Source organism: Toxotes jaculatrix, chromosome 4 (genome assembly GCF_017976425.1).
Source record: "Toxotes jaculatrix isolate fToxJac2 chromosome 4, fToxJac2.pri, whole genome shotgun sequence".
Classification (NCBI taxonomy): Eukaryota; Metazoa; Chordata; class Actinopteri; family Toxotidae; genus Toxotes; species Toxotes jaculatrix.
The window spans coordinates 18,540,300-18,666,716 of NC_054397.1; the positions used below are offsets into that span (position 1 = coordinate 18,540,300).

General features: G+C 39.9%; 6 protein-coding genes across 13 annotated transcripts; 5 read left to right on the forward strand and 1 right to left on the reverse strand.

Moving 5' to 3' along the window:
* The first annotated feature begins 16,988 nt into the window (after positions 1-16,988).
* Positions 16,989-57,281, forward strand: LOC121180976 (phospholipid-transporting ATPase ABCA1-like). Of its 5 annotated transcripts, none has more exons than XM_041036695.1 (49): positions 16,989-17,137; positions 21,258-21,366; positions 22,681-22,774; positions 24,132-24,273; positions 24,534-24,652; positions 29,179-29,300; positions 31,251-31,442; positions 33,257-33,346; positions 38,734-38,977; positions 39,095-39,234; positions 39,332-39,448; positions 40,797-40,991; positions 42,529-42,737; positions 42,831-43,007; positions 43,090-43,312; positions 43,602-43,823; positions 43,986-44,190; positions 44,322-44,435; positions 44,637-44,811; positions 44,937-45,068; positions 45,164-45,303; positions 45,443-45,580; positions 45,709-45,938; positions 46,222-46,294; positions 46,389-46,591; positions 46,749-46,800; positions 47,068-47,181; positions 47,516-47,664; positions 47,827-47,951; positions 48,435-48,533; positions 48,726-48,915; positions 49,052-49,146; positions 49,267-49,299; positions 49,412-49,517; positions 49,835-49,909; positions 50,410-50,579; positions 50,693-50,870; positions 51,014-51,129; positions 51,226-51,370; positions 51,520-51,643; positions 51,770-51,899; positions 52,171-52,354; positions 52,519-52,625; positions 52,849-52,990; positions 53,203-53,337; positions 53,494-53,597; positions 53,777-53,869; positions 54,021-54,264; positions 54,361-57,281. In XM_041036695.1, exons 1-49 carry the CDS (start codon positions 17,091-17,093, stop codon positions 54,502-54,504), a joined length of 6,906 nt encoding a protein of 2,301 aa, XP_040892629.1. In that variant the 5' UTR covers positions 16,989-17,090; the 3' UTR covers positions 54,505-57,281. The 5 variants fall into 5 exon arrangements, with proteins under 5 accessions (XP_040892629.1, XP_040892630.1, XP_040892632.1 ...); XM_041036696.1 differs by having other exon boundaries at positions 47,068-47,172; XM_041036698.1 differs by having other exon boundaries at positions 17,002-17,133.
* Positions 57,282-57,526: 245 nt separating this feature from the next.
* On the forward strand, positions 57,527-59,490 carry spink4 (serine peptidase inhibitor, Kazal type 4). Its single transcript, XM_041036600.1, has 4 exons — positions 57,527-57,656; positions 58,161-58,192; positions 58,343-58,455; positions 59,316-59,490. The coding sequence occupies exons 1-4, from the start codon at positions 57,605-57,607 to the stop codon at positions 59,359-59,361; spliced, it is 243 nt and encodes an 80-aa protein (XP_040892534.1). The 5' UTR covers positions 57,527-57,604; the 3' UTR covers positions 59,362-59,490.
* Positions 59,491-59,937: 447 nt separating this feature from the next.
* Positions 59,938-67,168, forward strand: stra6l (STRA6-like). The gene is made up of 18 exons (XM_041036397.1): positions 59,938-60,102; positions 60,539-60,611; positions 60,799-60,899; positions 60,988-61,118; positions 61,221-61,341; positions 61,500-61,545; positions 61,636-61,761; positions 62,004-62,077; positions 62,557-62,665; positions 62,792-62,945; positions 63,175-63,250; positions 63,435-63,516; positions 64,190-64,238; positions 64,627-64,744; positions 64,856-64,975; positions 65,400-65,563; positions 65,936-66,079; positions 66,359-67,168. Exons 1-18 carry the CDS (start codon positions 60,077-60,079, stop codon positions 66,580-66,582), a joined length of 1,938 nt encoding a protein of 645 aa, XP_040892331.1. The 5' UTR covers positions 59,938-60,076; the 3' UTR covers positions 66,583-67,168.
* A 310-nt stretch (positions 67,169-67,478) lies between these two features.
* Positions 67,479-78,321, forward strand: tdrd7a (tudor domain containing 7 a). The gene is made up of 23 exons (XM_041036419.1): positions 67,479-67,539; positions 68,444-68,648; positions 68,848-68,992; positions 69,145-69,259; positions 69,493-69,585; positions 69,719-69,756; positions 70,391-70,431; positions 70,838-71,008; positions 71,368-71,749; positions 71,813-72,150; positions 72,508-72,704; positions 72,822-73,014; positions 73,103-73,214; positions 73,399-73,610; positions 73,935-74,069; positions 74,779-74,862; positions 74,970-75,104; positions 75,573-75,683; positions 75,866-76,046; positions 76,165-76,334; positions 77,014-77,207; positions 77,433-77,593; positions 78,089-78,321. Exons 2-23 carry the CDS (start codon positions 68,445-68,447, stop codon positions 78,319-78,321), a joined length of 3,645 nt encoding a protein of 1,214 aa, XP_040892353.1. The 5' UTR covers positions 67,479-67,539; position 68,444.
* Positions 78,322-80,441: 2,120 nt separating this feature from the next.
* On the forward strand, positions 80,442-99,897 carry tmod1 (tropomodulin 1). Of its 4 annotated transcripts, none has more exons than XM_041035983.1 (13): positions 80,442-80,729; positions 84,733-84,815; positions 84,972-85,049; positions 85,532-85,668; positions 88,951-89,107; positions 90,285-90,401; positions 91,687-91,776; positions 93,245-93,375; positions 93,947-94,054; positions 94,567-94,710; positions 95,254-95,398; positions 96,471-96,570; positions 97,753-99,897. In XM_041035983.1, the coding sequence occupies exons 4-13, from the start codon at positions 85,546-85,548 to the stop codon at positions 97,769-97,771; spliced, it is 1,134 nt and encodes a 377-aa protein (XP_040891917.1). In that variant the 5' UTR covers positions 80,442-80,729; positions 84,733-84,815; positions 84,972-85,049; positions 85,532-85,545; the 3' UTR covers positions 97,772-99,897. The 4 variants fall into 4 exon arrangements, with proteins under 4 accessions (XP_040891917.1, XP_040891919.1, XP_040891920.1 ...); XM_041035985.1 differs by having other exon boundaries at positions 84,996-85,049; XM_041035984.1 differs by lacking the exon at positions 80,442-80,729 and adding an exon at positions 83,559-83,849.
* Positions 99,898-101,106: 1,209 nt separating this feature from the next.
* On the reverse strand, positions 101,107-120,265 carry cplx2l (complexin 2, like). Its single transcript, XM_041035987.1, has 4 exons — positions 120,089-120,265; positions 118,403-118,487; positions 105,265-105,443; positions 101,107-102,807 (listed from the first exon to the last, which is right to left on the reverse strand). Exons 2-4 carry the CDS (start codon positions 118,431-118,433, stop codon positions 102,616-102,618), a joined length of 402 nt encoding a protein of 133 aa, XP_040891921.1. The 5' UTR covers positions 118,434-118,487; positions 120,089-120,265; the 3' UTR covers positions 101,107-102,615.
* Positions 120,266-126,417: the final 6,152 nt, after the last annotated feature.

Here is a 126,417-nt window from a genome sequence, read left to right on the forward strand (position 1 = left end):
AAATTAAGAGATTAAAAGGGAACTCCCTGAGCAAGCCTCTCTCTGCAGAGTTCAGAGTCAGTCAGTCAGTCAGTCAGTCTCTCTTTCTCTCTCTTGCCATTTACTTTAAAAAGTAAACAGTTGGGTTTTTTTTTCATGACAACTCGTGTTCCTCCCTCCTTTGTCTTTGAGCTGGGTTCTGACAAGGGGTACCACTGCATTAATGCATTAATGAAAAAAGTTGAGCAGAGCTTTTGTGGCTGCAGAGGGAGCTGCATGAAATCTGATAAATTGCCGGAAGTCATGTCACTTGATCTCTGACTGAACAGCCATATTTTTTTATTGCTGACAGCTCAACATTTGCACTGACAATGGCAAAGCATCAGAATGGTAGTAATGAATGGGCAAAGCAAAACACATCCACTTTTACCAGTGTGATTTTCCCATATTTCAATCCAGTGGCCTTTCAGGAACAACTGCCCCCTCATACACTGCAGTATTAAAGAAATGCTTTTCCATGAGTAGTACAGTAGATGGCGCTGGAGTCCAGCATTCCTGCTGCTGCTGTCCAAGGAGAAGAGGATGAGTCACTTCACAGATGAAGACCTTCACGGTGACTTAAAAAAAAAACGACATTATGTAACAACAACGGACACAGGCATACATACACATACATATTTCTGTACACCCACAAATAAAATAAAAGACACAGAATGCTGGCTTGCATAGAACAACACACACTAACACATACACAGTTTAAAACACACTTGCACTGTAACATCGTCCTTCACAGAGAGAGGATATGTTGCCCCTCTGAGACTGAAATGGCTCAGACAGACCAGATTAGACAAAGATACAGTGGCCTTCATGCATAAGCAGCACTGATGGGAAACAATGCCAGAGCTGCTTTACCAGGAATAAGATGCTGTTACAAGGACAGTGTGAGGAGGGAGAAGTAAAAGAGGTGAGATACAAGATAAGACAGAGAAAAGTTTATACTGTTCTGTAAGACAGTTGGAAATCAAGTTAGATTCAAATTATTCAAATACATTTTTATATTTAAAAGTCAAATTACTGTAAAGACAACAAGCTGTGAAATGAGACCATTGAACCGGTTGAACAAGAGTGAAGGTTCAAATAGAAAGAGCTTTGTAGTTATTTTTTTGTTTTGTTTTGTTTTTTTACTTTTATGGAGAAAAGCAAGTCAAGACTACTCAAGGTGGAAATTAAATAAAAAGCTTATCTTTAAATAGCTTATTATTAAGCTTATTATTAAACAAAAACTGTATGAAAAATCACACACACACACACACACACACATGTGGAGAGCAGCAGCTGACAGTAACACTTGTTTCTCTCCGAGAAGTATGTGGTTACCCGACACTCTCTGATTCACATCTGGGCTCACCGCCAAAACGAAACTGAACACCTGAAGAAATTGAGGAATTCTTACATTTTCATAAACCTTGTTCTTCTCTGAGGCTGGTCTTAAAAAGTTTCAAATTGAGACATCAATCATTTCCTTGAAGCAAAGGCCTACTCCCACAAAATAACTGCTTGCTTGTCTACTGAGGTTATGAGTCACTGTAAGACTGAATCTTTCTGTGAAAGTTTTATTTCCTATGAGACAAACACGTGGATTCACTCAGGGACACGTTCTTAAACATGCATTATTTTGACATTAATTTTGAACCCAACATGATACATATCCATATTCACATCCTTTTTTAGTACATGACGTGAATGGATTTGGCACCGGGATGAATGATCCCTCCAGGTTTTTATTGAGACTGAATATGGCTGACTAAATGGTGATGGAATACTGCAGTTGATTTCCCCATTCCCCCAGCCAAAACCATCACATAACAGATTTATTTCTATCCTCGACTCATTAGACCAGAAAATCACCAAACCAGCTTAATCTGATTCTCAATAAAACCCTGAGTCCGGGCACGTGTGTTTGATGTTGTGAACATTTATTTATTTATTTAGTTATTTCTTAATACTTTTCTTATTTCTTTTTCAGACAATGTATATTATACTATAATATAGAATATATAGTATACAAGAGACATACAAGTGTAATTTTTACATTTGAGTTCAGACTAGTTTCCATCTATCCCATTGTCAGTTACTAGTTAAATTCACTTTGTCCATTCTAAATTTTCAAATGGTAAAGATATTCTATACTTGTATTACTCCCAATTATAATACTAACAACAATAATAATAATACATTTTTCATTCACTGTGATTTTTTTCCTTTTGCTTTCAAGAACATGAAAATGTTCAACTAAATCTTCAATCAAACTACCGGTGAAGCTGGATTTTTGGCTAAGACACGGAGCAGGATTGCCATGCGGTGGTGTTCAGCAGTCCTGATCCTCTTCCCTTTCCTCCTCCCAACTTCCCTGCCTCCTCCTTCCTTCCCCTCACGTGGATGCGGCGAGAGCAGCATGAGGGCGAATGAAAAAGAGGCTCATCTGTTCTTGACTGGGACAGCTGTGCTGCTTCACTGTTCCCTCTTTCTTCCCTCCTTTCTCACCTTTTCTGTACACCTCTGCTGTTTTCTCTCCTCATTTTGTCGTCCTTCCCTCAGTCAGTCTTTTCTTCTGTGTCTCTTTTTTGACCTCATTTGTTTTATCTTTTTGTGTCTTCCTCCGCTGCGTTCAGGGTCTCCACTTCTTTTCCCCTGCTGCTCTCCATCATTTCTTCATCTCATCTTCTTTTAATCTTCCTGCTCTTTTGAGTTCCCTTCAAGGTCACTTGCAGAAAACTCAGACACCTTTGGCTTTGTGCATGCGTCTGAATGCCCTTGCAGAGGTCTCATTGCCAGGGCTTCATTTCATCTCTGAGACAAATTGCTTCTCATTTTATCCACTGCCCAATAATAGATCCAGTTGCACAGTACGCTTCTGGTCAAAATTAAAGCCCCCATTTTGCATCAGTGTTGCAAGAGCTGCTGAAACATATTATTTTGCAAAAGCACAGGCTACAATAATACAGAATCCTGTGGTTCTGACAGTTAGACACTGTCTCCATAATGATTACGAGCGGAGCTCTTAAGGCAACCAAGAGCTGGGATGAGGATTTTGAACAATTAAATTTAATTTTTCATCCAGAATGGGTCAAACATTCACAAACAGAGCAAGGCTTTGTGGTATAATCTCATTCATCCAACCTTAAAGTGGAAGAGCGACATTTTGGGTAACACACATATTCATTTTCGTGCTGAGAGTTGGCTGAACAGACTGAATCTGAATCTGTTTATTGTGATTTTTAAACTTTCCACAGTGCATTGTGTACAGTCACAAACAAAGGTACACAAACAAGATATTGCATGTTAATTTGTGAGGTGGGGGGGGCTAGCTGCTTCCCCCACTCTTCCAGGTTTAAAGCTTATGTCCTGCTGCCTGCAGCTACAAATGTGAGACATGTCAGTTTTCCCATTGAAATCTCTGCAAAAAAAATGAATAAGTGTATCACCCAAAGTGCTGAAGTAGTCCTTTAAACTACTGATTTATTATTGCCTTGTCATCATGCCAATGAACATACCAGCAATAATCCTGGCTCTCCTTCAGTCTAGGGAGGATCGCCTATGTTATTCAATCCCTTTTCTATAAAACCTCTCTCTCACTCAGTATTAAGTCCTCCACACTGCCCAAAATAGCCACGGGCACTCCTTTGGGAACTACAGCAGAGCTTTGCTGTAAAACCTTAATCTTTGTGTGTGCGTTGTGTGCGTGTCTGTGTCTGTGTGCATGTGTCTAACAATCCATGCCTAAAGGCCAGGCTGTGGTCTTTAGCATGTATTATTTTTGTACATGTGTTCTTTCTTCATATTTCATTCATGTTTTTATTTGATGTTCAACCTGATTGATTCATCTTCTGTGGGAGGCCAAGAGCTCGCGTTTCACCATACAGAGACATTTCACACATTTGGCACATTAATCCATTAAAGTTAAGAAAGCAGACACTGCCGACATAGTTTCACTTACTGCAGAAGAAGCTTCAGAGCTGAAACTATAACCTGTTAGGAAACTGTTCAACACATCTAGGTTTGTGCCTAAATCCCAACAGTGTGTGTGTGTCGGTATCCCTGTGAGTGTGTGTGTGAGTGTACATGGATAACTAGCATGGGACACAAAATGTTTCTTTAGTCAGACAGAGGCCCTGACAGGAGAAATCAACCACGGCAGCAGAAACAGAGAAAGAAAAATATGGGACAGCCATTTCAGATGGTGGGGGGAAGAGAGAAAGTACACACACACACACACACACACACACACACACACACACACACACACACGGACACGGACACTCACACATTCACTCACACATTCACTCACAAAGAGGGAGAACGAGTGAGCGAGTAATTGGACAAACACAATAACACAGCACAACCTCTCTGCAAACACAGACCAGAGAATCCTGAAATGGCTGAAAGTTGACAGGTAGATTATAAATGAATGGTAGAAGAGATGGGAGCAAAACACAGCAGATAGGAAGTGACCTGAATACAGTGCTACAGACGGAGCGTAACACAGTCAAATGAGATGCTTTAATGACTAAACTGTTCTCTGTTGTTATTTGGTTTGTTAATACTCACTTCATTTGATATCGAATAAACTACCTAATGTTCTCATCATTGTTTAGGGCCCCTGTCAGTCACAGACTTGTAGAATTGTCCAAACCTCTTTCTGCAAGGTCTGCAACATCATCGGCGGGTTCATTTTTTTTTTTCCAAAGGCTTGTTTGCCCTACAGTCAGAAAAAGAATGACCACTCACATATTCTCCAAATGTTCTCCAAAAACTATTCTCCAAAGAATCTGCAAAACTCTCTGAGTTTCACAGTCTGAAAAACACCATAATAAATTTATGATATTCCAGGGATTCCACAAGCAGGGGGAGACCTGAATAATCAGACTGGGAAAGGAACAGCAGACAGACAGACAGAGAGAGAATAGACAGAGGTCAGTGTGGCCGCCAGCTGTTTGAGATGAATAGACCATTATATAGAACAGAGAGCGGCAGATGGCTAGTCAGCACACTGATCCACACACACACACACACACACACACACACACTGAGTAAATTTTAGAAAGACTGGTGAGGACACTTACCAAAAACACAGTCTGATGGGTGGCACGCAATCATTTGTAAGTACTTAGATAAGATAAGGTCATTTAAATACAATCACTTCATGCTTTTAAAATTTTACATGTTCTTTCATTCAATCAATGCCTATACTATAAATCAGCCACTCTTTGGTGATAATAATTCAGTGTACACACACACCTCTCTACATGTGCCTGTGTGTAGAAAAAAAGAAAATCTTTCTCAAAGCACTCTGAAACACCAACTCTCTCAAGCACACACAGATGTGAGTTGATGCAGACACGCTCAACCTTAAACGCCCTCAGATACAAGCACTAACAGATGCTCTTAAATACACACATACATACACACACACACACACACACACAGTGGTCTGGCCAGTTTTAATCTTCCACTGCCTTTATTTGAGTCTTTTAGGGGTTCCTAGAGTTATGATCCTAGCAGTGAACTCCAGTGGTATTTAATAAGAAATTAAAGATCCTTCTTTTTAAACTGGATTTTAATTTAAGTTGTTGTTGTTGTTGTTGTTTATTTTCATTTTAGTTTTTGACCTTTTAATCTTGCGCTGCATCTTTGTATGACAGGTGGTACACAAACAAGGTCATTATTATTATTATTATTATTATTATTGTTGTTGTTGTTGTTGTCAGTTCATAATGGTCACCCACTGACACCACAGTATAGTGAAGGATTTCTCTTTCATTTAGTTTGTATTTATCTCTTTCAGGGACTGTCAACACACATGTCATGTTACTTACTGTAGACCACAGAAGTCCACTGTATGTCTCTGACCATGCTGTGAGTACACTTCTGCTCCATTCCCATCAACAGTAACCATAGCAACCAAAACGTCTGTAGAGGTCTCCATAGATAAGGCAAGATAAGTGTCCAGCTGAGGATGTAAACATCCAAGATGAACACCCAGCACCTTAAGGTCTCATGGACGTTTAGATAAATACATTTCCTGTAAAGCAGGACATAAGTATTGGGATATACAACAAGAGATAATTACAGTGTGAGTTAAGGTCAACGATTATGTATCGAATAGAATCTTCACACACCTGTGTCACGTGAGTCTGTGCTGTGTGAGGATATTTGGGGTTGAATACACCCCGCCAAAGGGCATTTTGGAGAATTGGGTGGCGTTGCACAGAGTTTACTTGATTTGCTCATCTCTTTTTATCCTCGATACACTGCGCTTCAGTAAATGCTTCTGGTTAAGACATCCGAGTCTCCTGAACTCTGTCTCTTAGCTCACAAGATTACTTTCACAGGTGTCGCAGTGTTGAATGCAATGCAGACAGTAAAAACTGAGCACAGGTGTGCAGAAATTTCTTTTTAAACTTTTAAGGTTTTTACTACACACATGAGAAGGGTTTTGATGAGCATGTTATGATCTTCCATTGGCACCAACTTCACATTCAGGTGACCGGTACAGACAAAAGTCCTGACTGCTGAGCAGTTTTATATTAACCCATGTCAAGTTGAAATTAAACTGCTGACTTTGGGTGAGGTTGTGTTGAGATCATTACTTTTGCTGACTAGTAAACTGTGACTTGACAGGGCCTGTCCACAAATAACCTTTTCCATTCTTGTTTTCCTAAGATATTCTTCTTATTTTTTGATGGACTCCAATAAACTTCCTTAACACAACATTCAGCTGCATTAAATTCGAAACCCTTTCTTTTCATTTTGGAATCTTCTGTATCTGGTGCTGCAGTGATTCAGTATAGTCTGAGATAATGCATCTTTCACTCAGCAAAAATCCGTGTCATGATAGAAAAAGCACAGGTGTAATTAATAACATCAAAAAGGGCTACATTCCATTTAGTGCTGCCAGTTTCAGGGCCATGTCATTATGCACGGTGGCTCACTTGGGCCATAAATAGAACTGAGCCTTTGTTCATGTTATTAGCTCCACTAGGCTCTTCCTGACCGGTCAAAATGTCTCTTTTTGAAAAGGTTTATTAATGTTTAGCAAATCTAATTTAATGTTGATATTCCTTAAAACAATTTAAAAGGTCATCTTCTTAATGTAGAAATGCCCTTGTTGACTATTCCTTTATGCGAGACAATGTTTGACCCAGTCCCTTGTGTTAAAGGACTGTGCTCACTCAGGCCTGTAGCTCAGCACTAACCCACAGCAGATGACTTTCTCAAAGACACTTTGACACATATTATCGAGGGAAAGAGGATGTTAACACAGCCTGTGGTCAACACCTAGGAGACTCTTTAAATAAGCACAAAATGCACAGACACATAAATTTGAATGCTTGTGCATGTACTCATGAGTCATAACCGGCGGCTAGATGCAGGCAAAAGAAGGCAGTGTGTGTGTTTGTTAAAGAAAAACAGCGTTCATATGATGCACTGTGTCCACAGAAATTTTTAAAAAATTGCTGTCCACAGCACGTTAATATCTCACAGGTCATGCTCAATACTCTCAGTACTCACTGTGTCAGCTCTGAATTCATTTGAGAGCAGTAGCAGTAGTCGTGTTAATGATGACAGTAAACTAAATGCACCCAGTGAAATGTTCAGCACACAACGTGTCACCTCAAAAGAGTGTCAGGAACACAACTGATGATCCTGCTATAGGTATTATCTTCCTAGTCACCCATAAAATAAAGAACGTATGGAAGAGGGAGTCCCGAATGTCAACGCGAAGTGGAAATGCAAGTGTGTGTGTGTGTGTGTGTGTGTGTGTGTGTGTGTGAACTCAGCATTGATTTGTGGGGGCTTGTTTGTGTTGCTTCTCGTAAACACTCAAACATTTCATCTACAAAAGGCCCATTTAGAAATGAAAAATGAAACAGTACATAGTGCACACATGTCAGCACACAAATTAGTTAGGGTCGTGAATTGTGAGAATGAATTGTTTTCAGGTAATTCCCAGAAAAATGTATCTGAAACCCAGTGCTGCAACAATGGCCTCATTCACCAACTGTGTATAAGTAGGACACTTCTAGAGAAGCCAAAGAGCTTCATTACAGCTCAACAGGAAATCATTCTTCAGTATGAGCCCATAGGTCACACAAGTGTTGTGTGAACCAAAACACTATGTACAAGGTGACATGCGTGGTCGTTGTATATAAATTGGACAAACACTCATTCATATCATTTCTGATAATTCCGTCACTAACTGAGGACTTCAGGAAATTAGAAACAATTTCTTGTAAACTCATGTCCCAGTCCATGATCCATATATATATATATCATGCTACAAGAATGCTGCACTGGGCAGCAATTGTGAACATAACTGCTAAATTGTGAACACAAACGCTGTCGCTTCAAAACTACCTGGTACAAGGCACCCTTTAATTTCATTAAAGAAATTTGGGAGGTTAACATTCAGTCATTCTTGTGCTGTTCATGAACATTACACATTCCTTTGATAACCAGCTCCTTCATTGCTCTATTTCTGCTAAGTAACCATTTCCAGTAGCGCCGGGACCTTCATTGTTCTCCTCAGTCTTTCTCAGCCAGGCAGTGACATCATTCCCCTTTCACCCAGTTCTCCGATGGCTGCAGTACGAGGTAACCAGCGGTCAAACCACGGTGCATTCAAGGGCTCCTCCAGAGCTCCTTCACCCGAGTATCAGTGTGAGATTTTTTAAGATAACTGGATTGCTTCTGGTCAGAATAATGTGAGTTATTGACAAGACTGTTCTCAGTGGGTGTGAGAATATTACATAAATAAAGTCACACAGAGGGAAAGTCTTAAGTGCAATGTACTGGTTAATACTCCCATGTGAAAGCACAAGACCTACAAGAGAATGACAGTGTTTATCTTTTAACTTGTGGGCTTGTTTGTATCTTAAGATGTGAACCAGCTGAAAGGTTAGTCTAATTCTACAAAAATGAAAACGACTACAAAAAATTTTGTTTTACAAAAATATGTTTTGATGTATGCCTTTGCCCATCCACTGTAGGAACGGGGAGACACATTGAACAAATACTTTACACTCTAGTGTGATCTACTAGAAACTAAAATTTCAAAAAGGGATTATCAATTGTCAAGATAAAATGCCACAAATAAAATAAAGAGCTAGCTCATGGGCTAGTGAGTTCAGTTTAAGTATAATCTGGTGTAAGTGGAATGAAGACTCGTGCCAAACCTGCTCATCAGTCTCAGTATATGGCTGATACCTTCGTTCCTTTGAAGTTGCAGTATTTCCGACGACACCTGAAGGCCTCTTTAGTGTCGACGTTGCAAGCAGGGGGAGAGAGTCAAACCACTGTTTATCTAACACAGAATCCCTGCAAATGAGGTTGTTGCTGATTTTTTTTTTTTATGTTAGAATCTTTGTATTAGATGTAGAGAAATATCTCATTAATCCGGTTTATTCGATGTTTCCTGCAACATTAATTGCAGATTTGAAATGAAACCCCGTGCAGTTCGTCCGCAAGGCTGGTATGGCATTGATACGGTTTCCAAAAACACATGCATTTTGAGGACAGTCAGTTATTTTTTCATTATACCGACCAGATGTGACACATTTTTTTTGCAGAGTTAAATATAGGCAGTCCGTACCCTGCCCCCCTTCTGTGCTGCTTCCCTTCATCATACTCTGTGCTGGGGTTACTATCGGACAAATCTCCCCTCCTCCTTCATTCTCTGTGCCGGGGTTACTATCAGGCAAACCTCCCATCCTCCTCCTTTTCTTCCTCTCATCCTGCCAGTCTGTACCCTCATCATACACACCGACGTGCCTCTAGTTTGGTTTTTTTTGCCACAGCCATGTAATCTTGTATTTTTATCAGCGCGACAACGGAAGTCGCACGGTGAAAACGGAGCCATGTTACAGCTTCATTTCTTCCTGATAAAAAAAACAACAACAAAATAAATACAATTAAAAAAAAAAAAAAAAAACACCGTTGTACATTCTCTCCTGCAGTTGGTGTCCGGGGTTACTATCGGTCACAGTGTGGAAATGAGGAAGTTTTCCTCTTGTGTTCCTTTTGAAAACTGAAACAGAATTTAAAGCATTTAAATCAAATTAAAGCATTTAATTCAAGCCACGGTTTTAAAAAAAATCCCTAGAACATTAAAGAATGAAGTGATCAAGAAACACATTTTCAGCAGAGTATGTCAAGTGAGATGTTGCATTTCAGTGCAAAGCAAGTATAGTGGCCCAGAGCCAAAATTCCAAAACACAAAGTACAAGCTGTGTTGTCAACACAGTAAAGATCCAGCTGTCAACAAGCAAAGATCCAGTAGAGCTAAGATGTCTTGTTTCTTCGAAGGAGATCACAATTTCTCCACCTTATCCTCTCCACTCAAACCTTGACATGTGAGTGCTACTGTGCTTTGTTCCCTTGATTGTTCATAGACAAGTCTCTCAATTAAAAAGCTATTGTCAGAGATTCTCCAGGGACCTCTGAATTGTTCCAGTGGGTCAACCGGCAAAATGAGAGGTGTTACCTTTATTTAATCCCATAGAAGTTATCACATGGTGTAAAAAGGTCAAGATTCACACAGATCACAGGACTGTGCTTTTGGGTTCATGATGAAGGTTAATGGCTCACAGATGTAAATGGTCAAGTTGGCCTTTGATACATGTCTGCTTTCTGTCTGTTCACAGAGTACTGTCGCAACTGTAAATTATCAGATAGAAGATGTCTGGTGTTTAGCCTTCCACAGAGTCACACTGGTTTCTGTATATGAGTCAAAGATTTCAACACATTGGAGAAGCTGAGAGCATGTTCCTCATTATGTTTAACATATGTTCTTTGCATGATCACACCTCGTATGATTGTAAAAAGATAAGTGCATGGTATCTGAGTGAGTGAACTATCCCATGAGTTTGCATTTTGGCTAATCTTAGACAAAGGCTTGTATGAATTTTATCTACAACAGAAGGATACAGTGTCAGACCTTGACTGAAGTCAAATCTGACATTTGAAATTCTTTCCAGCTAAGCTGACTTTGATAAATACTTAGTCTGGAAAAAGGAGGGAAGCTAATGAATGCAAAACGGTGGCTTGGATCAACAGCTACTCTTGATTGCAGTGTGCTTAAAGCTTGGCAGTCTTCTGTGTTCTTCGTGCCACTGGGTGCCTGTATTTGTGCACATGTTGAGGACATTAAATTCTCTCACTTGGCCTATACTGTTGATTCATGGCTCACCACCTACTTACTGTACGCAGTTAACCCAAATTACCATGAGCTCCACATGCTTTATATTTGCAAACCAGCCAAATCACACGGTGTACTATGCAAATCATCCTTTCAGCAGCAAAAATCCTAGTTTTCTGCAATTTTCTTTGTTTCTTTATGTGTACAAATGCTTTTTCTTCCCCTGAAGTGACATGTTTTGGAGTTCACCATGTCCTTCCAGGCACAACTCCAAACAGAATCCAAGAGCGTTTTAATATCTCAAGTGGGTTATAGTATAGTGATCCCCTCGGCTCTGAGTGTGTAGGATAGCTCACGCTGCGCCAGCCATAACAAACCATTGTTCTCCAGCCAGTGGGAATAACTGCACCTGACAGTTCACTACGCGTAATCACAATGAATAAGATGTGAACTGCCGAACTCTCTACAAAAAAGAGACAGACATTTGTCGATTTCAACACCATTGACTTGATTGCCATGTATTTTTTCTGTCCTTCCAATATAATTTGATGAGAATGGACTTTTGTTGCATTCATTCTCCACCTCCAACTTTTGCCCCGGACTGGGCGAAGGTGAACACCTTCACGTTATTTGCAATCTCTCATGTGATTTCTGGTAAATTTCATCTTTGCAGTTTAGTGTCCTCAAATGTCCTGGAACAAGACAATGATTGCCTGTTAGCTCCATGGAGCTACTCTGAAGCTGATGGCAACCTCTGAACTTCTGAAGGGACAGAGGGGCGACAACAGAAAAAAACTGCTTACCTCTATGAATCAATGAATCATGACATTGTCCTGATTTTACTCTTAATTGTATTTTTAAAATCCATTAAAAAAACATCAATACACAGTATTTATCATGTGAAGACAGAATAATATTAAATTGTACATTTTAGCATAATTTTATTACATTTGAACTTTATAATTTAAAAGCAAATTTAATCATTTTCTTTGTATATGGCTTTATTAAAAAAAATCGCTTAACTAGTTGATCAGATTTAACCACTGAGAAGATCTATGATCATCTGAAGAATCTCCAAGTTTCATAGAAAACAGTTTGGCCTTCATTAAATAATACAGAAATATTCTTTTAGAGCCACCAATGCCATGTAACCTTTCAGAACAGGCCACAGACCCACACTTTAAACACTTTATGAGTCTTCATATTTGAATTGATTTATATTTCATTCCCTTTTAACAAGTAGTACTTCTATACCTTTTATTCCCTTTTTTCAAGCTCATTATTTTCAGTGGCTCCTGAGAACATTTCAACACCTTGAAAACGACAGCAGCTTCAGTTTTCTTCAGCGACCCTGAGTTCTTCAGATAAAGAAAAATTCAGTCACCCTGGATGATCATCGTCTGTCTTTATACGTGTAGACAGCTCTGGAGCTTCTTTGATGGATTAAGACTCTAATCACTCTGATTGAGGATCCTGAAAACAAGGATTTTGTTTTAATGAGACCCCATACCAGTAGACATCACTGTACCCCATCCACATCACATCTAAATGGACTGGGCAGAACTTGCTGTACCAAGCACAGTTTTATGCAGGTTATCATGTTCTCTTATTTTCAGCACTTAAATGTGTTGAAACTTGCAAGGTCAAAGGATAAAGACAAATTCTGCAGTTTACTAAGTCAAGATTATTGAAAGAGCAAATTCTTTGTGGTGTTTGAGTAGAACAATTAATACTCGTTAGATAGTTTTATGAACATCTGACCATAAAATGCAACTTTCGTGAAGATTTACAGGTCATGCCATTGGAGAACTATTAAAGCAGACGGAGTGGAAGCATTGGGATGATTTAATTTAATAATACATTTCCTTTTATTTTATTTTTTTACTGCATCTCCTCTTGATACAGATTTAAGTGGAAAAGAAAAAAAGAGCAATTCAGATGTCCACCATCTTTAAACTAATTGCACCCTTAAGCAACAAGAACAGATTAAAACACAGTGGAGGCAGACTAGCCTAGATAATCACTGCCAGATGGTTGTCATGTTCTTTGTACATTAGTAAGCCAGGACTGTACACCAGGCTCCTGTAGCTTCTATCAATAAAAGCTAACCATGACACAAGTAGGTTTAGAGTCCAAGAGAATTTCCGCTCTTTGTTCTGAGGATTTGTCGATGGTGCAGTCAAAAAGTTAATGATGGTGTGAGTGAGGGGTCAGCCGTGGTTGAGTTTTAATTTTTTGTGAAGGTGGTTTTTCTTTTACAATATACAGTACTGTGTCATAATGCATTGAATATAACAGCTACAGCTACAGTGCAGCTTTTTAAAACCAGCCAGATGAACCAGCCATTGTTGTTCTAATTAATGCACCGCTGAGCTGTTTTGGCTTAAAAAATGTACGATGATCAGCAGGCATCGTTAACGTGTAACATAAGGAGTGTTAGTTGTGCAGCCTTGTGTGCTTTCTCCCTCTAGACCCCAACTTTGTCTACATGAACAGAAAATACCTCTCATTATTTGTGCTTGTACAATATCATCCCACAGACTACCTTTTTAGTTCTGTTCAATCTGGTGTGGGTGGCAGGCAGCCGCTCAGTCAGACTAACATCCGTGTCTGATGACATGTGAAGTGTTTTACAGTTGCTCCCGAACAGAATGTTGTTGGACAGTAGCGTGGTCCTGTCGTCCCGAGGCCACATCAATACAGTCATGCTATTGTTTAGCCATGCTCAGTGAGGTGGAAAAGTTTTTGGGATACTTTCATGAAAGAGTGGAAAACAAGACAGTGGAAAACTGAGTGCATATTAACTCTATGCAGGAAGGCACACACATACACTTCACTGCAACACAGGTCATTTTAATTCTTTTTGATTCTTGGAAATGATGATGTGAATATTCATGTTTCACAAAAAAGTCTGGTGTTAGAGGGCATTTGTTCAATACCTTAAGTCTGAGCATGTGTGTGTGCTTGCATGTCTTTATGTTCATCCCTGTCCTATATAATCTAAGGTAGAGATGAGAAAGTACATGAATAAAAATTTTTAGGAATATCCATTTGAATGCTGCATACGCTTATGTATAATTCACTGATCAGAGTGAAGTTCATTTTCAAATTGAAACACATGAATGACCAGGAGTGACAACCAGTCACACTGGGTTCTGACAAAATAAGAAACACTTTAACTGGTTTCAAAAGAACTGGTCTCAGTCAGAGAAGTTATGCTACACCCCCAAAGGGAAATTAGTTGTTCAATCAATCAGTCAATTGGCGGCAATGACACAAGGGATACAAAACATGAGCTTTGCAACAACAGGACTGAGGCAAGACACAGCAGCAAGAACAAGGTGCAAAATGAAGCAATGAAGGTTAAAAATAACAGCAGTAAGTACCAGTTCTAACCATATGTTTCAGTTTTATTCTCACCACTGTTTTTTTACCAGTGAACAGTTTTACAGTGCAATTCCAATCCAATCAGCCAAACGAGTGGCAGCAGTGCAGTGCAAAAAAATCACTAAGCTACAAGTCGGGAACCTTTCAGTTAATGTTGATGTTAATGTAGAAAAATGTGATCTCAGTGCCTTCTACCATGGCACTGAGATGGCCATGATTGTTTGTTTGAGTGTTTCTAAAACTGCTGATCTTTTCACACACAACAGTCTCTAAAGTTTAACTGAGAATGGAGCAAAAAACAAAAAGCACCCAGTGAGCAGCAGTTCTGTGGACAAAAACACCTTGTTGATGAAAGAGCTCAGAGGAGAATGGACAGACCAGTTGGAGCTGACAGAAAGGCTACGGTAAGTCAGATAAGCACTCTTTACAACTGTGGTGAGCAGAAAGTTTAAGTTTACTACTTCATTGATCCCTCAAGCTGGGGAAAGAAAAGCATCTTAGGATAAGCAACATGTGGTAAGATCAGAATTTAGTGTCAACAGCCTGAATTCATGGACCCAACCAGCCTTGTGTCAACAGTCTGGGACAGTGGTGGTGGTTTAATGATGTGGAGAGTGTTTTCTTGGCTCATTTCAACTTAATCAATCATGGTTTGGATGCCACAACCTATTTGAGTCTTGTTGCTGTGCTGTACCATGTGCATCCCTTTACTGCCGAAGTTCACCATCTTCTAATGGCTACTTCCAGCATGATAATGCACAATGTCACAAAGCAAAAGTCGTCTCAAACTGGTTCCATGAGCATGACAGTGAGTTCAGTGTACTTCTCAGATCACGATATCTGAATCCAACAGAACATCTTCGGGATGTGGTGGAATGGCAGAGTTGCAGCTTGAATGTGCAGCTGACAAATCTTCAGAAATTATGTAATGCAGTCATGTCAACATGGACCAGGATCTCAAAGGAAGCTTTCCAACATCTTGGTGGAATCCATGCAGAAGAACTGAGGCTGCATTGAGAGCAAAGAGAGCCCCTACCCAGTATTGGTTTGGTGTTCCTGATTACAGCCTTAGTTGTGTATTGCTGCAAGCTTCACTGCGCATGGCCTGCTATCTTGGCCCTGCTGAGGTCTAAGTCTAGTTTTGATGGATGAAAGCAGCAAGTGCAAATGAAGCAATGGGCAAGTTAACATCCATCCATCCATTTTCTAAGCAGCTTACCCTGTTCGGGGTCATGAAGGACTGGAGCCTGTTGCAGCACACATTTTGTGAGAAGCAGGGTACACTAAGGATGCCAGTCTGTCACGGGGCTAACACACACACACACAAATATATAACCACATTCACACTCACCCACAGTAATTCTTTTTCGGAAGAGTCAAGAGGAGGAGGAAGTCACAGGAGTCATGTTTGATTTGAGAAAGGATTGCACAGAGACTTGGAGAGACAAGACTGATTAGAGTGTTGACAGTTTGTAGTCTGAAAACAGAAGTATTTCAACAGCTCTATTTTATTGATAGCAATTTCACTTCTGTTTACATATTTTACTATATGACATGAACTATCCCACATACACCCACAAAGAATTTAGAAGCTGTAGATTTGTGTTTTTTAGATGCAAAACTCCTGCACAGTACTCACATACATGTTGACATAAATCCACTTAACAGTTCATTTCCTTTACATTTATAGTTGCATCTGCATTGCTTATGCTTTGATGTCCATGTTCTGATTTGGTTCCTCATTGTCATGCCCCATTGCTTTGTTTTATATCCAGAGTTTCATAGATTGATAGGCAGACAGTAGCGTGTTCAGTAGAGACAATACAGACCAATCCAAACAAATGAAGCAATAAAAAACAAAGTAATAAAAAAAAACAACAACAAGCAGACAGACTAAATAACAATAAGCAATAATGACTAATAACAGAGTAAAGACTAAATATAGCAAGCAGGTAATAGGACATGGCACACTAATGACAAGCAGATGAGGCATAGTACACCAGCCGCTGTAAACTGGAAACTGCTTATGAATGCACATATTGTCAGAGGGCAAATTGCAAGTGGAGGTCATGTAAGTAGGTTTTAGACAATATTCTCATAATATATAACATGATATAAAACAATATAATATGATGATCACTCAAATCCTCTCAACCATATATCTGGTATATCTAGGCTTCTAATAATGATGATGATCATTATAATTTTAGTGGCAGTTAACAGTAGCTTTGGTCCAGCTGCACGATGCGTAGATGTATGGATGAGGCTGCGAGGCGTCGCTGGCCCTTTAAGAGATGTTTTGACGCCGCACGTGCTTGCCTTATATGGGAGCAGCAACAAACGTTGACCGTTAGTTACCTCTGCCGCTGCTCAGCTCTGCTCCGCATCGAGCGGCGCTATAAAAGCTTGCTGGAGGAAAAAAAAACTGTTTTGTCAGACACTGAGACATAGAGCAACAGAGGGCTGTAACGGTGGAGGAGTGCAGTTTATTCACCATTTCTTCGTTCTAGATGAGGAATTTCAATTTATGAAAAGAGAAAAAGTGGATATTCACACCGTTCAGGATCAAGGTCGGTGAGTTTTGAGTTTTTTTGTTGATGTTGTTTAGTTTAGGTATTTTTTTTTTTGGAGATGGGGAGTATTTGTGAGTTTCCTTGTATGAGCAACAAAGAGATGTATGCCACCGTGTCACAGCCAAAGCATATTTTCATATCACTGTTTGTTCATATATTGCCTGCTTAATGTTCGGTTTTTAACTTGAGAGTAATTTAACGTCAAAAACCAAAATAATTTTGGTCTTGAATGCAAATTCGCACCCGATAATTATTAACGTCACAAAATGAAACAAGCTCTGCAATGTGCTGCATGGACGTTATATGTTCAAAACAATACCGTTAATTAGGTGAAATGACAAGTGTTTTCTTTGCTGCTTTTTGCTCTTTTGTCATGTATGTCAGTCTCTGCGCTCGTCTGTGAGTGGGGCTAATGTCAAGGTAGCTATAGTCTTAACACGGCTTCCGGTGATGTAGCCCCAAAATAAAAGCCTCTTTGTTGCGATGTCTTTATGTGCTGCAGATTATCAGCCGAAAATAACAAAATGATAAGTAAAAAAAATAAAAATATCGTCTCTGTCAGCCTTGCTTTTCTTCGGATTCAACACATAGCGCACCTTGTACGCACCATAAATACCCGCTGACCAGTCGTTTCAAGTCACATTTGTTGCAGCTTAATGCTGAAGGCTCATTCGCCGTACTTGTAGGTTAATTTTGACTGACTTGACGCTGCTGTGGCTCGGCATCGCGGAGCTGAATGACCGACAGTAACCTCAGTTCAACAGAACAATGAAGCACAAGCACAGAAGTCAGTCACTCAGACGCCGAATTTGAACAGTCTGTCAAAATGTTGACATTGGATCGCAGTACTTAAAAGTGGGCTCTTTATGACTGTTAATGGTAACCTGTTTTTCATTCATCTCATTTGTTTCTCTTTTTTCCGTATATGTGCGAGGACAGCGCAGTAATGTATTGTTTTTAGTGTTTTTATCAGTGTATATGTCTGCAGGTGAGCTGCAGCGTCGACGGAAAGCATCTGCTTTCTGTTTTTATTCATGCTTTGAAGGAGAAAAAATCTCTTTCATGTAACAGCATCGACAGTCTTACATTGTCTTTTTTTTGCCATCGTCTCTGGCAAAAAAAATGACATAGTTTTCCATTTTGAATGACCTGTCAAGTGTGTTCAGAAAACAAGAAACAGGGAGACAATGGAGTTGATGGAAAAAAAAATATCCTGTATGAGTGTGATATAACACGTGAGCGAGGATTGATGGTAAACAAGTAGAAAAATGAAAGATAGTGTGTACCACTAGAGGCGCCCTGGCTCTGCACCAAATTGGGCTGCTTAGCACTCACTACATAAAACCCTCTTATCTCTGCATACGATGTATTTTCCGCCAGTGTTGACCAAAAATCAGACTCTTCTTGGAGATGAACTGTAAACCGACTCAAGCCATTCAGTTATTATGATTACAGAAAATGTCAGTAGAATCAAGCTCTTGCAAGTCAGATGAAAATCAGGTCTTTAAATAGGCAATAAACATGTGCACACGGTGTTCTGTTACGGCACCAAGTCCCGGAATGAAGCTGGAAGAGTTGTAGAGGCACAATTTATTTCAGTGGTCTAAACTGGCAGCCAGAACCTATAAGGATGAAGTGAGGGAAGAAACAAGGGAAAAATCCATTTAATGTATGTAAAATGTGGCAAAAGTGTAAACTGTATACACTGGTTTCAACCCACTCATACAGAAAATTTGCAGACCACAATATGGGCATGTAGGTGGTGTTTTCTTCACTTTTTTTCACTCATTCATTTCATAGGATTTGTATAGTAGTGTAGTGCAGTGCTTTCAGGAACAATATATATATATAAAGAAGCTGCTGATTTGTGACCAAAGGCAAGCTTGTACGAAAATGCTTGTCTGTTTTGTTAAGGGCTGTTCAAGAGTTCCTTATTGTGTCCTTGTTAAATCATGTTAAATCATCTGATCTGTTTTTGCAATTAGCTATTATTTTTTATTCAATGACATTGTCAGTTGCGGTGTTGTTGTTGTTTTTTTCGGTAAGTCTGCAGCAGGTATTTTATATTGTTTCTCAATGAAACAGTTAAGTGTGTGCACTGAGTGCTGCCATTAAATAGAATGACTCATAGAGAAAACATGTACCAGGACAGCAGGTATTGTACATTGGTCACTGTGTTGTTTGTTGATCCCAAAGTTCCTGTTGGTTTTTATTGCAACATATCATACATTCCAGTGTATTTATTTAAAAGAGCCAGTTGCATTTAAAAGGGAAAATGTGTGCAATGCAGCTCAGTTCATGGTATTAAAAGTTAAATGGTGTTAACATTTGTATTGTGTTTTATTTTGAATATTTTTGATAGTTACTGTGTTATCTTTTTGGCCATCCCTGCTGGTGGAGGGGAAAATTGCTTAATGCCAGAGGGCATAAATTCTAGCAGTAATGTTGTAAATTAGTTTCACCTTGCAAGTAAGTGGGGACTGCTGGTGAAGTCATTAGTTGTGAATACAGTATCAATATGGTTGCCTTGGGGGTGGGGGAAGTGGTGTAAAACCATAGAAAAGTGATTTTATCCTTTGATTAGGGAAGGGATATTTTTTATCCCACAAGCAAATGATTAGTGGAGAACTTCATGTTTGAGCCTTACCGTGTCGTTGACATCGTCGTGCTGTCATTCCACTCTCTATGACCAGTCAGCTTTATTCTGTATAAAGGACATTCAGCATAACAAACAGGATGGCCTTGATCCGTTGTCTTCAAGTTTGCCATCAAATTTAAAGTAGCAGCCACAAAAATGTGGCTGTAATGAGTATGAGAAGGAGTATTATGGGAGCTGTGATAATTTTAATAGCTAAAAGTTAAATGTTCGCTGTTACACAAGTTTTCTGCTTCAGATTACATAGATGGTTTCTTCATGTGCCGCAAACCATGATGAACTTAAATAAGGTGTATATAAACTCACAAAACTGCAGTATTTTGTGTCTTCTTCCTGGAACTTTGTTGTCTGAAGGATGGACTTGGTGGTCTGATCAGAGCGTGTTGCATAAAGATGTCTGAACAAATCCAAGGACTTTTGAATCTGCAAATAGAATAAACAAATAGGCATGAAAAAGTGCACGCCCCACACTTGTTTTTATACAGGGTGAATCACATGCCATTTACTAAATCTGACAAAACCTAGAGTCTAGCAAAAGAAAAAAAAAGAAAGTGTAAAAGCATATTTGTTGATTACAGTACTTTGAGCAAACCCACTAGTGCAATTTAATCAGTGGGTTGTTTTGTTTAGATTGAACAATGGGGGGGTGGGGGGGGGGTAAAACGATGTTTTATTTTAACATTTACATCAAATGCGTATAATGCTGAGGTGTTAACAGGGTGAAATTTGCGATGATTAAAGGATCACCAACAACTTTCACCACATAAAAACTGCCCACCACCCACTCATCCTCCCAGCTGAACTGTAACTTGACCTTTGAACAGATGAGTCTACATCAAGTGGACCTCAGTCTGCTGTGGTTAGGAGCCTTCTTCAGTCATCAGTCGACTTCATGTGCTGAGTGTTGCCGTGTTTTAGGCTGAGTGAAAAAGTCTTCTTCGATAGGTGAATGTCTTGTCATAATTATTTTCTGTCAGTAATAATTCTTAGTTTCTTATGGCATTTTAACGTATTTATGTTTTATCTTTTTGTTTTTAGAATAACCAGCCAGGTAATGCTTATTGTGTTGCTTCTTTTCCTTCATGATTTTTGTCATAGTGTTGGGTTTCCAAAAAGTTCTGTTTCTGACTTGCATTGGTTTTCAGGCCCTCGTTGCGGTATGAACAGCAGGATCTAACAGCCATATTTGGTGCCGTTGCGTAGCATTGGTTATGGCTATTGATGTAATGATTTTCTGTTCTGTTTTCACATCTTTTTTTTTTTTTGCGTATATGTATGGAAATAACGTTTTTTTTGTGAACCATATCTTTTTCCCCACAGGAACAAATCTGATCTATTGCAGGTTAGATAGGTGACTGCATTTACCCTGTAGCATTTTCACAGTGAGGACAGTGCTATTTGGTGATTTTGTCTGTTGTGCACGTAGAAGTTTGCCTTTCTTGACCCTGTCCTTTTGGGTTCACAGTGAGGAGCTGGAGCATTCTCAGCGAGGTTGGGAAGACTGCAATATGGCGGTCTCCACTCAACTGGGTTTGCTGCTTTGGAAGAACTTCACCTACCGACGGAGGCAGACTGTAAGTAGGAGTGCTTCAGATTACTGACTCACCGAAGCAATGGACTGGATGAGTACTCATTAAATGATACACTTGTTTGTTTTAAGTCTTCACTTTTGTATTTCTTTTTTAAAAAAAATTATTTTAGATTCCTTAGGATTGTTTATCAGATCAGAGAAGTTTTTACCTTTCAGTGCTGTGCTCAGTATCACTTATTCACTTTGAATGTGTGGTGCTAGATGGACTCATTAGCTTACACCACCATTTTCCTCTTGTTTGAAGTTACTTTGAAGTTACAGTTTTTTAGGTCTGTGCGCAAAAAAAAAAAAAACTACTAAACTTTCAAAGAGCAGAATGGATGGGTTCTGTTTTCAGTTCTCTTGTGTGACTCCCAATGAATGCTTTGTCTCGGTTGCATTTTTAGTGGGTCAACTTTGAATCAGAGATGATCTTTCCTGTACCACATGACTTGTGATAAAGGGAATACAAAGGCCTTCTACATGTTTATGTTTCTCCTCATTAAAATGCATGGATTGGTGGCAAATGCAGCCCACAACAATAGAAATGATGTAATTTTCCTCTAAGCCACTTGGACTGAAAAGCGTTAGTTTACAAATTACTGTGAGTCAGTCAGAGAAGTGATGATGACACATTTATATGTCAGATCCATTATCCAGTTACCGTTTTGTGCTGGTTGATGCCCACACACTCAGAGTCATGTTAATCAAATTCAGTTTCAAGCTGAAGCATAGTACTTCTTTATGTGTGAGGAGATTCATCTGCATACAATTAAGCCATTGGTCCATGAAGCAGAACCCTTTCCTCACAGTGACTGCTGTGGCTGCTTCACTCTTAGTCCAGTTATTTCCAACAAAGAGCTACAGTGCATTTTCTGAGACAGTGTGTTTATTCTTTATCCCCACGCTGCATGTCTGCCATGCTGGTTAAGGCTAAGACACAGGCAGCTGATGTAGAAGGACCATATGGAGCAGATGGACAAACACATAGTCCTCTAAACCCTGCAAACCTCTCTCTCTTTGTCTGTCTCTCCTAATTAACCCATATACTTTACCCAGACTCATGCTGGGATTACTGTATAAAGGACAACAGCTGACAGCCCCCTTCACACACACACACACACACACACACACACACACACACACACACACACACACACACACACACACACACACACACACACACACAAACACACACAAACACACAGTCACTGTTTTGGAATGATTGACTCATCTATTTCACAGGTTTTATGTCCCAGGAGTGTTAAGCCCTCTTTCATTTGCTTGATTAACATCCTTTTTTGTCTTCCTTTCTTAGATCCAGCTGCTGATTGAGATCGTCTGGCCCCTGTTCATCTTCTTCATCCTGATCTCGGTCCGAATACATTACCCGCCCTACGAGCAACATGAATGTAAGCAGATGTGAAGAGAGTGAGGGAGAGAGGGGTGGTAGTAGCCAAAACTGCCTTCACTGACCTTAGGACTGGTTGGGCAGAACAATTCCTTGATAGCAATGAAAAATGAACACAGCATTAAAAATGATTACATCTCATAAAAATTTTACACACGAATACGCTCTAATTTAGATTTTGTCTGTTATTATTGTTGTTCTAAAACATTTATACATCTATTTGTAGAGTTTGCATCTTGGGTTCTTGGGTCAGGTCAACATGTTAGTTATCCAAGGTTTCTATGTTTTTGTCGCAGAAGGATCTGTTGGATTTGTCAATATTTGTTCTCACTGTGTGAACATGTGACAGGACCTTCAGCTCCTGGAAAAGAATTACAATATTATCCGTCATCAGAGCTGGTTTCACAACTTTGACCACGTTCTAACTCAATAAGATTATCACTGGTCAAAAGCACCCAAAAAAAATGCTGTCAGCCTTTTTGGAAAGGACAACAGCCACAGCCAACTTGGGAAAGTTGTTTCAAGTTTATACTTGTTCACATACTCAGATTGACACGCACCTGCATTTGAACAAATCAAATGTAGGTATATAATCATTATGAGCTTGCATGTGAATGTTTTGTTGACCACCAAACCAGTTCCCTGATTTGGAATGAAAGCACTGACACCAAATGAAATTGTCAGTCAGTCCAAATCCAGTTAACCCAGTGAACTCAAAAGAACTATGTCAACTTCCTGACCCCCTTGTCACTTTATGTTGTATGCTTATCTTTTCTAAAGCTAGTTAACCTCAGTAATTTGCAGCGGTAACAGTAAAGTCAACTGATAAGAGTCCATACAATTGTTATCCAAAGATAAAGTCCGAACTTTTTAAAGCTAAATCCAGAGTCAGTGAAGGCCACAGTCTGTATGTTACAGTTTGCATGGATTATAATTTGCTGGAAAACTTATTTTTGTAATGAAAGGTTGCGGGATCTGTGGAAATGTTCTACACATGTAATTTCAGCTCTTTACTGAGTTTGTTCTACTGTGCCATGTTGGTTTTTGTACAGAGAAACTAACAATACTTTATCTAAAGGGTCTTTTTCTGCCCTTAAATGACTGACATGGTTATTTACAAACTGTGGAATGCTTTTTAGGGGTTAGGTTTTTTGATTTTTTTTTTGGTTAAGCTTAAAGTGGAATAGCTTCTAGCTGTGACAGTGCTCTTAAAATGGGAACATTCACCTTATTTTCAAGAGTAACAAAATTCCTAATATTCTAACTTTTGACCTCCCCTCTGTTTCACTAATATTCAGTTCCAAACTTAAAACGTATACAGTAATTACAATTAAATAATAACATGCTTCTTTTTCCAGGCCATTTCCCTAACAAGGCCATGCCCTCAGCGGGTACCCTGCCCTGGGTACAAGGCATCATCTGTAACGCCAACAACCCCTGCTTCCGCAATCCTACCCCTGGAGAGAGTCCCGGGGTGGTGGGAAACTTCAATGACTCTATGTGAGTAAAATGACCTTCATACTTAATTATAGTTAAACAAATACACTGCTCTGATGGATTCAAAGTGTTCACTTAGTGCAAAGAAAAAACAGTAGTAATATTATTCAGTCTTTTATCAGCATAACTGAACTCTGATTCAATAGCAAAATTAATTGTTTAACAGAACTGAGAAGATATCCTCTCAAGCTTTAAATTGTCTAGCAATGTGTAACAGTGTGTTTGTTTGTGTCTCTTTCTTGTCTCTCTGTGGACATCATCAGAATCTCCCGTCTGTTCATCGATGCCAAAAAGATCCTGCTGTACACTCAGAATGATAAGAGCTACGAGGGCTACAAGGGACTACTGAGGGCTCTCAGGAAGTTGCAGAAGAACACTGCCCGTAAGGACACAACTTTGATTATCCCCTTGTTCCGTGTTGTCAGAATTTTTGAATGACCAGCTGACCATTGACATTGATCGCCCATTCATTAATTTTTCTTGCTAGTTTTGCCATTTAAACTAAAAGGACACGTCTACATAACAGCACATATTGTGTATCAAAGAAGGAAGACATAGTTTTTGTTAAGATATTTAAGTCTCCCCAAAAGCAAAACTGGCTCACAAATGCTACTCTTAATAATTTTTTACATGAAAGATTCTTGTTTCCAATGTAGTTCTAAGACTCTTAGAATTTAAATGTAAAATTAAAAAATAAGACATGGCATAATTAATACAAAGTGAGTGACGCTTAAATAATTGCAGATCAACAAATCAAGAAACAAACGATTAGTAGTTAGTTATAATTAGTTAAAGTGACTTTTCTCGGTCACTTCTGCAGCATAGCAGCTGATGTAACTGATGTCAGCTCTGAGTCTTCAGAGACTTGTCGAGGGTGTAACTTGTCCCTCTCTTATCACTGCCTGCCAGCCGTGGTGGGCCCATCTCCCAAAAGGCAGTAAGTGTTGCCCACTCTTATCACATCCACATGGTGGTCGAAGACCGGAAAAAACAGAAAACTGACACCACCCTGACACTCACCGTACAATCACGACACAGATCTGGTAGTAAAATGCCACGTTGTTCTGACTTTAATGTTGCTGTGCACAAGGACAGATCACAGACGTTGTCTTCCACTGATAAAGTTCATCTTATTCTGACGACTCTGTTATTAATTTTCCAAACACATTCAAACGTTATCTTAAATGTTAGTTTCTGGAGCAACATTTTGAAAAAACAAGATAAAGATGGAGAGAGTCATCATCATGACCTTGGCTGTTGCGGAGCAGAGCAAGATCATCTTTCTAAAATAACATCTTGTTGATGCCCCCACTGTGCTGACTCAGTCAAAGCAACCTGAAAATAGGAAAGAGGGCTGCAATGACCTCTGCACTTACTTTGCTTCACTTCAAGAGACAAGTCAAACAAACACAGGACAAACATACAAACATTTTTTTTTAATACTGTATAAAGTGGAGAATAATAAGGCAAGGAAGGGCATTAAAGGACAGGAACAGTAAACAGCACTGACGTAACTACTGACCTCAGTTAATTGCTATAGTGAAATGAGGGAGTCTAATTAGACTGTGCTGTCTTTTTGTTTGTTCCATTAGTGCTGCTTTTCTACAGCAATATTTCTCTCATGCTTTTGTGATAATCAGTCCATTTAGTTTCTATAAATAGAAGAGTATTAGCTTGGTTTCCCACCAGACCCCAATGTAAGGGTATCTTGAGCAGAGTGTACCATCAGAAATTATGCAACAAAGCAGAACAATCAAGGTTCTTGTTGTTTTGGCTACCGTCTGATCTGTTAGCCCAGAGCTACAGTACGTTATGCAAAGGTTCCTACAAAGCATAGCATGGCCTGAAAATGGAGAGAGTGCACATCAGAGGAAATATTAAAAATTATTGTATATGTAAAAATATTAATTTAATTCTTAATTGTAAATAAACTCATTTTTAATTGTAATTAGGTTTGCAGTATACATTACAGGTCATTAATTACCAGTAAAAGATCCTCTTTTCATCAGCTATTGATGGGTCATTACATTTTAACTGGAATGAGCAGAGCTAAGGGTCTGCACTGATTTTTTTTTTTTTTTTTTTTTTTTTTTTTTTTATCTTAATGAGCCTTTGGTGCATCTGTGCACTTCATCACAATTGATTTCTAAATGCATGGTGGTCTGGCAGTGTTCAATCCCATATCCCACTCTATATTTGTCTTTCATCCACGTGAGGGAATGTGCTGACGTAGTGTGGGGACAGTCATGATGCAGGAGAACTCAAACAGAACTGGTGCTGCTGCTGCTGCTGGTGCAGCGTCACACTATAGGCACAACAGCGTGGTTCAAAGAGCCCCTCACGTGTCTGTTAATAATTCAGCAACTGACCGGTCGGCAAATGAGATTTACACTGACAGGGAAGGTGGGCTAGGAAAGGCCAGGGAGAGGTATAAGCGTTTTCCCTATAGTATAACAAAATAAATCACCCAGGATTTTTTTTTCTTTTTTTTTAATCAGGTGTAATGCATTTCTGATTTATGAGATAGTACAGAATGAAAATCAACAGACATTTGAACATTTTAAGAACAGTGACATGAAAAATTTTGAAGGAAGAAAGGATTTCTTAATGCCAAATAGATAAGTAGATGAGAGAGACATATTTTCATACGCCACATGTTTGCATCTTATCTTCCTGTTCTGTTCAAAAAAGTGAAGCTGAAAGTGGAATTGCATAATAGAGGAGAACGTCTTATATTTTTAGCCTTTCACCACCTTCATATTTTATCTGGCTGGCTGCTTTAAAAGGCTCCATTTGATTCAGAGGCTTGACGTGTCTGAACTTTTAAAGGGAGACTCCAGACTTTTAACTGTACATACACACAAAATCACACACACAGGTCCTCGTACCTCTATCTTCATAAGGACTAAATTCATTTCTTATCACTTACCATAAACAGCAGCCGAACGTGTCTACATCAACCGTTGATTTAACCTTATCCCAATATCTACAACCTAAATGTAGCATCACTTCTCAGAAATGTACTGATTGATAAGGTCTTAAGCACAAATAACCCCTCACAAACAGCTCACCCACAGTCAGACGTGCTCAGATACAATACAGCAAGTTATTTTTCCTACCAAGTCTCTACATCGAAACAGTCCATGCAGTACAAAGCCATTGTGTGAGTTGATTTCTCTGCTGTCAGAATTCATGCAGCAGCCATCTTTTGCTGATCTGACTGCCAAGACATTTAGGTATGCTACGTTGTTAGCCAAGTGGTGGGAAATTTGGGAAAATGTAGTTCCACAGAGATCGTAACCTGTTTGTGGATTAGTTTGGCCAGAGGTGACACTGCTTTTTAACGTGTGTTGATTTAAAACAGGATTGGCACCAAGCAGAAGCATGTACAGACATGTAAGTGTTAATGTAGGGCTTGCCTTTGTATCCAGCCTGATTCACCATAGGAAAAGAAAAGCACACAAACAAACACAGATAAGGTTTGTTACTTCTTACGTTGTCTTACCTCAAAAAACGTTTCTGTTTCTGATAACTCAGGGGATTTAGACCACTTAGGCAGTGCAAATAAGGACAAACACACATAGATAAGATAAAACAAGGAAATGAAATGTACACATACACACACGCAAGCACCTTTGCTGACCACACAAAGTGCTGCTAGACTTTCCATTTTAGCAGTCTAGTCTGCACCATCCAGTCTGGTGTGTCCTCAAGGGCCTTTGGATGCAATGCACCATGGGAACTGTGACTTCCTTCTGGGACACTGATTAGACCTTATTAGCACTCCCTGGTTGTTCACCCCTGAGAGCTGAGGCCACATACATGTACACAGAGACACAGGTGTACAGTGACACACACTCACACCTCAGACTCAAATAGCACACACTCTGCTGCACAGACACAGACACAGTAAGGGAGATAGACACCAGACATGTGCGCCCTCAACACACAGAAACACACTGTTCTCTTTCACTTCCTCCCAAAGGGGCGCTCAGTTCAGTAGAAGCAAAGTGTTTCCTGTTTGTCTGTGTGTGTGCGTGTGGATGTCATCTTATAGCAATAAAAGATGAAAATAGATAAAGATTTACCGGAGATGAAGGGAAGAGTAAGGAAGAGGAGAAGGAGGGGGAGTAGAAAGATATTTTAAAAACAAGCTGTCAAAGTTCAACTCTGTATTATGAAGTTGTGAACAGTCTGGAAGAGAGCAGAGTTTAACAGAAGAGACAACAGGTGAAATGCAGATCAAGAGAAATTTAGGAAGGAAGAGTGTTTGGGAGAAGGAGAGAGAGGGAGAGAGAGGAGTCCCACCACTTGGCAGTATCTGGGCCAAAGTGGAATGCTCTATAGTAACCCCTGACTGGAGTACCCAGAGCTAAGGAGAAGTGAGCAGTGCGTGTTTGTGTGTATGCGTGTGCAAGCGACTCAGGCCAGTTTCAGAAATGGTTTGACTTTCTGAAAGTGCAAAATGCTCTCAGAGCGCAGTAAAGACAGTATGTGTCTATGTTTGTAAAATCATTTTTCAAATATACCATTTGACTTGGGATCAATCATTTAATCCAGTTAAATATTTTCATATTCACACATTGTGTCCATTTGCTATTGGCATATTACATATTGCGCTTATTGCTCATAATTAAATCACACATTCTTTCACTGGGGTTTCCACTGGTCATAGAACATCTAGAATATTAAAGACTTCTGGGAAGTCTGGGAATTTGATACATTCTGCTATACACCAGGATAAATTTTATAATTTGTTTCGCTCAGTCATTGCATTAAATTTAAGGTGGAAAAGTAAAGGAATCCTGCTGATTGACTTGATGTTGATATCAGCTACCAAATAAAGATGCCTTATTTTTTGTGTCTCATTGCTGGTTGAATTAATACATCCACTTTTTCCCCCCATAGGTTTCAAGTTGAAGGACTTTTTGCAAGATAATGAGACCCTTTCCCACTTCCTGCACCACAATGCTTCACTGCCTCATCACGCGCTGAAGCAAATAGTGGAGGCTGATGTCAATCTGGAGAAGGTAAACTATTACAGTTACTAACAATTTTTTTAATAAACCCCTATGTATATGTTTAGTTTTTAGAATGCAAATGCCCTTCTTCTATTCACATACTCCAGAGCCTAATAATAAACCCTTCTCCCCCATACCTCAGCATTTCCCCTTCAGTAAATGATAATAATCACTGACTAACTTGAAATTTCTCACAAAAAATAGTGAATTTTCGTAAATGAAATGATTAATCCACATGGGAGAATGTTTCATAATTACCAGCCTCCACCAGTATCAGCTGCTCATATTGCCTCAGTACCAAAGCAGACAACAGTACAGTATTATACTCTATACAGCCTCTTTGTTGTGTCCTTTTCACATATGAGATAATCATACTCCCCTGGCCATGGTGCTCGTGCATAAATCCAGTGACCTTGGCTCGACAGCATCTGTTGGGCCACAGCACTCTGCTGTGGCACAGCTAAGCCCTTAATACCCAGCAGAAAAATCACTGTGGGTGGGGGATAGGTGGGTGTAGAGGCACCTAACCCCCCCACGCGCACACACACACACACACACACACACACACACACACACACACGCACACACACACCTCCTCTGGTCCCATTCAAATCAAGTTTATTTGTATAACCTCATATCACATACATTTACTCATTATGCTTCCCAGGTCCACCCCAACAACAGCTCCCAACCCAGCCCACTACATCATCCCTGCTTTGCGATTGGAGATCTGGAGTCACATGACTGCTCCGCTTCCCCTCCCCCCAATTTCTCCTCACGTGCAGAGACAGAGAATGAAAGACAAATTCACGTTACACCATTTGATTCTGTTCAATTCATGCCTGTCTCCCATACATCTCCTGATAAAAGAGGATGTAATATAGACTATAGGGCAAAGAGTATCCATTAGTCAGGATGGTCAATAGAAACATAAAGAGTGAGAATCAAGGGAGGCTTATTATTGCTGTTATGTGGAGTCGAACCCATTTTGTCACTTGTTTGACAGCTTTTCTGCAGCAGCGTTCCAATCTTCCAAACTGACTGCTGTAAGCCCCGATGTTTCTCCAATGAAAAGATTACCAGCATGTGATAGACATGGTGGCATAACACAGACTGGTCAAGGACATAACTCAGTGTGCTCCTCTCTCTCTCTCTTTCGGTCTTTCTCATGCACACACACACATGTATATGAACATCTTGACTCTGTCCAGTCCTTGAACGCTCTTATGTCCCAGTAAAACAGCATTTGTTATTCTGTCCGCACAGGCTCAGCTGTGTTTTCTCTTCCAAATAATGTGTTTAACCAGTTTTCTAAAAGGCAGGTAAACAAGCATTTTTAAATGACAAAAATAATTTTATCTAAAAGAAAAATTAAAAATGTAGGGCATATTTTTATCATCAAATGAATTCCTTAGAGTAGACTTTTATTTGGATTACAGTGTTTGTCAGACAGCTTTACTGAAGATATCGTTGGTATGCCCCAGCGTTGACATTCATAGCATTTCTTTCTTTTGTGGTTGCTCTGGTTAATATCTTTCTGTGAGTGGGATTGTTTAGTTCTCATGGCCAGGTTTTAGGAATGTATTTTTTTTGGCCTGATACATAGCTATAAAAAGTCAAGAGCAGCCATCAAAAAACTGGGTTGAAACACACATTTATGCAGTAGCACTTGTAAAGGCGTTTGACTGTCATGTGAAAATGTTCTTTTCTATATATCCTTGTATTTGCTTTTAAAGGGGAAATAGATTAATAATTGAATCATCTTAATATTTACTGGCAGGATGCATGTTGCATGTTTCAAAGTAAAACATTTAATGTGTGGTATTTATTTAAAATGAAGACTGAGCAAACTGTATATTTTATCTCCTCCTGTATCATCTCACAGTATCTAATATGCATGTCCTTTCATAATTCTTTATTCTATCTGAACCATGTGCTCTTTTTTCTTTCTTTGTCCAGGTGCTGACTAAAGGTTTTGGCTTTCATCTCAGAGACCTCTGTAACACCACGCCGCTGGAGGAATTTGTCCACATTGCTGACCACAACGTGTCCCGTATGACTCAAGAAATTATCTGCAAGTCCTCCAGTGACTGGCTTAACAAGGCCCAAAGCCACTTCCTGTCCAACTTGGACTTCCTCAAACCCATTCGGGTGAGTTCAACTGTCGAGGCACACACATTAATCAGTTGTAGAGTGCGATGGTCACCTGTTCAGTAACTGCCTGGGTTAGATTTTTCCATCCCAAATGGAAAAATCAAGTGTCACTGCTATTTTATTTGTTCTAAACTCTGTGTTCCTTTCAGCAACTTGGGTGTTTACTGAACATGAGCAGGGACATTATGAATAAGTGCACGCACAAAGATACACAAGAGAAAACGCAAACACATCCGCATGTTGATCCTGCACCTCAGAGACTTGCTGTAATTGCCTTTTGGGGTCATTTTACAGTGACTGCTAAAAGGGAGCCAATAGCTGTGACACTAATATTATGTGACAGGAGGAATCACTGTTTGTATAACTCTGGCATGCAACCCCCAATCAAAGCCAGACCCCATATTCATCCATTTAAAGTAAATCCCTGATCCCTTGTTTTTTCTGGGTACTACTTTTTCTCCAGCAACTACTTTTTTGTACTCGTTTTCCCTCTTCCTCCCATCCTCTTTCCTCCTGTTCCCGTCCGTCATCACTTTTCCCATAAAACCCATGACGTACATGTGAGTCACGATGGTGAAGGATGGTAAGAGGTTAAAAAACATTGTGTTCTGCTGTACTAATCTTTAGAGAGAGCAACAGACAAAGGAAGTGAGACAGAGGATGTTTTTTTTTTTTTTTTAAATCATCACTGTTAGAAATGAATCAAGTCAACAGTGCTTCATAACATAGATCCTTGCTTTGGTTGCTGTGCTGTTAAAGAGAATTGAAAAGCCTTTTTTTTCCTGGTATGAGAATGAAGTCAGTTTCTGGGTCACTGTGGACTTGATTCACCCAAAAAAACATCTTGTCCTTCTTCTTCTTCTTTGTCCAAACATTGATGCAAGAGTGGAAATTTCTTTCCAAAAGTCACAAAACTGTGTAAAAAGTGAGGTCAGGAACTCTTACATAATTCAGCTCCCGTTAGTGCATGTGTCAGAGAGAGAGAGTGAGAGAAATTGTTTTGGGAAAAGAAAACAAAGACTGGAGAGTGAGCAAATAAGAGAGAGGACATAGCAGAAAGCTACAGTATCTTTCTCTCTTGCCAGGCGGCTGCTCTGTCTTCAGTGACACCTGTGTTTTATTGAGTGTCAAGCGTTCCAGCAGCTGACAGCTTAGTGTGATAGACGAGAACACCCATGCCCACACACACACACAGACTCTCACTCAGAGCAGTTTGACGGACAGGAACACAGGAGGTCAAAGCCACGCTGACCTGTTGTTCTTTCTCAGCTCCCCACTTCCCTCCCCATAGACCCAAAAGTTGTTGTTCTTCTTTATTTCCCACCTCTCCTTTACCACAGCTTTCTTTTCTCCCCTCACCTTCCTTTGCTTGTGTAACGAGACTATTCCTGCGCACTGCATTTTATCATGCCACATGAGAGAAAGCACACAAAGGAAAAATGTTATGATACCTGTGGAGAAGTTTCAGAATCAATACTAACGTGGGTAAAAATGTTATCAATTTTAACAGAATAATTAAGGACAGAAATAAGATGATAAGAAATCAGCTAAATATCAAGCATACACTATGGAGTCTTAATGGATAACAAGTCTAAAAAAAACAATGTAAAAGATGAACATGAAGGGCACATAACAAGTAGCTGTCACAAATTACACATTGTTTACATTTCAGTTACATTTCTATTTTTGATTTTGAGGTTTTTCTGGCTTCCTTCTTCCCCTGCATGTCTTAATTCAACACTCAAACCAGAAATACAGTAGAAGGTCTCTGCATCATATTAATGATCCCCCCTCTCTCTCTCTCACAACAGAAGGATGTGAGGTCAGACCCCAAAGTCGTTCAGGAAGTCTCAGCTGCAACCGACAATCTTCTGGAGAACCTCGGAGCACTGGCCGTGGAGGTAGATAACACACACAGTTCACACTACCCACACGTTATAACAGGTACAAACAGGACTACTGAAGTATTTGTTTCCAAAGTTCAGTCTTCAGTAGTAATGTTTGTGAATAAAATCAATTCTTACCGAGAATTAGCCCTTGGTGAAGTTGTTTCAGTCATTGTACACGCAGTCATTTAGTAGCAGTGGAAGTTTGGGTCACGGCCATGTCAGAAAGTACATTCTGGTAAAAACTTGATTTGGGAGGTTCAGTGTGATTTGAAGGAAGGGGAAAGATCCCTAGTCAAGTCAAGGCACACTACTTCACTGTAATAGTAAAACAGATTTTTTGCCAAACTTACATTAACATGGTTGCATGTTTAAAAACAAGACTGATGCCCATCAACTCCATGCTAGTTTTTCTCAAGGTCAACCAGCAGATGCGTGTCGATATGAGTCTTGTTTGTGAACATTCAGACACATTAAGGCTTTATTCTTTTATTCTACCACCAAAAGTGCTTTGATTTTCTGCAGGTCTCATTCCCTTTTTTTGAAGATAGCTCCCACCTCAGATTACTTTTCTACACTAAGATAACGGATAAATTACAGTCTAGATCGTAAAAGTTCTGCAAAAGAAATATCTTTCTCAAGCTTAGATAAGAACAAGCACGCTGTGTGAAATGTTCCCGTAGGTACTGGCACAAAAGCCTTACTCAGCCAATTGCCAGGTGCACCATCTTCACCATCTCAAATACACATAAACACACACAGGTCACAGGATCGCGTGGACGCACATTCTCACACTCACACACACACACACACACACACACACACACACACACACACACACACACACACACACACACATGCCTGGTCTGAGCTATTGTAACCCAGTCCGAGCTGTAGGGATGTAGTGGGAAAGGAGAGAAGCAGCAGTTGGTGGTGCAAACACACACACACACACACACACACACACACACACACACACACACACACACACACACACACACACACACACACACACACACACACACACATATACACACAGCTCCTTTTCTCTCAGGCTTCTGCTTTGCTGAGTTGGCAAAACATAAAGACCCAGCTGTATGTGTATGAGAGTGTGTTCATGTTTGCAAGTGTCACAGCATTTCCTGTCTAAGCAGTTGTAAGAACATCATTAAGCTGGTTCTATCTTCTGTCTTCAACCACAAATGTTGCAACCTGCAGCAATCCTTTTTAATCCCCTTTCCACCAGATCAAATACCTTTTTTGCTTGGCACCGTGTGAGAGGCCAATGATTAACAAATGTGAATTCATGAAATATACAAAAGACAACAGCGGAAGAATGTTGACCCTATGTCATTCTTACACAACATCCTGAGTTTTAACAGGTTTTTGTTTGTTTCTGAACCAACTCTTGTTGATCTTTTATGCTCCCGTGGAGGTATGACATGTCAACAAACTGTGGCGTATTCACCGAAAGGGCAATCACCATTTATTCTGTTGCTAACAGAAATCATTTCTTTTCCGAGTGTATTAGTTTGTTTGAGGCAGATTATATGGGTTAGTTTGGGCTGGTCGGTAGATGAGATATGAGGCTGGCAGAATGGAGAAATGTACTCATGTAACCTCTAATTCACACGCAGTGATCATTTGCCTGCCCGTGTTTCAAGCTAGGGCTTATCACTGTTGGAAGGCAAAAAGAACTGTGGCTATAATATATTTTAAAAATGTCTTTTCAGGAGGGAAGAAAAAGCTCATTTTCACATTTTAGGCCATGTGACAAACCACATGAAAATCCTGCCAGTGGAATGAATATGTAGAAATGAATCTTGGTTACTGTGCACTTAAACTTTTTCCAGGAGTTTTACTGAATAATGTAAGGGCAGAATATCAAGAATCACAGTCTGACACAAGTTTAACTGCACTTGAAAAAGTGACATTTTATCCCCTTGCTCTAAGTAAAATGTGATACTCAGCAGTGAATATCCTCTGTTCAGCAGCCATCTATACTCTATATTTATTGTTGTTAAATCTTAATTAGTTGCATTGTTCCTCTTAACCTTTATCTCTGATTGAGAGCAGATTATTTTGTTTAGCTCAGGAGGCTGGCAGTGCAGAGATTTGAACTCTAATAATCTGGACTCCCACTCATTCCTAAGCTATTACAGCCCCTTATACTAAAGCCTTCATTGTCATCGGTGGTAATTAAGGAAAAAAAGAGGCTGTTAATTTCCTCCCCTGATGAGCCTGGCAAATGCATACTTTTTTGAATAATTTATTCTGTTGAATTAAAGGAAAACGCTTCTTGAAAACATTAGTGACATTTATCTTCTTTGTATTGTTTGCCGTAAGTAGCTTAAGAGGTTGCTTAGCGAAGCAGTAGAGAGTGTGTGAATAAACTCTAGTAACCTCTCTGTTCCAAAGCCTGATCACTTTCATCATGGAACGATCTACAACCTGATATCTGGATGGAAGATTGATCAGTCTCTAAATTCATCTGAACCTCATACTGTTTAGAGTGTACCTGAACGTACTGCAAAAATATAGGATTTTTAACCTCAGTAGAACAAATACATATTCAACTGTGCTTCATAAGATTCATTCTAAAGTCTAAGGTTGTCAGAGGGAGCAAGAGTGAACTCTAGTAACCCCAAGACAATCTAATTCTACTCTAAAATCTAATAATATTCAGGTCACAACCTATTTTGGGTGTAGTTAAAAACGTATGATTTCATATTAATTAACTTATGATTGGCACCTGAACTGCTCTGGTCTAAATAGCTGTGTGTTGGTGTGGAAATTTGAACTATAGTAACCTCATACAGGCTCCTCAACAAGGTTACTCTAGGACAATCCTCTTCTGCTGCCTGCCTGTCTGTGTCTGTGTGTGCGTATATGTGTGTGTGTGTGTGTGTGTGTGTTACTTAGTAGTCACCCAAGTTAACATCTTCCCTCTAGGGAAATGACACATATACTCAGTCACACAAAGTGTTTTCAACACAGGCAAATGAATAGTCAGCACATACACCAACAGACAGGCATATGAATTTTTGGCTGGTAGAGTCATAACTTGGACATACATTGGTCACTGGGTTGTGTGAGCATTTGACACTTAAACTGGAGCAAAAAAAAAGGATGTTGAGGCTTCTGTCAGTCACTGCGGTGTGTTTGCAGCTACTGTAGCTTCTGTTAGAGGCGAAGGCACATATGTGTCACACACATGCGCACATGCACCAACTGAGACCTTTACAATGCATAAAACGCACACAGACAGCCACACAAGAGAACCACCTACACAAAGACCCAGATATGCACCCACTCCAACACGCACATGTACACACACACACACACACAGTTTTTTTGAGCGTGAACGAGCAGGAAGGCATGTGACCGTTTGATGTGGCTGTGGGCTCAGCTGCAAAGCAACCACAGACAGAACGATCTCAGAGAGTGCACGTGTGTTTGCGCACACGTGTGAGTGTGTGTGTGTGTGCGCGTGTGCACGCAAGCATTTGTGATCTGAGACGCAACAGTTCTCTCAGTCTCACTTTCTCTTTGTTGGAAAACAGTGTTGAATATCTTGTTGTGGGGCAGAGTAAGAGCAGAATAAGAATTACGTGCTGTAGACTGGACAACAGGTGGTTTGAAATAACAGTGAAAACAGTGTTATTTGTTGTTAAACAGCCTCTCATGGTGCGTCAGGATGCTCTGTATGTTTGTGCCTCATCCCACCCGTTTGTGTGTGCGTGTGTGTTGGCAGTGAGTGTGTATTCTGTAACAATTGTCAGTAGATTCACGGTCTACTTGAGGAGCCTGTGGAGGTGCCTATTAGGAGAATGACCGATAGTAACCTCTCTTTGTTCTCGCACCTTCCACTCCTGCCTTCTGCGCTCATTTCTGCCTCCTGCTCCGCTGCAATCCAGTATGATTTCTTTGTCTTTCTTTCTTTCTTTCTTTTTCTTTCCTCTCTCATTTTTTGTCACCCGTCTTTGACCTCCTCACATTTTCACCTCAGGAAAAAGTCTGATTTCGTATCTTCCATCCTTCCCGATCCCGAGCTTACCGTAAGCCCAATACACCCCTCTGGTCCACTCTGAGGAAACAAAAGCTCGGCTCTTTTTCTGCCCTTTCTTTGTTTTAGTTGCATGAAAAACATAAACCCCCTCCTTTCATTCCTTCCTAGTCACGAGTTGTTGGTGACACAGTTGCAAATGCGGTTGACTAGTTTGGAGACTTAAACAGGGAATTTGTCGTGACTTGTCTTTTGACCTGCAGTAACCTCTGTGTGAACCGAAACGAACTTCCTCCTCCCTTCAGCCTGACATAACACTGCATATGACTATTGAGAGGATATTTTGAGAAATTTCTCTGGAGTCAAGGGCAATGGGACAGAGCTCTTTTGTTATTTATTTATGTCATTTAAAGGCAGTTTTTAAAAACAGTTTCCTTCGCTTTGGTTAAACTTAATAAGGGATTCTGAACAGCTGGGGAAAAAAACAGGAAAGAAATATGTGTGTGTATTTTCATTGACAAAATTACTGACTACTGCTTCTGCTACTGTGTAATTAATCTCATCCTATGTAATCAAAAATGCTTTATGTAGTGTTTTGACAGCATGTCACTAAAAGCGCTTGGGTTTTTACCTTTTAACAACACAAGTAGCAGCTGTACAGTGAAGATATAAACCCGGAAACATCAGTAAATACAATGTACTTACATACTTTTTTCCATACTGAACATTATCATATTTGCTTTTCATATAAGTAACAGTGTTATACCATGTAAGTAACACTAGAAATTACGTGTTAAATGTTCTGACCTCTCATCTAGATAGAAATGCAAATCCACATGGCACACACACACTCAGAGGACTGGGAACAGCAGCCAAATTTATCTTAGTCAGGCAGACTGCTAAGTGCTAAGTGTCTCCACCCCACAGTGCAACACTTGACTTCCATGTCCAGAATACCACTCATAGTGCACATGATAACCTTTAATAACTTCAGACCTACAGCGTCAAACACAGACACACACACATACATAGCATACTTCCAAAGCATTGTTGCTGGAAGCTGATGTCATTTAGGACTAATTTCACAGACATGGATCTATATAATTCCCAGATAAAAAAAAAAAGTTTTGCTTTGTTATAAAGTACAACTATTCATGTACTTTAAATCACCTTAAAGCATGACAGTAAAAAACGCCTCCAGCCACATATTTCAGAATGAGCATCAATGATGATGAAAATCAGATTAGATTAGATTAATTTAGATTGTTTTTTTTTTCTTTCAGTGAAAAGAGGAGCAGTTTTGAATGTTTGCACGTCTGGGAGTTTTGTCTGATATACTTCCTGCTATCCACCGGACATCGTTATGCCAATATTTCTGTGTGTGTCCCTCCCCCAGCTTGCCAGTATGAAGAGTTGGAAGGATATGAGAAAGGAGATCCTGTATCTAACTGCAAATGCCACAGGCTCTCCAAACCAGATGTACCAGGCTGTGTCACGTATTGTCTGCGGACACCCCGAGGGTGGCGGCCTCAAAATTAAGTCTCTCAACTGGTATGAAGACAACAACTACAAGGCCCTGTTTGGAAACCATGGCAACGACAGCGACAACGAACCTCTCTCTGCTTATGACAACTCTTCCAGTAAGTGTCCAAAGCTGTCACACCTTTACTTTTGTCAGTGAGTCCTTAACATTTGTTGGTGTGTCCTTAACAACTCAGAATCAAAAGACTCATAGTATCTTTGTGTTCATTTCCCAGCCCCTTATTGTAACAACATGATGCGGAGCCTGGAGTCCAGCCCCATTTCCAGGATGATATGGAGAGCTCTGAAGCCACTGCTCATGGGGAAGATCCTGTACACCCCAGATACTCCAGCAACGCAGAGGATCATCCATGAGGTACAAGAGGCCCCCCTCATGTCTAAAACCCTTTCCGAATCATCACCTAACACCCATTAAATGACTGAGGATGTGTGTGTCTGTGTGTGTGCTGCAGGTTAACAAGACCTTCCAGGAGCTCGGTATCCTGAGGGACCTTGGAGGGATGTGGGAGGAAATGAGGCCCAAGATTTGGAACTTCATGGAGAATAGTGATGAAATGGACTTAGTTAGGGTAAGGAGGACGCACTGACCTTATTCACGTACACACATCAGAGCTGTGTTCTCTGCGTTTTTCCTGTTTATGTTAGGGGTTTAATCTGGGGCATCTCTGCACATCTAAAGGGTAATTATGTGTCTGATGTGACTTGCAAAGGAAGGACCATTTAAGAGGTCACCACCCAGAATACTTTAGCTGTGACAACATTAACAAAATATCTGACTACCAATGAATGTCACAAAGAGAGTTTATGCTTTTTTATTGGCTTCTTCTCAGGCTGATGAAAGTATTTTTAACTGTGCTGAAAGAGGACAGAGGCAAAGAGGGCAAACACATGAGAGACAAAAATCAGAGACAAACACACAGACAGATAATTCAGCTGAAAGGGACTAAGAGTTTCGGTCAACCATAAAACTCGATTAGTTAAGATTAATGATGATGAATTGTCAGTGTGGTATTAACATGTGAATCTGGCAGCCGTCTAAAAACATGAAGCAAAACAAGGCTTGGCCTCATTTAAATAATTTGTTCTCTCTTTGATCACTTCAAAGCAGGGACAAGCACACTAAGTGTGGGTTTTCTTAAGCACAGGACTACTTCTGTTTTAATAGGTGTAAAAATTCAGTTTCTCTTGCAGGATCAGTCATTTACTGTCATGTGTTTAAGAAAAAAAGTCTCTGTCAGATGTCATATTGTTCAGCACATGGTTCTGCCTAGCAAGTGAACTGTTTTCTGTCTCCACTTGTCCTATGTAAATTGCCTGAGCACCACTTCCACCTAGTGGTGAAAAGTGATATTGACAGTGATTGAACGCATTTTAAAAACTTGTAAAATAAATTGAATTTTTTGTCAGTGATGAGCCACTGCTAAAGGCTGTTAAAAGTATTTTTGTACAGTTCTTATGTGCGTCGTTTCTAGTTTCAGTTATCTTCTGATGACAGGCTTTGAAAATAACAAGAGCTCAAATAGTCTTCCATTTTGTGCAGTACCTGATTCCATGAAACAGGTTCCTCTGTCTGGGAATGAGGAAAATGTCTAACAGAGACAATGACTTTGAGAAAAGCCTTGAATAGGGATCTCAGGAAATCAAATGACAGTGAAATAGGTCACAAGCTACACAAAAGGATAGAGAGTGCAGCAATAATAAAGGTCAAAAGCCTTAAGGGATACAGTGTTTATTCAGCTCTTTATTTTTTTCTCTGTTATTTGACATACGTTTTACAGTGCAAGAGGGAGAAGGTTAATAACTTTATGACAGTAACCACTTGTAGTGTGTTTTCTTTACCTTAACAGGTAATCGCACACTGACCTTATATACATAGTGTACAATAAACAATATACGTTTTTCACCTTCTTTTTTCAGACCCTGCTCCAGAATAACGCCAGCGCCGCATTCTTTAACATTCAGCTCAGTGGGACTGAGTGGCGTGTGTCTGATGTGTCCAACTTCCTGTCCAAGGCCTCAGAGGACCAGAGACCTGCAGGATCCAGCTATACCTGGAGGGATGTCTTCAACGAAACTGACCAGGCCATACAGACTATTTCACGCTTCATGGAGGTTAGTTTTCTCAAAATGACAGCAATGCAGTGTGTTTTCCTGGAAACATATTCAGTACATAAGATACCAAGCCAAAGTAGCTGTTATCAGTATCTTCCATTTATGTAAAGATACAAAGAAAACCCAGTGGAAAAGTAGGTTAAATGCTGACAGCCCTTTTAGGTCAGAGCATTACAAAATCTTCCAGTATTGTCCATTGATTCTTAATGCACTTTAAACGGCATTTAGGTCTTGTTACAGCTATTAAAAGCCTTGAAATCAGATGTTCTTTTCTTTCCTTCCCACAAGAAATTAAATCATTGCTATGCTGATTGTGTCACTGCTCTCTGACTCTGTGTATTGGGTCAGTATGCCAGAGCTAAGCCTTAGTGCTACACAGCCACCCCTAAACTCCTGCCAAATGTTAATCAATGTTCATGCCCCAGTGAATGGGCAATTATTGTCTTATTTATCTGTGTCAGGGGATTTCTTCATTGAGATGTCTATAGAATCAGCACCATTCAGTGGTAAATGTGCTATCATAGCCTGGTGATATACAGCTGAAATATATTAATGACTGGATTACCTAAACAATTAAAGTTTTCCACTCCATAGACTGATGACGCAGATTACTGGTAACAGATTGATGATCTTCTAAACATAACAAGTGATTTTAATGTGGTTTGAAATCAACCTCATGACCTCAGACTCCCCTCAGTGTCCTCTTTCCTCTCATCACTGTGGATAATGCAATAAAATGCACAAACACAATGTCAGTCATTTACCATTAGTGAATTCTAAACCCTAACTTGAGGTCAACTGGATATCCTTGCCACACAAATATCAAACCCAGTGAATTTCCTTTGACACTGTTTATATGTTGTAGCACTGCACTTAACCCACTCACCTACTGACTTTGCCTCACCCAAGATCATATAATGTGTGTAAACTGACATTTCTCACACCAAAATCTATGTCAAGGCCTTACACAACCATAAAAGAATGTCACACCCGCAGCATTAGGAGTGCTGTATAATCATTATACTTTCTGAACTCATTGGCTTCTGACACACTCAGTATGAGCGGATGATGTATAACTCCGCTTATGTCAGCTAAATATGTGAGAGGCTAATACAGCAGGAACAACAAATCAGATCAACCACTGTGGTATGGTTACTCAGTGTCTACCCAAGGCACATGATTTTGTGTAATAGAGTATAAAGTTCAAGGTATAAAGAGCTTCTGAACAATATTTGTGAGGAAAGCATGTGATTGTTTGAGGAAAAAATGTTATGACTTTTGTGTAAGAGTTGGTTAGTTTGTTCTGGGGCAGTTAAAGGCCTGTCACTCAAAATGAGCATGAGGAGGACTTTCTAAACAACGGGAGCTTCAAAATAAACACTATACTCATAAAGAGCATTTTACATTCACGTTTTAAGTACTAGCATGCTTCTGTCTCACTAGTAAATATCCTGCTCCTTGTATGTTTTCCTTTTCCATCCTCCTTTAACTGGTGTCTTCAAACACCATTAACATAAACCCACTCTCTCTCCTTCAGTGTGTGAACCTGGACAAACTGGAACCGGTAGCTAATGAGGAGCGATTGGTCAACAAGTCCATGGGTCTCCTGGACAACCAAAAATTCTGGGCAGGAATTGTGTTTCCTGGTATCGCCCGCAGCAACAGCACTGACCTGCCTTCTAATGTCAAGTATAAGATCCGCATGGACATTGATAATGTGGAGAGGACAAACAAGATTAAAGATGGGTAAGGGGCCATGTGTAATTATTATTTTATCTGCAATTGTAGACTGTCAGAGTTTTATGTTAGGAGACTTATAATTTCCGTCTTGCATTGTAGGTATTGGGACCCTGGTCCCAGAGCAGACCCCTTCGAGGACCTTCGGTACATCTGGGGCGGATTTTCTTACCTGCAGGACGTCATCGAGCAGGGAATCATCCGAGCCGTCACTGGCAGCAAGGAACGGACAGGCATCTACATTCAACAGATGCCCTACCCCTGTTATGTTGATGACATGTAAGTGAACAGTGTGGCAAGAAAAACTAAAACTTTTCCCTGTACAAGGGCATGTAACTTACTTTTCTTGCCTTTTTCACAGTTTCCTTCGGGTGATGAGTCGGTCGATGCCTCTCTTCATGACCTTGGCATGGATGTACTCAGTCGCCATCATCATCAAGGGCGTTGTGTACGAGAAGGAGGCACGGCTCAAGGAGACCATGAGGATTATGGGACTGAACAATGGCACCCTGTGGCTCAGCTGGTTCATCAGCAGTTTAATCCCCCTGCTGATCAGCGCAGGCTTGTTGGTGATGTTATTGAAGGTTGGTGTTGGATATAGACAGACACACATATACATGTGCACACAGGGCATCATCACACAGGAATGTCAGCACATTACAGAAGAACAGTCAACATAGTCACACTGATCATTGCTGATGTTTATATTCAACATTTAACTTGATAGTTGCTCTGTTTTTCCATGACTACAGCACGTCATTGTCTGGAAATGTCATCAACTTGTGGAAAACAAGTGATATCATACTGCTTTAACCAGAAGACATTTTAACTTTGTTTCTCTTTTTCTCTCTTTTTCCCTTCCACCCTCCTCAGATGGGCAACCTCCTGCCATACAGTGACTCGGGCGTCGTGTTTCTTTTCCTGGGATCATTTGGCATAGTAACCATCATGCAGTGCTTTCTCATCAGCACCCTGTTCTCTCGTGCCAACTTGGCAGCCGCCTGCGGTGGGATCATCTACTTCACCCTCTACCTGCCCTATGTGCTGTGTGTCGCCTGGCAAGACTATGTCGGCTTTGGAGCAAAAGTTGTTGTGGTGTGTGGAAAAAAAAATTAATAATACAAATATAAACGCACATGAAAACTCCTCCTGGATGTACTCAAAAAGTCACGTGTGTGTTTATACATCCATATTCATTCTGTAGCCAGAGTTACTTTTTCTCCACGCTAAACTCTGGTTTCCCTGTTCTTCTCTCAGAGTCTGCTGTCTCCTGTTGCTTTTGGGTTTGGCTGTGAGTACTTTGCCCTGTTTGAGGAGCAAGGGGTGGGTATCCAGTGGTCAAACCTGCTGGCCAGCCCTCTGGAGGATGACAGCTACAACCTGACCACCTCTATCAGTCTCATGCTGTTTGATGCTCTTCTCTACGGAGTAATGACCTGGTACATCGAGGCTGTGTTTCCTGGTGAGTCGTGGACAAAGTTAATTAGAAATTGCTAAATCAATGTGCAGATAGAAATACCTATAATTATGAGTTCTTGTAGGTTGTTTTTTTGGACAGTGCTAAAAAAAACAAAAACATTCTTCATATTCCAGGTCAGTATGGGATCCCCAGGGCTTGGTATTTCCCTTTCACTAGGACATACTGGTGTGGGGAGAAAGAGAACAAGAACATCTCCACCCCTCTGTCAAAGAAGGGCAATGCTGAAGGTACAAATCATGATCATTATTATAACTATTTATTCTGCTTTCTCTTTAGAGGGGAGTTTTCTAGTATAAAACCATTTGTGAAACACTTTCACAAGTGGAACTGCAAGAGTTGTGAAGATAGATGACACCTCCCGTTATGTGTCTTTTCAAACCTTGGCTTATGTTGTTGCTAAAACGCTGTTGTCTTTATTTCATCCACAGCTGTGTGTATTGAGGAGGAGCCGGGCCACATCGAACCAGGTGTTTACATAGAGAATCTGGTGAAGGTCTACAGCCATGGAAACAAGCTGGCTGTAGACGGACTGTCCCTGAGGTTCTACGAGGGACAGATCACCTCCTTCCTCGGACACAATGGAGCTGGCAAGACAACAACTATGTAAGACAATACAGACTTTATCATACAGTACAACTGCAATGATCCAAGAGAGAAGTTATTGGAATTTGAAATCTACTCTGTTGAGATGGTGATCAACTGTTGTATCATTGGCTGGTTTCTAACAGGTCAATCCTGACGGGGCTGTTCCCACCCACCTCTGGTACAGCCTACATCCTCGGCAAGGACATCCGCACTGAGCTCAGCACCATCCGGCAGAATCTGGGCGTCTGTCCCCAGCACAACGTACTTTTCAGCATGTATGTACATCGTATCTAGAACTGAAATCTTAGCACGCCTGCACGCCTCTTACATTATGGCAATTGAGTGATTCGTTGGTTTTGCTGTAATTCAGGCTGACGGTTGAGGAACACATCTGGTTCTACGCCCGTCTGAAGGGGCTGCCGGAAGAGATGGTGAAGGCCGAGATGGAGCAGATTGTGAACGACGTTGGGCTGCCTCACAAACGACAGTCCCGCACCAGCACCCTGTCCGGTCAGTTTGATTATTTAAAATGATTTTACCTTTTAATAGTTTCATAAGTAATATCGGGCATGTTTTACAAGGAGATTACCACACAGACAGCAGTTTTGAAAAGTGTCATTCTAACTTTTTCTTCATGTTGTCTTTGCAGGAGGCATGCAGAGGAAGCTGTCAGTGGCCCTGGCTTTTGTTGGGGGCTCAAAGGTTGTGATCCTGGATGAACCTACTGCTGGGGTTGATCCTTATGCACGGAGGGGCATCTGGGACTTGCTGCTGAAATACAGACAAGGTAAATAGTTTTTCTTCTCAGCGCTTGATATATTTGATTTTGCTGTTTTATATATCACCGGGTCAAAGACACAGCGTACTCTATCAAATTAATGAGAGAGAATGAATGTGTTCTTTTCCCCCTCTCAGGCCGCACCATCATCCTGTCCACTCACCATATGGATGAGGCTGACATCCTGGGTGACCGAATTGCCATCATTTCCCACGGCAAGCTGTGCTGTGTAGGCTCCTCGCTCTTCCTGAAGACTCATCTGGGGACGGGGTACTACCTGACCCTGGTCAAGAGAGACTACGACTTGACACTTCAGTCCTGCAGGAATTCTGCCAGCACCGTCTGCTACAGCAAGAAAACAGAGAAGGTAAAAGATATGTAACTGGTAACATTAGAAACACATTTTCAGAAGATTAAAGATAACATCACTTCCAGTAATGTCAAATGCGGAAAATACAGAGGCTTGTTCTTTTTCTGTTTGAGTAATAGCTGGGAGTAAAACAAGTTTGTGATGTTTTGTTTAATTGGCAAAAACTTAAAAATAAAAAGGCACTGTGACTCAATCAGGGAGAACTTATTATCAGAAAGAAATCAAATGTTTAATTTAGTTTTATGTACTTAGCTGTTTCCCCTCCTTTTCTTCTGTTCAGGAGGATAGCGTATCAGAGAGCAGTTCAGACGCTGGTTTGGGCAGCGAACCAGAGAGTGAAACCACCACTATTGGTAAGAACTAACTGGAAACTGGAAACTGACTGCCTTAAAGGTGGTTTGTTTTTGATTCCCTCTCACCAAGCTTTCTGCCCATTCTCTCCTACAGATGTCTCCCTCATCTCTAATGTGATATTCAAGCATGTCCCAGAGGCTCGCCTGGTGGAGGATCTCGGCCACGAACTCACCTATGTTTTGCCCTACCAGTCTGCTAAAGATGGAGCCTTTGTGGAACTCTTCCATGAGCTTGACGACCGACTCACCGACCTGGGAATATCCAGCTATGGCATATCTGACACCACGCTGGAAGAGGTAAGGAGCACTAAAGAGGTGACTGAGCTTTTTGTCTGGTCTTGAAATAAAATGCATCTGGTGTACGTATTCTATTTCATTTATTGGTTATATACCTCTGCAGCTTGTATCCATCTGTTTATCCAGTGTTTTAATCTTGTGTCTTCCAACTGGGCAGATTTTCCTGAAAGTGGCTGAGGACAGTGGAGTGGACTCTGTTGAGCTTTCAGGTGAGATTTATGACATTTTCTGTTCTCCACAATGATAATTAGATTCACAGTATTTACACACATAACATTTATTATGTATTTTAAAAAAAAACAACAACAACATGGTTACACCCTTGTTTTGGACATATGTTAAAACAAAGTCTTAAATGAGAAATGGAATTATATATATATGTATAAAAGGAATTATAGAGGGACAAGATCTGTTAACAAAATAGAAAAAATGAAACTGAAGTGGGTTAAATTCCTTTGTTTCATGTGTGGCTGCAGATGGAGTCGTACCAACCAGGACTCGCCGTCATCATGCCTTTGGAGACCACCAGAGCTGCCTGAAGCCCTTCACTGAGGATGACTTTGATTTCAACGACTCTGAAGGTGACCCAGGTAGAACTGCACTACCCAGCATGCAGTGCAATGATAGCAACAGTCTTGTTGCTGCCATTCATATATTGTTTTACTCTTTGGTTTTACCCAAAGGTCTGTTTCACCAAGTAAAATACAAAGATAACAATGTGTCACAGTTTTTTAATGGAGGCAAATTGCAGTTTCTCCTTGATTGAAGGAAACTAGATTGATGTGGCAAACCATAAAAATATATTTTGTGCCAGTAAAATTGCAGGCAAATTGCAGGCAATCATTATTAGCAATATTTCAAAATCAGGACAGACACCTATCATGTTGCAAGTATGCTCATGTCTGTCGTGGTGTCTGTTCCCAGAATCCCGGGAGACCGACTGGCTCAGTGGAACAGATGGCAAAGGTTCGTACCAGGTCAAAGGCTGGAGTCTGAAGAGACAACAGTTTGTTGCACTACTCTGGAAAAGATTCCTCTACGCTCGGCGCTCCAGGAAAGGCTTCTTTGCTCAGGTATGCTGGTGCTATTTCCACATACTCTCGCTGTATGTATAGATGTAACCACTGTAGGAGTCTTTGTGCCTTGAATCAATAGTTCAGTCTCATCTTATAATGAAGCAGTAGTTCTGAGATCTGTTTTCATGTTGTACGTAATAAATCTTTATTATTTTTCAGATTGTTCTTCCTGCAGTGTTTGTGTGTATTGCCCTGGTGTTCAGCCTGATTGTTCCTCCATTTGGAAAGTACCCCAGTCTGCGTCTGGATCCCAGCATGTATGAAGAACAGTTTAGCTTCATCAGGTGAGATATTGTTCTCTCTACCTGGAAACATGGCATTTCCCTACTTTTCATTCATTTATCATTATAATAATCATTAACATTAATTAATAGTTAGCCAATTATCTGTCAAACCACCTTTTAATCTTCAGTTCACCTCAATCAATTCTTGCTCATATTCCATCAAGAAAAAGAAATGAACAATCACAGTCCTAAAGAAAGGTTACTTGCATCTACAAAGTGCACAACTGATGAAAGATGTAAAAGGTTACCTAACTGCACTTACATTCACACGTTACCTAACTGTTATATTTTAAACCCACTTGCTGAGCAGCGCAAAGTGCTGAAACTGCACTGGATACAATAGTTACAGGGCTTTTGTTTCATTGACGTTCAGATGGGGTCCATTATTACTAGTGTCCAGATGATTGCATTTTTCTTAAATGACAACAGAATGTTAAGCACCTTCAGTGTGTTGTATTTAACGGGTTCGTTGTGTCTTTGTAGTAATGACATACCTGAGGATCCTCACACCAATAAACTGCTGGGAGCTCTGACAGAAAAACCAGGATTTGGAACACACTGCATGGAAGGAGAACACACACCGTGAGTTTTTTTTTTTTTTTTTTTTTTTTTTAATATAAAAACAGAAAAATAACAACATCCAGGAAAATAGAAATATATAGATCTAGAGAAGATCTATAAATAGTATGTGATATTAGTACTGAATGGTAATCTACATACATTCCTAAAATGGTGATTTGGAGTTTAATATAAACTTCTCTCTCTGTACTCTAGGGACACCCCCTGTACTGCAGTAGAGGATGAGTGGTCGGTCCCACAAGTCTCTCAAAGTGTGAAGGACATGTTCGACAAAGGCAACTGGACCATGGAGAATCCGTCTCCCCTGTGTGAGTGCAGTTGCGAAGGGCGCAAGAGGATGCTGCCGGAGTGTCCAGCTGGTGCTGGGGGACTTCCACCACCACAGGTTGGTGACACCAAACATTTAGAAAGGCAAAACTAAAGTGTTAATCATTACAAAATTACAAAAGTAAAGACCAAATAGCTTACAACTAGTACAACAAAAATGTTAATTGACTTTTTTTGCCTGTTTGTGTGTCCAGATGAAGATCAGTGACAAAGACACTCTTCAGAATTTGACTGGCAGAAACATCTCAGACTATCTGGTCAAAACCTACGCTCAGATTATTGGCAAAAGGTAACACTCATCTCCCATATTTGTGTGGCAAACTTAAATGTATGTTGATTCTGGCCTCATTGAGTTATTTTTCATTCAAGGAGTTGTTAACCATTTATGTTTTTTTTCCTTCTATTACAGCCTGAAGAACAAAATTTGGGTCAACGAATTCAGGTACATTATCAGACACGATCGATCTTGAGCTATCTGGTATATCAATAATATTGAACTGAGTGCAGCTCTGCTGTGTCCTTCACTGATGTTAAATTGATTGTGCTCTCCACAGATATGGTGGATTTTCATTGGGTGCCAGGGGTTCTCAGCTTCTGTCCAACAGAGATGAAATCGACGATGCAATTGCTCAGCTGAGGAGACGCTTCCGCCTGGAGAGGGTAAGACATTATACATATACATAATACTTTGTTATTATTTTACACGCCACACTTAACTGGTCTAAAGCAGCCTATTACTCAAGAAAAGTTCACTAATGTGGTAAAGTTAGCTACTATGGTTTGTGGTTGTTAGACACTAACAACCATAAGATAAGACACTAAGCGTTTCAACATTTTTATGTTTTTATATTTAGAACTGTATCAAACTAGATTTGATTGTGTCACATTGTTGTAGGTTTGAACGGTGTCAGTTTACCCCTGTGCTAAAGTGGACTCTCTCTCCTTCTCTCTCTCTCTCTGTGTCACCCACCCTCCAGGGAACCGCAGCAGATCGTTTCTTTCGCAGTCTCTCCAGTTTTGTCCAAGGACTGGACTCCAAGAATAACGTCAAGGTTAGCACTGTGGTGATACAACAGCATGTGGCTCATTAGGTCACTATCAAACTTCCCAACAATGCTGCTGTTACACTCATGTAGACACAATATGCATCACTCATTCTATTCATATTGTGGAATTTGTTCCAGATTAAAAACTTGCTTCACCTCCACACCTCCTCCTGATACATTTCATGCTCTTTGTTTTTTCCTCCCCGATTTCACTGCAAAAAAGCAAAACAAAATGACTGCAATAGTCACAACCTAAATACATCTGCAATATTCCTGTTAATACAGAAAAAGAAAGGCATAGAAATGGGACTAAAGACAGAGACAGTACAGAGCAAATCATTTAGTGGGAATAGAGCCAAGTGAAATACTTTTCAAGGACAAACTATTCCACTTTTTACTCTTCCACTTATGGAGCTGATCGCCAACCTAGTAATTTACTCCCAGGCTGCTCTGTATTTTCTCTGATGTTACAGAAACTAAAATCTCTCTGCTTGTCTTTTCCCCAGATCTGGTTTAACAATAAAGGCTGGCACAGCATTGGTTCTTTCCTCAACGTAATGAACAACGGCATCCTGCGGGCGAGTCTGCCAGCTGGCAAAGACCCCACAAAGTTTGGCATCACTGCCTTCAATCACCCGCTCAACCTCACAAAGGAGCAACTGTCACAGGTCGCACTGTGAGTATTAGGATATGGAAACACCTTTGAAAATTGTACAGTTTCTTTGACCTTTTCTGGAGACACCACGTCTCATTCTCACTTCTTCCTTTGCTGTCTTGTGTCTCACTCAGGATGACGACATCAGTGGACGTTTTGGTGTCCATCTGCGTGATTTTCGCCATGTCCTTCGTTCCTGCCAGTTTTGTGGTTTTCCTCATCCAGGAGAGAGTAAACAAGGCAAAGCACATGCAGTTCATCAGTGGAGTACAGCCTTTCCTCTACTGGCTGGCCAACTTTGTCTGGGATATGGTAAGACAATCCAGTTAGACTCTCGGTTCCACTGACTCCTCTCCAAATTGTGTGAGAAATTAAAATAGAAAAGTCAAAATAAATCTGAATATACTGCATATTTTTTTTTCTTTCTGAAGCCTCTTTTTCTTCTTCTCTTGCAGTGTAACTACATCGTCCCAGCTACGTTGGTTATCATTATCTTTGTGTGTTTCCAACAAGACGCCTACGTCTCCTCCACCAATCTGCCTGTGTTGGCCCTTCTGCTGCTGCTCTACGGGTGAGTTTGACTCTAATTCAATTTGAATTCGTTCATCATTTCCTTCATTTTCATTCAACCTCTTCTCATCTAAAATGATCTTTTTTGTCCTTCCAGATGGTCAATCACCCCGCTGATGTACCCAGCTTCATTTTTCTTTAAGATCCCCAGCACGGCCTATGTGGTTCTGACCAGCGTTAACATACTGATAGGAATCAATGGCAGCGTCTCCACATTTGTACTGGAGTTGTTTGGAAGCAATGTAAGTAATGTCTCCATGGAGTGGATCAATTGATTGATTGATGATTGTTCATTCAAACATGTGCGACAAACTAAGAAGTGATTGAGAGCAAATGCTCTACCCATCTCATTAAGTATTAACTGTGAATGTCGATGTCACTCCTGTTTCAGGAGATCGGTGGTATCAACGACATCCTGAAGAACGTGTTCCTCATCTTCCCGCACTTCTGTCTGGGTAGAGGGCTAATTGACATGGTGAAGAATCAGGCAATGGCTGATGCTTTGGAGAGGTTTGGTAAGTATAGCAGACTTCTGTTAACAATTGCCATGTGTTCCTAATGTAAAAATGTGTTTTTACTGGTTTTGACAAGGTGGTCAAGAGAGTTTTTCTAACAGTGCTGAAATGTTGGTTCTGTTGTAGGTGAAAACCGGTTCCGTTCACCTCTGGCCTGGGACATGGTGGGAAAGAACCTGTTTGCAATGGCCATAGAGGGCGTTATCTTCTTCTGCATCACCGTTCTCATTCAGTACCGCTTCTGCTTCAAGGCCAGGTAGGAGAAACCCGCCTTCTGGTTTTATATATATATATATATATATATATATATATATATATATATATATATATATATATATATATATATATATATATATATACAAGATTTTTCCCCATGTAACACAGCACACCTGTCTAAGACTCATAAGTCAAAGCAATTAAGGCATGAGGAAACAAATTCCCTCTGGGACAAGGATTCAAATCTAAAACCACCTATAATTCTGTGTTAAATGTAACTTCTCCTCACTTTACTGTCTGTGATCTTCCAGGTCATCCACCAGTCATCTGAAGCCTATTGGAGAAGAAGATGAGGATGTGGCCAGAGAGCGACAGAGGATCCTGAGTGGAGGAGGACAGTCAGACATCCTAGAGCTCAGACAGCTTACAAAGATTTACAAGCGGAAACAGAAGCCAGCAGTGGATCGACTGTGTGTTGGCATCCCCCCTGGAGAGGTACGAGACATATACAGTATCTTAAACCTGTTGTACCTGCCACACATTACTCAAATTGGGTTTAAAATTACCAGCTAATATAATGAATTTGTGAGACTGAGTCAAGAAAAAATGCTCTACATTCCTGTGAAAATAAAGGTCACATTGTCTTTCTTTTCCTGCAGTGCTTCGGTTTGCTGGGGGTGAATGGCGCAGGGAAAACCAGCACCTTTAAAATGCTGACAGGAGACTCTGTGGTGACCAGTGGAGAGGCCTACTTGGCTGGGAAAAGGTAAGGACACATCACACCACAGAATAAACAATACATCAGGTCATTTATTATAGACTGTTATAGAATATATAAAACATTTTCCTATCTGCCCGACAAGAAAGGAATATTTTATCTGCATCAATGAGAAAGTTAGAGGTAGTTGATACCTTTACAAGATACAAAAATATAATTATGCTTTCTATAAAACTTAATTATACTCTTCTTTGTGTTTATCACACTCCAGTGTAACTACAGAGATAGATGAAGTGCATCAGAACATGGGCTACTGTCCTCAGTTTGATGCTATCAATGACCTGCTGACTGGCAGAGAGCACCTCGAGTTTTACGCCATCCTGAGAGGAGTGCCAGAGAAGGAAGTCTGCGAGGTCAGCAACAAACAAACACACATCCAAACCGACTTATTGTTTTGATCTTGTTAAATGTACATTAGACTTTAAATGAAGTCTTGCTTTTTTAGTTTTTGATAAACAAATAAACAAACAGATATACAATCTTCTATTAACAGTCTATGCTAATAAAAAAAAAATTAATGTATGTAAATATGGTTGACACTGAAAACTTTATCCTGTACCCCTAGGTGGCAGAGTGGGGCATCAGGAAGCTGGGGTTGGTCAAATATGTGGACAAGGCAGCAGGAAGCTACAGTGGAGGAAACATGAGGAAACTGTCTACTGCCATCGCTCTCATAGGAGGACCACCTGTTGTGTTTCTGGTCAGTGAAAGAAAAAATAAACAGAGAGAGTTATTTTAGAGTTATTTTAAATAAGCAGGGCCGCAGGTTAAACCCAGAAGTTCCTAAAGACAGTGGATTGTGTGTTTAACACTATATTGTTGCACCAGCTGAGAATCTGCTGTTTCCTGTTGACAGGATGAACCAACAACAGGCATGGACCCTAAGGCACGCCGGGCCTTATGGAATGCCATCCTCAGCATCATCAAAGAGGGACGATCTGTAGTCCTGACCTCTCACAGGTTAGACTGGCCATCCACACTACATCCATTCAGTTAACTTGTGTTGTGTATCAACACACACTGAACTATTTTTTTCTTTGCATCGAAGAGATAATTTCTTCCCTTTTATCCCTGTTATTTTATGCACTTATCCCAACATGGCTAACCTCACCTTGGTGTGTACTTGTGTGTTTTTACAGTATGGAGGAGTGTGAAGCACTTTGCACCAGGATGGCCATAATGGTCAATGGCAGGTTCCGCTGTCTGGGCAGCGTGCAGCACCTCAAAAACAGGTAGGAACACACACCAGAGCAATAGCAATAGCAAATTTTAAAATCTTCCTGATTACTAAAATGTAATGAGAAATAAATGATAATGGTAATACATTTGTCATCATATTATCTCTTCAGTTGGATGAAATGTGCTTCGTTTCATTCTTATCAGGTTTGGTGATGGCTACACCATCATCCTGCGGGTGGCGGGGCCAGACCCAGACCTTCGGCCGGTGATGGAGTTTATTGAGCGGGAGCTGCCCGGCAGCACACTGAAGGAGAAACACCGCAACATGCTGCAATACCAGCTGCCCTCTTCCCTCACGTCCCTCGCCCGCATCTTCTCCCTGCTCTCCAAGAACAAGGAGGCGCTCAGCATAGAGGACTATTCCGTCTCTCAGACGACTCTCGACCAAGTAAGCTAATGTACCCAAGGCTCTGACTGTAATTGGGTTTCCTCTACAGTTCAAGCAAATACTCATTTCCTTTTCCTCTTCCTTTCCGTCCTGTAGGTGTTTGTAAATTTTGCCAAGGACCAAAGTGACGAGGACCATTTGAAAGACGTCCACCTGAGCAAGAGGGACGCTGTGGTAGTGGACTTTTCCCAGCTGAACTCTTTCCTCATGGACAACAAGAGTAGGGAGAGCTGTGTCTGATTCCACAACATACCACCAATGGGAGTGGCTATGCTTCACCCTCCCTCCCCCTCACCCCAGAATATATGGACCACTAACCTGAGGGGGAGATGAACAATATTTTTTTTTAATTTCTATTTTTTAGTCTTTTTTAATTATCATTTCTCAGTGTACCTGCACTTCAGCGCACAGCCCCTTGAAAAGGCAAGAGACTGCAGGTATCGTGACAGACACTGAAACAATGAAAACTCAATGCAAATCAATGCAAGACAAATATAAATATATTTAAGTTGAGAAGATATTCCTGTGAGGGATGGAGACTGGTTCTTCTCCTTCACTAGGTGGACAGAGAGAAAGAAGAGACTTGAACACTTGAAGCAGCAGCAGGATTATAATGCTGTGTTAGACTGGAAAGCTTGTAGCCCTGCTACTCACTCAGTGGACAAGGCGTCGGGGACGATAGAAGGAAATATCTCTTGTTTTTACTCCCCATTCCTAGAAGTAGTTAGCAGTAGTCAGTGGGACTGTGTATGTGCTACTCTGTATGGTGAAACCACAGCAGCACGAAACAAACAAAAACAAGTTCGGATCATTCACTGCCAACTGCTTAAAGATGGACTGACTGACTACTTTTTTATTCAGGGTCAAGCCTCTCTCAATCTCATTTCGTTACCAAGCGCAGTTGTTTTATAATGCAAATGCTAGTTTAAAAAAAAAAAAAAACATTTACAATCCAATTGATTTCAGTCAGAAACATGCTATCATGCAATATATTAATTTTTACTAATTAGATTTTTTTTAAGATTATTTAATTTTACTTGACAAACATAACCTCTGTGGATTCTTTTTTTTTGGTCTTTGGATAACAATTAAGATTGATAACCAAGATGTCTTTTTTTTATTTGTTTTTCTTGGTGTCCTTGACATTGTCCAGCACAGTGCCTATACTGTATCTTGGTGGAGAGAAGAATCTGAACACTCCATTAAACACAAAAATGTATTTAGGCTGCCAAGGAATGTATAAGACAGATACCAACATGCATCAAAGCACAAAAAGGAGCTTTTTGTGGAGTTGATGAATGACTGTTTTTTTTAAGTGTGTCCTTTATTGTCAAAAACAAAACAAACAACAACAAAAAAAATCTTGTGGTTTCTTGATGTCTGTACAAGATGTGCAAGTCTGCTAGACTGGCTTGTTATTACTCGTCCTGCCCTCCTCTTTAAATGGAAATGAAGGCTAATCAGAATGGACACAAGAAAGTTGAATATTGCTGAAGAATTTGGACTGTTTTTTGAAAGTTCACTGGAAATATATATATTGCATGCTTTCCACTGGGCCACACACCTTGACTGCCAGCCCTTCTGTGTGTGTGCCAAAGCATGTCGTTGGATCAGCTTGTAAAGGACTGAAGAAAACTGCTTCATTGAGGTTGGATTACTGGCGCATATATACATGTGGAGTCTAAATCCAAATTTTGTTGTAAAAAAAAAAACAAATGTGATTTTGGTGATGAGAGGAATCAAATGGAAATGTTCCTGCAGGTGATTCTGCAGCTCCCATACATGGAGGAGACAGTTACATAGCTACAGTTCTTGTATGGGATCTAAAGTTGGTAGTTCCAGTAACGTGCTTTTATACATGGCTGTGTAAGGGCATGATGGGGGTGCTTTAGACCTGAGCCAGCACCAATGTGGATATTATGTACAGTAGCAATTGTGTGATGTCAAGTCAGAAAAAAAAAATTGTGGAGTGAACAAAAAGTATCTGTGCCAAATGGAGCTGAATATGTATCTTTGATCAACCAGCATAATGTTGAAGAGGCAACTGTTTAAGTGTGAAGTTTAAGTTGTGCTTTCATTTTATTTTATTTTATTTTTTTCTATCTCACTGACAGAAATCCTCCTCTTTCTACTTTCAGCAGCTCGAAAGAAAAAGCACATATTATGTAATACATGTGCTCTTTCATTCAGTCTTCATTAGACTACGATTTCTTCTCTCTTTTAGTGACATTGCCAAATTCCAATCTTTCTGTCTGTCAACATTAATAAGCTGACACACTGTACTGTTAACTGTACTGTCAGTAGCTCATTTTAGACATGAGACTAAGATACATATTATGTTTCCAGAGCTAGTCAGTAAGCCAGACTACACATAAACAGGGACCATGTCAATTAGAGCTGTGCTTGCAATGCTTTATAGTCCAAAAAAAATCATATCCAGGATTTAAATAGATGACCGATTGTCATTACGGGTGCTCTGTGTCATACAAGATCTTGGAAGGGGTTTCCGTTATCTCGGGGATCAAATAACTGTTGTGAGGCTTCGGGGCCTACCCTGCTACCAACACTGGGGGTCCAGCCCACAACCCACCAAACCCCTCTATTAAATGTGAGCACTTTACAGGCTTAGCAGCCTTTTCATTTCAAACATTTAGAAGTAGGGATTTGGGTAAGCCAAATTAGACATTTATAAACAAATGTCTGCACTGGAACACAGAAATGATTCAGACAAATTGAAGCTACATCACTGCATTAAAAGATTTGTTTGAAACTTGAAAGCATGGAACGAAGGATTGCATGTGATTGAGAGAAATGATTGAAACGAGTAAAAAGCAGAGACAGTAGTGAGATAAAGGGTGAAATGCAGAACAGTACTAAAGTGGTGATCTTTTTTCTCTTCTTGTGCTCAATATTATTATTTGTTTACATTTTTAAGTATTAAATAACAGTTTGAGTCTGTTACCCATTGTGCATAGTTACTCTTTACATTAATGAATAAAAAATTCATACATTTTGAATGATGACTCCTTATTCTTTTTTTTTTGTTTGTTTGTTTTTTGCCATTGTACTTGTATCCAGTTGGGCTCTAGATACAAAAAAGGCTTGTTAAATGGAAGGTTGTAGCTATTGACTGAACAAAAGATTTGTCTGCTGTATGTTTGGGCGTGTGTGTTAATGTGTGCTGATGACTATGAGTTTCTAGATTGTGCGCGTGATTGTGTGTCTATTTTCACCTGCTGTGTTCCCACACACACCCACACGCAGTTAGTGTATATAGCTAGAGAGAACAGAGACACACTCAGAGGTTTCTGTCACTCTGAGTTATTCATCCACCAACATCATGACTGGAGGAGCTGTTTTCCTGGGACTCCTGCTTATTTGTGTGGCTGCAGGTAACAAAGAAAAAAAAATCTTGAAGGGTGTTAAAGATCGAGATTTAAATCTATAAAGAAATTTTTGAGCGATTTCTGTTTAGGTGCCACAGAATGAAACATACTGTGTTTGTAAAAAAAAGTATTACAGGAAGTTTTTTGTTTTCATGTGATCCTTGTTAATTACAAATAGAAAATACGTGTTTACATCACATATGTAAAATCATTGGTATGTCAGTTTTACATAGTGGGCACTGAGATATATTACCAATATTTATAGTGTATTAACAATAATGGATCAGAAATATCAATATCAGGGACTATATATAAATCACAAATATATCACAGGTAGTGTATTGACTTCTCAGTGTATTGACTCTGCACATGTGTTTTCAGTTTTGCATGCAAATTATATTTTTTTGTATGAGGTGGGTTGTTCACATACTTCTGGACTTTGTTATGAAGGTATGATTTTTACATTTATGGTTTTAGATGTCATGTGATGTTGTTTTGGTTTTTTCACAGATGCAGAGCAGATGTCTGGCCACATGATAAAGGTGACATACAAATATCTCTTTGTGTAAAATTTTGACTCACACAGCTTGTGCATAGGAGTGTATTCTGTTTTTGTGTGTGTGTTTGATGTGAAATGTTCAGTGACGCTAAAGTGCTATTGGTAGAAATTAAAAAATGTTATTCTCTGGCAGCCTTCTTGTCCCACCATGGATGAGATTGTGGCGTGCCCACTGAACCTTGCTCCTGTATGTGGCAGCGATGGAAACACTTATGCCAACGAGTGTACCCTGTGTGTCCAGAGACAGTGAGTACACACAGCTGCTCCTCTCTCTCTGCATTCACACAACACCCAAGTTGACTTAATGGTGGAAAAAGTGCTTGAGTCGCCATCTGGTGGTGAAAAAAAAAATTAAAGACTGCAGTCACGAGCAAACGCAGCTGACTCAAATGACTGGAAGATTTCAAAATTAGCTTGTTATTTATGTTTTGATTAGTGGTCACTAATCTTTACCGGAAAATAACACCTCTGTCATGCCTCTGATGTGCATACCTTGTTTCTGAAAAAGCACTAGATTTCAAGAGATCCTTGTAGATTAGTGCTTTCACTGCAAAAAAAAATAAAAACCCTGACAAAACAGTTGTACATATTTGACAGTTAAATATAATGATAACTGGACAAGCTGACTGAAATCTTCTTTTGTCAAGTATAGCACTTTGATGTCATCTCCAAATCTTTCAAGGATATGTTGTCATTTTGGGGGGTCTTAACCCTGTAACAGTCCTTTTGCTTCATTAATAAGATCTTACAGGAGTCTGAAGTCATGTTAGCTCTATGAAGCTACTGCATATCAAGGCACAGCAGTGCTTTGAGCTAAACACAAGCATGGCAACATGCTGACAATGACAATACTAACATGTAAGTGTAATATATATCATGTTCACATCTCAGTTTAGCATGTCAGCATGCTAATCAGCACTAAACACAAAGTACAGCTGAGGCTGATGGGGATGTCTTTAGTTTTACATCTCACAAAGCGAGCTGGTATGAGGTGGGATTTGCCAAAAGAGCCTTGTGACCGGCCTCATTTTCAGTTTTTGCACCTACACTGAGCTGAGCAAAACAGAGTGAATCACAGCCAAGTGATGTTATAATTGTCTCTGCAGATTAACCAAGATGGACATTTTGATCGCCAAGGAGGAGAGCTGCTGATCTGCACAGGTGGTGATGTCACCTCCAAAGTGACCAAGCAGGATCTGATTGTGTCCAACAACTGGATCCTAACTGTCCTAAATGTTTTTGTCTAAATGCCACAAGCAATAAACGTCTTTCAGCAGTAAACAATATCTTTTTTCTTTTTATGAATAAAATCCACATCTCTCTAAGTCTAACATTAATAAGAAGTCTGGTTCATGTATATAGAAGAAGTAAAAGTGATGAAAAATAAAGAAAAAAATAAAGAAGTGAAACCAGTAAATGTAGTTTCTGCAACGACGCTGATGTCAGGAGAAAGGAAAAGAAAGGAACAGTGATATAGTGGTTTCTGTTGCGCTATCTGAGAAGCATTCCTTTGCAAAGTGGAGGCAGGAGGTGAATGATCGGTTGGTTATCTCTGTGGGTGAGATAATTGTTTACACTCTTTATACTGAGTAACACAGTGGTCAATAATGTTCGTGAGTGTGTGTTTGTGATATAGACAAACAGAGAGAGAGTGAGCAAATGAATTGGCAAAAGAAAAAACGGGCAGAAGACACGGAGGCAGACATCAGGAGGGAGGACAGAAAGTGTTGTATCCTGAGGTCAAAGGTCAAATGTGTGAATCACATGGTCGAAACCAGGAAACAGAGAAGCGATATCAATCCACAGTCACTTCCTTTGTCTTAACAGTGGAGCAGAAACAAGGCTTCAATGAACTGACTTATCAAGGATGATTCGAAAGCAAGTAGAACATGAGTAAGTACAGACTGTAAATACTCTCCGCACTGCGACTAACACTATGATACAGCTCTTTCCTTTGTTACTTTCAGCTGCTAGTTGGTTATGTTCATGTCATGTACAGTTTGGGATAAATCAAGGCAGAGAAACAGCAAACCTGAACCTGAGCCCAGACAGGCTCGAAATGAAGGATTAGAGAACAAAGGGTTAAACCAACAGACACGAGGAACTCATATTATTTAGTGTTAATGATTTGCAAATTGCAGAAACACATTCATCTGTTCTGTTGTCGACCTCTGTTCAGTTTTTATATTTTGAAAAGTTTAGTGTGGTTGAGTCTTAGCCTGGTCTCCGTTCCATCCCATTCATTTGTATTCTGTTTCATTTTGTTCTGCTCTCAGTCCTCTCAGCTACATTAAATCACATCATGTTCATGTTGTCACTGTTCCTTCAGGGTCTCCACAGTTCAGGACTGTCAAAATGGAATCTCTGTAGATCTCTTCCTGCACCTGTCACTTATTCCAGCAGTAGGTTTTCCATCCATTTAGCCTTCAATATAAACATAAATAAGAAAATAAAAAAGCTCAGCTAATAAAAGTGTACTTGTGCATAGTTGTAGCCACAGTAAAACTGTTGTAGCAATGCGAACAAAATATTGTTCCAGGAGATTTGTTTATGTGTTTATTTATGTACTATGTATTTTTTGTCTTCCAGGTGTTGATCGTAGGGGTGCTCTCATTCCTCCAGAGAAGAGCCCAAAAACTGGCCATCGACCACAGACTGCCCTTCCTGGGGGGACGTTTTGGCATTGTAGTGTAAGTCAGCACCAGCAACAATTAATATGTCAAGAAGAAAAACTGGCAAAGTCTTTGTTTATGACATGTTGTAAATGTTGTGCCCCAGGCCTTTGGATACAATAGGCAGCCTCAGTAACCGTTGGTCCTATGGGTTTGCATTTGGTGCTGTGTCCTCCAGTGTCCTGCTGCTCTTCTCTGAGCGTTACATACCCTTCACGGTCCCACCCTGGGCCAGAGGTACTCCCTCCTTTCACTATTGTTATCCAGACTACATCTTCCAATATCTTTACCATACCTAGATGCATACACTGACTGATGTGATGTTTCCTGACTCCTCAGCTATAGTGTACCTGGTTGGGGCTTTAGAAGTGGGCCTGGTGTACTTCCCTTTCTTTGCCTGTCTGTCTACACCTTTCAGAACAGCTGGTGCCATGCTGGGAATACTCTACTCTCTGTCTTGGTAAACATTCATCACACTGATGTTTTCAGAAACACATTATATATTACAAAAGTTTTCTTATATTCTATCAGCCAATGGGTGGAGCAACATTGTAACATCATATATATGTGAAAGTTTTTATTATCCTTAGAAATATTTTACATGATGCTTCTTTGTAGGATCATCATTACAGTCTGGGATACATTCACCTGTCCTGGTGGTAAGGTAGGTGAGTACTAAACCTATATATATTATATTTTATATTATATATTATAAAAAAAATTAATAGAGGATCTTGTTTGTATGATTTTAAAGATTTTGGGTAAACACCAGAAGATAATTGTCCAGTGGCCCTGCATCCTCTCCCTCATCTTCCTCTTGGGTCGATTTATCTACATACTTATTAAAGCTGTTCGAATACATCTGCAGCTGGAACAGGAGGTCAGCCTGCCCTTCCCTTTATGGAAAAATCTGTTGATCTAAAGACTTCTTAAGATTTTATATAACGTTTATTGAGAAATTTTGTTTTCTGTTGTGTTTTATTCTCTGTTTTTTATTTTTATTTTCTCTTTTTATTTTGTTGGCAACTTAGGGTTGACAGTAATTATGCCTTTTTTTTTTTTTGATTAATTGTCTGAATAATTAACTCATTGTGAAAATGAATCTGCTGAATCTGCTGCCAGGACCCCGAGGAGCTGAATGAGCAACACCAGATTCAGCACGTTAAGAGACTGCTGAGGAAAACACCAACACACAGGTAGAATACACACTCATCCACTCCTGCACCAGTGCTGGTGATGACATCCACTATTTCTGCATGTTTTAACCAGTCCACCATTAATTATGAGCATTTTAATTTAAACATAACACAAGGTAGATTTCTTGTTGTCTTTTGGACTTCCTTTCAGGAAGACACACTTTGTGATTAATTTTGCTATAATTTAAAAATTGAGTTGAATGTTGAGATTTTCTGAATGAGATGAGTATCTTCAGAAACTGGTGTGGTGATGCACGGTCCTGGTAAGCTTCAGCATCCAAGATTTGTCAACTGCACTGATATCATGAGTGTCAGAGTGTGAAATTTGTAATGTCACGTAGAAGACAATAAAGATTCCAGGTGTCACAAAACTTGTATTTACAGTACCAGAATTCATATAACTTTTGAAAGCATGGATACACCCAAACACATATATCTACATATACACACACAGTGGTTTTGACCTCTCTGTCTTGCAGTAAGCCACTCAGTTGGTTCCAGAGACGAGTGTATGAGTCGGACCCCTACTTCAAGTTCCCCAACAGGATCATCGGCACTGCCATCATATCCCTTATAGGCATATATACAGTAAAGACATCTTTTAATTCTGTTAATCCAAATATTTCAACTATAGGCTTTGTTTCAGAAAACTTCTCTGTGCGTCTGTATCATCAGGTACCAGTGCATTCATTTGTCTTTTTGTAATTTCTCCAGATGACTCTTGCTGACTACAGTCTCAGTAATGTAGCTTTTGACCAAGTAGAAAAATGGAAGAATACACTGCAACAGATGATTACGACTTGTAACCAGACTGAAGCTCTGGGAGTCATGATACCACAGCTGGAAGAATTTATTGTTGTGGCCAGGAGTGAGTTGGTTTGCACCCCTCATACATATCCCGTGCATTTGTGATCTGTGTGATTAAAGCCCCATTCATGTGAACGTTTTAGAATTGTTTACATAAAATCTGTCCTCTTTTCTTGATTCTGAACATTTCACATAACAAAAAGGCAAAAATCATCTCACGTCTGTTATTTATGGTCAAGACTCCATGAAACACTAATTAAAGTGTCTTCATTTATTTCTGTTTTTTCCAGAATCTTGGCTAGCTACCACCATCTTTGCTAGTCTCAACTCTGTTGCCTACACTTTCCATGTATTGGTATGTTACAGGTAAGAGATCCTAAAATATATGAACTATACAAATTGTATTGATGTTTTAACTCAGTAATTTTTATGTAAACTGTTTGGAAGAATAATAAATGAAATAATAAGTTAATCAATAAGTAAATAACCTGTTTACGTTTACTAGTAGGAAATTTCTCTACAGTTATTACATGGTGTACTGATGTTATAGGAAACACATGAAGAGACTGTGGAAAGGACAGAGAGGTTTTCTTCCTGAGAAGTTTCACAACCCTAATTCTGCTGTCAGTGTAGTAAGTAACACAAACACACACACGCACACACACACACAGCAGATGGTAGTAGATTCTAGAGCAAATCTAATATCAGCCTCTCACTAAAGACTTAAAATGGGCATTCACAAGTGTGACATTGGCCCCAGTTTAACTGTGTTTCCAGGTCAGGATGTGTGTCACTGTGTGTGAATATTGCAAACCATATGGCCACTGCACCCCACCAGCTCTATTTGTTTCTGGCTCTCAGCCGTCTTAACAAGGCTCACACAGTGGAGAACAGGTTGTGGCTAATTGTCAATGCAAAAGCAAAACCAGCTCTACCAAACACAGACACCAACACAGACACAGACACAGACACACACACACACACACACACACACACACACACACACACAAACACGCACACAGACACACACACACATACACAGACACAGACACACACACACACACACACACACACACACACACACACACACACACACACACACAGACACACACACATACACACATATTTGCTCTACATTCAGACATGTAGAGCAAATGGATACTCTACACATATGAACATTTTGTGTGTCTCTGTGAATGTTTGCATGTCATTCTATTTGACCTCTTATGTTTTTGCATGTATTTAGTTCACACTCACTTTGGTCCAAAAGACCTTATAAACAGATTTTCTCATTGATTTTCACAGGCCTCCATTGCGAGATACTCTGGATGGCAAATAGCATTTACTCTGTGGGGTGAGTTTTTAATCATTTGAACCAACTGACATATTTAACAAACAACACCAGCACCAAGATTTAAGTCTTGAGAGAAATGGATTCTCAAACGGGGGTAGTACCTACCCATGACTAAACTCACATAAAGGAGGGAAAAGAAAGTAATATGTCTGAAAAATAAAAAGACTGATTACCTGTAATTTATTGGATTACTTTGTCATGAAATTTGTCAAAAAGCAAATTGACCTAGAGTATCATTGAGGCAACTTCTAATACATAGGTATTAAAATCTAACCCTGAAATGCCCTATTGCTGCAAATTCCAAGCACATATTGTGTAACTGGGAATGCAGTGAATTGGAATTGTGTGAAAACTCCTAACATGAATCTGCAATTTTTTTTCTCTTTAGGCTATCTGATTATCCATTTTGTCCAATTCCAGTTTGCCCTGCTCTTGGTCTATGGGCTGGTTCTTCCTATACAGCACGGAAAAGCACTGAGCATGCTCACTAGTCTGGGAATCATTGTGTAAGGCTGCTTTCCTTATAGTTGTGGATATGTGATAGCATACGAATGGATGGTTGGATCGACATGTAGACACACTGACAAAGTGATTTCTTCTTCTTATTTGTCTCTCAGTCTCACCATCTGTCTAGTGATCAGTTTGGTGATTCTTCAGATAGTTCTGGTTCAGATCTTCTTCCTCCAGGACAAAATGTCTCCAACAGATAAACAGAAACCTCTTGCTCTCAATAACAGGTGGGTTTATTTGAGTATAGATGTTAAGTGTGGACCATAAATCATAATCATAATCAGACTGACACCACCGTAAAACCCAGGCCCCTTGTTTTACCAGCAAACACTAATATTTGAAAAGGGAAATGCTGGTGATAAAGAAGTAGATAAATACAGTAATAGTATTAATTATTAGCTGTGTAATGTGGACTTGTTGAGGATATTATGTGATGGTGAGGTCATAAACTTGCAGTTCCTTACTTGCTGGAACAAACAGATAGTGTGGTGGCATTTTAGAATATGTAAAATGCCACCACACTATCTGCTTGTGGAAAATCCCCTTAGTACCCTTTCATCAAACATCAGTAGAACAAGTGAATATGATCCAAAGTAAATCTGTATGGTAATGTAGTTTAAAATCACAGTTATCCTTTCTTCTCCTCTTCAGGAAGGCGTTCCACTGCTTCAACTACTTCTTCTTTTTCTACAACGTGGTGATGGGGATCAGCAGCTGCATCATGAGGTTGCTGTTCAGCCTTGTTGTAGGAACATGGCTGGTGTCCCGCATAGACCGAACCATCATGCAGAGAGGATATGAAACCTTGGATACCGGTGAGCCTAAATTCAACCGAAAATATGTGCAAGAAAAAAGGAAATCATTGGCATACGGTGTTTTTCAAGACGAGAGCAGGAAGTTAGTGTGATTAATGTAATAAAATAAGATAAAGAAATTTGATAGTCTGGTTTACTGATTTACAGTGTACAACTGAAGTAGATCTTGAGAAGTAAGTGTGGGAATAGCTTTGGGTTGCAGTGTATAATTCATATGCATGTCAGTTAGCTATTTTTTTAGCTATTTTCATCAGTTTTATTACATATAAATGTAATAAAAATAAAATAAATGAATAAAACAACAGTAATATAAATAGAAATACTGTAAATGTCGTGTTTTTTCTCATATATGGTGCTTCCCACCTATTCCAGGTTACAGTACTTGGATTGGGATGATCTTTGCTGACCACTATCACAACAATCCAGTCGCAGTGTGTTTCTGCCAGCTGCTGGTCTCCAGCAAGATGGAGAGACACATGATGTCTGCATACTCTACATTCAGCAACATGCCACCTGGTCAGTAGCGTATGTGTGTGTGTATGTGTGTGTGTGTGTGTGTGTGTGTGTGTAGATCTGACATGTACAATCCACTAAATAACTACTGCCTCCACCTGTCGCTATCTAAGATGCACCAAGCTAGTATCCTCCACTAGTATACTTTGAATTTACATTGCATTGCACTGATCTATATGTTTTATCATTATTTTATTTTCTGATTATTTGTGCAACTCTTTCCTCATTAGTGTCTTACTTCATTTCCAGTTTATTAACAATTAACTTTTTTTTTTCTGACAGATCCCCCTGTGAATAGCCAGGCCAAAAGGCGCTGGATGTTGTTTTATACTTTACTAAGAAACCCTCATCTGATCCTGCGCAGAAAACACCACCTCTCCTCATCATCATGTCCCCAGTCAGACATGGTGGTGCGGGCGTGTGTCATGGTCTCACAAACACAGAGTTGCCAAGAAGCACCACAGTCACTACCAGAGATCACAGTTACACCAGCAGAGGACTGTTAAAGAAACATTTCCATAGATCCTGATCTTGTACAAATTGTACATGTGCCCTTTGGTGGTGGACCACTATGTGTTAAAAGGAGTACTAAGCTGTTTGCAATGAGTGTGTTTTGAGGGCTGTCACCTTGCAAAGGTTTGGCAAAGTCATTCCATCTGAAGCTCACATTTGACTGATATTATCTGGTTAATGTGATCAGTGATAAGGTCACTAGTCCACTAGCATTCACTTTTCAGTAATTTGATCATTTATTTAATTTAATGAAATTGTGATAGCCAGTACCACAGATGCATTATAAAGGGTTCAATATGTGTGTTGCTGTCTAGAAGATGTAAGATTTTTTTTACTCTTGTCTCAAGAGTTCATGTCAGTTTTAAAAAATGTACATTTAAGTTACATTTTAACTGTTGTACCGTATATAGACATATAGTTAAATATCAACCTTTGTAAATAACTGCAGTGACACCCATAACGAGAGATAGCTGCTGTATATTCACCATAAACGAGGTAAATATGGTTTTCCTGCACAAGCAAATACAGATTCAGTTGGAAATTAAAAACAAAATGGTAAAATTTCCAATGTATGACTGAGAAGAGTCAAATTGTCAAGATTTTAATAAATGTTTTGATTCCACTAAATGCAACACTCACTATATTTAAAGTCCTGTGGGGTTAACTTTGAAATCTCAAATTTTCGATGGTACTTAAAGGCAGCGTACTTTGACATTTAAACGCTATTTCAAGCGACTAATTAATCCCTAAGTTAAAAATAATACATTTATCCAGTAATTTATTGCATAAATGTGAGGAACAAATAAAATGACACAACCGCGCTAGATTCAGACTAAAACAACGGACTAACTGGCAGTGACCTTTTGAACTTGTGGGCGTGAACGTACTCCTGAGTTTGAGTTTGGCGAAAGAAGACTGAGGACAGTTTGGCGGACTAGCTAAAGTTACAGGTAATTTAAACGAGGATGTTTCGTAATGTGTATAAAATTCCACGGTTGCTTGTTGCGAGTAATTCTGGTCACTTCGTATAAAGTCAACAGCTGGTCGAAAAGGGCTAACTTTATTTTTTCGCTAAGTGGCAAACGAACCACCATGCGCTAACAGCTAGCCGTTAGCCAACGCCCACGTTGTTCATTCCTTAACCATCCAACAATCAGTTTAGCGGGTGGACCCCTTTGTCGAACAGGTCCTGTTGTCTCCGACAGTGGACCCCCGAGGTTTGAGGCCAGTATAATATCATGTGGAAAACTAGACCCACAAAACCTGAGGCAACTTTTAGACGCAGTTAATTGCGTCTCATGTTAAATCTTACATTACTGCCTGAACTCATGGGTGTGTTGTTTGAAATTCTGAAATCCAGATTGAGGCAGTACTACTCTCCACCAAATAGAATTAAATTAAAATTTCAGGAGGCCCACATCCAGAGTTTATTCCTGAGGACGCCGTGATATAATAATTTTTTTTAAAATAACTGGTGCTGAAAACACGTTTTTCAATGTCAGACGTCCATCTCACCAAGCATAGTGTCCCAGAGTTACAAGAGTCTCCCTTTAGACATTTAAATTCCTGAAATCCCCAATTTTTTATACAATGTGGAAGCACTTTACTGGTTGTCATATTGGTTTTGTCTCTTGGTATTTTCAAAAGCCATGAGAAATCTAGCTCTGAAAAGGTTGGGATTTAAATACAACACAACCTAATGACGGGGTAAAAATTACAGCACTCATTGCCTTTTGATTGATCAAGCCAGTTAGTCCTTGGTGTGTTTCTGATGTACTTGTGCATTTCTAACCCAGATGATTTTTATATATTTTTTAAATTTTTCTGTTGTTTCTATTTGTGTTTACTTGGCAGGATGTCGGACAGTGAGTCTATCAAGAAAATGCTGCGGTCTGTACTTCAGTCCAGCAAGACTGGTGTGGCTATTAACAGCCTCCAGTCAGAGTACCAGTCACTGTGCGGAGAGAGCATCCCGCTGAAGAAGCTGGGCTACTCAAATCTGGAGGACTATCTCAAAAGTATCCCCTCCGTGGTTCGGATGGAGTACCGCATGGGTGAGGTGAGAAGGGCTACTTTTATTATTTACCTTGATTAAAAGCCATTGGCTAACCAAGTAGTTTATTTATTTAGTCTAACTTGGTGTGACTAATGTTTTTGCATTTTTTTACTTTATACTGCCTTAGGTCAGCCTAAGGCAGTCAAAAGGTAATGCATGTAATGCATGTGTCTGTAAGTGTAACAGTGAAACTGCTCTGCAGTTGAAATGCTTTGCTGCAGTGTGTCAAGAGACGGCCCACATTGCTGAGCTTGTGGCCAAACAGAGAAGCTCCAAGAAGTCTGGTCGCTCTCAAGTTGTCAACTGCAGGATGAGATTCAAACCTTCCAATCCCTACATGCTCAATGGTAGGAGACACTTGTTAAAACTTGTTGGAAAAAAAAAAACCCAACTCTGTTTCTTAAATCAGGGTCCGATCTCTTTGATGGCTTTTTATAATAAGAGGGCAACAACAAATTTTAAAAAGCCTGAAGTATTATCCCCCTTTCCACACATTCAGTGCGGCCAAGATCCTCTCTTCGCCAGCCCTCAGCTGCTGGTGCCTCAAACTGGCCAGTAAATCGTTCTCGATCCCATGGTGGCTACAGAGGCTTCAGTGCGTCAGGAGACTACAGGTAGACAATATCTGCGTTGCAGTTTTTGTCAAGAAATGATGAGCAGTGGCTACACTTAAAACTTGGTTGGACAACATTGTCTTCAAGAAAATGACCTAAACGAGCCCAGAATTTCTTGTAGTTCCGTCTATGGAGAATCATGTTTGATTTATTATTTCCTGTTTGCTTTGTCTTAAGTGCATTTAGGAGACTAACAAACCAAAGTTTTTGCCTGTGTTCTGTCCACATATTAGGCAGCTGGACCAAAGGTTAAGCTCCATCACACCTGTTGAACACAGACAGCCGGCTCCACAACCAGTTGTGAAACAATGTGTCAGGTCTGACAGGTAAACATACACATGTGGACAAACCTGTATTGGCTTATTCTTGTATCTAGAACTCCACTAGGATGTTTGTATTGAATGGCAGTGTCACTATGAAAAGCAGAATATCCTTAAAAGACTGGCATGTTCCCAACAGGAAACAGAAGAGTTTGACAAACTGCCAGAAGGCTAAAGGTATGCAGGACCCCCTTGGTTTGCATCCTCATTTATTTCACTATTATTTGTGTATTTTGAGTCTTAAAACGAAACAAGGCTTCCAGTAATGTCACTTCATCTACACCAAGCTGACTTTGTTTTTGGAAAATGTATTCTGAATGACATTTTCATCTTTAATCTTCATTAAAGTGAATAAAGCCAAATGCAACATACTTCACCACTGAACTGTATAGACTGCATCTCACTGCAGTGGGGCTTTTTGACACCTGACTGGCCTGGGATCACGTTAAACAAAGGATCAGATATTGATCAGGCTTTACAAAGCCAATAGCGGTTGATTAGAAAAAGTCTTCATTGGCCTTGATAATGATAAAATAGATCAACTTAGTTGTCAAATTCCCCAGTCACTGTTAGAACAGATTTTTCCAAAGGGGAGTAAAAGACACAGCTGGGATGTTTTACACATGTCGCTGGGGAAATAATAGCAGAGCAGTGTCTAATGTCAACATTTGACAACACTGCCAAAACAATCATAAGTTGAAATATGGAAATCAGATAAACTAACAGCCAGCAAAATCAGTCTGCTGCAGGCTCTTTACGTCATATCAGAATCTGTTAGCATTTCTCTCTTCCTGTTACCTATTTCTCACAGAGAAGCCTCCTGAACAAGCCTCCAGACACAACCAGTCTCAGGTACAGCAAAACTTGTCTCTGTGCTTTATGTGTCTCATTTCTACTGGAAATTACTTCACAGCCTAGGAACTGTCTTAAGGATCTGACAGCCAGGAGCTCCATTCAATTCAAATGTTAGATGAACACTCACAAACTTTCTTTTTATGTTTCTTTTTATAATGTAATCGCCTTCCTGAAATTAAAAAGAAAATTGTAAGAAGAAAATTTGTTTGTTTGATATTTAAATTCTTTGTTTGTCTATAGCCCCACCTCATTCAGGTATGTTGTAGCAGACGTTTTCCATCAGCTGTGTTAATAGGTTTATTTTGTACGTAGTTTTTCTGTTTTTGTGGTTTATTTAAAAAAAAGAAAATCTAAACTGTAGGGACATGCTTGTAGTGATGAATCGTCACATCTCTCCTTGCAGTCTGGTCTATATGATGTGGAGCTGGTGCAGAGCAGAATAACTCAGCTTCTGGAGAAGTACAGCAGTGGACTGTGGATGTCAAAATTATCAGAGGTTTACAGTCAAATGTTCATTCAGAAGCTCCACCCTCAAGTGCTCACAGACCTGGAGAAGTGGACAGGCATCTGTATGGTGAGACAGTAACTTGTACATATAAAATCACACACATCAACATGCTTTTTGGGTTTGTAACTACAATGACCACCTCGGTTGTCTTTGATGAGGTACTTTCCTTTTTCATTTTATATTGTTTTATATTTTAAAAAGTGAAAACTGTAATACTTTGAAATTAAATCATTTCCTACTGGGGAAATGAAATCAGAGGTTCCATCAGATTTTTTTATTAAAACATTTTTTTTGTCTCACAAAATTTGTCTGGAGAGTGTGTTGAATAGTTTTATTCGTCATAGTTTAATTCCTTCCATTTTATCTACACGGGAATAAAAATTTTGTCCTCCTCTCCCTGTCTCTTGCTCATCTGGCCTTCTCAGGTGGAGCAGCCTTCCAGCACCAACCGAGTTGACAGGCTTGTCTACCCTCCTGTGCTGCCCCAGCCCTCTAACGTCCATGGAAGTATTACCAACAACTCCCCTCCAGCATCACCCACCAATTCAGCTGCTAGCACCACACTAATTTCTTCACGTTCCTCAGCACCTAAAGACCTCTTTACCCCTCTCTTCTCTTCCCCTCTTCCTAAACCTAGAGTTTCCCCCAAAAGCCCCTTGGCTAAGCCCACTTTCATTTTTCCTCCACAAGCTGTTGATGCCTCTTTAGGTAAGCTGATGTCCTCAGTCACGCTGCGCAGCCCTGTCCACAACCCAGCTCTTGCTCCTCAGCTGCCCCCATGTACCAGTCTTGCAGTTGATGCCAATGGTAGATCTAAAGACAATCATAATTTGAACATGAAAAACCACAACCAAAACTCTCGGCCCTTAGCCCCTACCTGGTCTTGCCCTCCATCAGCTAATTCTTCTTCAGTAGCTTCCTCCCTTCAACCTGGCCCTGACATTTTACCCCTTTTGAAGGTCACCTTTTCCCCTACCTCTGATTCTACCTCTTTCTCAAAGTCTTCTGCTGTCACTGTGTCAGCTGAGGTGCGTCAGAGAATAAAGGAGCTTCTGTCCAAGTACAGTCACGGTCTTTGGGCCCATGCTTTGCCTAAACTGTTCATGGACACATACAAGGCGCCATTCCCCGAACATGTTCTGGACAACGTGTCTCTTTTGCTGGATATATGTACCGTGGAGTACCCCTTGCCACATGACAAGAAGAAGGTAAGTGAATGAGGTGGCACTGTGTGGACCAGAGTTAACACAGTGCAGTTAAGGAAGTCATCAACAGTTCTGGAGTTCGCTGTGGAAGATTTTTTTTTTTTTTATCCTCACAGTTAACACTCACTCTCTTGGTGGTGACTAATGAAACTTGCTCTCATACAAGTGATGAGTTGCTGAGTGATAAGTGGTGTGGAGAAAGCAGCTATTGTTTTACAACTGTTGTAATAGTGATTTCTCCTCTTCTGTCACCTTTAATTCTCCAGTCAGCTCAGGGGCATCCTTACTGCTTACCTGTTTGCCTTGAAAATATTTGTATCTGTTGATGTGTCTGTCATCTTTGTATTTCCCTGTGGTCAGGCCATCCTGTATAACTCCAGCAGAACAGACGAGGAATCCACAGACATCCAAGATAACCAGCAGTGCAGAATTCATCCCCTTCCCTCTGGTCTTGAGGTCCTGAGCCCCGTGGTTCCTCCCTGTCTGGCGCTTCCCTCAGAGCAGTATCCCTCCGTGCTGATTACTGATGTTAAGAGCAGCAACGCTGTTACTATAAGGTACGACACAGATTATTCATATTATCATGCAAAGTATGTACTTTTCTGAATGATGTAGGTGACATGTTCATCATTGATTAAAGCAGTATACTTGGACATATTGGTCTGACTCTTCAGGTATGTAGGTAAGAACTACTCCAATGCCCAGGAGGCCATGGAGGATGCAATGTCCTCCTTCTACAGCCAAGGCTCCACCCACAATCCTCTGTCCAACCCTGCTGTTGGTCAGATGGTAGCAGTCAGGGGAGAGGATGGAGACGAGCTGGCCAGAGCTCAGGTCATGGAGGTTACGCCCCCTGACAAGGTCAAGGTATTTCATCGAGTTAGTTGACTGTGGTTAGTTGTCAAGCATGGGTCAGTGCAGAAAAAGAGCTGTTGTATGTCCGTCTTCCTGCCAGGTATACTACGTTGACTATGGCTTTTCTGTGGAGACAAGTGGGAGGAATTTGCTGGAGCTGCACCAGGATTTCCTCTGTCTGCCCTTCCAGGCTACTAATGTTAGACTCGCAGGTAAATAAAAGATGAGGAAACGTCTTAACACTTTAGTTTTTACTCATCTGATGTTGGCGAAAGCCTAGAGATACCACAGCAGAACTCTTTCTGTAAATGAAGCGCAAAATTTTTACATTGGCCAGTGTATATTAATAGCCCTGCATTTCTTCTTCCCGTTTTTTCTTTATCTTTCCCTTGTCAGGTTTAGAGACTTTCAGCTCCCATCCATTGGTCCTGTCCTCCCTGCACAAGTTGGCAGTTGGAAAGATCCTGCTGATGGAGACATTAGAGCCGTGTCAACAAACTGAGATGCCTGTAGTAGTGCTGTACGACACTTCCCAGGATGAAGACCTCAATATTAACTCCACCTGCCTCAAGACTCTGCAGGATGTGACCATGAACAACCCTTTGATTGTAAGTTTGGTGGGGTTAATCACACGTGTAGTGAGATTAAAGAGACCAAGTCCCCATTTTAGGGGAGCGAGGTTCTGTGTGTTAAATAGCAGTCAGGGGGAAGCTTTTATATTTTTACCAGAGTTGCCAGAGAGTGGCGCTATTGTACCGTTCTCATATTAGTCAGTCTTGTCCTATGGAGGCCAGTCATGTGTTATAAGAACTCTGCAGGTTTTCACCTATTTGGAATTAAACCAGCAACTTGTCTGCCCTAAGTGACACATAATTGTGTGTTGTCAGTCTCACCCCCGTACTATTTAACATCGCTCTTTCTGTTGCCTGTAGGTAAATGTTACCTACCAGGACGTGTGTGTCACAGATGTCTGTGCAGATGGCATCATCTACTGCCAGCTGCCCTCCAGAGGAACAGCAAGACTCAGGAAGTTACTGGAAAAAATAGAGGCCTTCTTCATCTCCCAGGTAGACGAAACTTTACGGTACTCAGATTTGCCCTAGCTCTTAACAGTGTGGCAGACTGAGGCAGAAAAACAAGATTTTACAGTCACTGAGATGGGATGTGATAAAAGCGTGGATGACTTTATCCAAACATTTAGACCAAGAGTAAACCCACACTGACTCACCAACACAATACTGATGTCACACACCTCTGAAACCTTTTGAACATGTTGCAGTTGAACCCACATCCCAACCTCTGATGTCAAAAAGCTACTTTACTGTCGATTGCTGGTGAAAAGCAGCTGAGATACCTGACTGCGGTGTGACTATTTAACAGTTCGAGCCATCCCTCTGACTCCTAATGCAATGCAGTGAATTTATGGCTGCAGTACTTTAAATGACTTCACTGGCTCCCGACATAATATAAAATCTGTGTCAAAGTACGTAGAAGCTCTCAGTAGTTTGGCTCCCAAATAAATTTCTGACATTCCAGGTCATCAGGTGTTGGTTTTCTAACTATACATCACTTTAGATCCAGATCTCTTGAGGGTGATCTTATTGTTTAAGAATGTCCTCCTTGATCTTTTTTCGGCCGTCCACTTAGTCTTGGAACAATGACTTTGAACTCTCCCCAGCCAATGCTGTGACTGGTTTTGGTATCCTGCTGCATTTGTTGTCATATCCAACCCCAGTTTTTCTCGCTTTCATAAGTGTGTCATTGTAATTGACACAGATGACATCTGAGTCCTTGGTGTCCAGACCCTTCAGTGGCAAGTTCTGTTTAGCCCGCTACAAAGGAAAGTGGTCCAGAGTGGAGGTAAGATCAGAATCATAAAACTGTATTTCCTTGACAAGCTTAAGCTTTCTTTATCATACAGGCTAAGGTTATCTCTTGGGCACCCACTCATGCACTGTTCCTTTCAGATCACTAATATGTACAGCAACAGAGTGATGGAGATCCTCTACATTGACCTGGGCATCCCAGCAACTGTAGAGGTGACTGATCTCCGAGAGATCCCACCTCTTTTCCTCAAAGACTTCACCATCATCCCTCCACAGGTCAGTTGGTTTTGTATGTTTGTCTAAGGGTGGTATAAACCACTGGTCAACCTGAAATTTACAAAGAGTAGTGTCTCAGTGTGGTCTGACACCGAGGAGGTTATGTTTTCACTTGTGTCTGTTGGTTGGCTGGTTTATCAGCATTATCTTGCTGTGGGATGAACCTCTGACCAGCCAGCTTGTTTTCCTTTTACACTTGTGTCCTTCTCACCATTCTGATAACAATATACAGTACTGCTTCCTGCAGTACAGCAGCGTCCTGATAATGCATCAGAGGCTGTAATAACAGTCTGTTCCAACACTGAATGAGGTGTACTTTTGACCAGTAGTGTACACCTGGTCCTCAATGGCTAGAGTAGCATCCATTCCCCTGAACTGTTTATAGTATGTAAAAGCTCAATCAGCAAAGCATATCAACAGACCTTGTTTCTAAAGATGCTAATGGTGTTTAGTTTTTGATCTCTCCAGGCTATCAAATGTTGTCTGGCCGACCTCAAAATTCCAGAGGGAGACTGGAGTCCAGAGGCTGTGCTGTGGGTAAAGGAGACTGTCCTGGGCTCTGAAGACTGCAAAATGAAGGTAGCACACGGTGTACAGACTGTGTAAATAAACCTTACAAATGAGGCCTTAAAGGACTCCCTGACAGACATGCTTTTTTACAGGCTGTAGCTTAGATGAACTCATGTTATCAGTTATCATGTTGGCCAAACAAATGTTTGTGTATTTGTTTTTTTTTTTCTACCTGTCTTCTCCCATTTTAGATACTGAAATTAGACCAGCACAAAGGAGACTGGCTGGTCTATATGTACCTCTTCATCGGTGCTGGCACCCAGGACCTGGACAAGAGCATCAACCATCAGCTGGCTCAGTCAGATTTGTGGCAGAAATTCACAACAAAGAACAACACCACAATCACCAACAGAAACAGAAGCGTGGATGCAGGTATTACTAAACAAAGACTTCGTTCCTTTTTGTTTGTCTCCAAAATCAAGGTAACAGGACAGTGAGACGTTTTCTCATTGTTTTTGATTTCTGTTGTACTGAACTGTGTTGTGCCTAGGTCTCAGTGTTCTAGTGGAGAAGTTGACTCTGAGCAGCTCAGTCCCAAATCCTGTTGTTAAGACCTCAACCCAGCCTTGTCAGAGAGCCGAGGACTTGTCTCTCCCAGATACGACAACTAAACCTGGGAAACAGCCACTTCCGATGCCTCCCCTACTGGAGCTCCCCCAGGTGTGTGGAGAGGGGCAAATTCTTTCTGGGGGTTAACTTGGCATGTGTGGGGAATAGATGTAAATCATGTATGGTAGGTCATGGATTGTCTCCAAGCTACTGTCATCATAGTTATGATTTTATGATTCATCTTTTCTTTTTTTTGGTAACAGTTTTGGTAGCCTGTCACAAATTAACTTTTTGTCAGCAGACACTAACTGGCACTTATTTTTTTTGTGGCAGTAGGTTGTAAGCCAGTGTTTCCCAGTATTTATTACATTTTGTGATTGGCCAGTGATGCTCTCATGCACACCCAAAGAGAGAGAGAGAGAGAGAGAGAGAGAGAGAGAGAGAGAGAGAGAGAGAGAGAGAGAGAGAGGTGTTAGGCTTGGGAAATCTGTGATATCAGCTATATCAATGTATGGGATCAATGTATGGGTTCATTATTTACATGCTAGGACAAATTAGACTGTTGCAGGTTTCCACAGTCTAGGTAATTGAATTTAACTCTGCTTCAAGTGTTCATGTATAGCTTTCATGCTTGTATAGACAAGCAATGTAAAGCACGTTTTACAGTTTGTCAAATAAGCATTGACTCTGGGACATGCATTTTTACTGTAGAATACCTTAGAATACCTTCAGAAACAAATAAGCACTAAAACCTTATTGTAGTATACACTTCCTCCTCCTCTTCTTTCAGCCTGGTCAGAACATGGATGTGTTTGTGCCAGCGGCCTGTCATCCTGGTTACTTTGTACTGCAGCCATGGCAGGACTTGCATAAACTGATGGTGTTGATGGGGGAGATGATCCTCTATTATAACCAGATGTCGAAGACCAACACAACCACACACATCCAGAAAGGAGATATTTATGCTGCCAGAATACACAAGAAGTAGGTGATCTCATTTGTTTTTGCCTCATGCAAACCTGATTTGTAGTCAGTACACATGTGGATGCTGAAAAGAGTGTGTTCGAAGAGTGTGCTCAGTCCCTAAAGTGAAAATCATCTACGTCAGACTCGTCGTGTTCCTCCATCACAGACATTATGTTGTTGTAGTAACATCTTCCTTTAAACTCATGATGGTTGATGACTCAATTGATACCTGTCTCTGCCTAGTTGGTACCGGGTTCAGGTGAAGGGGATTCTGGCCACTGGGTTGGTGTCTGTCTACGAGCTGGACCACGGCAAACATGAGCTGGTCCACAGTAATCTCATCAGGCCCCTGATAGAGGAGTTCAGACAGCTGCCCTTCCAGGCCATCACTGCACAACTGGCAGGTGAGTTCGATCGTGATTGTCTTTCTGCGGCAGTACAGGTTTTAGGGGAATTCAAGTAACATTGTTTGTATGTGAGGAATATTGCCATGAATTTGTACTTCAAGGTGTCTGCCAATCTTAATTATGTATCGATATTAAGTATTGACTTTTCTGCCCTCAGGTTAAAAGTCTGGTTACTCTAAAAGCACACTTGTGTTACTTTTTTAGATATGAATTTCTTAATATTGAGGAAAATATCCTAATTTAATGCAAGCAATCACTGGATGCTTCTGTGTTGGGTCAATTGCTCATTCCAAGCTTGTTTTCGTGATCTATTACTGTGAAGTTTATTGGGTTGGTTGACTCCAACTAATGATTGTTTCCTTGATGAGTCTTAATGAGCCTTGATAAGACAAAGTGGAGCAGCTTGTGCCATCAGTCTGATTACTGATACTCTGACCTTCAGCTCCTTATCTGTCCACACACCAGTTGTTTCTCGCCTTGTTCGTCTTCCAGGTGTGACTCAGCACCAGTGGTCAGAGGAGGCCTCCATGTTGTTCAGAAACCATGTGGAGAAGCGAGCGCTGGTGGCCCAGGTGGAGAGTGTGCAGGAGATGTTGGAGGTCAAAGGTGAGCTGTGGGAGCGCCGGTTGACAGTTTACCTTGTGGACACGGAATTAGAGGACAGGGACCTTTGGATTCACAGCATCATGGCCAACATCGGCAGTCAGCTATCTTCAGCTGCCTAGGAGGTCTCCTCAGGCAACGAATCAGCAAGTAGACTCTGACTGCCAATGTGTGAATGTGCATTTTTGATGGTTATTTTCATTTTCTAAAAAAAAAAAAAAAAAAGGAAAAAAAAAGAGTGAAAGTGCTCAGCGAACTTTAGACGACATTTTCACCATTCTGGATATTTCTCCCAATCAAAGACTTTAAAGAAGTCCTCTTAATTTTGGGGTCGTAGCCAAGAGGGGAATTCATTTTCCTGAATTTAAGGACTGACAATCTTTTGCATGTGTCTCAGAGAAGTGGAGTATTGAACACAGTTAAATTTAACATTTATGAGGAAAAAGATGGTAAACATTACACATCACAAGATGTTACTGTTACCAGTCTTACAAATGATCATTTTGAAACAAATTCATTTTGCTTCATCAACACTTTTTTTGTTCCTGCAAGTTAAGTGTGTTGCATGTTTTGTTTGTCACTTATGACTCTCTAACCCCATCTAATTTGTTTGGTGTGCCTTTTGCATGTAAGGGTGTGGCTCATTTTGCACTTCTTTTTTTTTTTTTGTACATATTATACTTCCATTAATCCAACTTAAGTGACTTCACTGCTTTAATCTGTGTAGTTGTTAAAACTTCACTGATTGGAACACCTAGTTTAATACTACCTTGTGTTGGTTGCCTGAAAAGAATAAGTTGTGATATTTCCAGTGATGTTTCAACATGAAAAGCTGTTCAGACAGACATATTCTATTAAAACTTGGAGCTAAATGAGGATGTACCTTAACTGAAAGCTTTAAAAAGTTTTGTATGCAGACTGTGGCCAGTATCTTGGCAATATGATCTCCTATCTCAGGATAATCTGCCAGTGAAGTCATGAAATATCTCATTCTGTCAAAAAGGATGACAGATTGGTGGAGTTTGAGGATTTGAAAATGAATGCATATAATTTTAAGTTTTTCATACCATTTATATGCCGGACACCTGGCAGATTAACTTCTTTTTGAAGCATGTTTTTTATTGTCATTTTGAGAGGTATTTTTCCCATGTGGCAGGATAACAAAAGATACCTCTCCTCAAACATTTTTATTTCTCTGGTCGCTCATCCTGAGAGAGCAGCTCAAATTGACGGAAATGCTAAATGTGAAACAAACACACAGTGATATGCTCATATCTGCTGGATAAATTAATATTGGGATGTGGGCTGCAGCATTAATACAGGCAGTATTTCCATTTTAGGCTGTCTTCCTCATCTACTCCATAACATTTCGGCAGGAAAAAAATTACTTTTTATTCCACTACATTTATTTGGCAGTTGGAGTTACTGGTTCCTTTTTATATTAAGATTTTACATAAAAAAATATAGATACATAAATTGTGTTGTTTACCATTAAACTAGTGGTTCCCATCCTTTATGGTATGTATCCCTTTACAAAAAGAAGCTGTCTGGATGGGCCCCTTGTCATGTTTTCAATGTCTTTGAGTTGTTAGCAGCTAAAACAATGAGAGATTTCCCCTCTTAACTGCCCTTATGGTTTCATTTAAGTAAAAAGCAAACATTAGAGGAAAGCCCTAAAGTTGAATACAGATCAGTTCACCAGAACTTTGGGTTTTCTTCTTTCGTAACCCATTAGTTATCTTAGACCCCCCCAACTTATCTTGTGACCCTTTGGAAGGGGCTCGATCCCTAGCTTGGGAACCACAGGACTAAATTACCTAGCTTTTCAAAAGAAATAAAAAAGGTTTAAAAGTAGATTCATCTACAACTGTAATGTTGTATACATAAATGCACTAGTATTCGGAATCTGTAATGTAAAATATGATTATATTTTTATGTTTGAATGCAGGACTTTTACTTTGTTAAGTAAAGGATCTGAGTACTTCCACCACTGCATTTGACATCCTGGCAGTCCCGAAACAAACCTTAACCATAAGCAAGGTCAACCAATTCAAACTAAAATTACAAAGTAGACTTGTCACCAAAACATAAAGCTTTATCATTCATTGGACTAAGTGAAAAAGAATGACTGTGTCCGATAATGGACTCAGCTCCGCTTCATGACATCACTGGAGTGACAGGGCAGCCGTGTATGTGGGGGGTGGGGGGAGGAGGAGGGGGAGGATCTCTCCCCATAAGTTTACTTTGCCCTTTGCGGGAGATGGGATTCAACCTCTGCAAACCGAGAGACGGGCAGGGACGGGGGGAGGAAAGTTCAGGAACACGCTGAAATCTGCTGAATTCGGGATTATCTGCGGGTCATGGACGGTGTCGTCTAGCGGACTTCTTGGCGGTTTCCCGGGTTGCGCGCTTGCAGCAGAGCGGACTTCGCAGTGCGACTCTAGGCGGCTCTGAAGGAAACCATATCTGGTCAAAGTATTCGTTGCTGTCACCCAGCGGGACCGTCCGGCTATAAATAGCGCTGGAGGAGGTACGGAAATATATGCAAAAATTATACTGCACAGTCAAATTAGTGGAGATCACATAGCTTTCTTCAAATAATTGGCACGGCAACAGTTTTAACATTATTTGGAGAACATTAAATTTCCGTGAGGTCGTTGAGAATAAAGGGGGGGGGGGGGGGGGGATTTTTCAGGGAAATTCAGTAAAAGGGTTTTTTTTTTTTTTTTTTCTTTTAATTTCAGTGTTTTCCTTCCTGTTGGAGAAAGTTTGACTTGAAGGCTTCCGCTTAAAGTAGTGACACTCTGCAACCCCTAAAACCAGAACCCTGAGCAGGTATTCTGCAACAGTCCTAACTTTGAACTCCTGGACACAAGTTATGTGTGAATTTTCTTCTTTGTGACTAATTTGATACCAGTGATCATAACTTAATGTAATGATTATTAGTATAATCCTCAGGTTTTACTCTTACCTCTTGCAGCCCCTAGAAACTTTGAGTTAAATGTCAAATCTAACAAAAATATTTATATTTAATTGTCTACTGACATGACATATTTGAGCCGATTACCTAAAATGCGTCACCTTGGCTTAACAAAATCACTGTTAAATGTAAAATCTGAAGTATTGTCATCATCTTGCATAATCGGGATTTCAGTCAACAAGTGCTGTGAGAGGCTGCTGATATGCTGGTTGTCAGTTCTTCTGTGACCTACATACATCACAGTAGAGCATATGGAGCTGCGTGACCTTTGTTCGTTAGTTTTCCTCTCAGTTTTGTTTAGCATAGCCCTGCATGCTCTGTTGTTGCATCTTTTTGTTCATCTCACTCTGTGCAAGTCTCAGTGTTACACAGAGTTTCACCATCTAAAACATGAACCCATGCATTCATATCAGCAGCTAAACTGAAACAACGCTCTTGTTAAGCGCCGAGACGTGTGGTAAAACATTATGACATTTTGACCTCTGCAGAATGCACAAATGGCCTGACCTCAGGTCCGGGGCAGCAAGTGAGCTGCTAGGCCCCAGATATACGACTCCATACTGGTCCCTGAAGTAGAGACTATAACAACACGGTAACCTTGTGATGGATTTAGTGTCCTCAGAAAAATGAAGGACACTTTAATGTCAGTTTTCATTTAAAAAAATTCTATAACCTCTCGTTATTCATTTTTATGACTATTTGATGATGACTCAACTATATAATGTAACACATATGGTTACAACTCAATATGACAGAAGATGGAGACACTGTATTGTGTACTAATTGATGTAGTAATCATCTATGCTCTGTTCTAATGCTAAACTTAAATCTACCGTGTAACTGGCCACCCTTACTACTGTCACAGAAGAAAACATGCACACACTGTCCTGCAGCCTGTCTCTGCCACATGCATTAAGACATGTGGCAGATAGGAGAGCAGGACAGTTGCCTCTCAGCTGTTTCCTACTGTGCCATTTCAGAGACCTGTGCAGTTCTAACAACTGCAGTCTTGTGAAAGCATTTTAAACAGTATACAGATATCAGAATTCCAGTCAAAAAAAGATTAACTGGCCCACTGTTTATCTCCTGGTCCACCTTAAAACCTGCAGTTTGCGTCTGTTTAGAAGAGGGATCTGGAGTTTGTAGCACTGATTACGTTTTTATTCATGTCGGAATCTGTAAAAAACTTATTTGTTAGTACACTATCCTTCACAGCATACAAATCTGTGAAGGATAGTGTCGGACCATCGGGGTTAAACTCATATGTTAACTGAGTTTAACATTGGCTCAGAGATGACAGCTACATACCAAGCTAAAGAAATTTTACACTAAATGTTCACGCACTACTTACCATGTAATTTGTTCATGGCAGTGTAAGCTGTTTGAAGACATTTAGCAGGAAGTCCACTGCTGTGCTCTCACTGTGTTTTATGGGCTGATTTATTTGCTGTAAGAGTTTTTGGCCACTCCGAGAGCGTGTGTGAGTTTCACAGAGATTTATGTGGCTGAAAAAAATCGCAGCTACATCAGTGTATATGCTTAAAATCACACTTAAAGATTTAGAAAGAAATCCCTGTTAAAGCATAGCATCGTACCTTTTTGTGGTGTAGAACAGATATTAGAGTTGCGATACTTTATTTTTAATTTTACCGTGAGAAAGGCCTTGCTCATGTGAGAGCAGTTGCCATGTAACATCACTTTCAAGGTTTTACACTCATCTGACTTGATTAATGGTCCTGCATCAGTGCTGCTATTCTTAGAGGCTTGAGCACTGGACAGGCCTGGTTTAGAGGGCAAGGGTCAAGTCAAGTGTTTATGACTTCATAGGGTACATTCAGACTCAGGTCATCTCTGCTTGTTCTTTCTTTCTGCCCAGTGAACGTCCTCTAATGAAGCAGAAGCTTGTAGAAATGTTATAAATACAAGCGCGGGTCTGTTTGATATCATCAGAGCAGGTCGGTGTCTTCCAGCAGACTTGCAGCATTATTTGGAGTTCAGCCCAGTTCTTCATCTTTGGTTTTGGAAACTTGTCTTGTCATGGAGCTTAGAGAAAGCAGAACAAAAGAACGGCACACTTGACCCTACTTTTTAGGAGGTTAGCCAAAACACACTTGCTGACATACTTAAGATCAAAAAGAGCTCAAATCTGTACCCCTTGAATGCTGAATATCTCGCACTTTGGTTTTTTTTTTGGTGTTTTTTTTTTGTTTTTGTTTTTTTTTTATCAAAACTCCATCTCAACCCTTTTCTGCCTAATTTGAGTTCATTACATCCAGGTTCAGTAAAGTTATTATTAGTCTTGTCATGTGGGGGTCTATCAGCAGCAGCTCACCACCAAGTCTCAAACCCTGACCCGGAGTTTTAAGGAACCAGGCTGTAGCGGCAGCACGTATGCCGAGCATTTGGTGTTGTGACCCACAAATGTTCCGCTACAGCTCACCCATCATCAGTCATCTAATCCCACAGCCAAGACTCTGTCCTGCCATATAGAGAGTTAGAGTGAGACAAACAGATCTAGAGTTTCTCCACGCTGCCAACTGAGAAAGAAAGCATGAGAAAAACACATTTCTGCACAAGATATTTGGTTTATCCGGAGTTGACCTTTATCCTTTTCTGCAGAGTGCTTTGAGAGGAAAAGCAGAGCTGCATTCTGACACTGCTTCATAGCAGGTAGGTCAGCAACAGGATATAATACTGGGAGGAAATGGAGCATTAGTTTAGACAGACAAAATGACAAGTGAACAGGTGAAAACTTTGCCGATTGGCAGTTTATCCTTTGCCTAATTGTTACTGGTAGTGACTTCAGATGCTTTTTGCCTTTTTTACTTATGAGAAACATTTTCACAACACTTTCTATATCACTCAAAGGACGTACCAAGCCAACCAATCAAACAGAACAGGCGTGTGTCCATTTTCATACTAGAACCAACACAACTGTTTTTATTACAGCAAGGATTCAGTCAATATACAATGCAATTATGGCCTCTAAACCAGGGTTATCCCTAAACGTAGGCCAGATGACCAACCTACAACAATCTGTCACTTTTTTCCTGCTTTAGTTAGGTTTGAAAATGCAAATCCATTTGACTTGGTTCTCGACATTACTCTTCTACCAGCTGGCCAAACTCTGCCACGTGCAATTTGAATATTAGAGGAATGTGAAACAGAAAAAAATAATCTTCATTGCATCTGCAGTGAAAACAGCCTCAGATGGTCTGTAAAGGTTACATTCTACCACAAGCATTTAAAAAGTAACAAAGTTCAACAAGGAGCTACTAAAAACTGCAAAACAGGTTTTATGGCCTGACATAAAAAAAAAAAAAAAGAAAAACACTGTTTACAACAAGATCTTCTTTTCCTTGCTTCTGTTGCTATCCTGTCAGTTACTCTAGGAAGAAGCGGAGACTGAGGGAAGAAAAAAAGAAGAAAAAGGAAAACAAGCAGTGGAATATGATGTTTTATTTCTCTGTCCTCAGCTGACTTGGAGTATCTATTGCCTTCTAATTCTGAAACCTATTAATCTCTCTTCACTCTCTGCTCCTGCCTCCTCCAGGTCTCTCTCTGTTTCCCAGGAGCGCTACAGGCACTTGGCTGCCTTTGCTGTTATTTTGCCCCTGAGCTGGGGGGGTCATTGAGGTGAGTGCAGTCAAGTTTTTACGAGAAAGAGCAGCCTCGACTGACGATTGCTCCGTGTATATCTGCCTTTCTGTCTTTTGCCAGTGGACCCTTTAAACACTGTTATTCCACCATTAATTTTATTGCTGTGTTCTTACTAGTTGTCTCCATCCACAGATATCATTTTGTCTCAAACCCCAGGGTCTTCCAGGCTCCGGATCTACGTTTTGTCTTTCGCGTGGAGGGGTTGGAAAGGTAAGGCAACCATTGGAATACCTCTCAAATCCCTTCTTTGTGTTTGTATAGTATAAACTTACCTCTGCAATGCTGAAACTCATACCTCAGACACATCCCAGAAATCTAAACCTTTCAAAGAGAATACAAGACAAAAGATAATGATAGAAGTAAATTGTTAATTAAAAAGTTAATTGCTAAATATATCACCTACAAGTACAAGTACAATATCAAGTACAAGACATTTAAATTTAAGGTTGATATAGTAACATACTGTGAAAGCAAACTCTCACTGCCAGAAATTAGATGAAAGTTGGACAAAATATATAGTGTTTTGTTTTTTTTTTTGTTTTAATGGGGTAAAATCATGTTGTACCTGAAGCTCACCATTTAGCATTGCTGATATTTGATGTCGGTGGTGACAGTTTTAACTTTGTGTATCAGTGCTTCTTGGAAGAGTTTGTATGCATGTCATGCTGAAGTGTCTTAAACCATGTTTCCAGGTGAGCTGTCCATCATGTCGGTGTTGAAGAAGGAGATGGAGAAGTACAGGGACATAGATGAGGACGAGCTGCTGAAGAAACTCTCAGACGAGGAGCTGCAGCGGTTAGAGGATGAATTAGAGGAGCTGGATCCTGATGTGAGTTTATAATATAACGTCCATAAGAAGCTGTTCCTGTCACTGTGTTGGTGTCAGAGGAGAGTTATGGGGTCATACAGGCTTAATAAAGCCCCCATGTTGTAATATACTGTAGCACACTGTACATTACTACAGCTGCATGTCCTTGTGTTTTCATTTGAATTGATGTTAGCTGTTTCTAGCCAGTCAAACTGTGTTACGTGCGAAACATTTTAATGCCCTTCAACATACGCACGAGTAAACAGCTATAATGTAAATAGTGTTAGTTCAGGGGCAGCTGATGGACTGTGCTTTGAATGCTGTGTGGGCAAAACCAGCTATTCCAGAGCCTACTAACATGCAGTTAGTGTTACTGTGCAATGTGACCATTAGACTGGTTAGAGTTTATTTTCTCATATTCACTGTTATCAAACTAACGATGATGTATGGAGTTTGTATGATGACCCACAGTCTTTGGCTCAAGCCATATATTTTTTACAGTATCGTACAATTTATCTATGACAAAGATACAGAGAGAAAGGTTACATCCAAATAAAACTGTCACAATTATCCAGTTGTAGAAACTTTAAAACTGTTGTTTGAGGGCGTACAATTATTTGGCCAGAACTGTAAGAGCTGGAATGAAAGAGTAATAAGTGATTGCCTCAGTAAAAGTAAGAGACAGCACATTAACATAAAATAGAATTTAAACAGTTGGAGATTTGTACAGTACATACATATACACACACATACAGTATATATATATTTTAGGGCTTGATAGAAAATCAACAAAATTCTGATGATATATTTGTTGTTTAAGCCTTTAATTGAGCAAAAATGCAAAACTGGCAGTTAGCAGTTAGCATTTTTTAACTTTGGTTATTAAAGCTATGTGAAACTAAGCAAACAGAGATATGTGACTGATTCTGTCACATTTAGTCAGTATCTCTCTTTTTTTTTTCAACGGAAGGCCACGTGGTGTGTCGTGGTACACTGCAACAGTTATACTTGTTTGTAGTTTCTGTTGATTTTTATGACGTATGAAGTTCAACATTTGATTCATCCACCACCAGCTTTGGTGCATCATGGGTGGGGGTGGTGACAGCAGCTGTAGTAGCTTTCAGATGAATGTTGAACTGCTCATAAAGAGACTGGATTCTCCCTCAGTGCCAAGGGGATGACTGGAAGGGTATAATCTGCAGGACTCTGTGTGTGTGTGTGTGTGTGTGTATATATGTGTGTGTGTGTGTGTATGAGACTGATGCCATTACTGGATGACCGGAGGGACTCCATGACGTAGACAGAAGAAAACAGTGCATGTTTGTGCCTGTTTATGAGGGTAACCTGTTACACAACAGTAAAGTGCCCATTTTCTTTGAAGCGCAGTGTAACCTTCCCAGCAAGGCTTCCCACATCAGTTCCAGTAAGCCACTGAAAAAGCTCCACCATATTAGACAAAAAAAATACAACAACATGTCTGCCAGCTGCACTGTGGGTGCAGAGAGATTAATGTATTGTCAATCATCTAGAGAACATTTTGTGTTTTAGTACATACAGTACTGTGACTGTGTCACAGTCATGTGCTTAGCTCTACAGCTTGGACTGTTTACTTTCACTGAGACACCATGGTCACATCCTTGTGGCTCTCACTTGAAAGCTGAGATTAGTTACATGTTTAGATTGCAGCTCTAAAGTCTGGTTTTAGTTCAGAATAGATTAATGCAAATCATAGGTAGGCTCAGATTACTGGTAACATTTCTTAATATCACGGAAAGTGACAATTTTGTCATTTTTCACTCTCTCACATAACTTAAAGCTGCAAAAATAACATTATTACTAACAGTTGTACCCTCTTTCTGTTCATTGTTTACTGTTTTCTCATTATTCTCACTTTCACTACCAACCTGCCCAGCTACACCCGCTGCATGTGTAAATAACCAACTGTGTTGTGTTCTCAACTTTTTTTTGCTGCCACCAAAATCGGTTATTGCAGGTTCTGAACATGTTACAGGCATGTTCTCGTAGATGACTGGAATTACAGGGAAAAGGTAGAGGAGGAAGTACAGTTAGAAAGGACAGGAGGGAAAGACAGAGTCATGCAACATGCTGTGCCTGAGTGTAAGAGCCCAGTTATCTACAGCTGATACAACTGTGTGACATAAAAAGCTTGGCAGTGATGGTGTGATATACCCTTGGCTTTACTATAAATACTACTGTAAGTCACATGGACGTTTATGGACCACTACTGGATGAGCTGAATGAGAGCAACAGTGTGGGAGAAAGTTTTTTTTGTTTATCTGCTGCTTTGTTTGTATTGTGTTTTGTTTTGGTTTGGGTTTTTTTTGGAATCTTCTGATTAAATGAGAGAGAGGGTGAAGGCAGATGAATAAGAGTGAGAGAGACATGGAGCTATGAGGAGAGAGAGGCCTTTAAGTGCTGAGAGAACGGATAAGATATGAAGCTATAAGTAGCACTTTGAAGAGATTGGTTGATTGAAAATAACTTGGTGTGCAGCACAGCTCTGGGAAATGTCTTGGTCCTGTGCTGGTCTGTGAGTAGAGATAGGAACAGATGTGGGAATTACATTAACCAGAGCAGAGATTCTGCACCAACATCTCTGTGTCTATCTCACTTTGCTCTAAAACTGTAATCCTTTAGTTGTATCTTTGTTGTCTCTCTCCTAAAAAGTTATTCAATAGATGATATCACATGAATTCTGGCATGAATTCTTCTTTTAATGGTATTGTTAATGAACACCTGCAACATATATGAAAAATGATTTTTGAACAAGTTTATTTTAAGCCTCATTATTACTAATTTACCTTGGACTATCTTGGACTACTTTGTTTGGTAATTGTATTGTCTTATTACTTCTTATTTTCATAGATAAATATAGAGAACTCATTGCATCATATCGCATCACATCATTTTTAATGTATAGCAGTACAGTAAGTTACTGGTTTCCTAAGTTTCAAGAATCTTTAACTGTTAAATCTTAAGAATAAAGAAGGTTAAAGATTTACTCCAACCAAGAAAGGTCTCTTTCATTAACGTCACCACAAACCACGTGAAATCAGACTTCACACAGAATTTGTTCCTCATGCCAGTCGGAATGCTGCTCAGAAAGACTGCGGTCATGATGTTGGGGAGAAATATGATTGAGATTTCTGTTTTATTCAGTATTATTGCTGTAACAAGAAAGAAATCCTTGACTAGTTTGTTCTTTACTGTTCTGCACTGCAGTTGCAAGGTATTATTCCAATTACCCCCTAGCCCTTTTAAATTATGTAAATTCCTGTCCAGAATGCTTTGTTGCCAGCTGGGTTGCGGCAGAAGGACCAGACTAAGAAAGCTCCGACAGGAACGTTTCAGAGAGATAACCTCCTGGCTCATCTGGAGAAACAAGCCAAAGAGCATCCTGACAGAGAAGACCTAGTGCCCTTCACGGGGGAGAAGAGAGGTGAGAACTTGTTTTCTCATAGTGAATCTGCTTAGATAAAAAGGTGGCTTTGTCTGGCTCAAAACATTGTTTTTTTTATGCAGGGAACAAATGACAAGAACATTGAATGTCAACGCTGTTTGTTTTCCATGAATGTTAAAGGTAACTGAGTTATCCAAGTATGTGAGCTGAGGAGAGGGTAGACTCTCTTACTCCCGAGAGAGAAAAAATTATAAATTGATGGAAATCTGAGGTGTTTATGAGTACAATCATTTTTTTTTTATTTCCTAATGGATGATTGGTTCAAAAAGACCACCCCTCAGCAAGCTTGTCAGTAAGCCAGCACCAGTCTAGTGTGGACACAGAGGTGTGTGATGGATGGTGAGAGATACCAGACATCCCTATGCGAAACTCTAGAAGGTCTCCTTGCTGTCACTTTCATCATGATCTTCTTTGCTGGTGTTACGGCCTTGCTGCTGCAGTCTGTCTTGTGCACTTAAAAAACCCCAGACATTTATTTATAAACGTTTGTAAAACTACAGGTGGGGAAAGTAAGTTAGTAACATCCAGAAAAGACACAAAACTCTGGATCTTTTCAGTCAGGCATAGTGACGACAGCCGGTGGTCAGGTGTGACAGGAAGGGATACTCACCTCAGACGCCTCAGCTGTTATGTAAGAGAGCTGGTTTGGGTAACAGGACTGACATCTGCCTTTCATCTCTTTGTGATATTTCACCTTAGTTTGACATTTCCATTTTCAGCACATACTGATGTATTTCAATATGAGCTCTTTAACAAGTTAGTGGCCTTTGTTGTCTTTGTAATTCCTTCTGATTACTCAGGAAAAAAAAATTTGCCTATGTGAAGGTGAAAGGTCACAACAATAATTTTTCTATCATGGTTAGATATACTGTCTTCGTACCAACTGAACTGTGTCTGGTTAGCACTGATGCCACATTCATTTCTGACTCGTAAAAAGTGTTAATGTCAACATCTGAGTCGCAATTACGATTGACTTATACTTGCAGCTGCTAGAGCTGGATACCTTATTAGTACATGGGCTTAGGTGACTTCATGTAAATTCTAGCAAGGCTCCACCCGACCGACCTGAGCAAATGTCATTAGCTAAGATGAGGGTGCTAATAGTAGTATTTTGTAATGTTAAATCTAATGAATAATCTATTGAATTATGTTGTAGGGAAAGCCTGGGTGCCTAAAAAGAGGGTGGACCCTATCATAGAGAGCGTGACTCTGGAGCCAGAGCTAGAAGAAGCCCTAGCTAGTGCTACTGATGCTGAACTGTGTGATATTGCAGGTAACACACACACTCACGCCTTCACATACATCTCCTCACAGACACGTTTGCTAAAAGCCTGAGGCTTATTGGTTTCCTCTGACTTTCACCATGTATACACAAAAATGTGGATCAGCTATAACTGATTTTTACCAGGATTTTATCTTTCACACACCAGAAAGAAAAATGAACATTACAGTTTTTTGATTTAGCTTTTTTGTTTGTTTCATTTGTTTTTATCATGTTTATTTTCTAAAAAGAAATATTGAAAAACTAAAATGAACAGAAAACACAAAGCCTCTGAATGAGACTGAACAATTTGTAGTGTTGAATTTCCTAAAATGCAGGTGTCTGATTATTTCTTCACCTTCATCTCCTGCACATTATCACTAATCAGTCTCAGCACACCATCTCACCTTTAACTAGCCCTTGTCAATCAACTTTTCCTCACTTTAACTCTTCTCCATCTCCTCTGGCACTCCTTCCACCTTCCCTCCACCCTTCCCCTTCATCTCCCCATCAGTCCCTCCATCTTCTCCACCTCCTCCATTCCTGCTGGATCTCTCTGTTCGCTAGCTGAACACCATCCAGGGTATCCGTGGACTGCACAAAGTGTTTGCATGAAATGATTCTAGTCCTCTGTCATGTTCACGTTGTTGGCTTGTGTTAAACAGACATTTGGCAAAACCAGTGCAGCTCAAACTCACAGCCAGACAGATGTCAGTAACCATACATGCATTACACAGGAGTATCACAGAGTCTGTGTGATGCATGGCAAATTTCATTACTGTGGCAAATATTTTGCTGCATGTACAAACCTTAAGTCTGTTGCCATGATGTGTCCATGACTGACAACATACACTATAAATGGTCTTCATGGTAAATCACTCCATGATTTATACACTGCAGGTAAGAGTGATGAGGTCTGAAAGTCATTAATAATAATAATAATACCAGGGTTTTAAGACCGTAAAATGCAAGTTATGGTATAGTAATGTTATGAAAGCCATTTTTACAAAATGTGTTCACATTTAGCAATTTAGCTCAGGTATGGCCGCAAAACCAAAGCTGGTACATATTTCCTATTAAACTACTGCACTTGAAACCTTACAGCATATGACTGCTTGATTGTTGACACCAGGAGTGTCAGGCTTGACTTGCTTGCAGCGCTGCAGGTGCTTTCGTGCTGTCTGTATTAGCATGGTGGTCCACTGTATGGAGCTTCTCTGTCTCTCTTTCTTTTCTGACCCTTCATTCATTTCCTTTGTTCTCTCCGTCCTCACTCCGTCTCCTTTCTCTCTTTCAGCCATCCTGGGCATGCACACCCTGATGAGTAACCAGCAGTACTACGAAGCCCTGGCCAGCAGCACCATAGTCAACAAACAAGGCCTCAACAGTACATAAAACACACACACACACACACTTGCACACATGTACCAAAACGTACTGTTTGTTACTGTGTCTTGATTTGGCAAAATCTGTCTGCTGCATGAGCTGTCACTTCACTTGATTCAAACACAGGGATTGTGGTGCGGGGATTTTCAAGAAACAAGTAAAAGTACCTTGAAGTACAGCAGATCACATGGCTGGTTTAAAGAAAAAATATCACCTCATTCTGGAAAAATGTTGAAGTTGACTTGGATTGAAATCCAGTGAAATGATCTCATCTTGGCAGAATGTTGGTTTATTTTACCAAAGATAAAAGGCTCAGTCTTTTTTCTTTTTTTTTTTTTGCACTTAATTTGTGCACAAATACAGTTACACACATTAAAAAGTAAATAAGCAGATAAAACTAAGTGTATACAGACACTCATACATTGTCCTATAGATCCTGCAGGAACATCATTCATATGTGTATCTTTCTTACACTTCACAGTGTAAACGATTGGATTCTGAAATTACTTTCATCCCCGGTCATCACACAGTGACACATACATATGCCCGCACACACACCCACACGTAAACCTTAATGAACCATTGTTTATCTTGAATGGTGGCTCGTCCTATAGATTCTCCTTAAGCTCTAAACAGTCAGAGTCAGAGTATCTCACTTCCAAATATGACCATCTCACAAAAAGAGAATCAGCTGTGAACTGAACTGAATCACCTGCTGGCATTGTCATTCGCTTTGTTTTCAAAGCTGAGTACAAGACAGTACATACAAAATGTTTATACTGCATGTTTGAAGGGAAATTCATGATATTACATAGTGTAAATTGGACAGTTTTGCAAACTAGTGTAAATTCTTTTGTTGGTTCCTCATATTGTTGTTGTTTAGCTCATTTTCTTGAAAAAATAATACGCTCTGACCAAATGGCTGGTCCATGTTTGTAACTTACTGAATCTTACAACCTTATTTGCTGTCTAATACTTATACGTAAAAGAAAACTGTTGATACATCAGAAGATAAACTAAAAAAAAAAAAGTTAAAATGTATTTTAGGGATTTTGTAAGTTAAAGATGACGTGCCCTGAGAAGGTTCACTTCTAATACAGCAGAGATCCTCATAACCAAGAGCAGTATTCTGCTCAGTAGTACTGTGATCACTGACTGTGGGGAAAAATATTTTACTTTCATGAATAGTATAGAATGCTATGCTTTGTTTGGCAAGCACTGTGGGCAGATGTGTTAACAGACTCTCGAGCAATCAGCTATCCAGTTGATGCTGTTTATAACGTTCAGTGAAGTACGTTTAGAAATTGGCAGACTTACATTCTTAATGAAGACATGTGTCAAGTGGGGAAAAGATCACACACGTACATTTTAAGGACTAAGATTTACTCAGATTAGACCTTGAGCAGAGAGGTTCTGTCTCTCTGCAGTCTGCTGCTCTACCAAAACAGTGTGATTGTGTTGTATCCCAGGTGTGATCCAGTGCACCCAGTATAAACCAGTCCCTGATGAGGAGCCCAACTCCACCGATGTAGAAGAGACCCTTTTGAGAGTGAAGAGGAACGACCCTGACCTAGTTGAAGTCAACCTCAACAACATTAGGGTAAGAGCGTGTGTTTGTGTGTGTGAATATTACACACATTATATGAGGATAACAAGAGAGGATATGAGCTTAATGCTTTATTTCTAAATTCAGTATCACCAGGATTTGATTTTTTTTTTTTTTTTTTTTTTTTTTTGGATATTCTGTTTCAGCTAAAATTTATTCAAGTAGAAAGTCTGTCCCTAATAATTTTTTCTACTTCTTAAACTTGAACAAGCCAAACTTAATAAAAAGTAATATCATGTTTGGTGACATGTATCTTTCAAAAGCAGAAACAATCTAACTTTGGTGCACAAAATGTAGTTTTCATATTTTAATTTTATTTATATATATATTTCATATTTAAATCAAATAATATATTTGAAAATATGAATATACTGACACATAAGGCTTTTCATGAACCAAATGAAGTAATGCTTCTGTTATGACAAATTTTGGATTTTGCATGAAGAACATACATTTAATGTTGTTGGTTTTTTGTTTTGTTTTTTTGGAGCTGAGCATAAATAGTAAATGAAACAGAGCATTTACTGAACTGTGGTATTTTGGTGCTGTGCTTTTCTGTACACAGAACATCCCCATCCCGACTCTGAAGGCGTACGCTGAGGCTCTGATGAAGAACACTGTGGTGGAGAGGTTCAGTATCGTAGGAACCAGAAGCAATGACCCCGTAGCGTTTGTAAGTCACAGCTGTAACATTGTTTTGCTCCATCTGTCTGAAATAGAAGATCTAGATTAGCCAAGTTAAATGTGTTTGGTGGTTTTAATTAGATTGATCGAGTTATGGGCAGCAGTGTTTCTAAAAATAAACCATTTGTGTGTTATGCTGTTCTGAAACTCCAACTCTGTCTTTTAAAAGAAAAAAAAAAAAAAAAAAAAAAAAAGATTCAAGTATCTTTATACTTCAGTTCAAATTTTCTTTTTTGCCTCCAAAATGTTACTTTCTCAACTGGTCATATATTGTATTTTAGATCATATTTTCATAAATATAAATAATAACTTGTGTTGCATATAATCCCTTTACCACTTCCCACTTTTTTTTTACTATCTAATAACACATATGCATCACTGAGTCTCACAGAGATGGTGATGTATCCCTTATTCTGAATGAACCAGGTGCAGGATTATAGAACAAATGGCTGCAAAGCAATGAGCGAATTAAGCTTCATCATGTGCTGCGTGTTTCCTCAGGCCCTGGCAGAGATGCTGAAGGTGAACACGACGCTGAAGAGCCTGAATGTTGAGTCCAACTTCATCACAGGGACTGGAATCCTGGCCCTCATAGAGTCACTGCAGAATAACAGCACGCTACTGGAGCTCAAGATAGACAATCAGGTACCAACACAGAAACGCGCACACATGCAACCCACTTGCTTAGAGTACTTGCAGACTCATGCACACTTACCATGCACAAAACTATGTGTGTGGGTATGTGTGTCAGGTAGTGCACACAGGCACCATCTTTGCCACTTCAGTCTAATGCTCCTGGATTGCACTGTGATGTGTCACACTGCGTAGTCATACATCCGTGACTCACTGCTCGCCTGTTATTTCAGCTTGTTGAATGACTCATTTTTTCATCTCTCACCTTTATCTGTTATGTCTTTGCCATTTGTCTCCATTGATTGATTAACTGAAATGATATAAAATGGAAATTGTAAAAACAGGTCACCCACTGCCGCTTCATCCTCCGTTATCAGATCAGCCTGTTTTCTGTAGACTCGTCCTTGTCTCTTTTGTCTTTTATTTTTCCCTTTTTTCTAACGCTCCCATCTCTCTACTACAAACCTTTTACTTTTTTTTTTTTTACCCACTTTTAATCCATCTCTTCCTATCTCACCTCCTCCATCCCTCACACGCTCTTTTTCCAAACTCCAGAGTCAACCGCTAGGCAACAAGGTGGAAATGGAGATAGCCAGCATGCTGGAGAAAAACACCACGCTGTTGAAGTTCGGCTACCATTTCACCCAGCAGGGCCCACGCCTCCGAGGCTCTAACGCCATGATGAACAACAACGACCTGGGTGGGTTACAGACACACACACACATGCATTTGATAGCGCAGATGCAGCTTTGAGGCTTATGAACACACACATATAGAACAACAGAACAGGGGACATGACAAAAGTCCTTGGGTTGAACTCAAAACTGATAACATTTCAGGTACATACTGTATTTGATGATTGATTTAACTCACTATGCTTTAGTCAGTTACATAACTAACACAGTCTTTCAGTAGTATTGCATTTGGCAGGGCTCGTTGTTACGTGCGTCAGCGCTGACACTCTATCTTCACTATATCTCCTTGAGCTCTACTTTAATCAGACTCTAATAGAAGAATCAAGAGTGATATCATCGGCTAGGAAGCCCCAGCCAATCAAAACACTGCCTTCCTAAGTTATGACATCAGCACTAAGAAAAGACTGTTTGCATGGGAGAGAGGACAAGAGGAAACTAATGGAGGAAATGTTTCGTGCACATGGCACTAGATATTTAGGTTAGTGTTATATTTGCAGATTTAATTTCATTAAATGTTTTCATTTTACACACAATATAAAAAAACAGAGGAGCTGAGTTAGTTAGTATTTATGTTTGGTTTTGGATTAGTTGCAAGAGCGCTGCACAAAAAGTGTTCCGACGCAGATTCATTAGTGTCAACAAGCTGGTGTCATGTCAGATTTTGTGAGATGCCTTTCTCTAAAACCATGCAACACTGACTGTCCGTCGTGTCCTCTTTGCTTGTATTCTTGCCTGAGTAAAGGCAAGTGGTTCTTGAACTTAAACAATAACCTGTTCAGTGTTTTTAAATGTGTGTGTGTCCATGTGTTTGCTCTTGAACCTTCTATGATAATTAGTTTTAGGTTACAGGATGAGGATAAGTGCGTTAACTGTTGCCATTTTGATTGTGTTCTCCTCAACCAGAGGTTTTTACAGGACTAGGATTACATGGAGGATTATGATCATTATGTGTTCAGGTTATGGTTTCTTTTGTTTCTGATATTTCCATAGTCTGCTTGTATGGTGTCACAAACCATTTGAAGTTGAGTGTATTTGTCATCATTTGTGGTTAATTTTTCCTCCCCCATCATCTTTAAGCCCGGGTCGTCAGGTCAGAGTCGGACGGCTCCTTCACCCTCACTCTGTCTGTCCCTGAGCTGGAGAGAGCCTTCGGGAAAAAGTTCAAGTCCAAGACTAAGTAAAAAAAAAAAAAAAAAAAAAAAAAAAACAGCACCGTTTGACCGCTAAGCCTTACCTTTCTTCTGCCAACGTCTCCTAGTTCTTTTCCAGACCACCAGATCTGCTGCCACCTCCTGTCATACTCCATTGGAGTTTATGTTGCTTCTTCACAGCACCTATCGTCACTTTGCTTCTTTTCCTCTTCTAGTTATCTCTTTGCGAGGGCCAATGACAGTGCCTCCCAAATTTAGCTGTTGCTCTTTGGTCCCCGCTGTTGTCAGATTTCTTTTTGGGGCATTTTTGTGCCTTTATTTGATAGTGCTATAGCGAGACAGACGGGGAATTGAGAGGAAAGAGAGCAGCTGCTCTTCTTTAAGGGAGTAGTCGAACCAGGGAGTTGCTCAAATTCAGTTCAATGAGGCAACAAATGGGGAAATTTTGATGTCTACTATATCGAAAACATAACATATCACAAAAAAAAAATCATAGATCACTTTCCTTTTTCTCAGCAAAAGTAAACTCACATAAATTATTGCAAGACTAAAATAATGTACTTTTGAAATGCAAAAAAAACAAAAAAGTACAGATAAGATTAAGTTTGCAAAATGGACATAAAAATGCAGAACAGAGGCAAGCACAGGTTTAAAGTGCAGCTATATGCGCAAGACACTGATGCCTGAACAACATCCACTGTATGCCTCTTCTGTCTGAGTGTGAAATCTGATTGTTCTGGATGAAACTGTCCCTTTTTGCTTGCCGTAGCAGTTTCTGGGAGCTCTCTCTTCTTTTGGCTGTACTGTGAATCTGCAGAATCCTTCATGGACTTTATCTGTGTCCATCTGCCATCTGCATCTTTTTACTCTCCGGAACTTCCTGCTCCCCTGATCTGGTATTTTTATTGGACCTGCATTGTCTCATTTCCTTTTCATCCACTTGTAGTAAAGTTGCTGTAACTTTGATCTTTTCTGCTGCTTTCGGTTGCCTCTCTTTTTGCTCTATGTGAAGTAAATAAGGCAGGCCAACCTTGCTCTGCTTTAACTAAAGATTGTGATGATGATGAACCTGTTTCTCTAATTTTTCTTCTTCTCCTTGTCTCCCTCCCTTCCTCCTCTTCCCTCATCCTTTCACCTTTCTTTCCTCTTCATCTTTTATTCTTTCTTCTCTTCTTCCTGGGCCCCTCCATCCTCCTCTCCATCTATAGTAAGAAAGAGAAGGCTTGAGGGAGGACCAATCTTCCCTAAGTGTCGGACGAATGTGTAGAAACCAGGGTTATCCTTCAATTTCCTGTTCCCCCTCGAGCCCCATCATTTTTCCGGAACCTGGTCTCGTAAACCCTCTTCAGCCTCACAACGTACCCAGAGGACCATGACCACCACGTCAGGTTCAGCTGTTTAGGGTTTGGAGAAAAACTTTTTGTTTTCTAGACTTTTTTAATAGATATTAGAGGATCCAATGCAGTGTCCTGAGCTTTCAGTGCATGCAAAAAGTCAGATTGGTACAATGTTTTTTGTGCTCTGAATCTGTATTTTGACCTGGGTTCTAGGCTGCCAGCCATAGCTTACTCTGTCATCTTGAATCCTTTAAAATCTCATGAAGTGTCTGGATTGTACAGTAAAAGGGGGGGAAGTTTGGTTTTGAGTGAGGGCCGATTTGAAAGGTGATGGGCCACTTTTAGCAACCCCTTTTCCTATTGAGTTGAATGAATTATCATTATTATTATTATTATGCTGTAAATGATTGTGCTGTCATTACTGTTGTTCCCAACAGTTTCGGATGCTGTTTCAAGGTCGGCATACAAGGTATTTTCTACAAATTACACACTAAAGACAACGGCCCGTTTTAATTTGACCGACAAAATAAAAACAAAACAATGAGTAATACTGTAATGTCACATTTTAACCAGGTCATGAAAATCTGATGTTATAGACTTTTTTTTCCTATTCGGTCCAAACAGTATTTTTGTGACTCGCTGTCCTCAGTAGCAATGCAGATTCTTCAGTAACAGACAGATTTATAAACCTGGGTACTGTGAGATTTGTTGCTATATACAGGATATATTTATTTGTGACAGACCTGGGAAAGAGTCAGAATCCATTCAGATGCTTGACTGCTTACTACTTTACTACTTACTACTATAACTTGGATCGATTGTGCTGGATAATGTTAATAACAAGTGTAAAGCATGTTGCTGTAAATGAAAATGTACACTCTAATTACACATTACACTGTTACAATATCCACCAATTCAAGTTTTATTCACTGAAATCAGATATTCTATGAACCCACTATAAAACATCCAACAAACACCATTTTGTTAATAACCGACAAGTATTTGAATGTATTTCTGCTACACTTTCAACCAGGTCTGGTTTGTTGATTTTTGTGTTTGTTTATTTTTATTTACTGGAGCTAAAAATTAAGTGTGTTTTAATATGAAATGGTTGGTACTGTTGATTTACTGTTTATTACAGGTTTCACATGAACGCCTCAATCCAGGTTTGGAGTATTTCAGTCAGACACAGATTTAAAAACACAGGGAACCTCTAATGTCTTCACAGCTGTCAGGTTTTACAGATGCATTTTATTTAAAGAAGGAAATGGGAAACAGACAATTTGCAGTTTCAAAATGTTTGTTACCTGTGGCAGGTCTCCAACAACCAACTATATGCTGGCAATGATAAACGCTTCTGTATGTTCGGCAGTACTTCTAACAGCACAATGAGGGGAAAAAAGAAGGGTTTACTACTGTCTAAGCAGGAACTAGAGCTAAAACCTTTGCTGTCTCCAGTCAAAATCCCCAGCAATGGTCTGGACTCTTGTTAGTCTTTTTGATGGCTCAAGATGAAATGGATCTGTATTTCCTGCTGAAAGCAAATGGATAAACTATCAGTTGCAGACTTGAAGGTAAAACTGTTCGTACATCCATATTTCCTTCATGTGAACAACTGTACCTGATACTGACACTCAGAGATTAAAACAATAATAATAATAATAATAATACATAAATACATAAATAAAAATGAAGTCTGACAGCATGTTAATGGGTTATACAACCCATTTAATGTTATTTCATACAGTATCACTGCTTTGTTTTTTACTCTTTGGTCAGTGCTGTTGTTCAGCAAGGGGTAATTATGGATGTAAACATTTGTAAGACAATAAGAAACTGAAAGCTAAAGGGGGGTGAGGACTGCCACTCACAGTCTTTGTGTGTCCCTGTTCTTTTCTTCTGTTTAGAGTTTTCTGATATTTTACTGCTTGACTGTGTTTTGTTAGATAGTTCACCTTTTTTGGGTTGAATTTTTGTTTATGGGATAAATAAAGCTTGAAAATAATATTTCCACAATGTCCTTGTGCTTAAACTTTATTTACATTTGGTTGGACATTTTTACCTGAATATGTGAGGTGTGGTGTTCTCCCATTTAATGACAACAGTGACACTCAGTGGCTAAATGGAAGAAATACACCACATCATCTTGGTTGGATTGTCCATGTGTCACTACCACATATTGTCCTCATCAGACCAAGAATAGCACTACACTTGTAATATTTTGTTTTATTTTCTTTTAATGATGGTTCTCTTCTGTTTATTTTTCAGTGTACAGAGTTCTCTGCTCACAATATTCTTGTTCCCAGTGAAGAACTGCTGTGTCAGCTCATCTACTGTGTGAAGGTATGCAGAGGTGGCAGAGTTTTTAAACTGTATGTGTCTGAAGGGACAGCAGTAGTTCAATTTTGTGTGTCACACTGGACACTGTGAGGTTTCATGACACTGCAGTGCAAAGTCTCTTAATGAGTTCATTTTTTTTAAATTTACTTTTAAATTTACTCATGTTCAGGTTGCACATGTCTCTGTAGTCAATGTTTAGACTGGGTTTGTCACACAAAACCTTTTTATCTGTAGGACCAGGATATTACTGTAGGTATGATTAAAATGAAAGCCAAGATATGAAACAATAAAGTATAAAGTATTTTGTAATTTATGACTTGATGCACTGCAGCAATTTAACTTTATTTATAGATTGTTTAGTTGTACCTGTTCTTTTTTCCATCCTTGTCACAAAAAACGTTACTCAAATTACTAATGTCTTAGGATCTCTGAATAATTTGAGAGTGTAATTCAGCGCTTTTTAATAAGACAGTGTTCTTTACCATAGGCCTTTCACACAGCAGATATTTGTACTTCATAGTAGGAAAATCACAGGCGTTAACATTAATGTTGGCACTGTTCTATTCAAGTACACTATGCTAGGACTCTGAAACAGAATTAGCTAAACACTTACATCTCTGCTTCTCCTACTGTCAAATGTCTTACTTATTCATTTGTGAAAAAGGCCTATAGCAGACTTGAGGCACTCATGAACTCTTTTTCACACAGGCCTGAATTTACACATAAGAGCAAGATTAATGGATGGAGCTTGTTGGCTTTTTTTTTTTTCACCTGTCTTATTCAGGGTCTTTTTGAATCCAACCGCACACCACAGAGAAAAGAGGATAACACATTTTTAATGTCTGTGAACAAGGTTTTAAGTTTTTATTGAATCTCAGGCAGAAATATACATGATAATCCTTTATTGCTCATGGCATTCCACGTCACCCGCAGCGACTCATTGTCACCTCTACAACAATAACTAGAAATGAGACAAGCATCTCATCATACCATCTTTTAAAACACTTTGTATTCACTTCACCGTGTATGTGTGTGTGTTTGTAGTGTACCGATTGAAAGTGGTCTCTTTCTCAGGAATCTTGACATGATCCAAAATCCAGACTTGTAGTCCACTTTAATAGTTAATGCTGCTTATTGTAGCTTAAAAATCTTTGACACATATTTTTATTGATTCATACAGTTTCAGCATTCTCTCCCACGCAGTAGATCCTGATAGTAATAGTATATATACTGTAAGTTCTGGTTTTATGGCTGAAAGGTTAAGGTTTGGCTGTTGTATGAGCGGCTACACGGTCATTCTTCATCAAAACAAAGAATCAACAAAAAAAGAAAACCCTGCAAACCTGTATATTAAATTTCCTGAATGCATACATATAATTTTTTTTATTACTGATATTATTAACGGCTATATCGACACGGTAGTGAAAACACACTCAAACTTAGGAGTTATTGCCTTAATATTTTTTTGCATGATAAAGAAGGGGATAAAAGGGGCAGGGAGGTGAGTTTGTACATATTCACACAACGGACTGGTCCAGACAAATGGCATGCAAGACATAAGAAGGACACGCACTGAACAGGGGAATAGAAACATTTTTTAAACACTACGCTACATGAATGTTATTACACTTCGATGTTGGGCACTGTAGGAGTGTTGGGTAAATCGACAATAGGTTTTACAGAGAATGTGTAACACTGTGTGCAAAAAGTTTTACATAAATTTCAGACATGGTCGAACACAAAACAGTAGCTTTAGGAGCACACAACAATAGTCTTTAAATTTCCTTTTTAAAATATGGCTTATCAAGTGATCACTTTTTTTTTTTTAAATTTTAGAGACAGACACGCAGTTAATATAGTAATTTCACATAATATTTTATGATTGTTTGCCCACCTTGAGGCTTCTCATGTAGTCATTTCTTTATGTACAAATTGAGTGAACAGCGTAGTGGACAAGGAGATTATTTTTCAGTGCTGCGAGAGAGCTCTGCAGCTACCACAGAGGAGAGAAAAAGGGAGTTTAAAACTTCACAGACTAGAAGGCTAAACCATCTAACTTTGTGTCTTTAGCCCCTCTCCTGGCTGTTAGCTTCTTAAGTGTAACATAGCTAACGTTAACATCAGACAAGCCAACGTTCACCTGGCCGTTGGATCAGCCCAGCTTAGTCTAATGGCTACAGTTCACACTGTTGGTTCACATCTTATTCATTTCCCCACCATGAAACTCTGATTTGTCCGAACACCTAAAGACCACACCGTATTTTAACTTCATTTTACGCGCTTACATGTGGCTAGTAAAAAAAAAAAAAAAAAAAAAAACCTGATTGAAGCCAACTTTGTGAACGTAGCCTATGAACTAAGCTAGATAATGTTAGCATTAGCTAGCTAGCCAACCTATTTCTTCAACATGTCTTGCAGTGGGCCTGGCAGGTATTTCATCACTGTGTCCATGATGCTTTCCTCTTCCTCCTCGTCACCACAGCCGGCCGGCACGGCCTTCTTGGGTCGGGTCAAGCTTCCGGCTGCAGGCTCCTCCACGGCGGCTGCTGCCTCAGCCTCAGCCTCCTCGCGCTTTTTCAAGCCATACTGATTGTCAAAAGTAGAAATAGAAATATTGGGAAAATAGAAGAGGGAAAGATTCAAATAACATGCAAGTAAAGAAAATTACTAATTGCTGGACACCACAGTCATGTTATGAAACCTAGTTTGATTGATTAGAGCCCCAGGAACGGTGCTGAGCTGTGAGGTGGTTTTCTGCAGTGGCCACTCTAGGTATTGCAACTTTCAGGATCATCACATGACACTCAGAGAAAAACCCAGAAAGCATTTTTTCCATTCAGTCTTTGGAAAGTAGCAGCTTTAAAATGGTGGATACCTTTTTCTGAGCGTCAAAAACCATCTACAATGAGTCTAAGGTAGAATTTTAACCATTTAGTCCAGTGACACCTGCTTTGATTAAATCATTTTATCCCATTCATGTGTGTGAGGAGCCAACAGAAACTCTGCCTGCTTGGCCAATGCATGGTTGATACAACCATTAATTGATTCCAGTGTAAAGCTGAACAAAAATGCCTGCATACATGAATGATATGAAGATCTGCTCCTGTCTCACTTTTCTATTAAGTATGATGGTTAAAACTGTGATAACACAAACCATAATTTCTAAATGCAGTTGCTGTAGATATTTCTGCAATTTCTTTCTCCTTTTGTTAATTCCTAGCTCCAAGTGCGTCATGTGTCCAAGCTGCTGAGTTGTTCTGTCAAAAACATCTATTAATGCCTTGAAAAGCTTGACACCAACTCGTGCTGAATCAGCAGCTCTGCCATGACGTATCATCATAAGCATAGGATGTAATACAGATTGGTGTGTGTGTGTGTGTGCTAATGTAAGGTTAAAAATACTGTGCATTAACGATATAACAAAATATCAGTTAAATTTAGGTTTAACTATAGTGAAGGACAGATTTTAGGTGATGTTATTTGCAAGGTAAACAGGCAGTCTAGTATTTTTAAGTGCCAAGTCTTTCAAACAGGTTTCCCAGTTATGACTCATATGATGATGCAGACACTATTTATAAGAAGGAAACTCATAATTATGATAAATCTGATGAACGTGTCATAATGCGCCTGTACTGCTACTCATCCATCCTACTGAACACTGAACTTCACCCATCCATGGAGCCTTTTCCTAACCCGTTATCTTTTTCTTTCCCTTTGTCTTGTCCCTGTCTGTGTCTATCAACAGAGGACATTTTCAGTGTTCAGACACTGACAGTGCAAGTCAAACATCAGTGGTATGTATTTGACAAAGGCACAGCAGCTTTGGCATTTTTTTCCCACTAAAGCTACATTGAAAAGAGGGAAACTTCATTCCCCATTACCACAGGCAGAATTTTTCAAGCATTTCAGTGTCATTAAGTGTCCCATTTGCTCTGTCGTCTCCCACACCGTGGTTTAAACATGCGGAAAGTCACAGACTTCGGCTATAACATGGAAATTTCTCGCAGTATCTGGCACAATGGGACAGAGCTGTGGAAGAAGCTGACAGAAACCTTTCAGTAACGAGCACTTTGGGAGTTGTTCCTCACTCTCTGTTCTCCTCTGGGAGAACCTAAGGAGAATCAAGGATGTGAGGAGCCAGGGGAGGAGTGCTGCTTTTCATCGCGTTGATTCACAGTATTCCCCTCGGACTTGCCCGACCCACAGATTGCCTGTCTTTCACACTGTCTCTACAGTGAAGTGGTTACACCACAGCCATTACCCTCACAGTCGCCCCCCACAGCCTGACATTTGTGAAGGGAAGAACAAACCCTGTCTGAACGTGAACTAACGCTAACAGTAGCAGAACTCAAAGTGGAGAAAAAACATACGCTTAATACTGACGCAGAATGCTAAAATCATTACTAGATATTGTCTTTAAGACAGAAAGACAATGTATAAATATGCAAAAAAGTGTTTAAGCCTGGACAATGTTGTTGAACAGTGCACCCTGGTTTACAGTTGTACCTAAAGCACTGAATTTCAGTGATCAAGAGATCATCATGGCATGCAGTTTCCATTTCTAAGTCAACCCATTTCTGTCTAAGAATTGTGTGGACTTTTTTTTTTTTTTTTTTAATCGTAGATCCTCATTTTGTTCATCTACTGTTTTCTACTTCTCTCAGCTCTGTGCAGTTCCTTCCTGATCCTCCATTGATCTATTTCATAACATTGGAAAAGGATAAAAATAACATAAAAGCAAACATAGTGTGATAATAGTCTAATTTAAGACACAGGTCTGTCATAAGAAGAGTTTTGCTGTCATGAAGCCAAGATGTGAAGCCTTTAGAAGCTGCATTAACATCAAAAGACAAGACAGCATCCAAAATCAAACCAAACATGGATGTGACAAAATTTTAACAATATAAGTAGTAACAAGAACTGACTGTATGTGATGTGCTTGTTTTTTTTCCCTCCATTTCATTTTCATATTTCTGTGAGCATTCATTGTTAACTGTTAACTAAATTAGTTGGAGAGCCTATTGTCTGTTGTTGTTATTATACCTTATCCCTGATGCCTTGCCTCATCTGTTCCCTCTCAGCCTCCATCTTGGCATATTTGGCCTTCCTCTCCTCCTCCTGCTGCCTCAGCGCCTCCTGTCTCTCCTCCTCTTTCTTCGCTGCATCAGGGTCCTCCTCCTTCTCCTCCCCTCCCAGCATCTTGCCCACATCAGGAGGTCCTCCTGAGAAAAGGAGAGAGAGAGGGAGAGGGAGCGAAAGGAAATAGAGACATGAGACACAATGACAGCTCTAGCAGGCCTCTAGGATTGAGATGTCAAACTACCAAATTAGTCTGTAAGACAGTCAGACAGGTACATGACAAGCAGGTAAATGGTCTCATGGTACTGACAAATATAGAGACAGGTGAAGTTACAAACCTCAGATGGAGTCTTAAGAATATTCTTAAGAAAAGTCAAGGATAAAAACTGCTAATAGCTGTTATTTTATTTTTGTTTGATGTCAAGTTGAGTAACTTTGTCCATTTCCTTTCCAAAGTCATTATAAGGTTCCTTATTTTTCACAGGACTGTATTTTTGCCGGGGTGGAAAAGCTTTTAGGGTTATTCCAGGATGACCTGCGTCACTCTTTTCATTATGCACATATTCCAAACGGTCACAAATACTGAGTCAGGTTATAATCAGCTGCTACTTTGTATGTTGTTGCTGAACATTGCTATAGTCCATATACACTGATTTTACTTAATATATCAGTTGTCACTGTCATTTCTGTATGTATCTTCTTTGTTCTTATTTATTTAACCTATTGTTCTTTGTTTTATTGAATTACTACTTTCTCAAACTCAAGTAGAAACAAATGTTATATATTGTTTTTGTTTTTATTATTTTTTTTAGTGAGTTAGATTTAAATGTTTTTGCAGGACATTTAACATTTACTGTGTTCCTGCTGTTTTGTTTTGTGTTTTTTTTTTTGTCTTCTTTTTTTGCTGATGTCACCAGTCAAATAAATACTGCCTTTGGTGTTAAAGACAAATATCTGACTAAGCAGTTGTTGATGGATGGTGTCTCCATCTTGTTCACAGTCTGATCAGAGACGTTACCCATGCCAGTAAAATGCCAGCATGGTGAGGAAAAAGGAAAAAAGTGGCCTGTAGCTGCTCCTCTTATTCATACCTGAATAGTAATGGTCTCTAAAATCAGGGTTATAGAAACTCTTACTGTCATGTGTCCAAATTTCCCAATGCCGGACAACCCCACCTGTCTGGGGAAAAAAGTGTAAATTGTTCACAATATTTTACTTTTCCATGTTTTATATATTTATTTAACTGTTTATATATATTTACTTAAAGTTTGTCTCCCTGTTTGAAGATCTGTGTGCTGTCCACAAGAACTGTCCACAATTTTAGGAATATAATTTTGATGGAGAAAGTCACTTTATTTCAGTTTCTTTTGTCCTAAAAGTAGTCGCCTCTAAGAATAACAAGTCTATTATCAGACTATAATCTCCACTTACAACTTGTGTTTATAGAATGCAAACTCCTTCTCATTTAAATCCCCAAATTTCCAAAAAGACTGAAGATATGACCTTGGTGTCTTCAATTGTAGCTACAGACCTGATGTTTGGGATCAAACAATAGATAAAGCAATCTGTTTTGTTTCCACAATATTTCTGTTACACTGAGAATCACACAGATAGAAGAGATTGACAGATACTTTCTGTATAATCAATACGATACAAAAAGATGTCTTATGCAAACCTTCTCTTTGTCCCTACAGGAAGTATACATCCTATAAAATAATGTCTTGTGATGACAAGACAGAGAAATGCTGAGTGAGAATGCTGCTGTCACCGAGCATCAATGGAAAAGGGAAAAGATGAAGAGAAAAGCCAGTGGTCTGAAGGATTTGGGCAAAGACTGGAGCAGATGAACTGTGAGGAGGAGGAAAAAAGAAAAGAAGAGGACAAGGGAGATAAGCAGTCTGTATAGTGCAAAAAAAACAAGACATATTTAGGAAAACAAGGCTAGCATGAGGAGAGGGAGAGAATCTGTCAGAAACTATTGAGTCCAATTAGCTGAGCTGTTCCAGTTAGTGGGATTACCCAGCAGTTTCTGTGGGACCAGAGAGAAAGGGGGAGAGAGTGTGACAGCTGAAAAGACGGAGAGGAGGGAAAAAGGGAGGGAGCGGCGAGGGAAACGTGACAAAGAGGAGGGAGGGGAAAAGAAGGGGGAGAAGAAATAAGGTGTAAAGGAAAGAGTGATGGAAAAGGAGAAAAATGGAAGGGAGGGGAAGGATGAGGGGGAGGAGGAGCGGGAGGCAGACAAGGGGCGTCTGAGGAGAGAGAGCAAGCAACCAAGGAAGAAAGACAGAGTACTCCTTCGGTCTGCAGATGCCCCCGGTATCGTTAATATTTTGACTCATCAGCATAATAAAAGTGAACTGCAGCAAAATGCAGACAGATAAAAGAGAGGAGAGATGGAGGAGAAGAAAGGATGAAGTGTAAAGAGATGAGTGCAAGAGCAATGAAGGAGAATGAGAGGGTGTAAAAAGGAAATAAACATCAGAGAAACTGCAGTCTGTAGAAAGAATGGGGGATGGGGGGGCATTTATACAGCTTAATTTGGATGTTTTTCAATTTATACACTTGTGACTAATGCATTTTCTTTCCCTCAAATGATCTTAATCTTTTTAAGTTCTACAAGAGACCTGAAGGAGAAGCAGAAACACCTTTTTTATCTATATGAGAGGTGTTCAGCACCCATTCGTACAAATCTTTTGAGAAATAGTTTGACATTTTGAGAAATATGTTTATTGCTTTTCTTGCTGAAAATTAGATGAAAACATTTATACCACTTTCACTTTCATGTCTGTTGATAAATATGAACCTGAAAACTGCAGAAGGCTGGAAACAAGACTGGAAATAGGGGGAGGAGCTAGTCTGGCTCTGTCCAAAGTTAACAAAATCGTCCTATCAGCACCTCTAAAGACCTCAAATTAGCACTTATATAATGAATATAAAAACTGAAGTGTAAAAACAACATGCTGTGGTTTAATGGCGGTTTTGGACCAGACACCTGTTTCTTGATTGGGCACTTTGACTTCTGGTTACATTGATTTCAGTACCTTTAGACAGAGCCAGACCAGCTCCTCCCCCTATTTCCAGTCTTTATGCTAAGCTAAGCTAACATCTCCTGATTATAACTTTAGACACAACACTACAGACACAAGAGTGGTATTGATCTTTCCATCTCAATCTCGGCAACAAAGAAAGAGTGTTTCCAAAAATGTCTGTCACTTTTAAAAACTTTACATCCAAGTGATGAACAAAGTCAAACTACAGAAACTTAAATAGGTGCTCTCTGGGAACTGCAGTGCACACCACAGCAGTGAGGTTGAAATTATACTCCAGCAGCAAAGATGGAAAGTGAATTCAAAAAAAAAAAAAAAAAAAAGCTACAACAACAGAACAACAATCGATCAGTCACACTAATGAGGCACTTAGATGTAACTGAAAGTGACAGAGAGAGAAAGTGAGAAATCCAAAGTAAACTGAGGTATCGACGTTTGACAAACGGCACTGAGAAGCTGACATCGCAATATCTGTCCAACCATGACGCATTATCTTTGTTTCATGAAAGTGTGTGTGTGTATGTGTGAGAGAGGACAGTGAGAAAGAGAGGGAGAGCTAATAGGGCTAAAGTGCATATACAGCAAGTGTCCCTATATGCACATGTGGGTATAAATAACTGATTAGTTCCATTTTGGGCACGCACGTGTGAGTTGTGTGGTTGTGCAATTGTGCTTCATGTGTTTGAATGTACTCGTACACATATACTCATCCACATATAAGCATGTGGATGCGTATTATGTATGGAAAATATCTGGTGTGACTTTGCATTAATGCTAACATTTACATTCAAACTGTTTTCTACATAATGGTTTATATCTTACGCTATTGTGGACAGATTATATGCAACTTTAATCACCAGCCACCCTGCCTCCGTATATATACACACTGTATAGATGCTACTGGACTACTGTATCTTAATTGCGTTGCTAGGAAACAGCTTGGATCCAAGATTATTTCCTGTCATTCGATGATACTGGCAATCGCCAATGATTTAAAATTGGACCAATTAAGAATGAGTGTTTGCCGCAGAGAAACAGGTAAACTATTCATTGTAACACCAATTTTGAATATCCCTGATTCATCCAGATTTCACAGAGAGTAAGAGATTATCTGACATACTGCAAGCAGGATTCAGGATCAGCTCATGAGCCCAGTGCCTGAATTATCTCTATCAATAGAGCCCATGTAAACACTGCTATTGAATCCTGTAAATGGAGCAATGACTCACAACTAGCTAAGCCTCATTGTCAAATGATTTTAATTTTTTTTTTTTTCACCATGCGCGGCCTAGAAAAAGCCCTCCAGTACCTCTTTTACACTGAGCCAAGCCAAAACAAACTTGGTCTGGTTTCACAAAATCTTATTAGCTTATTGGGATCGTCTTTGTTCAAATGTAAAAAAGAGGATCCTGGGAGACAAAGCCTTGAGTTATATTGAGCTACGATCCCGGCTCCTACTTTGTGAGCGATACAGCAGTGTCCTTTTAAAGCAGAATAATTCTATTAAGCTCTCAGGCATCACATAAGCTGTATCGAGCTATGTTTGAGCGTTTTTGATTAAAGTGTCTTCACACTTTAGCCTTGCACACTGTATTAGGCTGTTGTAGTTGTTGGAACGACATTCAATATATAAACTAATAAAAGCTTGTAATGGAAATCTGACAGGTTGGCCTTTAGCCTCCTTTTATGTTTTTTGTATAATCCACATTACGATAGATGAGTCAACATTAGTACAAAGAGGCACTTGGCAAATGCCAGTTTATTATCTATGAACGTTTTTACACGTTTGTATGGGATTTGACTTATAGGCTAATTAAAATGGCAATGCAAGGCTGAGTTCAGTAAGTCTACTACTCATCCCGTACACGACAATGCCTGTGAATAAACGAAACACAGAGATCATATCCAATATAAAATCAACAGATTCCAGGCCTTTTTGACCACCTGCCAAATTCATCGTTTTAAGACAGTTTCACGTGGCAGCAATCGCATTCTAAATTTGCCAACAGAGGTAAAGTTATATTATAATTCTTTCCTCAATAAATGGAAATTTCTTCTCTTTTTAGATAAAAGGTGCCATCGATCTAATGCTTTTCCTTCTGAAAGAAAGAAAGTCTTTGCTAAATCTTTATTAAATCCAAAGTCTTGCGGCAAAGCGGGAAAGAAGACTAACCTTAGCTAACTCTCCCAGTGCTTGAACTTTTGACAGCATCAGATAAACAGTACTTATCTGCTCTTTTCCCACTGAAGGTTCTCAGGCAAATCCCCCTCTAAATCCAAAGTGTGGTGAGAAAGAGGATGAGTTTAAAGATCTAGGTTTGGCCTTCAGGACAGAAACCATTGTATCAACACAGCTTATTTCACAGCAGAAAAAAAAAAAAAAACGTGGCAGGGGAAAAACTGGTAGAAAAGGAGGAGAAAGTGTGATCAGTGTTGTTCCACTACTTCTTTATTCTCTAATTGGCGGCAGCTGTGCTTTGAATCAGCTTAAATTTTCCTCAGGTGGAACAGCGCTGCACAATGTAAATTGTCCTCTTGAGCTGCAGTTCAAGAAATATAGGTTGTTTGGGAGCAATGTAATTTCTTTTATATTGAAAGGCTGTTGTGCTAGAGTTTCTTTTTAATTTAGTCAGACAATTTCTCAGCAGTTTCAACACAACACAACCACCACTTGACCTGAGAATTTAAGTACCAAGTGGTTTGATTTTACCACTGACATGGAGAACACCTACAATAAAAATGACCAACCCCAGTTTCCACCATAAAAGTTTGGGGTTCACCACAGCAGCTCCACGATAAACTTGCTGACATGTGGTCAGAATGTCAGCACTGTGACATACAATGTCCATCAGGACAGCCCTATTTTTGACAGATTCTGCTGTCCAGATCGCTTTGCAGATTGCCAACCTGTCTTTTTGCGGCTCAGGACTGGCTGACACCTCAGCAGTGGGTTACAGTGTGTCTCAGCTGTCCACAGAATACTCAAGAGGAGAGAGCTTCCTGTGTCTCTGGCTCTCCCATCAGTCTAATATGCATTATGGAGTGAATATGACAGTTGTCAATCCAGCAGCCAGCAACACATGTCATTGCTGTGATGAGGTCTACAATACTCCTGTCTAGATGCCAGTTTTTTTGAGTGGGCTGCACGTCTTCAGCTCATTTTTCTGACTGGAGAGGGTGATAGTGATGTGTTTGCGTTCGACACAGATAGTCAAGAGGAGCATTATAACCTGACCAGTCTGCCACTTTCTATCTTTGCAATGTTCAAACTTTAACTAGAGACTACTGCTGCAGGCTACAGGCTAGTCGCCTGGTAGGCATTTGAATGTGACACCTACTTCATTCAAATGCAAGAAAAATGTTCATGTTAATAAGTCATTTAATCTAGTCTAGGTATTTTTTTTAATCTCCTAGTGGCCGGGTTTGAAGGTACCCTATGAAGATTTTGACCCAATGCATTAGAGCAGTGGTTTTACAAGTGGATCTCAAGCACATGGACAATGAGATACAGTTGGCGGTGTTAACATTGTAGCACACAGCAATGCTCCAACAAAGGCAGGAAAGAAGAAGACTACAAGCAAGTAAACATGGATGTAAACAAAGCAGGCTTGTCCATCAGTACAACACTTTGATCCTGATTATTCTCAGGTTCTATGACATGTGATCCACATAGGATGACTGGATGATCAGAGAATCAGAAAAGGTTTTGGTAACTTTCTAACCTTTTGCTATGTGTAGTGTAAATTTCCTCTTAGTATATGTTTAAAAGAAAACTTTCACAACATGTTCTAATACAAATAGCCTTTCCTCTCCATGTCTTGCTGTCTGTCAGCCTCTCTCTCGCCGTTCGTGACTTCGATGGTTGAATTTGTTATTTATGGAATCTGGGCATACTGTCAAATGCACGTGCAGACTGTGCACTCAAGCTCAAGGTCAATTTGATGAACTGAATTTGATTTGCTGGAGTAGCACACAAGAAGATGGGGAAGTGTGTTTGTTTGTGTGTGCATGTGTCAGCGATAACCCAGTCAAGCAATGAAGACCTGATTCCTTCAGTCAATCACATTAGAGTCCTGATAAATGGGATTATCTGTACTTCGAGGAGTTGAGGTGAAGGAGGAACATCTCAAGGTGTCTTCTTTCTTTATTTCACCTCAAACAGTGCAGTTATGTTAAAACATGGGAGCTGTGGTAGTTACATGCAAGAGAGAACAAAAAATGTTACGGTAGCCTTGTTAAAATTATTTTACTTGCTCATTTTACTTTTACTTATATTTACTTATATTTACTACATATAAAATATATAGTTTCGTATTTTGATTTGCTTTTGTCTTGTGTTTGTTTTGTTTTTAATTTCCTAAAACAGCGGGGTAGTGTAGCAGATGTTTCTCATGTGTAAATAGTATTTGTTGGAGGATTAATACACATTTTGTGTCCCAGTGAGTATTGACAGCAGCAGGACAATGTGGGACTGACTCAGAATAAACCACAGTGTCCATGTTCATTGTCACGAAGGACCATGTCACCCAGTGCAACTGTTAGTAGGAACACTTCCTTGTTGTTTTTGGTATTTGTTGACAATAAGAAAAATATGGAACATTGTTAGCCTTGTCCTTTAATTTCTCAAAAACAGGGCTCAACAGCTACGCTCTGGGTTCAGCAGCCTTTCAATATCACAGAAAGTAACATTAGCTGCTTTGCTAATTCTGTATGTAAACCAGAACAAGCAGTTATCAAGAAATAATGCATGACATTGAGCATTGTGAGGTCTTCTCTACTTCTGTCTTTTAGCCTTTGCAAGTTGACAAAGTTTCAAAAATACCTTTTACAAGCACACCATTTTTGCACCGTTTTGCAAAATAATAATAAAAACAAAAACAAAACAAAAAACATTGAGTTTGTACTGGGAACTTCCACTGTCAGTGTAGCCTCCAAAAGCATTAAAAGTTAAATATGTTTTGTTTTTCGTTTGAGTCTGTCACAAAGCTCTAGTCAGGACTAAGCCATTCACTGTCATGAGCTATTTTAAGTTTCACCAACACAATACGCTGTTCTAAGAAGTCATAAAGTGTCTTATCCAGAGAGCATATTTTCATTTTACCACTTCTGGCTCAGAGAAAAGATGAGTCAGTGATCCTATTCATGTCTGCATCTTCATTTAGATGTCCAAAATAAGAACTGCTTTGTTAAGCACAACACACCTAGGTATCCATGTCTGTACCTTATCAATATCAAGGGTCTAAGGATAGACCCTTGACATTGATAAGGAAAAACTCAACAAATAAATCCTCTAAACATGGCTTAATAAAAGGATAGCTCCTTTTATTAGAATGCTAAACATTACAAATTATTGTCGAATTCAAATCAGTGATTTACTGTGGTTAGGATGTGCAAAATGTAAGAATAGCTCAGGAGTGCCAGACCCTCTTTGTTCCTGTAGCAGACTGATTTCCCACTTTGGCAAACCACACATTAGTTAATCAGGCAAAATGAGACAAAAGCTAAATGTTTGTTAATTTGGTAATTAAATTTTGACATTGATTTAGAGGCTGCACCACTGACTTTTCTACTGATATAGTTAAGGTCTGACTGGTGCCTGAGCTTCTTACCTTGGGACTAATGCCTACCTCACTTTACAGCCCCCTATTTTGTCAAACTTGCCTCAAATTAACTAGGAGTTAAGAAGTGCTGAGTCAGCACTGAACCACTCAGGTGCAAGATCAATCAATGCACAAGGAAACCACTGTGATTCCTGAATTTAAAGTTGAGTGAGGGCTTGTTTCATGGCTCCCAAATAACAACAGTTAATGACTGATAATAAACTTAATCTACAAACTGTAGCCTATGGAGCTAGAGGTACAGGAATGTTTTTAATTTCAAACCTGCTTCACCTACAAGTTAACATCGTTCAATATTAGTTAATGGTTACATAAAAGAGGTATTCGTTGCATCAGCAGTACTCTGTTTTGTGGGCTGGGTAGAATTGTTTTACAAAAGGCCAATTAGAGAGATATAGCCTACTGCGCCTTTTTTTAAAGCTTAAAGTTGAATTGTTAATGAAGACAGTGAGATGCACCTTTATTCCTTTTGTCCAGAAACATTCTCACACTATGGGAAAACAGTATTATAATATTAGTGATAGTAGTTTAGTAGTTTATTCTTGGTCTTTGGATCAATATAAGACAAAATAATCTCACATTAAGGGCCACTTTTATCTTTAACAGCTAAATAACATATAAAACCAATTTCAACCCTTCCCACTTTTCTATTGTATTAATAATGAAAACATTATTGTATTACATATTATATTCATAATAAAAAAAAGTGCTGCAGCTTTTTTGGGTACCTGCAAGTTACTTTGTTCTGGTGTCATGACAATGCAAAAACACTGGATGCCATGCACTGTAACTTTACAGAAAACTATGCAGGAACACTTGCTAAAATTGTCACTGAGGAAAAGTACATCCAACAAACATCCCGACGGCAGATGTATAGCTCCGGATTAGATGCTGAGTCATCACAGTTAAACATCGCTCTGTTTTTATCTGCAACCAGAGAAGCCTTGGAGGATCAGTTAATGCATTGGCAGCATTGTCGCTTTTACAGAGACTCTCATCCAGACGCTCATCACCTTTCATACTCAGCAAAACACTTAGTGACAGAAGTCCACACCCAAACAGGACTAAATGCTAATGTCAGCTTGTTAGCACGCTCACAGTGACAATACTAACATGCTTATCTTTAGCTAGTATAATGTTCACCGTGTTCACCATCTTAGTTATTAAGATGTTAATGTTAACATGTTAATAGTTGCCAACAGACGGGTTTCTGAGCGACCTCATCAGTGAGATGTGTGCACCGTTACTGGGCAGAACCCAAAATGAGAGTTTCTGAGGAGATCGACACAAAAAGTTGTTTTTGTGACTTAAACTGCGCAAACTGCAGAAGTAATGAGAGGAAAATGTCCATTATCTCAAGAAGGAAACCTGCTTGTTATGTCAGAGTGTAGAATTACCTGTTAGCGGTGGATGGTTTTGCACTGAAACTGCAGGAATAAATGTTTTAAGGTCAGACAGCTCACATTGTTACCGTGTGTTTAAGCCTGTTTAATGAATATTGCTAAGACTGTGTTTGACATGTTTAGAGTTTCACTTTGGGAATCACTGACAGCTGACAGGGGACCAAAGTGAAGGCTTTGGATCAAAAATATGTCACGATGTTGTGCTTATAATTTTAAGAGGCATGCAGATTCTCTTTTGAGTCCTGAGATCCTGTGGCTGATCAATAATGATGATTAAATCCTGTATTGACACAGTTCATCAGGAGCTCTGCCTGCCTGTTTACACTGCACTCATCTCTAGGACGCGTGTTTGCTGTGTTTGTTATATTTTGAGGAAAAAGCAGGATTTTCATACATGAGCGTGATGGTATACTCTTAAATTGTGCGGCAGCAAACAGCATGACAATGTTGACAATCTTTTTTTATGCTTACGTTAAACCTGTGCTGTAACGTTTTTAGACACACACAGGTCATTTCTCTCTACCTGTGGAGCTAATTTTGTGTATAGCTTGATTTAGCACAATCACTGCTATAGCTGTCGTTTCTCACTTCGTCACATTTTTTCGTCACATACAAATTCACCTCTAAACAGCAATTTCACAGGCTTCCAGAAAGCTGCTTTATTAACAATGAAAATATCCATATGTAAGCTGTTATGACATTGTGGAAACGTTGTTTTCTACCACAATGCAGCTGTTTGTAAAATGGAAACCTGTCTATTAGCACTTAAAGAAAAAGTACAGCTGAGGCTGATGGTATGGTCATTGGTTTTGTAGGTATTTGGTCATAAACCAATTTGCTGGACCAACTGAAATTTTGACCTGATGACAGCACTGGTGAAAAGATGAGGGTTATTATAATCTGTCATGAGGGGAACATGCATGTCTGAACCAAATTTCCTAGGGATCTGTCCAATAGTTGGTGAGATATTTTACTCAAAACAACAAATGTCAACCTCATGGTGGAGCTAGAGGCAAAGTCTTGAATGTCTGTGGGCAATTTCATGGCAATCCATTAGGTAGTTTTTGAGATATAAAGATACATAGATACATGTGAAGATATATAGATACAAAGTGGTGGACTGATTGATCAACATTGCCACGCTGACCCACGCTGTTGGTGTGGCTAATAAAAATGGTGGTAATTCTCTTTGTTAGTTAGACACAGGGGAACGTGTTAATCTTGTTTTTTTGCCATTATTTGATAGTTGACAGTGAAGACACACAGGAAACGTGAGAAGGGACAAAGGAGGGTGACATATAACAGTTGTCCTCGCCTGGAATCAAACCTGGGACTTTATGCAGCATAGAGATTCCCAATAATGCAGCTTAATTGATTAAGGAATATTTCACCAACATTGATGTATTGATTGACAGCCTCTGGCACTTGGAGTGATAGCTTAGCTGATTGATTAGCTGGCTAATTGGTTTGTTTCATTATCTGATTTTTTTTTTTTTTTTTTTTTTTTGCCCCCACAGGGAGTTTTAGTGATCAACACAGCAGTCAGCAGTTTTGTGGACATTTCTGTGGAAAGAGGTCACTGTGTCCCAGTCAGTAAATCTGGACCAGAACCAAAGGATTCCTTTAACGAATGCAGAAATGCATTGACAGCAGAATGATCACCCCGAAAGACATTTTAATCGATTATTAGACACAGATACCTGTGCATTACCAAACTTGGATGTTTTTTTCACTCTCTCAACCTTTTCCACGTACACAAATATCTATACTCTAAAGCAGGCCTGTGCAGGCTCCATAATTTATCTTGCCTGGAGATACACACACACACACACACACACACTGTCCTATAGAGTATCTATAAAACATCTCTCCAGCACAGGCATAGTACGGACACACAAACGCAAGCAAACACCCACACTGTCAAATGCATTCCCAAAGTCCGCAGGCAGAGTGCAGACTGATTTCAGCGTAGTAAAGCCTGCATCCAATGCATTGCAGTTGATTTAAGAATTCATGGCGCGGACACGAGCCACAGCAGCTATGCAGAACGAGGCAGCGCTTGCATCCCCTGCATTCCAATGAGGCTCTGCTTCAGCTCCACATCCCAACTGTAACCACCCAACACCTCTATAACCTGGACAACAACAGCTCAGCATCATGGGCACCACTGACCAGTATGTGTGTGCGGAGCTGCTACAGTATAACTACTGGTGCCACTTTCCTGCCTTTCCCCTTGAAGCTACAGCTGACAAGGAGGATGAATTACAGGGCTATAATGAGGACTAATTAGGGGGCAAATAATAGCTAAGATAATATTCTAAAGGATAATACCTGAAGGCTTTAAAGGACAAAAGTCTCATGAAAAAAATATTAGTCATAGTTCTTGGCAAAATAGCCCGTCACTATCTCTCTTGCCTCAAATGTTGCCAGCAGTTTGCTTAAAAAAAAGAACTGTTTTTTTGGTTAATAGTTTTATCAGAACATTTTAAGGATTGGGCCAGCCTTCCTCGTGCCTACAAGCTCAAAAATGCATAAAGATCAACCTAGAAATAAGGCTGCTGCTGTCCTGAGAAGGTGACATTTTAGAGATACAAGGTTTTCAACTGACAGGAGAATTATTAGTATGTGTACTGGTGCTGCTGTTCTATTTCATCTGCAGCAGTCCTCCTACTTGTAGGGAATCACTGGTTATTCAGACACCTTTTCTGCAAAAGCAGAAATGTGGAGCAACAAACCATGAACAGGTTTCTATAATCCTGATCGTGGCGTTTTCAAAGACTTGGCCAACAGGACGTCAAGTCGCATCCTGCCCTGAGATATTTTTAAGATGGATGCAGAGATAAAGAAAGAGGGAATGTGTAGCTAACATCTGAAATTAGTAGTCTGGTGCAGGATGGATTATCGCTTCCCAGTGTCCCCCGTAACTACCAGGCCAGAACTAGAACAGTACTGCTGCCACTGCTGCTAAACATCCCTTTAAATCCTTTACACTGCAGTGCTGTTAAATCAACCTCCAGCCGAGCAGACTACTCACCTCCCAGCGCAGCTTTCATTACAAAATTCATGATGAAGCAGTTCTGTGTTCTCTTCCTTCACTGGTCACGTTATCAGGGACAGACCTGCAGCCAGGGGACAGAATACACAAGCTGTGACTGTATGAATACCACTGTTAGGACACGCAGTTTCACTCCAGCGGGTTTCATATGCAAGAGTTTGATGGGATGGGGGAGGAGGATGATGATGATGATGATGATGTGGCTCAATTTGGACACGAAACAACCGTCACACGGAGATTCTTGTTTGGCACAGAACCACAAGACAAAAAAAAGCATATTTTTACAGTATTCCCAATATCTTCGTAAACGTTAGAGAACTTTAATTCTACTTCCTGAGTAGTACAAATGTATGTCTTAAACACCCACAAAATGTGATCAGCTTTATTCCAAGGAACAAAAGAAAGGTGACTAAACTGGGTTGAGATGGCTTTACCCTCCAGTGCCACACCGTGTCCTGAGTTTTGTCGAGGCACCTGCGCCCTCGATTCACAACCACACTCCATCTTGAGTGGATTTATGCTGACGCTGCCTGACTGTCTGTGATGTGTCCTCATGGAAATGACACCAAGAATAAACTAAAAACAGGAGGGGGGTGAGGGGGCAAACAAAGACAGGGTCAAAGATGAGCAAGTGGAGACATGGTTTGCGTTAGTACAAGAGCCTTTGAGAGCATTACCTCACTCAATCTGCAAGAGCGTTAGAAGAATACAATGGGGAGGTTTTTTTTTTCTGAAGATGCTCTGCTTTCCTACAATATCTCACAGTGCATCTATGGCTCTCATGTGTGAGTTTAGGCATTATGACATTTTATTCCTTATGTTATTGCTATAATCATTCTGATGTGTCCCTCTTGGGGTTTATAGTGAGTCAGGACACTCAATAGTGAATTTATAATAACTTTAACTGCCATGTTTCTATAACACTGCTGCTGGTACTTGTTCCCGAGGTGCTCAATTGTGAGTTTACAGACCTTAGAGTATTTGATGGTAATCAAACATATTATGGCATCCTTGTAATATTTCTATATTTCTGTGGGAGTACAGCTCCAAACCGAGCTAAAAGCTCCTTAATAGCGACCTTAATACACTTCGTTTTTTTTTTTTCTTTTTTTGTTGTTGTTTTTTTTTTTATTCTTTTCACGACCTAATAAACCCACGGGTATTTTGCTGCATTTTAACAGCATCCCTCTGCCATTGCAGAACAGCCAAGCAGAAAAAAAAATCTCCTGACAACTTGCTGCACTCATTATAGCGCTTTTTCGTCCGCGGGTCATTTTCATTCGCCCAAAGTCGACTCTGCACCAGCCGAGCGTCTTTAAATCATTTCCTGCTTCCCCTTCCTCTTCACCATCATCTGCAGCAGCATCAGTTTCTCCTCACATGAACCCTTGTAGTATTAAGTCGCTGCTCCTGGTGCGATGCAGCATTTCGGCGCAGTTACAGTAGTGTAGCCTACAGTATATGTACTCTGTGTTCAATTTATTTCTGCACCCACTGTTCCCTGCACATGCCGTCTTCAGAAGTCAGCGCGTTATATGCACATTAGGCTGTGTGAGCAAGCATCAGCATTTTTCACCAAGTGCACGAACCTATCTCCATCCCCTGTCCCGTACAGTAAAGCTGCACACCAGCATCTCTGTCTAAGGTTGTTCGGACATCGTTTACCTTGTTTTGATCCTCCTCCAAGTCTTTATCCTCTCCGGGGGGGAGAAAAAAAAAGAAAAGCCTCGTCGCAGTGTTACAACCACCTTTATTTTTCGCCTTCAGCGGGGTGAAAGAACACACAAGTTGTGCCTCTGATAGGAGGGATTGTGCCTCTCTCTGGCTCTCAGTTTGCAGACATGCCGGTTGTGTCAGAGTCAGGCTGCAGCGGCGGAGGAAGAGGCTGTATTCCTGCAGGAGGAGATGAGAGCATGCAGAGGGAGAGAGGGGGAGGGAGGGAGCGCATGAATGCAATATCACCTAAGCGAAGGTTCTGTTTAGTTTTCAACAATTCAACAGAAAAGATGTGAAACATTAGAAAGGTACTCTAGAGCCTCTAAGTGGGCCCCAGAAAACTTCTGCAACTTAATGATCGCAACAAAAGAAAACACGCTACAAAAAAAAAAAAAAAAACATCAAATCAGCATTTTCATGAGATTTGTCTTCATATCCACACAGTTATTAATTTACTGGTTCATTAATCTAGAGCCTGTAAGGTTCAAGATTGCTTTTACTGTGTCCTGAAAGAGAAAAAAAAAACGTGTTTATTCTGTTAAATATACATACACTGTAAAATGTACATGCAGCATGCACCATTAAAGCACCATAGTTAGATTTATTTTGTTACTAGGGGGCAGCAGAACAGATTGTTAGCACAACTTTGACATACTGTAAGCAAAGTTGCAGCGAATGTGTTAGCAAACAGTTGAATGTTTACATATCCAGCCCATGCAGAGAAACATTAGTATTCTTTTGGAGTTATGCTTCCACCCAACAACCATTAGTCCAATATTCCCTCTTAATTTAGCTCTGGTTTGGTCTCCACCAACCATTTGATAAAACGATATCTGGCTGGTTAGCTGCTAAGTGCCTCACTATGTTCCCCAGCTAACGTCTGTGTGTTGTTTGGTGCTGAGAAGGTGGTGTACAGTTGTACTATAACTTTGGAAGCCAGGTTGATGAGAGCAGTGAGTGCAAAGCAAAACAGTAAAGCTGGGGGCCTTAAAACCAAAACAGTGAGCTGAAAGACACCAGATACACTCTGTACAGCTAAGAGTAACTTGGGTTTTATTTCATTTGGGTTTTGTCCATCATTCCTATTCGTAACATGGTACAAGTGAATTGTTGGGATCTAAATGGGATGTGGTGGCATTGCTAGAAATCCAGTAGGACAAACAGCATACATATTGTTTTGGGCTCCCCATAGCTGTGCACACATTTTCTATGCACTTCCTTTTGTTTCACACCCAAATGAATGGCTTAGATAGCATGGTTAATCCAGGAGTTTCATGCAATTTGTTCTCAGAAATTCACCTGGTGAAAAAAACACACCCAAAACTATGTTTGGAATTAATTGTTAAAGCTGAATTGACTGAATCTTGACCACTAGAGGGCATAAATATTCCAGACCAACCTCACAGCAACAAATTTCCTAATATTCTGTCAGTTTTAGGAGGTATTTTTGCTAATTAGATGATGTTAAGTTTGGCAAACAATTTCACACTTCTACATCCTCCACAAACAGAGCAACACAAGAAGAATGAGGACAAAAAAAAGGACAAAGAATATTTATCACTTCAACCCAACCTTGTTGGTGATGCTATACTAAACCCCTAGCTCTAAAATAGGAGTCATCTGCCCCTGCAAATGCTTGTACCGTCCTTGCTCTTTTTCTGCATAGGACCATTACCGCACTTCACACACATGGCAAGGCAGGCAGGTGGAGAGAGAGTACACAGAAAGCCGAGGGGAGCTTAAACTGCTGTATCTCCCATCAATTAATCAAGACATAGGAGGCTGTGTCCAGTCAACACACTCTGGCACAAGCATCCATCACATTGTTTATGGCCTAGAAAGGTTTCCAAACAACAGCAGCACACATGCTTGCACACACACTCACGTACTCTGCTGTTGTCCTCTAACTGTACACTATCACTATCTTTGTATAGTTTTGTTTATTTTTTTAATATGCCTATGATTTCTAGTCTCTTGGTTTTAAGGTCAGAGGTTGTCCATTTTTGCTCTGGGCCCATATCTGCTCTAACATTGTTTCAAGGCTGTGGAGTTTGACAAAAAATAATTATCCGCCAACCATGTATCGTCACACCTATATTGTCTTATAGTTTTCCCATGCAGACCAGAGCTTTTAAAAAAGATTGTTGAGTTTAAGTTTTCCATTAATCTACACTAGTGTCGTTTTAAAAGCATTTTGCTTTCAGTTTCTGTGGACACTTTGCTCTTTTAATAGCAAATCTGCAAACAGCCAGGTGGTAATCTGGCACCCTGTACTGTTCTGCATCTTTGTGTAATTTGATGTGTGTATTTTGTTGTTCTTTGTTGATTTTTTTTTTTTTTTACGTTCAAACGGCTGTATTTTCCTTAATTCTCCACATGTCAGCATGTGGCCTGTATCCAAGTAATGACTCACCATGAAAATGTGCCAAAATAGAAAAAAGTTACCAATCTATGCCTGAGCTATTGGAATCAAAACACTATGAATACACTGATGGTGTGGCAACCTATGAAACACACAAACAATTACAATGAGTGCCATTTGATAACTGTATTAGCATTTTACACCGGAATATGTATGGCAGAGCTCCACAGGGACTTTATGCCATTCAAAAAAGGGCAAATTAACATAGCACTGCTGTCACACAAAAACTCTGCTGTAGTGCTGAGTTTTGTGCTCTCGTCAAGCTAGTAGACATTAGATGTATGCATATTCTTTGAAATTAATATATTGCCGCCAATGGCTAAAATTTAATTCATGTAAAGGTTGAAAAGCATCACATTTTGGAGCTACCATATTTGAACCAAGAGCAGCAACAATATAACAAGACAAACACAATGACTGATGTCTTGCTTTCAAATTTATTTCTAACAAATGCACAAAAGTTATTCAGTCATTCATCTCTGCAGCAAACACTTTTGCTCACAGCAAAAGTTAAATCGACCCAGTCTTTAGTCATGCTGGTTGCTTTGTGACTGGCTAATCTAACATCAGTACACTAACATCCTCACAATGACCGCACTGATTTTTATCACATTCACCATCTTTTTTTTTTTTTAGTGTGTTAGCACGCTAACAACAGCAATACATCTTCCAAACCTTTGCTATTTTAAACTTAATAAAGCATAAATAAAGAAACAATAGACATAAGTATGTTTGATAAAAAATAATTTGACTCCAAATTCAGTGAGCTGTGACCTCCAGTTAGTGATCATTGTGAAGACTACAGCTCTTTAATGCAAATCACTGTACTCCTTACCACAGTCTTACTGTATTTTAGGACAACAAAATTAGTGACAAAAGAAAAAATACTAATTGTGCATGGCCATTATGGAAATAGCCTACTTACTTGCATCTGCTCTGCTGAAAATGTTGCCCAAGGGACAAAGAGAAGCTGATATTGAAATAGGCCGCAGAACTGAATGCTGAACTTCTGCCTTTAGTCACAGCTGCAGTCAAATGAAAGGTGGATTATGTCACAGGAAAGCAACTTAGTGCCTTTCTTGAGGCAGGATGCAGCAAAAAGGCAGCCATTTAGGTGTCTGCATGAGTAGATTCTCAGTAAATGGGCCTTTTGAAATCCTTTCAGCTTGCTTTTGAGTGCATTCATTCACAGTTACTTGCCATTAGTAGCATAACATAAAACCTATTTGCTCAACTGGTACATATGTGTGCTTATTTTGTGATATTTCATCGAATATTAGTCTTTTTGAGCTTGTTTTCCCATAAAGAAATCCTAGCATGTGTGGTTAATGTATGAGATTGATTATTACAGTCTCTCATTAAGCAGTCACCTCTGCACATAACGGATGGCCTTTTTTGCTGACAAAGAGCCAGCTGTCCCACCCTATGGCCCCTATAGCACCTCTGATTCATTAAGTATCAACTACTGAGGCATGCAGTAGGCCATATAGGAACTCTGTATCAAATCCCATTCATTGTGATATAATATGCAAGCCAGCAGAATGTCAACTGAATGCCATGGGGACAGAGTCACTTTGAAGCTTTGAATTGTATGAAGCGCATTGAAAGATTATGAAGAGGATGAACCATATATGCAGTGGCAGCCAAAAACATCCTTCAAAAAAAAAAAACTTTAATCATACAAGCATTAACTCCCAGCTGATGAAGAAACAGACTCTTAACCTTTGCTTAATGTTTTGAGATGATGGCGGTAACATGGAGCCATGGAGTCACATGTTTATAGTGTCTCATGGAATTAAACACAAATGCAGCCAAGGTGGGATGCAAATCCGCAGTCCCCAGTTCTGGAGGTTGATGCTGTTTTCCAGTGCACACTTCAATGTAATTCCATTGCTCTTTGCTCCTCACGCCTTTTTCTTGTTATTCTCTCTGACAATATTTTGACAAGTTGTCTACTAGATGAACTTTTCCCATACCTGACTGGATGAACACTCTTTTGTTTAGGTGTGTCCTAAAGTGGAAATACTGTGTTATCACATAGATGTTTGTTTGTTGGAGAGGGTCAGCTGTAGGACACTAGAAATTCTTGCTGACATTTTACGTCTGTAATGGGAGGTGCCGCCTTGATAAACCTTTATGACATCCCTGCTCTCACCCTATCCCCTTGCACACTCAAGCAAGTTTCTACATAGTTACTGTCCTAAAATAGCACAAAGGATTCATCCCCTCCTGTGTGTTATTAAAGGTAGCTATAATGATCTGCGCAATGACAAAGAACTGGTGTGATCCACCTCACATCTTCGCAAAATCAGAAACCAATTTTGTGATACATTTTTAAATGTATGTGGTGTGATGTAGGAGTAGCAGTGCTTTGTCAATTACCCTCAGTTTGATAATGACCTCTCTGTATTAGTCAAGCTGAAACTCCCCTTTGAATCTGTGCATTGTGATATGAACGAAGTGTGATGTCCCCTTGATGTCTTTAGTGATTTCAGTGCCTGTAATGCAGAGGCACAGTATTCATATTTTAAAGTGCAGATTACAATATTAATGACTTCATAGCATATCCCTCTATCTTCTCATGCTATTAGCTATCATGCTGTATCCTTGCCAGAATTTCCTCTTTACTGTAGTGGGTCATATTCCTCCATCTGAAGGGCACAGTGGCCTCTGTCAGGCTATTCTGTGAAGTCAGAGGGGAGGAGTCGTTAGCTTTGGATATTAGTCGCCTGTCCATCATTCCTGCTGCACTCTGAGGTCCCCGGAGACACTGAAAGAGGCAAAGAAGAAGGGAAGGGAGGCGGAGGAATAGCATGTAATTGTGTGTGTGTGTGTGTGTGCGTGTGTGTGTGTGTGTGTGTCCATCAACCCGTAGAGGACCTCTGAAGTCCCACACAGGGGGAGGTGTGTGCTGCTGCAATGCGTAAAGGAATCGCAGCTTCATGGTTTCATGCGGTGAGCAGGCTGACAGACTTGAAAGGCCAATTGACTTGTTGTCTGACTGCATCAGGGAATTTATCCTGTATAATGTCTGTATGGACTGAATAGATGGCAGAATAGCTGATTACCTGGATGACTTTATAGGCTTTTTGGGTATACGTCATCCATCTCCTAACCACAGGTGACGCCATCGTGCTGGTCCATGGGAAAACTGGCACAAATAGAACTAAATATACAACAGCCAGGCTTGGGGAAGAGACCTGAATAAGACTGAATAAGTGTTGTTGGTCACTTGGTGTTCTCAGTGTTCAGGAGTGTTCTATTTAAAAGTGAATAATTTACACATGTACCATAGAAATCTGCTTCATCTTTAGCGCCACTGGTCCTGACTCCGTCACCTCAAAGCACTCCATGTCAGTGCTAATTGTGCTCATCTCTTGTCGTCTCATTTGCTTGTCTTTCTGAGAAACATGCTGTGATTCCAATACTTCCTCTCATTTCCTCCCTTTGCTCTTTCCCTCATTTCTGCAAATTCAAATGAAACACAGTGGTGTCCTAATACACAGCTCCACTCTGTGAAGTGAAAATTTTGTCTTTCCTCTCTCCAAAGAAGTGAAGGAGACAAAAACAAAAAAAGAAAATTTATGGTCCAACACACTGTTGCCAAACTTGACACACTGCTTCGGTTCTGCTGCCAACTTCTAATGATACATGTACAGCTTCCAAGTGGAACGGTAGTAGGAAGATAGCAAGCTATGGACCAAATGTGGCCCACCAACGAAAATGTTTGACCTTCTGACAACAAGCTGAAGTTTTCCCATTCATTGCTCACTTTAGTGTATCATGATGTAAATACAAAGCTCATATCAATCCCATTAGATATGACTTCATGATATCAAATACTGTCTCAATGCCA

Bases quoted from the DNA above. Each gene is read 5' to 3' on its own strand.
- spink4 (XM_041036600.1), top strand. From the start codon at position 57,605: ATGACTGGAGGAGCTGTTTTCCTGGGACTCCTGCTTATTTGTGTGGCT. The intron at 57,657-58,160 runs GTAACAAAGAAA...GTTTTTTCACAG, and splicing joins GCTTATTTGTGTGGCTGCAG to ATGCAGAGCAGATGTCTGGC. The intron at 58,456-59,315 runs GTGAGTACACAC...TTGTCTCTGCAG, and splicing joins ACCCTGTGTGTCCAGAGACA to ATTAACCAAGATGGACATTT.
- tdrd7a (XM_041036419.1), top strand. From the start codon at position 68,445: ATGTCGGACAGTGAGTCTATCAAGAAAATGCTGCGGTCTGTACTTCAG. The intron at 68,993-69,144 runs GTAGGAGACACT...CCACACATTCAG, and splicing joins CAATCCCTACATGCTCAATG to TGCGGCCAAGATCCTCTCTT. The intron at 69,757-70,390 runs GTATGCAGGACC...TATTTCTCACAG, and splicing joins AAACTGCCAGAAGGCTAAAG to AGAAGCCTCCTGAACAAGCC.
- LOC121180976 (XM_041036695.1), top strand. From the start codon at position 17,091: ATGAAAAGAGAAAAAGTGGATATTCACACCGTTCAGGATCAAGGTCG. The intron at 51,644-51,769 runs GTAAGTATAGCA...GTTCTGTTGTAG, and splicing joins TGATGCTTTGGAGAGGTTTG to GTGAAAACCGGTTCCGTTCA. The intron at 54,265-54,360 runs GTAAGCTAATGT...TCCGTCCTGTAG, and splicing joins CTCAGACGACTCTCGACCAA to GTGTTTGTAAATTTTGCCAA.
- stra6l (XM_041036397.1), top strand. From the start codon at position 60,077: ATGATTCGAAAGCAAGTAGAACATGA. The intron at 63,517-64,189 runs GTAAGTAACACA...TGATTTTCACAG, and splicing joins CTAATTCTGCTGTCAGTGTA to GCCTCCATTGCGAGATACTC. The intron at 65,564-65,935 runs GTGAGCCTAAAT...CACCTATTCCAG, and splicing joins ATATGAAACCTTGGATACCG to GTTACAGTACTTGGATTGGG.
- cplx2l (XM_041035987.1), bottom strand. From the start codon at position 118,433: ATGAATTTTGTAATGAAAGCTGCGCTGGGAG. The intron at 105,444-118,402 runs GTGAGTAGTCTG...TCCTTTTCTCAG, and splicing joins AATGAAAGCTGCGCTGGGAG to GAGGACCTCCTGATGTGGGC. The intron at 102,808-105,264 runs GTATAATAACAA...TTTGACAATCAG, and splicing joins GGCAAGGCATCAGGGATAAG to TATGGCTTGAAAAAGCGCGA.
- tmod1 (XM_041035983.1), top strand. From the start codon at position 85,546: ATGTCGGTGTTGAAGAAGGAGATGGAGAAGTACAGGGACATAGATGAG. The intron at 85,669-88,950 runs GTGAGTTTATAA...ATTCCTGTCCAG, and splicing joins TAGAGGAGCTGGATCCTGAT to AATGCTTTGTTGCCAGCTGG. The intron at 89,108-90,284 runs GTGAGAACTTGT...ATTATGTTGTAG, and splicing joins CTTCACGGGGGAGAAGAGAG to GGAAAGCCTGGGTGCCTAAA.